The following is a 131,907-nucleotide window of genomic DNA, read 5'->3' as shown; positions in this document are numbered from 1 at the left end:
TTGTGCTGATTCTTAATTAATTTAAATCGTTTTCTTGGTAAGTTTTTTTTAATTTTGAAAGAATAAATTCAACTAGAATTCAGCTATTCTGTTTTTAGCTACTTATTCAAATTCATATCAATTATAAAATTTTGCTGTGTAGTATGTTATCTAAAAGTTATGAAGGTATAAACTAACTATGTATCTATTATTTGAGAATAAAGTTTTCGAACAAGGAACTTATCATTTTGGAATTCTCCGGGAATCATAAATCAGGTAAGTGCAATGATTTTTACAATAAAACATTTGCTTGTAAATATTTTTTTTTTCATTTGATGATGGTTCTCTACAGAATGGTTTTTTACGTCTGATTAAGAACTATAAGAATAATAAAAAAAGAAACAATATGAAAGTTTTTATTTCAATGTTAATAGTTCTTAAAATTTATTTTCCGTTTTTTAGTTTATAATTTTTTGATAAAAATTGTTCTCAAAATACTTTTGAAAAATTAAATGGTATAACATTATGTGTTTATGTATACTTCTTGTATATTCCAATGTTTGAAATAATATGATTCAGAAAAGTATGGAATAAAAATTCGGTACTTACGACGTATTAACGCCACCGCCGCTACAGATTTGGCGGTTTTTAAGTGCCGCCAATCTACACTTAAAATTTTTGCGACAGTTCATAAAATAAAACACTTTATTTAAAATCAAAATAGTTAATTGGATTTCGGTGGAAAATGAGCCGATATAGAGTTTAGCATAGATTCAAAACAATCATATCGCCATATGAACTCTGATGAATAAGATTCCAAATGAAATAACATTTCCAAAACGTACGTTTGCCAAGATAAAGTTTTATGTTGTGGGAATTGGTACATTTTCGTTTTTTCGGTCAAATATTTCCCTCCTGAAAAAATAAAATTGCATCTTGTTTTGTTTTTGGCAAATCTCGGGCATTAGGTTTTAACTCTTATAAGAATATACATATTTTTTTCTGTTAATGTACAAATATTTTTCCGATGTGTTTTGGATATTCCTTCTCTAATAAAAAGAGATACCATTTTGTTTTCGGTTGTACAAGAAAGAAGATCAAGCATTTTTCTTTTTTAAATTTAATAAGCCACATTAAAGAAGGAACGTTGCAATGCTACACACTACATTAACGACGTCTCCAGAGTAACTGAATGACGGTTCATATGGAAATCGCAGGTAAGCGTCTCATACAACAACGCCCCCTATAGTTCGTTGCGATCGCGAATAAATCCACCAGCAGCCCATTTCGATCGCCAATTCTAGTTAGTTAAAAAATTCACTTAATTGTGAAGAAAAAAAATTCTGCTAAAATCTCACCAATCAAGTATATCATTTTTCTCGCCACGATCGACAGTGTATACAGCGAGAATGGTCCTTTCAAACAAGTGAAATTTTTATTAATTTAGTAGTTGGCAACATCCTAAAGGGAGAAGACGAAAATAATATTCTGCTAAAAAGTTTGAACAGTTGAACAGGATCACACAGTCTATTCAGTTTTTGTTCATAAATTTAAATAAAATACGATCATTTATACATTATTGACATCTAGCAAGTTTTTTCAATTGTTTAATCTTTTAAAGTAAAATATTGTGTTTCGTAGGGTGTTGTGTCAATTGTAGTTTGTTTACGTTTTACTCAGAGAAGGTTTTACTTAAATGGACGAAAATGTAATTCATTCCTTTAAAACAAAGAATTAAAACTGTTTGTAATGACACTATAAAGTTTATTTCTATTGAAGTGCAGTAATTACATGGTTTGTACCATTCTACTGGTTTTGTTTTAATTGAATGTTTTCAATAAATACAGTGATGTTTTCTATTTTATTTTATTTTTTCATACAAAAAAATACACTTGTACTACAGGAAAAAAATTTATAAAATTTCGTCAGCTTTGCCTATAGATTATATCCCTATACTCATTGATAAAATACATAGATAAACTTTATGTATTTGTTCCCTATTAGATAGTTGTTTCTTCAGATTTTATTAGTTAAACAAGCAAAAAGTAAATTGTCATTTGTATATCTTTTTTCTCTGTATTTCAATGTAGGTGAAATTTCCGTATCGATACCCGCTCTTGCCAATTACTATCGCCAAAATGTCAAAGAGTTTCGAAATTCGCAAAATTAAAAAAAAAAAAAGAGTTGATCCTTTGAATTAGGTTCTTTATTTGTTATTTATAAATGTTACTGCCCAGAAGATTATTTAGGAGCAGTCATTAATAAGAAAATTTTCATATATTTTTCAGTATTTCAATATATTAAAATCTAAAATTATTAATTTCAGTATCATTATGTATTCTGAATGGATATCAGTTCCAGTCACACGAAATGCAGAAGATAATAAGTGGAGTGTTTTGCATACTTTGCCTGGAAATGCAGGAAGGGATGTTGTCATTGCTGTAGTTAAACCTTTAGCCAGTAATCTTGGTATTAGTACTCCAGCTTGTGATCCAAGCATACTTGTTTCTGATAAACAAGTTCATTGGTGTATGGAGGTATGAAATTATTTAGTTGTTCACAATTCTCTTCATTTATTCATTTAAAATTACCTCACTAGTGTTCGTAAATAGTTTTCACATGTACTACTTTATCATCTTACACCGATTGTCTTGTTTTACTGCTTAATTGATTTAGTACTTATACTTTTATCTAATCATAATAGTCTTATATCATTGTAAATTCTTGTATATTATGTAATATGTCTTTGAGGAGAACTCCTCCAGACTGAAAGTCTGGGGCTGTCTGCTGCTATGGTGACAAGCAAGAGCACATTTCTAATGGGGAGGTGGAGAAAAGGTGTCAATTGGCTTACTCATGATGATCTACGCTGAGATTAAAACAAAACTATTCACCCTTATTTGAAGTGACCTTTCCTCGTAACCATAGTACCCACCACGACGTGAGATGGGTGTTTGGAAGAGTTCTCCTGAAAGCCGCACTATATTATGCCTGTTTTGTTTTTCAATCTTTTTTAATTATTATATAGTTTTATTTCCTTAAATTTTCTATGTGCTTTTATGCAAATGTCATAACTGGCCAGGACAACAAATTTCATCCTATTTATTGAAAACTTTCGTGTAGTTCACTAAAATCATTTTGATTATTTTTCCTTTCATTCTGTTAAAATAATTGCAAAACATTATTGAATCTCAAATTTTCTGTTACCATATATCTCAGTTACCATATTTCCCACCCAGTTTTTGAAATTTTCATTGTAAATTGATTACTACTCTACTAAACTCAGTAGCTCAGTAGCCTAAAATGGGCTGAGGTTTACTGTGTCCTTTCACTGTCCTTGATCTTTGGTTCTGGAGTGTAATAGGATCAGATGTTCCTGTTAAATGGTCAGCCCAATCCAGAACCTCTAGTATTTAGTATTCTCCAAGCATGCTTGGTACTCATTTTATGAAACAACTGAGAGGATGAAGGGCTCAGTCAACCTTGCTTTGTTTTAGGATAGAACCTCAGACCTGTGGCGTGGGAGCAACTACCGCTCAACTACTGGCATCACAACTTATCCATACTGGAAATAATAGCATAGCTGCAATTTGCAGATTTCAAGCATGTAGTGGAGAGTCGGGTAGTCCCACCCATTTAAGGATTATTGCTTATATTTCTGTATAATATTGAGTAATAATCAATATTTTTGTATGTTTCTATTATTTTATCATTTAATTAAATAATGCCAAAAGAATAAACCAAAAAAAGAATGGTTTAACTTAAAAAAATAGAAATTTAAAAAAACCATGTTTTCCAGCTGTTTTCAAAATGTGTCGGGTAGCCCCGCCCAGTTACAAAAATTATGTTTTTTGACTGTTTTTTCAGGTGTAAATGATAATGACCAATGTATTGACTATAGATAAACCTCATTTATCATTTTTATCACAAAATTATTTTATTTATTACATATTTATATACTTTTAGTGAATTCTATCATTTAATAACAACAAATGTCATACTTTTTATTATTATTAATGTATATTAATAGGTTGTTGTTAAAAATGAATATAACATTAAAATTTGAGGCTATAAAATAATAATCTTTGCAACCGTGCATTTAACGACGAAATAAAATTGGGCGGTGATACCCGACATTCATGTGAGCGGGGCTACCCAAAATCCAATTTTTTTGTAAATTTGAAATTACTCGAACAATTTTTCACTTACAAACTTCTTTCTTTGTGCAAATGAAACTTAAGACTACATACTTTAATGCTGTATGTATAGAAAAAATTATTTTTTTAGTATTAAAATGAAGTTTAATCGAAACATTCAACCAATTTTTCTTATTTTCATGACTACTGTATTCAACATATTTTCAAAACTATTGTTTACCATGTTACCAGCTGCATAAATACTTGAAACTTTGAAAATAATCATTTTTTAATATAGCAATTAATGTCCGATAGCCCATTGACTTGAAAAAATATTCTATACATATGAAATTGACAGTGGGCAAGGGTACCCGACACTCCCCTAGTTAGAATATGAAAAGCAGAATTTGAAAAATCATTTTGTTTAAATCTAAGTCTTTCTCTTTATTATTTGTTACTTAATAAACTTTTAAGAGCTAGTCTTACCTATAATGAGGCCTGTGTAAACCTTTATTGCAAGACCCTTCCATATTTATTTTACCTTGCTCTTTAATATAATTTATTGAAAATTTTCCTATTATCCATTACAAGGTTTTATTTTTACACACAATATATTTTACACAATATATTAATCACAACATATTTTAATTTAAAGAAATAATTTATTAAGCTTAATGTTGTAGATTTAATAAAAACTTGGAACAATAGTAATCAATATTTCACATAATTAAAAACAGTATAAAAGATCTTAATAAATTTGTGATAATTTTTAAACAATAACTACCTCTTGTTTAATTGTCTTGTATCGTATGAGAAAATTTTGTTTCTCGTGCGTCCTTTCTGAGTGGACAGCTGAATATTTTTGTGTGAATTTTAGGTTTGGGGGCTAAAATCACCTTTTGTTTCTGCTGTTCAAGTGTTGAGATCCTCTATTATGAATGAACACAAAATTGTTTGCTATGGCAATCTTTTCATCTTGAAAATTTTTAAGCATATATTTTTCTATTAGTATATGAAGTTCTAAGTTATAATCATGAAGGTAAAAAATAAAAATATCCCCAAGTACAATGGATTGTATTGCTTCTTTATTTACATATATGTAATAGTTAAAATTTATCATTTATATTTAAAGTATTGTGCCTGTTTAAATAAAATTGTAAAAAAATTAGTTTTCAAGAGTTTGCAGTACAAGGGAGAAATCTATTCTTTATGATAGTAAAATATATGCATTAGATTACTGTACTCTTTCATTTCAAATCTCAAGTTTTTTGTACAATAAAATTGTTTCATTCATAATTAAAAAAATTTAGATGTATATGTAATACTAAAATGTAAATGTAATAATGTAAGATTATTGATTGTAAAAATATCCAATATTCAAATCGAAGGAGCAGGAGAAGGATAATTAGGCTGGTAAACAAATTCACAATTTTCTTTTAACTTTATTCAAAATTGTTAACAAAGGAGATTGGCTAGTTACAACCGCTCTCATCAAAATCCTTGAAGCATCTGACTATACTGCTACACTGTTACGTTTAAAGAGAGAGAGAGAGAGGATGACACAACAACTAATCTGTGGCGTACTGTGAGTTTTTTGTCATCTTAATAAGAGCTAAATTAAATATAAGCTATATCCTTTGAGTGTTTTTGTTTCATCACAATAATTTTCATTTTCTCATCGAATATTTTGAAAAAGCTCAATATTACTAATTGTGCTCTTTAATATATTATTAAAATTTTTAATGTCTTTATTTTTACTCATTTTTTACTTCTTGCAGGTTATATGCTATGGCCTTGGTTTGCCTCTGTCTGAACATGAAGCTATACGAGACTGTGTGAATGTTTACTGTGAATGGATGCTTGCTCTAACAAAACCTAAAGTCTGTGTTCCTAAGTGCATATGTGAAGATCCTAACATCTACACTAGAAATATGTTGAACCATTTGTACAATTTATTTTTACCCAGAAATGATAATAGTAAGAACTGCATTTAATTTTGATAAACAGAATCGTACTTTGTAAACAATAGCATATACAAAGGCATATACATGATGAACAATATCTGCTACACTAAATATCAGATAGCTATTGTTCATCTTGTATATGCTCTTCTTAATAAATAACACATGAAAGGAAATGATTATATTGCCTTTGCTTATTTAAGCAATTCTCGTTTTTTTCATACAAAGAGATTATAGACAACATATCATTTTCGAATACTTTTTACCAATGAGACATTTTTACATCAAATTGTTCACTAGAAATGTTTCCAAATAAGTAATCTGAAAATTTCCAGAATTTTCACTAGAGTTCAGTACAATGCACTGGGGCATATTATTGCCTTCGTGAAATTTGGAGTATTTTTTTAAAATCAAAATTGCTCTTTAAAAAACCAACTTATAATTATGTTGTCCCAAATCTTTTACATATATATACTAGCTGAATACCCATTCAATTTGGTCTTCTCATTTAGTTCAAATATTACTGTCAACAAGATGGTTGGATATATCTCATTCACTTTTTATTTACTTAACTCAAGATTATTATTTACCTAAACTCAGATAAATTAATTTAATTTATTACATTCATTTATGTTATTTCTTTTAATAATATAGTAATTAAGAGTGAAGATATTTGTACTCAGTATTGGAGAAAAATACTAATCACCTTAACTTATTTTTTATCTTTAAGAGGTTTGAATAATGATATTCTATGATTTATTTACCCATTTTAGTCGAAGTTTTATATTTAGTATTTCTTACTATTTGTTTAAATTTTGTAGTTATTCTTTTTCTTGCATAAATTTGAAAAAGATATAAATGAATTAATACAAATTCATGATATTTTGTTTCAAATTATTTTAAAAATAATCCTATTGCTAAATTCCATGCTTGTTTATTTCATAGGTGCTGATATCATAAACAGACAAGCAGTATTGTGTCATAGAGTTTTAAGAACTATTGAAACTGTTGCACAAGAATCAACTGTAATAGATAGGGAAACATGGGATGCACTTCTATTATTCCTACTGTCTATTAATGATACTCTTCTAGCTCCTCCATCTGTTCCTGGTATGCATATCTACTTTAATATGCTTTGTATATATGTAATAGATAAAATACATTATATCAATTAATTACAGATTGCAGCCATAATTTTTTTTGTTAATGATTCACTATCAATGAGCAATTTTATTGTGATGAAGACTTTTTTTATTTTTTTGTTAAGTATTGGAAAACTTTCACATTAAAACTTTCACATTTCTTATTGAAAAAAATTTAACTTTTCTTTTAAATATGGCAGATTTTGAAAATAACAGTTTTAAAATTATGTTTGATACTAAGGTATGTCTAAATTCTTTGATTTGTTTCATTCATTCATTATAGATTCTATGATAATTCATTTATTTCAAACCCTAAGTAGATTTGTATGCATCTTATTTTATACAAAAAAAAAGTAATATTTTTCTAAAATGAGGTTAATTTTTCAAGCTAATGATTGTATAAATATCACATGTTAAAATCACAGATTTATTTTTAATTTTAAACTTTTATTATTAAATGAAATACATTCTCATATGAAACACTTTATAACATATTGTAAAAAGATAAATTTAGAGTTTGTCGGTCATCCATAAATTCTATTTTAAATTATCTATATTAATAAAGAATGAAAAAAAATATTTTCTACTAATTGTTTTAGATGTAATCATGAATGTTTTACTATTTTAACTTGTTATGACCATATTTATATATTTTTAACAATAATTTGCCAATAGGATATCACTTTAGGGATATAGATCCATGTAATATACCACACTCTTTACATCATGATTTTACTGTATACATTAGAATGCAATTAATGATAATTTTCTTATTATAAAATCCTTATAATTTTCTTTAAAATAAATAAATTGGTTACAGCTTTTTTTTTAAAACCTGACTTATTGAATATAAATTTTTACTACTGATTAAATGTATAAAAAAATAATGAAGCCAAATATATTGCATTTCAAAAGGTTTTTTTATTTTATTTAATTAATGTCACCCCTTTATAATTTTGTGTTGTTCATTCTAAAATTTGTTTAAAGATGACATAGGAAGCCATCTTTGTGAAAGAATTCTTGGTGTTTTGATGGAAGTCTGGCTTTTGGCATGTCATCGTTCATTTCCATCTCCATCATTGTGGAAAACATTCCGTGAGTTATCCTGCAGCTGGAGGCATCGGATAGCTTTAGTAGATCAGTGGAATCGTGTCAATCTAGCTCTTACGTCACGTTCTTTGCAATTTATGTTTGCAAATTATCCGGCAACAAAACTAAGTGAGTGTTATTTTATTATTCAAGCACAGAAAAAAAATAGTGAACTTATTCAGAATTAAGAATAAAAAATAGTTTAGAAGTATTAGGGCACTCTCTAACTAGTTTGAAATTTAATTCCAAAATTTTTCAATCAATTGATATTAAAATGGTGTGATTTCAAAACTTATTATTTCACTGCAATTAGTTTCTCCTGTGTATGGTAAAAAATTTATGAAACAGTACTATATGATAAAAAATTTAATAACTCCAGAATTAATTTTTAAAAAGAAGCACAAGCCTGCAAACGCATGAGTACACAGTTGCAAGAAGTCATAATTCTACTTATAATAATTTTTGCTAAACTGAAATATGCACCTAAAAAAACACCTGCAATTTCGAGGGAAAAAACTTGAAAATATTTTTGCATCAATGAAATTTGCATATTAGAATTTTCCTTAAATCCTTTTCTGAAAATGTGCAAAGTTTATTACTTTCTCGTCCAATAGAGAGTACATTATGAGAGTGAAATGGGCTCTTAAAGAAAAAGTTTTAGTGATGATGATGGAAGTAATTTTTTTTTTAAATGTGAAAGGATTGTAACTTACTTTATTAAAGATTGCATATATTTAAAAATTTATTTTAGATATTAAGATGTTATAATGTAATGTCTCAAACTAATTAATTTTTAACTTTTCTAGCTATTTAAATGTAATTTAATTTGCAGATTGAAGGCCTTTAAATAATATCTCTACAGGGTTTAAGAAATGGGTTTCTTGGGCTACAACAATTTGTGTTTCATTAAAAAATGAATAATGATAAAATATTCCATGCAATAACGCCAAAATAATAAAGTTTTGCTGTTGTTTAAGAAGGGAATCTCTTATTTTAACATCATTTGGTTTCAAACCTAGCATGGTATAGCATAATATGTAATCTAAAATTTTGCAAGAAAATGACATTAAAAATGTTTTATTATTATTATTCTGGTGTTTGAATTTAAGTAATTTCACTAAAGATCTTGAAACAACCAAAGTTCAATTTTCTCTTTAAATAGTCGTCATCAGCATAAAAGTTCTACATCCAAATTTAAATCATGCTAATTTTGATACGAACAAGATAATTTTTGTTAATTTTTATTGAAAATTAAATCCTAATTTGGCTTACATTTTTGTTGTGTTCTTTAATACTTCAACAAAAAAAACGTTTTTTTTTTTTTTAAATTATCTAGTCTTTACTATTTTAATTTTAAAAAAATAAAATTGGAAAAGAAAGCTATTTATGATTAGAATATTTGCAAAAAAGAAAAGAAAAATATAGAACTTGTAAAAAAAAATTAGAAAAGAAATTAGTTTGAAGAAGAAAAAACTAACTAAGTTAGTTTTGAAACTATTTTACTTTCAAAATGTTCTTGGGATAATCAAAACTCACAGACTGAAAAGATTTCAAACCTAGCAGAAACTAAACTAAAAAGCCCTCACTTAACAGTTTCTTTCAGGACAATTTTTTTTCCATCCAAGGAGCTCTTTTTTTCTGGGCTCTTAATCATTTACAAGTTTTGGAAATTTTTAATAAGCATCAATCTCAGATTGATGATGATCCCACTAATTCTTTCTGGCATCCTACTTTGTGCTTCAGTGGTTGTTTCAAGATTAGTTACATTCAACCTGTACTTTTTATTGCTAATTTTATAATTTTAGTCTTTTGTTCTTTTCTTGAGAGTTACTAAATATATTTGTTCTTTGTGACTCATTCTTCATAATTCTCTTAACCAATGGTTATCAAACTTGTGAAACTTCTGAGTTACTTTACTGTTTTTAGATCCTACTGTGAGCTGCCAATCAAAAAAACTACTAACCTTTTTAAAAAATATTCTCATATTTAGTATATTGCCTATAAACTTATGTTTCTAGTTAGTATGAAATCAATTTAACGAGATATACTGAAGATGTCACCACAAACAACTAGTAGACAGTTTAGGAAATCACTGCTCTAAACCAGTGTTCCCCAATAAAGGGTTTGTAATGTATCATTGTCTCCGATTACCCCCAAATGGAGCCGTCTCATTGCAAAGAAGCAAGCTCAGGGTTCTCATTGATTAAATGTTCTAGTAAATTAAAATGTAAAATCACTATATATTTATTTTTTGGTGTAGTTGTATTTTATTTTGAAGACATGTTTAAATGCAATTAAATTAAAATTAATAAATCAGAATAATCTAAAATATAAGCAATCAATGTCCTCCCCCCCTCAGCGGGCCGCGGTAAAATTATCAAACGTTGACAAGTCCGCTGTTATAAAAAGATTGCGGAACACTGCTCTAAACCATTGTTGCATAAACAAACTTGCACACCTCACTCTAATAGGTACACATTTAAATTCACATTATGTAATATAAATTTATGTTTTTTCCATGTAGGTGATGATGATTCTCATCTAGTTCCTGCTGATATGAGCAATGACTGTATCGCTCAAGCATGGTATAGAATGTTACACACTTTGGGTAATCCAGTTGATCTCTGTAGACCAGAGGTCATCAGTCAAACTCCAAAGTTCTACCATTTTGCTCTGAGCAGCGAAATGGTAATTGATCCTTGCCAACATCCTTGCCTTGCTGTTCTTCCTCAAATATTTTATAAGGCTATGAAAGGAATATCCAACCTTGTGGATGTATTTTTAGGTAAATTTCTAAAAATCAAATTTTTTGAACAGGCACTTTATTATTATGTACGAAGTTAATTTCTAATTGAAGAAAGTTTATGACTTTTATTTTAGCTCTTAAGTACACTAGCTTTTATTTTTAATGAATAACATTTGAAATCAACCAAAAAATGGATTTAGTTAGTGGAAAAAATTAAAAAAATTAATTAAAAAAAACATGTTTTTTTTTTGTAATTTTCAAAAACAAAAGAAAATTTATGTATTTCTATATCACATCATGAACAATAACTGTTTGAGTTTTTCAAATCTACTCCCTACAAAAGTAGTATTATATTAAAATAATATTTTTTAGATATAAATTTTTTTGTAAGTAATCATTTTTAAACAGAATTACTTTTTACATAAATAATCGTAATTCATAACACCTACCAAAATGAAATTGTACTTCGATAATATGCCAACAATGAAAATTGGCACAGACGAAAAAGACTGTTTTCATAAAATTTAAAAAATAAATAAATAAACAATTTGCAAAGGTTTTTACATTAATTAAATTACTAAATGTAATTTAATTAATTTTGTTTTCTTAGCTAGCAGATCCCCATTTTTAATTATGACATTTTTAAAATAAATAGAATTAAGTTATATGCATATCTGCAACCTCTACTAAATCTTCTAGTAGACCATTGGATTTTTCAAATTATTTTGGTTTGTCAAAAATTCTTCTATTATGTATTGAAAAAAATTCATTACATTTATTAAAGGGATACAGTAATAGTTATTTTTAATGTAGATTTTCCAGATATATAAGAAAATTCCTAAAAATCTATTGAAAAGGATATTTTGCTCAGTTTATTAAAATTTAAATAAAATATGCAATAAATTATGTTGTGAGTCTGAAATGTTTTATAAATTTTTAAAAAAATGTTTTATAATTTTAAAAAAATTTTTTTTTCTTAATATTAATTAGTTTGAACGGTTACTTATGGTTGTTATATGCTTTTCTTGTTTTTGTAAGCACTATTAAGTACTGCTCCCTTAGTGTCAGACATTAATAATGTTTATGTAATTTTATCATCTAGTCTGTAATATTATTAAAATTCATTAGAACTATTTTTTGTTTTAATATAATTAAATATCCTTGTATTTTTTTTTCTTAATTGCATCCATAGTGTAAAATATCTTTTCAGGAATCGCTCAGCTTGATGTTGAAGAAACTAGTCACATTCCCAGAACTTATTCTCATTCTTCTCATACAGTTTCATCCACTTCAAGCACTCCACCCCATAACCGGAGGGGATTTTCTAAAAATGCCCCAAAGGATTCTGCAACTAAAAGTAATATTTTTTCTTAAAATGTAAAATGCATCTTTTTTTAAAAAAAATCATACTCACCTATTATATCTTGTCAATAGAATATTTCTTATGCTACCTAAAAATAAATGAACAAAAAAAAATCTTATCACTTAAAACCCACAGCTTCTTTATTTAGTTGCTATTATTTAAGAAAATCTTCAGTTGCTATTACTTGGCACTATCTACATTTTTTTTTCACTATTTTTTTCCTTTGAAAACAGAGTTGATGTGATAGCTTTTTGAGTTCTACTCAATTATTTGTTACTGCACTAAACAAAGATGCACAGATTTTAATTAAGTTCTACTCTGTGAAAGTTATTTAATTTTTTCACAATGATTAATTTTCATCAGCTTCTGAGAAACATTTAAAATTGTCAGGTGTTGATTATTGCCTTATTTTTTTTCCTTTTAGAAATAGAGTAAATGTGATAGTTTTTCAGTTCTTTTTTTTATTATTTGTTGCGGCGCTGAACAAAGACGTGCAGTTTTGAATTATTTCTGCACTGTAAAAGTGATTTAATTTTTACACAATAATTAATTTTCATTAGCTTCTAAGAAGTATTTTAAATTGTTATATGTTGGTCAATTATCTTTTTAAAATATTTTAGTAACTATTCATTAATTTCCAATTATTACTGCTTTAATTTTTATTTCAATTTTTAGTTCTAGCTTCTTAAAAATAAGAACAGCTTATTTATATTAATGAATTTTTTTCAAAGTTTATCATATATTTTGTAGACATGTGATATCAAAATATATGTAGACATTAGGGCCTTATATATAGTTTTCTAAAATTTTTATGTTTGAAAAGCTCGTAAAATTATTATATTTAGTTGCCATGTTTATTTTTAATGTGTGTAGCTTTTTATACAAAAAGGAAATAGTATAAAATATTTTCCAAAATTTTTTTTTAGTTTTCTTCAATTAACCTTTTAACTGTTAATAAACATCTTTTCGAAATATGCTAGCTAATTAAATCTCTGTTATTTTTAGTATAGTAATTTTTATTGTTTTCCAAAACATGTTTGAGTTGTTTTCAAAAATCAATTATATTTGAGAATTAAAAACAAATATTTTTTTGTTGTTGTTTGAGACTATTTATATTTTAAAAATGATTAAATACATGCAGTTCATCACAAATTTTTTAATGAATATAATACTTTGTAAAATATTTCTATGCTATTTAAATTTTTTACATAGAGTTCCATTCTTTTAATTTTTTTTAAGTTTATAATCTTTTGGCCAGATACTATGAAGATTCTCACATCTATTTCGAAATTCTCTACAATTTTTACATATTCTAGTCAAAGATGCTTCCTATATATTTTAATATTATTCATAGTATGGTGATTAAATTTTTTTAAAAGTAAAACCATGTAAATCATGTCATGTCTTTGTCTTGCCAGATAAGGTAATAAACCTGACATTTTAAAAATCAAAAATTCAAGTAGCTAAATAATTGTAATAAAAGTCGTTAAAATTCTTTTTTATTTTGACTAAAAAATCTAATATTGAGTGCTAAGTACTCAAAATTAGATTTTAGCCAGTCAGCGGCACAGTGAGTGCATTGCACTCAATATTACTGCTGATTGGTGTCTTGCTGCTATTATTAATATTGTTGAGTGATTCGAATCCTTGTACCAGAAATAGCTCTCCAAATGTAAAAATAATGTACCTACTGGTGTTATAATGTACTTACTTTATATTTTAGAATATTTTTTTACATTCTGATAAAGTTCATAATGTTACTTAAAAACAGGAATTTCTATAAAGGAATTATTTCCAATATTTTTAGAACTTTTTTCATTATTTCAAAAAAAAATTTTTAATTGTTAATTTGTTTTTCTATTTCATTGTTTCATTTAAATTCCAAACATTGGATGTTTTTATTTTACTTTTAGGTGCTCAAAAAACGAGCCTCATCTCAAATTTAACATCGGTAAAATCTACATCTGGCAGTCAATCATCTTTTATATCACAATCTCAGCAACAGCTATTGTCACAGACTCCGCAGCAATCTCCGCTATCCACACCAACAACAACTGCAGCTCCACCTTTACGACCTCCCCTCTCTCCGTCCAGGCCTAAATGTAATTCAGTTCTTCATCTCTATGGATCTTGGTTATTTGAAGCTGCCTTAGTTGGTTCAGATATGTCCGCGTTCACCACCAGCTCTGATCGTAAGTGTTTTCTTCTTCATTATCTATTTAAATAAATATTTTGGAATTTACATCAGTAATATACAAACATGCTTTTTATTGTTTCGATAGAGCCCCAGACTGAGTAGCAGAAATTCTTTAATTAAACTAACAGTAAATTACTTTGCAATATAAGATAATCAAGAGAAAATATTTCACTGTCATACTAAAATTTTCACAATGTGCATTTGAATTCATTTGGTTTAAAAGAATGCATTCTTTGTAAACATCTTTTGAAAGAATATAATAAATGTATGAATCATACTTTTTTTCCTTGAAAAATTTTATTCTTTATCTATATTAAATGTTTGCTCCTTGAACAGTTTATTTTTGAAGAACATTTGATTTTCTAGATTTTGTTTTAAACTGTGCAGTTCTCGAGACTTGTGTTATTTTATGAAAATGGTCAATTGAATGGTTAGTTTAATAAAAAAGTTATGTTTCTTATGCTTCATTATGATCAGTTAATTTTTCTAATTCTTTTTTAAGTGTAGCATTATAATCAAAATTAGTTCAGCATTTATTAGTTATATGTTAATATTTATATAATTTTTGCTCATTAGCACTCTAATGACCTCATGCTGTATACATTATTGCTAGAACAAGAGAAATTATAATGATAAATGTTGAATGTATAACATGCGTATGTATAAAGAACATTTTACTCAATACACTCTCATTTTTGCTTTTCCAGAAAGTGATGCTAGCTTACGTAGACCAAGTTCTCTTGTTCTTGATAGCAGGCAAAGCACTGCACCCATGTTAGAGTCTTTTGAAATACCGCCTAATCTTACTTTGGAAAATTTTGAATCTGGGCAAGCAGAGGCTGTTGGTTCATTGTGTAGAATATTTTGTGCTAAAAGAACTGGTGAGGAAATTTTGCCTGTGTACTTAGCCAGATTTTATTCTGCCTTGCAGTATGGCTTATCCGGTGGCTTGGTAATTATAAAATGTTTTTTTTCTTGTTAATTTATTTTATGAAATTATGTAATCCAAATGAGTATCTCATTAAAGTTGAACTTTAAAACAATATATCAGTTCTAAAGTAACAGGACATAAAAATATTTATCACTCAATAAATATTTTAAATTTATTGTCCCACAATGACTGTAGTATCTGTTGGTCAATTGCTATAGACTTTTTCCCAAAACTCTGAAATGAAACTAGACAACTTTTTATTTAAAAAAGAAAATAATGGCATAAACAAACAGTCTCGTGCCAAACAGCATTAATTGTTGCCGTTCAAAACAGAACTGACTCCTTTCAGGAAGAATATAATTCCCAAACGAACAATGACTGCATTGCCATCTCTGAATTAATAACAAATAATAAACAAAGTGATAAATTCTGATATCACAATGACTAATAAATAAATATGACTAATAAGAAATTTTTTTTTATTTATCTTTAAAGAAAATATGTTTTGATGTATTTTTATCGATGGATACATGTATTCTATAAATGCTAATTTCTTTTATTAATCTTAAAATTGGAACAAAATAATATTATATTTTATCACTCTTCTGTGCAGTTACCATTAATAAGAGCTAAGTTATGCCTGCTTAACTTTGGCAGCATTCTGCTGGTTTATGTAATAAACAGATTTTGAGTTGGCTTTCAGATAAAATAACTCTACTTTTAATTCAATCTTTATAAGTCCTTTTTTACCTTTAAGATGTATGTTATATTGTAGAAATTTAGACATCTAATTATATGTCATTGGACTATAATATCTAATTATATTTTTTTATTAAGTCTTAGTATTGTAAAATGTTGACCATTATTTATGTTACTGAATTATTTATGTCACTGAATTATTTATGTCACTGAATTATTTTTGATTTCCAACCTGTCTATCTGCTCATCAATACAAAAACTGATGTATCAAATTTATTTTAAGCAGGTGTTAATGGTTTTGTTGCTTAAAAGTTTATTATAATCGAAACAATTAACTGTAGAGTATACAAAATAAAAATGTAAACACTCTAAATAACTTTTGATCTTATTAACAGTTTTTCTTATACTAAGACTCAATTTTAATGGTTTGAATACCTAACTTTATTAATTAATGAGTGCAGACAATATTTTAAAATACGTAATAAAACACAAAAAGTACTTTCTAACAATAAACTTATCTTTTTTGTTGGATATGGATTTCTAACACTCAAAACATGGTGTTTATCTGCAATCTGATTAATATGGTCCCAGTTGTTTAGGTAGGAGGGTGATCGAAAGTTTGAAGCCTGTAATGTTAAGTTTACTTTTGTGTATTTGGCTATATCTCGAGAAATTTTTAAGCAAATCAAGAAATTTTTGCAAGCGGTTATAAAATTTATTTATTCAAAGATATTTCCACGCAAAGCCTCATAATGTCATGTGTTCCCAGGAATCTACCTAGGGCTATGGGTTTTGTGCTTCAGGCTATTGAATGGATAAGGGTTTCTGTTATAATTTATTTTTTTATTTTATTCAATAATAGTCGAAAAAATTTTAAATTTTAAGGAATTCGAATTTTTGCGTCATTTTTAAATATAAAATTTTTAGCGTCAAAATACAAAATTTGGACCAAAGCAGTCAAATAGTTTCTTAAAAAGTTATATTTTTAAAAATGTGAAAATTTTTTGTATGCTATTGAAAAAGCCAATTGTTTATCTATGTAAAGAACTCCCCTCGCCACAAAGTATAAGACCGCTTAATGACATAGAAACAAGAACTTGCAGATTTTCTTCTCCCTCCCCTAACCCTTTCACTAGCCAAGCCGATCCAAAACCTGTCTTAAATATTGACGTAACACCCCTACTGGAAATAATTAAACCTCGTAATCATAGTCACCACTACTGCTTCAGACAAATGGTGAGGTGAGTTCTTTACATAGACTGTACATCCACAGGAAAGCAATTGTCAACAAAGGTTTACTTTAAGCTTTTTTAACTATTTTGTTCTCTTTATAGTCTAGGGGACAAATGTTATCTAGCATTCTAATGAATTCCAGTGATTTGCTCAGAAAAGATTTAGATGGAGTTATGATACTTCTTCCTGATTTTCTTCAGGCTTTGGAGCTAGTATTACCTGGGGAAATAAAAATGAGGTTGTGCATTTTTTTTATTATTATCATTCTTTTTTTTATAGATTGTGTTTTATTACCAAGAAAAATTAATTTTAAATTAAAGCTTTTGCATAACTACATTTGATTTGTTTTTTCAAGTTACTATTTACTTAGTTTTTTTTTTACTTAGTATAGAGTTTTTTAGCATACTGCACTGTACTTTTTTAGTTTAGTACAGTATATTCAAAAAGGCACCTGCTTTTATTTTGCTCTGTTTTATTGACGTAAATATGTATGTTACTCAAATTATTTTTGTTTAATGCTTGCTTAATACCAACTGTAAATCATTTTTATAATTGTAATTATCACTCTTTCTTTCTGGTGGCTTCGTTATCTATCATTGACATTGTCCTGTAAAGAAATGGGACACTTCAGCCAATCAAAAAGTTTCTAAAATCAGTCTAACTGCATGTCGGTAAATTAAGAATATTTCAATTTAGTGAGTTTTTTTTTTTTTTTAAATTTGATATTCCAAAAAATAAAAGTTAAAAATTTAAACTGTGGGCATTTTATTTTAAAGAGAAAAAATTTATATTTCAAACTAGATTTAGAATCTATTTATGTTCAAAAATCAAATCAAATTATTTTGTTCTTAAAAACTGTCATATGCTGTGGAATGTCAAGGGAAAAGGTTTAGGTATAAAAGGTATGAAAACATTTAAGATGAACAGTTTTTTTTTCGATGCCAAAAATCATTTATCCTTGTAATAGTTACACAATTTTATTCAGATTTTTTTAGAAAATCCCATATGAATTTGTCTAGGTGCAAACCATGATAATTTTGCCTTTGAAAAACAAACCTGCTTTATTCAGAAAAGTTGCTACATAAATGGCATATAATTTTAGATGAATCACTCTTAAATATTCAAATTTTGCAAGATTTTATAATAAGTTTACTTAATATAATAATAATTTTGATCATGAAGCATCTAAAAAATTTTCCTGTTACAATCAGTCATGTTGTTTACTTTTTGTTATATTATATCTTTACTATAAATGTTCTTAAATTTTTCAGACCTGGGCCATTAGTTGCTCATGCTGAGTTGCGTCATTCAGCGATTCATTTACTGCTTTCTATGCTTCCTTTGCCTTTACATTTTTTCAACTTGCCTATAAAGAGTAAGCAATTATTTAAAAGACATTTATTTAAATATTTGATTTATGAATAATTTCAACTTAATTGCCTTTTTCTGTGTTACATTTTATAGCTCTTACATCTACGGAGAAGTCTAATCTAACATTCCAATCTTTGAAGATTCGTCTTGTGAATCTTTTGATAAATGCTTTACAGGTTGAAACTGAATCACTGAATACACATATGCTTCTAGGTAAATAATCTTTATTCTAAATAATCTTAATCTTGGTTAATAATCTTTAATCTATAACAGTGTGACCACAGAAAACAGAGTAGGAAAAAATCAGGGAATTTTATTAATCTGAAAAAAATCAGGGATATGTCAGGAAATTTAATTTAAAATTCCCTTAAATTCAGAAGAAATTAATTAAATTTGTGTCACTTGAAAGTTAGATTTTTTTTAAAAATTTATTTCGTAATTATTATTTTTAAAGAAAATTTAATGTACAACTCTATTAGCAACGATAAGTGTTTTTTTATATATATATTTTTTATGTATAAGAATAAGGCATAACTGAAAAATTAAATTTAAAATACTTAAAATGAAGAAAAGAATTAATTTAAGGTACTGAAAAGTCCAATATTTTCTTCCAAAACAATTGCTTTTCAGTATAAAAAATTTTTAAAAATTTTTTATTTTCAACTCTAATAGCAAATGTAAGTGTTTTGTAACATATTTTCTGAGTGAGATTAAAATATAACTGAAAAATTAAATATAAAATTTATGCCATGTGTTACAAAACTAAGGGGAGTTCAATAAAAATCGATCTGGAAAAATTAGGAGATTTTTATTCCGCGTCTTAGCGGCCACCCTGTATAAACACTTTCTGTTATACTATTTAATGAGATAACACCAGTATAGTGAATCCAGAGCTGGATTCACCCAAGGACCCGCAGCCGATAAGCAGAGACCATTAACAGCACAGTCAAAAAAGTTGGGGAGACAGAAGTTTTTTTTCCTTGATTAATTCATATAGTTTTTCACTTGCTGTTGGTGATATATGGAGGAGCTCTAGCCACAGGGTGGCATTTTGGAGTTTCTCTCCCAGGAGGAACATCGACGAATTCAGATATTTATTTTTATTAGATCTGATATTTCCTTTTCCCCATAAATTTACACTGCTAGTGCCTATTCGTAATTTATATTATGTTTAAATTATATATGTTTTGAATTTTGAATAATTACCTCATGCAAAAAAAAGCGTTTACTAATTTGAGTGAACTTTATAACTAAGAAACTTTTTTGTCAATTAATAAAATTAATAACTGTAATTATGTTGACCATTATTTTAGTCTGAATTAACTTTGCTAATTAATTTTTTATAATATTGATCTTTTTTTTTTTGTAGGTTAAATATTTTAGTTTTTCACTGAGTAGCTTAAATCAATCTTTACCTATCTCTTCTTTGCCTTATGTTGTATCCTAAGTTTAAATCTATATGATCGTGATGTTTATCTATATAATAGATTCAACAAAATCATTTACAATACATACATAGTTATTTATTTTATGATTGTCCCAATCCTATCTTTTTGATGATAATCTAGGTCAAGGCTCATTGATTCTTTGATCAAAAATCATTTACTTTAGCAGCAATGAGTCTTGATCCAAATTTGGATCTATAGCCATACAAAATATGTAACCAAACTTACTCAGAAATGTAATGTTCTGTGAAAATATTTTTATAGAAATATATATTTAGTATAAAATATTTTTATGTTTTAACAATTGGATGTAAAAAATGTATTTTGAATAATGTTTGTATTGAATAAATATTAAAAAAATGTATCTAGTCTGTATCCAGACCTAGCGGTTTTGCCTATTTTTAACTATTCACTCGGTCGCATTAGTCTAAAACTTTAGTCTTTTTATTTTCTAGTTTATATGTCTGATGAAAAAGTTATTAATTATATTTTATCGTTATGCAAAAAATTATACTCAGAACATCTTTTTTTTGCAGGAGGTCTTATGTTTTTCATTCAAGATTCGGCAGCTTGTGAAGATAATGAACAAATAACTCAACCGCCTTCAAATGACAATGCTAGTGTTGATTCTGTTAATAGTTTACTGTCATCTGGTATGTAATGCTGTTCAATTATAATCAATGTCAATCTCATGTGAAAAAATTATTTTTTGAATGCCTAATTATTTTATGGAAAATGTTTAGCCTTGATGTCACTAAATATTTTAAGGAAACATGTTACCATGGCGTTCAGTGTGAAACATTATTGATATTCACAGAAAATATCTTATTAATAAATGGACAATTGAATAAATTTATTTAATTTTTTAAATTGAAGTGTTTCGAGTAATATAACTTTAAACTGCACTTTTTGTTATTTTTATATTAAACTGTTACTAAATATTGCTTTCAGATAAGTACTTTAGAAGTTTCCACATTTCCCACTCGGTAACAGCACAATGACTGGAATTATCTTATTGCCTTCATAAATATCATTGTGTCTTTGTTTAAAAGCGATATCCAAAATAATTTACAAATATGACTTATCATCCCGATAGCAGAAATCCTCCAGCACGGCAGAAAGTTCTGCAGATTATTTTCATCTCAGATTTTTTTTTTTTTTTTGAAAAAAAGAAAAAAACATTACAGTATCGGAAGAAAATTTTTTTTCTTATATTTATTAAGTAAGCCTAAAATATTATTGAGAGGAGAAACAGAAATATCATTTTCAACTCCTAAATCTAGAAAAAATTTAGAGACAAGGAAAAATTAATAAACAAATTTTTACACCCAGTTGCTTATTAACGTATATAATCGTTATAAACTTGATGGGGATTCGTCCCAATTTTTAAATTTCAATTATTTCATTATTCCATTCATTTAAAATGTGCAAAAAATTTTATTAAAATAGCAACTTCTGAATAACATTTTTTATAATGTTGTTGGACACATGTTAGATTAAGCCTAATTTTTACAATGATTCTGGCTGTAGTCGTAAACCCATGAAATTGGGTCGGCTGTTCAACGATGGTTATAAAATAATAGAAAATAAAAAAATAAAATAAATGATTCTGGCTGTATTAGACAAATTTGAATTCATGAAGATTGTGCTGCACATTGACTTTGTAAATTCTGCTATGGAATTATATTGTCCAAGTATTCAACTAATGATCTGTTTTTAAAGTGAAGTAAGAGAAATCTGAAATTATTAATTGTAAAGAAATACATTTTGTCAATCATCAGCATGAAAAGCTAAGTGTAGGACATATATTAACACAGGGGAATTGTATGAGAACACTTGTTACAAATTAAACTTTATTAAAACAAATAAAAATGAGTTCAAAAATTAACATTAAGAAGTGATTTACCTTATCAGGACTGTAGTGTTGGTGAAATTTGGGAAAATGGAAGTTTTGTTACATTTATTTTTATAAGAGCTTTGTTTTCTTTTGCAGTTGTTATATAAATCATAGCTTTTTAATATAAATAACCATTTATCTCATCGATCAGTTTTACTATTAGACTGCCTTGGAAGTGTTGCAATATAATTGACATCAGAGTGTATATATATATTTTTTGCCACATAAATATTTTGTTAATGGACTAAGATTTTAAATAATGCATTTTTTTTTACCAATATGAGTAAATATCTTTTTACATGAAATTTCATTTATGTTTTTAATTATAAAGAATGAAATGTTACTCCACTTAATATTTAAGAAAAAATTATTTTCATGGCAAACTTATAAAAATTCTTATACTTAATGTTTAGTTTTACAATAATTTAAAATCTATCATCAACAGTAAACATTTTATTAACAGTTTTTTTTTTTTTGTTAATCTTTAGATGAAAGAATTATTATCTTAAATCCTTTTAATAAAACAACTTGAAAGGCTTAAACCTTTAAAATTTTTGTGTAATTAAATAGTTTTAGTTTTTTTTTTTTTAGTTGCCTCACAAAAATTTTTTTAAATTTCCCTTATCAATTAGCAAATTGAAAATTAATATTAACCAAGTGAACTCGCAAATGTCCTTGGTGCTCATAATTCGATTATATATTGTATTCTTGGTAAAATAAATTTAGCCTATAATATTTCCAAATGATGGATTTTCTAATGGTTCCTCCAGAACTACAGACAGAAGTAGCTGAAAGTTGCGATTCTCTAAGCTCATCTGAGTGTAGCAGTTTGGGTCCTGACCTTGACAACCTATTAAGAGCTGATTTCCCTCTTCTTATTGATGGTAAAATAAAAACATAAATGTGTATGAAAAGAAATATCTTTTGGGTACATTTGTTTCTTTTTGTGCTTATTTTTTTCCTGTGGTGGTGGTACCCTTGGTGGTGGATCCATTCATTTTTAACTATCATTTCTTTTTAGTTTCTCTTCTTGGGAATGTATTGCTTTGCTGTAGTTTTTGTTTATATTTTAATTTTCTCTGTGTGTCTTAACATGCCTGTTTCTGTGTTTTCAATTATTCTTTGTTAATACAATAAATAAAATATATGTTTATTTTTGAAAAATAGTGTATTGGTTTACATGATAATATTGTCGATTTTTATTGATTTAAATTTTTTTTTATTATTTAAACTATTCTATCAAGCGTGGATGCTGGGGTTTTTCTTTAAAAATTGAACAAAATATTGACACATTTACCTTTATAAAAAAGCTGTAAAAAAGTTTACTTTTATAAAAAAATTATGATCATGTTTATTGGAATAAACTCAGAATATTTCCAGAAAAAGGGCACAGTTTTTTATCTTTGATATGAGAGATAGTATCAGAAAAATTCCATAATTTTAATATTATTCATAAGTACAAAGTTGATACTAAATTGTTTTCATGGAGGTTCTTTATCCTCATAACCATTTGGAAAAAAAGATGAAAAGTATTATGTAAAAATTAAATGCATTGTAATATTTTTTTTTTCTAAATACTAGCAGGATTTAAGTTTAGAATTTCTTCTATTATTTAAAGCGCTTTTTTTCAACTCACATTTATTATTTTTATTTATTGTTAATGGCGCTTCAATTTTCAGTATCAGTGTTGCGAGTCATTTTAATTGGTAGCTGATTAAGTACAAATACAAGGTAATTAGATTAATCTCATTTCATTTATAGTCTTTGTCACAAATAATTAGAGAGTGTAAATAAAGAAATTTCCTTTCATATTATAGCGGAATTTAGGCGAAAGCTGCCTTATTTAGAAAAAATACTAAATCAGTCAAGATTAGTATAATAAGTGATAGAAGTTTTTATAAATTTTAGATGAAGTAAAGGTGTGAATTAAGGATTCCCTAATTCAAATACAGAATCCTTAATTCACACCTTTACATTAATTGTCTTATTTAAACTTACATTAATAATTATAAAACTAAATGTTTTGTTTTTGCATGTTTTTAACTGTATACTAATAAAACTAATATGAAGCTTGCTCTCAATGTTATGTAGTGTAATAAATTAAAGTTTTCATGTTCCTCTTACTATAACTTGCATCAAATGACACATTTAGTTTACTCAAAATCATTACATTTATTTTTTACGCACTGAAAAGCATATTGATTCGATTATATATTTTACTTTAAATTTTTAATATTTGTTTTTACTCTTGGGTTAAAAGAAAGAACTACATTATTTATTAAAACTGCTGAAATGAACCTTATTTATTTTATACCTTTTGATAATCTAAAAGGAATGTTTAGCATAATTACATTAAGTCTCAAATTGATATAGACAATTTTTTATACATAAGAAATATTAAAATAAATATTTTATTGAAAAAAATTATCCTGTATAAAAATTAATTTTTAATTATTGAGGTTCTGTAATTTCTTTTTCCTGTTTTTTCTTTCTTAGAAATTATTTTAAAGTGATGATTTGTACTCATGTTTGACATTTTGTGCCTTTCTTTTATCCCAGATTCTACTCATGCTCTTTTCCTTCGTGCGACCTACCTCATCTGCCACAGATTGATATCTTCTTGGAAGACTGATCTCAATGTTTCTCTTGCTGCTCTTGAAGTTTTATCTGGATTGGCTAGAATTCACCTCCCTCAAGCAGGTATATTTTGTGCTATAAACACATTGTATATATTATTTGTTGTGCTAAAGGTCTTTAGTACATTTTTTTCTTACTCTTAATGGTTTCAAAGGTTTGACAAGGGGCTGTAGAGGATGCACTTGCAAGAAAGTAAAGCATTTATGCAACAGTCGTATGTAGGCTAAAAGGATGATGGAGTTAAGGCATCATAATTCCATAACCAATAGCATGATGGTGGCAATGTGGTCAGCATTGCTCATCAATCATCCTGAAAGGCTGGTACCAATCAATTTGAAGTTGGGTGGACACTGAAGATCGAATCTGTCACAATGACTGATCAGTACCTTTCCCCACTTAGCCATTGGGGCTCTTAAATGCGATGTAACGTATCATAAGCTATATCAAGAACTATTCAGTTTTTTTTTATTATAAAAAACTTTTATTAACAAACAACACAAACAGTAACAAATATGAATTACCCGTAACGGGATAGTGAAAAGATCATAAAACAGCAAGAAAAACCCGTAACGGGATATACGGAAACTCAAATTCCACAATAAAACTAATCTTAAAAATAATCAACAACTTTCTTTTGGTGTTCTAATTTTATCGTCTGTTTTTTTTTTTTTTTTTAATTTATCTCTTTATGTGTTTATTTATTTAATTTATGCTTTTGCAAACCAATTATCTTTTTAATATTTTTAGACTTTACAGCGCTTACATCTCCTAGAAATATAAAATGTGTAATTAAGTTTTAAAGGATTGTTAGAAAAAATTGCCAGTATTAAACCACTTCAGACCATGACATTTATGATAAAATATAATTATTGAACATTAGTTTTCAATGTATCTATTTTATTGAAATGTATTAGCACAAATGTCTAAATATTTCAACTTTTAAACAGTTTATATCATTCAGTGGAGGTTTTTTTCGGCTTCATTTTAATTATTAAATATATTATTAATTACATTAATTTTTATTTATTCAATATATTATTAATTATATTGATTTACATTATTAATTAAAGTTGATTTTAATTTTAAAAATTTTCATTCAAGTCAGAAAATTTTTCACTATTATATTTAACATGCACTTTGAAAACGTACATATAGAATGACTTTTTTTTACATAATTCTTGATACAGTGTCTTTTTTGTAGGAAAAATTGTCAGAGGATTAAAAACAAATCTATACAAACAGCATTAAAATGCACTCTTGTTTTCTTGAAATTTTTTTTTTTTGAAAATCTTTACAGTAAGACAAAGTCAATTTATTCTTCAGGAGATCAATTAACTAAATGTCACAAGAAATTATTTGGAAAAATTTAAAAAGAAGAGCAGAAAGTGCTTGAAAAGCATGGCTTGCTGTGTTCTGCTTAGAATATCGTAAAATATATTTCCACCAAATTTCAAAATTAATTAAAAAGTTTGACAACAGAGACCACTGTTCACCATAAAACAATTTTTAGTTTTATATCAAACTATTCCAACGGAAATATTTGCATAGAGATTCCTGTTAATTTTATGCTCTGAACGCTCTACATTGTTACTGTAAATGGTGGTTCTAGAATTGAAGTTCTGTTGTACTTGCTGCTAGTTTTAAATTGTTTTTATTCCCATTGTCCCTTCCCTAATCTAGTAATAACCTGTACATATTTTTTATTTTTATTAATAAAATTATAAATAATAGAATATAATAAGTTTTATAAAACTATCATTTATGGTGAAAAGTAAATACTAATTATTTGTTTGTTATTTATGCAACCGTACATAGTGAAAATTGCTACGGGTAAGTACATGAAAAAATAAAATATCAACAATATTTTAACTAGTAGTTTCTTGTGATTTAGATGAATAGAATACTTATTTTTTTATTTTAACTAATCTAACTTTCTCAAATAATTTTTCTATATTTTTCTTAGATTCTCTGGAGGGAAAACGAGCAGTGAAATGGATTTGTGATTACATTGTATTCCAGTGTTCCAGGCCACCCCCTGCTCATTCCAAGGATTTACATTCCACAATTGTTGCTGCTTATCACTGTGTCACAACATGGCTTGTTGAGCACCCTAATTTATTAAATGATAAGGAAACAGTTCACACTGTTCTGGAGGTTGTAGAACTTGGAATATCAGGATCAAAGTCACAGGTAGAAAAAATTAATTAATTGTAAATTGTAGGTTAGCATACTATTAATTAAAAATTAATTAGTTGTATGCTAAATTTTTATGTGTTCGTTAGAAAGATTTTAAATCTTAAATATGTCTGAAACATTTTTTAATTAAAGACTGTATGTTATGTTGAAAATTTGTTAGTCCTACTCATAGATATGTATTTCATTACTACAACTATTGTATAAAACAAGTTAACGGAAGTTAATTCGAGCACACTGAACAGGCTAAACTGTAAACACTTGAGATAATTTCAACAGTCTTATTTTATGCTGCTGTATTTCAATATATGATATAATCAAGAATTGAAAAACAGTATGAAAGCTAAGAAAAAATCTTTCGATTGATATTTATCATTTACTTGAGCTATAACATTTATTCAAAAATAAAGTGTAGCCTTTTAGAAAGAGAACAGAAAAACACACAAACAGGGTTCCGTAATGACTGTAATCCATTGTTGGGATGTTATGAATTGATATTATATTTGATTTGTGAATTTTTTTTTAATCCTATTGTTTCTTATATTACAAAAAGAAAGATAATAAAAGCCTTTGTATGTGCAAGATTACATTACACGACTCATATTGCTGATCAAAATCCAAAATTAAATATATAAAGTTTTATTAATATTGTATTTTTGTCAAAATAAAGTTCTGAAATAAGGTTTCTTAAATAATTGTTTCTTTAAAAAAAATTTGAAATATTGTGTGTGTTAAAGGGTAATGTTGCCATAATATTTTTTCTTTATTTTCTTGCTCATTGACTTTATTGTAATCTTCATAAATCCTTTTCATTTAATCTCGTTTTAATCATTGTTGAAATTAAAAAAATAGTTACCAACTGTCCTATTCAATCCTAAAATCGGGTTGTGTGAACAAGGTCAGATATTGGTAATAATTTTTCCTTAACTTTTCTAACTAATAATGGTTAACTTTATTTTAATAATGGTTTTTACATCGTATTTAATTTTTAAAATTAAATACTCGTTTTTTAAACTTTTTACAGTTCCTTTCATTGTTTAAGTTTCAATTAAAATCAAAAGATTGGACAATTTACTGTTTTACTACATTAATTTTAGATGTTAAATCAAACAATTCAGTGGTGATAAATAAAATAAAGAAAAATGCTATTACCCTTTTTTTGTGAAAAAAAAAGCCTTTTTTAGTAAGCAAGTTTTTCTTTGATGGGGTGAATTGTGTTGAAATTAAATCATCTTCAACAATGGATTTATACAGCTTTTCTATAGAGTTTTTCAAAGGTATTTACTGCTGCTGTTTTCAGACTTCATTTTAATTGCTTCATACGATTTTATTTTTGAGATGCGTGTTTTTAACTCACTTTGGTTCTAATTGAAGATATGTTCAAAAGTAAAAGCTGATATGTTGTTTTTTTATTCAGATCTAAATGCACTTGGTCATACTAATTTACAGGAATCTTAAATAGCTTACATTTCTATCAAAGAATCAGTGGATATATTGTGATTAGAAATTCTATACCACCTTCAGGGTTCTTCTTTGTGTCTTACTAATTTAATGCTTGTTAATTATTTATTTTTTAGTGCAACTTACTATTTTTTTTTAGTGCAACTCACCATTTTTACTTTTACCTAATGGTTAAGTGAGACAAAAGAAATTCTATAGGTTTTACGGATTTTTAGAAGCATTGCTAACTCACATGTTTGTTGGCGCCACTTTTGACCAAATGCCATCATTTTTTGATCATCAATTATTTACTGTAATACACAAATGACATATTTTTGTCATGTTTGCAAATTTGTTTTAAGTTCGTTGAATATGTTAATTAACAAAATTTCAAGTTTAATTAAAATATTGTTTCTTTTGAAAGTATTATATTAGATTTTGAATTTATTTTATGTATTGTGGTGATGTTCAGTTCATCACCACACACATTAAGATAAGAATAAAAATGAATAACAATTAAAAATAATATACTCTTAAGTAAGAGAACAGGATCATTAGAATGATCACTAATTGCAAGGTGTTAAAACTATTTATTTAATATAGATCATTTAAGACATTTAGAGTTACAAATTTTGTTCCAGGAAGGCATTCACTCCAATTAATAATAGGTACATAAAAATTTAACATGAAATTATACATTATGAAGCTGCACTGCTAATTAATAAATAAATAAAAAAATAATTATGGGGTGATAGAAAATTTTATAATATAACTTAGCTGTTGAGGATCCTCATATTTTTGTATCTTAACCTCAGCTCTCCAAAAACCATGTGTGTCATTGCCTTTTCTCTCACCTCCTCTAACCCAGCCCCCAAAGCATACTCAACTCTTATTGGCTGTTACCACCATCACAAAATAAGTAGGGCTATACTTGCTATTTCTTTTTTACATTTATTTTTGGCTAAATTATTTAAGGGCAGAAAAGGGCAGGTGAAAACTTATGAAAGAGAAACTAAAACTTTAAAGTAATTATAGCAGTGCAGCAAAGATAAAAGTAACAAAACATCATAAAAGCAATACCACATAAATATAAAAGTAACAAAACATCATAAAAGCAATACCACATAAATATAAAAGTAACAAAACATCATAAAAGCAATACCACAGTATTTTTGGAGTGTTTTTTTTATTCATACATGTCCTAAGAATCTTAATTGTTCTGATGCATTTTTTAAAAAAATATTTTCTAGTTTCTAATCAAATTGTCTTTCCATATTTTAATTTATTTAGCCAAAAAGAAGTGATCCTCCTAAACTCAAAGGTGACAAAGAACTGAAACCAGCATCGATGCGTGTAAAAGATGCTGCTGAAGCTGTATTGGCACACATGCTTGATTATGTTGTGAGTAAATTTAGTCTGATTTTTTTTAAATTTATGATACACTTCTCAATTTAGTTTATGAACCACTCTCAGTTGCACCAAAGCCCACATTTTTGCACAATTGCTAAAATTCATTCGATTTATGTACCAAAATTGATATTTTAATTTTAGCTGCATAATAACCACTCAAAAAGTTTTTTTTTTTTTTTTTTTCTTTTTTTTTTTTTTTTTTTTGCAAAAGTTATAAATTGTATGACTAATTGTTTAAATTTGTATCATTGATTGGCTATGTGTGCTCACTGTAAAGAAGCTTGATTTAGAATAACAATTCCATATGTAAGACATCACTGTTGTTTATGTATTTGCTACTGTTGTTTTTTAGTTATTTTTCCTTAAAATTATTTAAAATGTGTTTACATTGTTGTCTTTTAACTATATTCCATTCAAAAATGAATTAGTATGTTGAAATATTAACAAAATACTTTACTTTGTATTTGAATCAAAATTTTTATACATACAATTTTTATACATTTTATACATAAAAAAAATTTCTCTCTTCAATATCTTAGTACTACATATGAGCTTTTCAAGCCCAAATAAATTTCTGCTGAAATTTATTCTCGACTTGGATGAGTTGATTTCTTGCTTGGATGAGTTGATTCAGAACTTGTGTTCTTTATGAGATAAATAGAAACTAAAAACGTTCTGTAATTATCAGAGTAATTAAGAGTTAATTAGCCTAATTGGCAGTAATGCTAAATAATAACACATTTTTGCCAAGATATAAGTGTCAAATTTGAACCATGTCTTCCTTATCAGGTATGACGAAAGACTAAATTAGTTTCTTTTCAATATTGTTTAGTTATCAGGATAGTTCGAAAGTACTTACACTAACTGGAACAAAATAAAAGTCTGCCAGAAAGATAGAATTCCCAAATTTTGTCCACGTGTTCCTAACATATAATGGGGATTCTTTCATATATAGAATTCTATTGCTATGTGTTATCCCTGGAATCCATAAGGAGAATAGTTCTCAAAACAGGAACATAGAAATGTAAGTTACACAAAAATTGCAACTTTCTTCATAACAGAAATCAAAAGATAAATATCTTAAATTCATTATTAGGTAACAATCGCCTAATTTTATGGTAAAAATTATTAATTTTAACATCACAATAAAATTTTGGATATAAAGGAGGCTCTGTCATATTCAGTAAGGAGACTACTGTATTTAATTAGTGAATTTATAGACAAATTATGTACTTGTGCAATTATTACTTCCAATAATATTTCCAGAAAATATTTTTCATCGAATTTGAATTTGGGGAATCATTGCTTATAGTGGATTTATTGTTGTGTCTGCTGTTGGTTTACTATTGTCGGTTTGACTGTTGTACTGTTTCACTACTTTATTTCTGCTAACCAGCAATGATTTCCAACTTTATTAATAATTATTTTATATTTCATTTTTATCCCAGGGATATTTTCCACCTCCCTGTGGATCGCAGAATTTATCATCTCTGTTAGATGAGAAATCTTTGTTGCAACAGTGCAAAAACTTGAATGATGACCAACTGACCAAAGAAGAAGTTGTTAAACACTTCCGATACTTTGCTGTGGACAGTTCAATTATTCTAGCTCTTTTGGAACAGCACCTGGGAAATGAACAAGGTAAATATTTTGCATTTTCCTAAATGTATTACCATTTGAGAGATTTATTTCATTAAGAATTCATCATCCTGGATTGCCTTTTTATTTTATTTTCCAACTGATTAAACAAAAGTGATCTTAATTTATTTAGATTAAACAATTAAATTCTGTGCAGTAAAAGCATACTATAATGTTTTCTTGAGGCTGAGTGTTTAATATCTTTAACAACATTTGGTGCGATTTTATTACTAAATTTACGATTTTATTACTACGATTTTATTACTTGTTGTTGGAGCTCGGCAAAAATTATTAGGCAGGCAGGAAATTCGATTCCAGTTAACTTTTAAGCATTTTTATGCTGTATAAATATTTTATTATTTGAGTTTAGTGGATTTTGTTTCATGTCAATATGGTGAAAAACGTATGTAAAATATACACATATATAACATACCCTTCAGGATGCAAAAATTTTAAAATTATCTTTTGTGTAATAATTAAAAAAAAACAAAAAAAAGTAATTGTGTTTAATTAATTGATTTAAGCAAGAATTATTTTGTTATTTTTATGAGTTTACTTTCTTTTCAACTACAAACTTCTTAAAACTCACTTTCTGCTATTATTTAAAGTTTGCATTTCAGGAGAATGTAGTTAAGTTCCATACCAAGTCCCTTATCAATTAAATTTAGCTAGATTAGTGCCTTACAAAGCGGAATTTGAAATACTCAAATTAATGTAAGAAATAATGAATTAGCCTAACCTAAAAATAAATGAATTAACTTAGAATTAGCTTAGCCTAAAAATAATTTACTATAGTTATGATTATCCGAATTATCTGGTTTCTGCTACTGCAATATTTTTTTAAATTATAAAAGAGCATTTTTTCTAAGAAACTTCTGTAAAGGGGGAAGCAGAGTGGGCCACCCTTCTAAAACACTTAGGGAGAACACTGACCCAGACAACTTAGCAAGAATTAAATGCGAGAATTGAAATTTGGAATGTATGCAATCTTTTCAATTGTAGTGCTTTATTCTTTAAAAAAAAATATGGGCATCATTAAATGGAGACACCTAGTTTCTGATGGAGCAAACTTAAGACAAATTATTAGAACAACTCTGACTAGTACTAGACTATCATGTTGAGAAAGAAAAAAAAGAAGATGGAACTGGTTGTGAAGGTTCTTAATCTTACCTCAATGCCGTATGACCATTTGAATTTTTTTCAACCTTAAATTATAGAGATAGTCATAATATGGAAAACATAGCCATAATTTAAGGAAGCAGTAAAAATTTTGATTTTATATTGTTACTTTTTTTTATACTTCTAAGTCTAATTGGGTGAATGATCATTGAGTTCTGAAGTTATTGGAAATGTTATTTTTTTTCATATTTTGCATTAAAATAATTATTTTTCCATGTTTTCTTAAATATCTTAAGCGTTTTAAATGCTTGTTAAATAGAAATGGTTCATTGATTGATTAATATTAATTGGTAATTATTAATTCTACTTACAATGTTAGTTTCTAATTATTTTTTATTTTGTAGATCCACAGCCAACGTTAACAGCTTTAATAAGAGGTCCCTTTGGTCGTTATGCATGGTGTGTGCAGTTGCGTCATTTACCATATAGCAAGGTGAGTTAGAAATTACTTGTGTCTTCATTTTGCTTTTAAATTTCAATTATGTGCAATTTTATGTATTTTTTCTCTTATGTAGTCTGGCAACAAACCTTATTCTATAAACCCAGGCAGACCTTTGCCATTAAATGATGTTGGGACAGTGTACAATATTAAACAACGATATTTTCCAGAATCAGTGGACAAAATAACAACTTGTCAAGCGTGAGTGCAATCTATATGCTCTAAACTTTTAGTGCTTGTAATTATTGCAAATTGTTTTGAATTTGTTGCGAAAGTGGATAAATCAATGATTTTAATTAATTTGGTATGATTTATAAATTGTTCATGCAGAATTGTCAAAAGATGAAATAAAATTATGACTCTAAAAATTTTAATTTTAGGTTGCTCTAAAGTCAATAAAAATTATTATATCCTTACTATTTTTTTTTATTTTCAATCAAATTTTTTTCAGTGCTTTCTAAAAATGTTAGATTTTGTAAGCCATTATCTTCATAAACTACGAAATTTTTGTCACAATAAAAAAAAGTACTTTATGTGTAAAATACATCACTTATCTAAGAAAAATAAAAAAAAATTTATAGATCGTCTTGTTATACTTGTTTAAATTATCAATCAATTAATTAATATGAAATGTTATTATTAACACTTCTTCACAAATTACATTCTAATATAATCAATAAACTGTTTATTTTACATCTGAAATTAATTGTATGATTTAGACAATAATTTCAAATATGTAACAAAAAAATATTAAACTCGAATTTTAATAGTTTCAATTTGATTTAATTCATCAATCCAAATAAAATAAAATCTGCTTTTATTATAAAAAATTTTAGCTTTCTTTTTAATTTGTAAAAACAAATACTATATCTTATTATTCTACGTCTTATGTATTAGAGGGAGTCATGAATTTCTTAAGATACTTTCTATAGCTCACTATCCTGCTTTTTTAAAGAATAAATCTATATTAAATAATATATTATTTTTTTTACCAAAAATAATTATATTTTTTTTTAATCAAAAATTCATTTTAAATAATTTTTAATGTATTGAAACGATTTAAAATAATTCTATCCTTTTTCAAAACTTTATTTTGATAGGTTTTTTTTCGAAAATTCTATTTAAATAATCATATTATTACATAAAATAAATTGTAAAATTAAGTTAGCTTTCTTTAGAGAAGTTGTGGTGCAATTCTTTTTAAATGCTTTAACTATGCTCATTATTTTAGACTAAGGCTCAATATCTAACATTATTTAAGGCTCATAATCTAAATTTTTTTTTAAATTTTAAAGGACAGCAATCTTAACACCTACACTAAAGTAATTAATTGAATTGGGATTAATTGTTTCCATTTATCAATAAATGAAGGGTGACAAAAAATAGAAAAAGATAAGATTTTGTTAAAAACAGAAAAAAGGCGTGAATTTTCTGATACAATTGTTGTGATTATATCTGCTATTTTTAGAAGAACAAAGTTTATGGCATTTTTAAGCTTGCCCTCCCCCCCCCAAAAAAAAATTTAAATTTAGACAAATATGCAAGTGAATAATTAAAAGTATGATTGAAACCAATTTTTAGGATAATTATTGCCTGTTACATCATTTTTCCTAAACTCCACTAATAGTCATCAAACATTTGTTTTGATTAAAAAAAGTATTTTTAACTAAACTATTTTGCTAAATTGTTTTAACTCATAAATTTTTTGCTTTTTTATTAAATACAATTATTGTTTTCTCTTTGGAAATAAAAATAGGGATCATAGCATACCATCGCTTGATAACGTTTCTCAGGATGAAGTTAATGAGTATCAGAAAGTTTTGCAGCTTATTGACAACCAAATTAATTTTGAGACTTCTGTTAAGAAACAGGTTGAATTGGAAGACAAGGATTATCCAAATCCCGAAACTGAATGCAAGATACCAAGGTAAGCACATCTGTTTTGTACATTAATATATTTTTTGAACTAGTTAAAATAACTTTTTATTATAACAGTATTAAGCTAAAATATGACTTTTACAATAAGTGAAGTAGGACCAGACACTTCCATGATTGCAGAGACAGTTCCAAATCTCCAAGCTGCTCGTATTTCCAATTTTAATAGGCTTCCTTGAATTATCTTAAAACAATTTTATTATGTATATGCTAATTTTAGCCCTATTGTTACTTTTGCTTTGAATGTTCATTTTCTCAAATTTAGTCACTCTCAGTACATCAAGTATCAGATTGAAATCAAAAAGCAATATATTTTCAACAACTGGCAAGACAATTTGATTTAATTTTTTTATTGGAATAATTTCTTTATTACTTCGACAAAGATTGAAAATATTCAGATATTAAACTATTTATTACCATTAAAATTTTAACCATTAGTACTCCATAACTAGACAAAGTATATAAAAATAAATAATAATTTTACTAACAATAAAATTAAATCATTTATCACTCTGGAACTGGTTGTCCTTTTTGTGCATAATCTATTATTTGATTTCATTTTTTACCTTTCAAAGAACTCTATAAAAATAAGCAAATTTGTGATTTTTCAAATATTTCAAAAACTTAATCAGATTTGTTTTTTCCCTATGTCTTTATTGTTATTATTATACATTCGTAAATATATTTATTTTTTGCTCATGCTACAATTGTTGGTTTTTCAACTTTACAATAAGACAACACAAAGTAATTTTTAACTGGCAGATTGTGAATTATTTTTTATAAGTTGTCTGATATACCTTTATGTCTCTAAAGCATTTCCTTACAAAGAATTAAAAAAAATATAGTAATAATTTTTCATCACAGTTAACTCATTTTATTTTCTTAGAAAAAAATTTTAATTAATAAAGTGGGAAGGTTATCTGTAAAATAGCTTACATTGTGGAAGCAAAAAAACATGAATGAAAGAAAATAATTTATTATATATACAATGCATTTGTAAGCCACATTCTTAGATTATTTTTCTTCATAAATTTTGTACAAATTGAGACAATTTACATAACTGTGCACTAATTTAACTATTTTATGATCAATGCCTCCGTAACCATCACTTCATTACTTAGTACTCCGTCAGCCACTTTTCAATTCGTTGAGGACATTTTTTGACACTCTCATTCTATAAATCTCATTTTATTTCTCTCATTCTATAAATTTCACTTCATAAATTTGCATGGGAATCAAATTTTTTTGCTTTCTTTTTGCATGCAAAATCCTTATTATATTGACTGCATTGTAAAATGCAATCAAGTATAATTTCACTTAGGTACAAAATAAAAGGGGCAAGATTAAAAATTAATGCAAAAATATTAAAAATCCTCAGTTTGAAGACATCATGGTAAATCTAAAGAATGTTTGGCAATAAGATGGAAGCAGTAGCTAAGTCCTACAAAAACTTGTTACTTTTTTTGCATATACAATCCTTCTTTTTTTCCCAAAGTTCTTTTTTGTTGATTTTTCTAGTCTTAATATTTAATAATTAATTTAAAAATTAATAATAAAACCATTAGATAACCAGCATATTTAGGTTAATTTTGTTACATAATTATCTTTGAATCATCATAATTACTTATAAATCAGCAGCTTATGTCAAGAAGTCTTAAAATGGAAACTAACTTTCTTATTTATGCTTAATAAGTCTTTAAATGGCGACTAACTTCCAAATATTTAATTGAAAACTGCAATTGTAGCATCACTATTTTTATATTTTTTTAATGTCACTTAATCATTCATGTATTAATTTATTTCAATAATTACTTTTAAATCAACAGCTTATGTCAAGAATTTCAAACATCACGCTTGTTTCTTGCTCATCTTGGATTCCTACACTCAGATGCATTAAAGGTAATTGTGATCTTCATTTTATATGTTTTCACAAAACTTCTGTAGAAAAAAAAACCTCATAAAACTTTAGGGAGCAGTTTGATTTGAATAATTAAAAAAAAAATTTCTTCAAATTTCCACTTTATTTATTTCATACAAAACTTTTAATTGCACTCATTTATTTGAAAAAAATTTTTAATGTCCCTTATTTTATAATGAAAGTAACTTCTTGATATTATAAAATAACTTAAAATAACGAATAGAGGTCAACATAAAATATTAAATAATGACTTGAAAATCTACTGAAATTAATAGAGAAGTAATGGATATGACAATTAATAAACTTATTATGAGTATAAAAAATTCAATTTGAAAACCTGCATGTAAAGCAAAAAATATTAATGATGCAAAAAAATGCATTAAACATTTAGATTTTTAAAATATATAAAAAATTTGGTTTGAACACTTTTTATTTTCTCATCTTTTACTATAAATTTAAACATTTGTAACAGATTGCTGTTCATTTTCAGTAATTTTTTGTAACTTCTGAAAATTCCTAGTTATTTTTAAAGCTTTGAGGCTTTCTAAAAATGTTATCTATGGTTATGGTTCAGTTTTATCGTCCTCATTGGTATCACTTTTCACTTTAGCATTGGCAAAAAACTTCTTTGACTGACAACACCATAAGATTCAACATTTTCATCAATGGAAGCATGAACATCAAACGTGATATGTGACGCTTTTTTCCCAAACTGTGACAAACTTTACTTTTCTTTTTCACCTCTAGCATCAGGGAGTAACGTTTTTATCTCAAAACGAAATAACTTCAATAATTTTTTTTTACATTTTGGTTGAATTTCTGAACAAGACATGGTAATTTGTTGGTTTCAAAATGATCTAAACGGGTATTATTAACATTATGAGAAGCGACTGTGAGTCAGTAACTTTAAAATAAGATGATACATTTGAAAAACAAAATATGCAAGAAGTATGTTTAAAGGAAAATTCGAAGTATTTGCTGATGTACCTGCTTGACTGATATGTTCTTATAATTTTGCAGTGATGAAAATAATTTCATATACTAAAATTTCTTAGCAAGGCAAAATATCTATTCAGATAAAACTAACTGAAAGGTTCTGCTGTTTTAAAATAGTCTGAAATTTTTTTCTTTTTAGTGAAATATAATTTTTTTATAATTATTTTTAATTAGTGTATTCATCAGAATAGACTTCATTTATAAGAATTAGCTGTGTTTTCTCAAAATACAGTTATTCACAAGCATCCAAGAATTTACTTTAATTAATTGCAAAATACTTCAATTTCAAATTTCTCTATTAAACATTTAAGGATTGAATGATTAATTATATGTTATTGATTTACTAATAGGCAATTTTGTTTTTAAGTGGAAAATAATTTTTGCATTAAGTGCAATGTCAAATTAAAGTTTGCAATTAGCTAGTAATATTAATTATTTAAGTTCTACTGAGTTCATTTAAACTTAATCAAGCTATACACATTATATTGTTTTTTTCTGGATACGAAATGAAAGGTTTTTTTTTTATTTGAATAATGTTTCTGCACATTTAATTGCTTTATGATAACATTATGATTTTTTTTATCTTAAGGAATCCCTGACTCAACCACTACCATCTTTGGTGTCATTAGATAATGCTAAAGAAAATATGTATTCAAGATTAGAGGAAATTGACAACACTCCAAGTCGAACAGCTGATACTGTCTTTATATTTTATGTAAGAAGTGGGCAGTCTTCGGTTAATTCTTTTCTACAAAATGTGGTTCGTATTTTTTTTATATTATTTACAACTTATATTTGTATGAAAAGTGAATCTTATTTGAAAGTTTTCTAGACAATATTTTCTTGTGATTTCTCCAATATATATACATATTCATTCCGGATAACTGATTTTTCCGGTTTTCTGAATCGATACAAAAAGCCGTTTTTTTTATTGTTAAACTCAACTAAAAAAAAAAACAAAAATAGGTGGAAATAATCTTAAAAAGAAGAAAAAACGATGAATAGTACACTAATGATTATTTCCAAAATGGTGATAAGGTAAAACATCTTTCAAAAAAAGAAAAAAAAATCCTATGAGGAAAAAAAAACTTTTTTTTTTGTTTTTAAATGGCGGCAAAATGTATCGAATTTCGTTCCGGTTTTTTGTTTTTCTGATTTCCGGATAACGGGTTCCGTACTGTATATATCTTTCAATAAATGACTATATCTCAACTTGCAAGTTCTACATAACGTAATATTATACTGTTTTCAAATGCACATATAAAATGAATATATATATATATCTATGCACACACACATATATATACAGAAATATGTATACAGAGCGAGGGCAGGTGAAAACAAATGAATTTAATTCTTCCTAAAATAATGCTTTGTTTTGTTTCGAGTTAAAAATATTTTGGTTTCTATTTTTGTTCAATTTTTTTGATATTAATATTAAAGAAAACTATTTAAATTCCGTATTATCAATATATTTCAGCATAATTCTGTTTGTTACTGTTTACTTTAAACTAATATATATTTAATTAAACATAAGGATTGCTATATGTGTTCATTAACAATATGCTCGTTTTACCCATCTTATTTGAATTATTTTAAAAATAGAATGTATAATAAATAATGCTTAGCTGTCAATCAGAAAGTTATCTTAATGAAAGTATAAAATTATCCTTTTACTGCTACTAGATTAAGTGATTCAACAAGCAATAGGAGATCAGTTGTTTGAAACTGCTACAGATAGAAAATATATTTTCTTATACTTTGTTTTTAACTTTTTAAATCTTGAATAAAAACTAGCATGCTTTTCAATAGTTATTAAAATGTTATGGTTTTTAGTTATGACCATTTTATCCCCTATTCAGCCCAATTAAGGTTTTTTAATTTAAGATTTTAACCAAATTAAATTAATATTTGCTACTTGTTTTTTATTTTATTAGCAGCTTAAATTTCATGATTAGTTCATAAATTATCTTAATAAATGTAAAATAACAGTTTTTGTTACTAAGTTAAATATTTTCTTTTAAATAGGTGACCATTAACATACACCCTCACTTCCATGAGTTTTTAAGATCGTTAGGTTGGTCTGTGGATGCTAAAAAACATTCAGGATGGACTGGCCATATTTCAACTGCATGGAAGATTTTGCCCAATGAAGATCTTGGTAAGTTACCCATAATTCACTCTTTCATCATACCGGGATGTTTATTATAGTTTTCTGCCTTGTGATGTAAATATTGTATCTTTTTTTGTACAAGCTCTATTTTTAGTACATGCTTCAAAGCAAGCTAATTAGAATATAATATTTCAAATTTTTCAGGATCTTAATTTTATTCAAAATTTCTAGATGAAGCACTTTAATTTATAACAGGCGTGGAACAGCTGACCTATTTTGGGTGTAAGACTATCAATGTTCAACAATGTTGTAATTTTGATCCCAACTCAAGGGAACTCCTGGATCAAACATTGGAATAATAAACTAGTTCTCACAGAAGACTTGGTAGAACTGGCCTACAGTTTTGTTACATGAAGAAGAAAACCATAAAACTTACCATGGTTAGCCCAATGGCAAGAAAGCTCTAACCCATGATCCGTCTGCTATTGAGGATATTTCATGCTAACATTGTGGTCAATATTAACTATATTAATGGTAAAAATATGAGAAAAAGTTATATAATTGGAAGAAGCAATGTTTAATTAAAAGATTCCAAATTTCATTTTCCAACTATTGAAAAAATACTCAAAAAGTTCTAATTTTCAGTATATCTTCCCTACTTTATTTAAACTAGAAATTCTTTACAGAGTCTATCGAAGAAGATCACACAGTTAGTGCATTCAATGGGAAAAATAAAGTTCTGTACTGGTCTGATGTTAATTCTGAGTTGGCCTTTGTTGTACCGAGTTATTCTTCTCAGGATAAAGTAGCAAGAAGGGAAATGAAATCCGTTGACTTTGGTGATGAAGTGTTGCTTAGAAATAAAGGTAATTTGGTAATGGTAATATTGATAATGTTATTAAACAACTTAAGAAAGATAATCAAATAATGGAACCTCTTCCATATTATGATCAGAGTTAGATTTTTTATTCAATGTAATGTTGTTAAAAATACAAGAATTTACTTTAAAATTGAGATTTCCTAATTATATCTTAAGTTAAGTGTTATGTATTAAAAAGCATATTCAGTAATCAGAGCTTTTGATGTCACATATGTACTCTTTTATCGAATTTTTCAATTGCCGTTTTGCATATACAAGTATGAATTTGATTGACACAACACTCAATTTTATCCTCCAAATCAAAAATGGTCATAGGAACCTGGCATAAATCTTAAACCATGATCTAGGCGACAGGTTCTCATCTCCAAAACGGGAAATTCTACGACCAGGAAATGACATAATAACGCTCAAAATATTGCTCGATAATGAAAATGGGTCTTTTTTCAAATAGAACTTCCTTTTTTAATACTTTAAATTTTCAAATGCTGATTCCTTTTTTTCTGTTGGCAATATTTTATAGCATTAATTTAGCAAAAATAATAAAATGTAAATGCATTTAATTTAGCAAAATTTTCCATATACAAGTATGAATTTGATTGACACAACACTCAATTTTATCCTCCAAATCATAAATGATCATACGAGCCTGGCATAAATCTTAAACCATGATCTAGGCGACAGGTTCTCATCTCCAAAACGGGAAATTCTACGACCAGGAAATGACATAATAACGCTCAAAATATTGCTCGATAATGAAAATGGGTCTTTTTTTTAAATAGAACTTCCTTTTTTAATACTTTAAATTTTCAAATGCTGATTCCTTTTTTTCTGTTGGCAATATTTTATAGCATTAATTTAGCAAAATTAATAAAATGTAAATGCATTTAATGTAGCAAAATTCAGATCTTGCATGAATTTTAGGACAACATTTATTAATATAATTTCAATTTAGAAAATATTTAATCAACAACCTTATGTATTTTATGAATCAAATTAGATCTAACCAACTCCCCCAGAGAAATAGAAAGGAGAACTATGCCAGCTGGATCTTTTTCTGAAGCACCGATGCCTAGGGCTATGTCTCTCAACTTAGACAACACAGATGACTTATCTCAAGGACAAGGTCGAAGTTCTGGCAGAAAATATGGTCGACAGCATAGCTGTGCTACAGTTTGTGATATGAAAGTTGTGGTTGTTTGGCTTGAAAACTTGGATGATCAGACTTCATTCCCTCTTGGTATGTTTCCCGAGAAATCTTGTGTTAATTATTTAATGATTTTTTTTTTTTCGAAAATATGTTGCTTTTGAATCCATAGTTTGTTTTAAATATAAATTTAGAATATAGAATATGTACTTTATTTTGAAATTGTTAATCATTTCAGTTAAAAATATTTATTCTTTAATGAATTTTCTCATGAGCTTGTCATTAGCTTTCATTCGTTTTAGTTTTATTAGATTTATTATTTTAATGATTCTGTCCTAGATACACTCACATTTTGCTTTAAATTCTAAAAAAAGAACTGGTATATTTGCTAATTGCACTTTTTTGGTAAAAAAAAGAAACAAATTCAAGTAACACCTTTTTATCTTAATATAACAAAGATTTTTTTGGTGTAATATTTAATGCAGTTATGCATCTTGCCATAATCCTGCTTATTTTTTTATCTGCTTATATCTGAGGCTGCCAGCTCTCCGCCACACTAATGGTTTTCACAAATAAAGTTTTTTAAAACATAGCAGGAAATCTGAAGATTAGTGGACAATTAAAGTTTTCCTGTCCTGCAATTTTGTTTTCATATCCAGTTCTGATGCAGATGTGTTATAGCTCTTGAGGATGTTTGAAATTATAAAGCTACAACGCAACAACTAAAATGCTAAATACATGAAAAGAACACGAAAACGAATTAATTTTTTATGATATCAATTTCTATTTCTATATCGCTACAAAAATTATCGTCTTCGCTTAAGAAAAAAAAATAGAGCGTGGAAAGAAGAAGAAAAACTTATAACAATTATGAACAGCGACAAATATATCAAAGCGAAACGTTCTATTCACGTATCGAATATGTTGCCGCATTTTTAATACTAAAGTTAAACTTTTCTCCACTTTGATAAATGTAAACTAATGCGAACCTTACAATTAAATTATTAATTCCTTCGTATATTATTGGTTTAAGTTGTCGAAAATTAATATTTCAATTGTAAGGTTCGCATTAGCATACATTTATAAGAGTGGAGAAAAGTATATGCATTTTTTAATAGTTTTTTGAATATGGCTCTTTGAGGACGAAAAATCATAGATTTTCTTACAAAATGACTGATAACTAAAAAACTAATCCAAATTTTTGAAAAAGAAAAAAATACTTCTTCTTTATGTCAAAACACAATTATGTGCCGAGTTTCGTGCCTGAGCGAGGCTTCTGGGGCGATATATTGTGATTACAGACAGATAAACAGACACACACACAGCCGCGTTTATTATTATGTATAGATATATTGTTTTGAAATAAAATATTTTTACTGAGTACTTATTTTCTTATAGCTGATATTATACCATTTATGAGTACAGGATTAGAGCCACCAAATTTTATAGCCCGAACATCAGAAAAGGATTTGTTTGTAATTTTTGTTCATCCATTACAAAATGGGCTCTATCAAATCAAACTACAAGGACCCGCTGGAAAGTATGCTTATTTATATTGTTTACATCTTTTATTTATTATGATAATCAAACTTCGGAATTTTTATAAACAAAGAAATTAGAAAGGAACACATTTTTGCCATTTGGTAACCATTTTCGCTTTCTTGAATAAGGATTCCAAACGCGTTGCATTATTCCTTGTTTTCAAGCAATGCATTATATAAAAATGGAAGTGAAGTTATAAAGAAAAATTGGATGGGTTTCATTACATACAAAAGCATCATGCAGGATATTAAAAAAAATAATGAAACCATTTTCATTCTTAACTGTCTAATTTGCTTTGTAATTTCAAATGCATGAATAACACCTCATATTTGTATATTGTATTGCTACAATTCTTTTCACCATTATGCAATTTTGAGTTGATTAATGTTTAAAATCGATGAGAGTATTCTACTGTCAACGACATAACAGAGCTATACTCTCTCCGTTCTTATTAACCTAATTTCACTCTGTCTTAAATAAACAAACATACATCTGATATCCAATCAGAAACATTTGCATAATGAGGGTAAGAAAAATTTTAAAAATAGAGAAATAAATAGGACGGAAAAAAAAGAAAGAAAATACCTCTTTTATCCAATGTAAGAAACTTAAACTTTTACCTTCTGAATCTCTTTCGTCTTTCTCTCTCTATTAATGGTCTTTTGAACTCTTGATTTCTGACTCGCCTTCAGACTTGTAGTCTGGCAGCAAGCTTTGTAGCTGTACTAATAAGCTGCAAATTCTGTATTTTTAAAATAAAATGACCTAAATGACATCTAACATTAACTACTATAGATCACCTAGATCAGCTGTTGCCAATTGGTGGTTCTTGAAAGAAATATTAACGGACACAAATTTTTGCTTCTGTATCAAATTTCCCACTTTGAAGTCACATAGATTACATATTCTTATTTTTATTATAATTAAAATAAAAACTAAACTCAGCGGCGCGACAGCCCTTGAGGGCCAAGGCATACTGTGCCCATCTCAGTTTTCTTGACCTTGGGCTCTGGGGTGCTGGAGCGATGTTCCGGTCAGGTGGTCAGCCGAACGCGGAACCCCCAGTGTTTAGTTCCCAAGCATGCTTGGTACTCATTTATCGACCCACTGAAGGGATGAAAGGCTGAGTCAGCCTTACCCGGCCTGAGGAATTAAAATAAACTTTCATTAATTATTATCATCATTTCACTTTTTTTCTCATCCTTGGCTGTAGTGTTAAATAAAAATCTCATTGAAAATTAAACCATCTTAACTAACATTTAATAACTTGCTACCTTGAATAACTTCATAATTGGTACAATTTTTAAAAATCTTTGAAGTACAATATTTTATTTTGATGAAAGACACACCAATATATTTTGGTGAAAATCACACCAATCAGTTAAGAAACTTTCCCTGTCTTCCAAAAAAAAATCAGGTAGTGATCAAAGAGATTAAATATTTACTGCTTGATGGTCATGAGGATCTAAATATTGGCCTGTTTTTCACCACACATAAATTGCCTTGTATGGTGTGACTTCTATTTGAATAATATGAATAAATAACTGTATTTAATACTGCTTGACTACTTTCACCTAAATGTCTTTTACTTCATTCACTTGACTTTAAATGAATTTTTATTCTACAGAATGTCCCTTGCATTACCCTTGGTAGATGGAATGGTTGTAAGCAGAAGAACTCTGGGAGTTCTTGTAAGACAGACAGCGTTGAATATGCTGAAAAGAAGGCGGTTAGATGCAGATAGGTATAAAAGTTTTTTTTTTTTTTTTTTAAATTAAACAACAGCATAAACCATATCTCAGTATTTTTGTAGTTTTCAAAAAGCTCCAAATGTGTGTCATTAGTATTTGTATTATTATTATTTACTTTTATCTTCCTTTTACAGTTTTAATCATTTAATAATTAAGTAATATTCTTTTTTGTATCACATGTTCGTTTTCTTTTTATTAAACCTTTGCTTTTCACTTTTTATAATGCATTATTGAAATCTAGTCTGACAAAAAATTAATCACCTCAATGAGAGGATATTTCTTTTCTGCCATTTTTTTCTCTCACTTTAGGCTATAAATTATGTTTTTAGTTGAACTTTATTAACTTGTTCTGGTGAATTTCTTTCAGCTGCCAACCTCCACACGTAAGACGCAAGTTAAGAATACAAGATCTTATAAATAAGTTCCACAAGAAACTTTCGGAACCAGAATTCTTATCATCTTTGTTTCAACCCTGTTCTGGACATTAGCTGTAAATATTTTATGTTGTTACTTGTATGAATACAATTTGTATTTTACATAGTTGTTATTTTTGTAAATTGAATAAATTATTATTAAATGTTTTTCCATTTTTTTCTGTCTTTGTCGTAAATTGTTACCTTACACAAATATCAAACTTTAAATAAAAGCTTTACACAGATTAAACCTAGCCATTACCAAGCACCTAGCTCCATTTTTTAGGGTTCTCTCTTTTAATGGCCATAGTAGGAATGCCTCGTAATTTTGACACTGGTCAGATGACATGGACAGCACCTGAGCTGGTACCCTTTCTCCAAACTTCCACATCACAATCAATGAAAGAAATTTCTGCCATGCAGATTTACCTATTTTTACACAGATTAATGTGCACCTTGCTGCATCTCTACACCAATTGTTTTGTTGGCCACCAGGATCAAATTCACTACCCCTAACTCTCCTGCCAGCAATGTGAGCAATGCCTTAACCAACTATGCTACTAGAGCCGCAGATTGAGGATTTTGTTAGTAGAATAAAAATATGCATGAAAAATTTACATCTATATACCCAATTTTAAATTTATGAAAAAATGTTTGATAAAATTTCCAGCATTTTGTGACTTAATTAGAGGATCGTAAAGACCCCACACTCCTCTTTGGTTACACCACTAACCAGGAGTCTATAATCTAAAAAATGTATAGTATTTTGTATTTCATAAATGTGTATTAAATACGTTAAATAAATCAAAAATTTAAGGTATTGAAATCGTGATTCCCAACTCTCATATTAAATATTATCTGATAATTTAAGCACGTTGAAGCATTTAATGTTTCTAAAAGTGACAGTTTATTTAATATTCAAGGGAGTGAGGCGGTTTTGAAATTTGAAACTTTTTCCCACCATTATATTTTATTTTATTTTTTATTCCATTATGCGCTTTTTCACAAAAAAGACACTTGATTTTAAACATAGAACACATTTCGCATGTTAAACTATCGTAAAAATATTGTAAAAGGAGTTTAAAGAAATAATATAAATAAACTAATTTTCCGGGAATTTTGCAGTTTTTAAGCATTATTTGAAATTTCCCGAATAAAAAAATTCTCTTTTATATATGGGATTCTTTACTATATCGAAAAACACATTAAATAAATAATATAATGTAAAATAAGCAAAAGAGGAAAAAAGACAAAAAATTTAAAAATTGACCACAACCGGGGATCGAACCCACGCCCCCTCGCTCCATGCGTAAGTCACTAGCACATGGTCTTAGCCGTTGAACCACGCTTATACGATAATCGAGCTACAGCATAGCTTCAAGTACCCTCTCCCGGTTTGCTAAACAAAAGACTTAAAGGGCCATTGCGGCCCCCCTAATTGGTCTATGAAAATTTGCTTCACTAGAGGAGTTCGGCTCATAGAGGCCAAATTTCGGACCGAGTTTGAAAATTATAGCTTAATATTAAAGGGAGGTAGGCGGGCTTGAAATTTGAACCTTTTTCCCACCATTTTATTTTATTTTTTATTCCATTATGCGCTCTTTCACAAAAAAGACACTTGATTTTCAACATAGAACACATTCTGCATGTTAAACTATCGTAAAAATATTGTAAAAGGAGTTTAAAGAAATAATATAATATAAATAAACTAATTTTCCGGGAATTTCCCAGTTTTAAAACATTATTTGAAATTTCCCGAATAAAAAAATTCTCTTTTATATAAGGGATTCTTTAATATATCGAAAAACACATTAAATAAATAATAGAATGTTAAATAAACAAAAGATGAAAAAAGAAAAAAAATTTAAAAATTGACCACAACCGGGGATCAAACCCACGTCCCCTCGCTGCAGGCGCATGTCACTAGCACATGGTCTTAGCCGTTGGACCACGCTTATACGATGATCGCGCTACAACATAGTTTCAAGTACCCTCTCCCGGTTTGCTAAACAAAAGACTTAAGGGGCCATTGCCGCCGACCTAATTGGTCTATAAAAATTTGCTTCACTAGAGGAGTTCGGCTCATAGAGGCCTAATTTCGGACCGAGTTTGAAAATTATAGCTTAATATTAAAGGAAAGTAAGCGGGCTTGAAATTTGATACTATTTCCCACCGATTTATTTTATTTTATTTTTTATTCCATTATGCGCTCTTTCACAAAAAAGAAACTTGATTTTCAACATAGAACACATTCTGCATGTTAAACTATCCTAAAAATATTGTAAAAGGAGTTTAAAGAAATAATATAATATAAATAAACTAATTTTCCGGGAATTTTCCAGTTTTTAAGCATTATTTGAAATTTCTCGAATAAAAAAATTCTCTTTTATATATGGGATTCTTTAATATATCGAAAAACACATTAAATAAATAATATAATGTAAAATAAGCAAAAGAGGAAAAAAGACAAAAAATTTAAAAATTGACCACAACCGGGGATCGAACCCACGCCCGCTCGTTCCATGCGTAAGTCACTAGCACATGGTCTTAGCCGTTGGACCACGCTTATACGATGATCGCGCTACAACATAGTTTCAAGTACCCTCTCCCGGTTTTCTAAACAAAAGACTTAAGGGGCCATTGCAGCCGACCTAATTGGTCTATAAAAATTTGCTTCACTAGAGGAGTTCGGCTCATAGAGGCCTAATTTCGGACCGAGTTTGAAAATTATAGCTTAATATTAAAGGAAAGTAAGCGGGCTTGAAATTTGATACTATTTCCCACCGATTTATTTTATTTTATTTTTTATTCCATTATGCGCTCTTTCACAAAAAAGAAACTTGATTTTCAACATAGAACACATTCTGCATGTTAAACTATCGTAAAAATATTGTAAAAGGAGTTTAAAGAAATAATATAATATAAATAAACTAATTTTCCGGGAATTTTCCAGTTTTTAAGCATTATTTGAAATTTCTCGAATAAAAAAATTCTCTTTTATATATGGGATTCTTTAATATATTGAAAAACACATTAAATAAATAATATAATGTAAAATAAGCAAAAGAGGAAAAAAGACAAAAAATTTAAAAATTGACCACAACCGGGGACCGAACCCACGCCCCCTCGCTTCATGCGTAAGTCACTAGCACATGGTCTTAGCCGTTGGACCACGCTTATACGATGATCGCGCTACAACATAGTTTCAAGTACCCTCTCCCGGTTTGCTAAACAAAAGACTTAAGGGGCCATTGCCGCCGACCTATTGGTCTATAAAAATTTGCTTCACTAGAGAAGTTCGGCTCATAGAGGCCTAATTTCGGACCGAGTTTGAAAATTATAGCTTAATATTAAAGGAAAGTAAGCGGGCTTGAAATTTGATACTATTTCCCACCGATTTATTTTATTTTATTTTTTATTCCATTATGCGCTCTTTCACAAAAAAGAAACTTGATTTTCAACATAGAACACATTCTGCATGTTAAACTATCGTAAAAATATTGTAAAAGGAGTTTAAAGAAATAATATAATATAAATAAACTAATTTTCCGGGAATTTTCCAGTTTTTAAGCATTATTTGAAATTTCTCGAATAAAAAAATTCTCTTTTATATATGGGATTCTTTAATATATCGAAAAACACATTAAATAAATAATATAATGTAAAATAAGCAAAAGAGGAAAAAAGACAAAAAATTTAAAAATTGACCACAACCGGGGATCGAACCCACGCCCCCTCGTTCCATGCGTAAGTCACTAGCACATGGTCTTAGCCGTTGGACCACGCTTATACGATGATCGCGCTACAACATAGTTTCAAGTACCCTCTCCCGGTTTGCTAAACAAAAGACTTAAGGGGCCATTGCCGCCGACCTAATTGGTCTATAAAAATTTGCTTCACTAGAGGAGTTCGGCTCATAGAGGCCTAATTTCGGACCGAGTTTGAAAATTATAGCTTAATATTAAAGGAAAGTAAGCCGGCTTGAAATTTGATACTATTTCCCACCGATTTATTTTATTTTATTTTTTATTCCATTATGCGCTCTTTCACAAAAAAGAAACTTGATTTTCAACATAGAACACATTCTGCATGTTAAACTATCGTAAAAATATTGTAAAAGGAGTTTAAAGAAATAATATAATATAAATAAACTAATTTTCCGGGAATTTTCCAGTTTTTAAGCATTATTTGAAATTTCTCGAATAAAAAAATTCTCTTTTATATATGGGATTCTTTAATATATCGAAAAACACATTAAATAAATAATATAATGTAAAATAAGCAAAAGAGGAAAAAAGACAAAAAATTTAAAAATTGACCACAACCGGGGATCGAACCCACGCCCCCTCGTTCCATGCGTAAGTCACTAGCACATGGTCTTAGCCGTTGGACCACGCTTATACGATGATCGCGCTACAACATAGTTTCAAGTAACCTCTCCCGGTTTGCTAAACAAAAGACTTAAGGGGCCATTGCCGCCGACCTATTGGTCTATAAAAATTTGCTTCACTAGAGGAGTTCGGCTCATAGAGGCCTAATTTCGGACCGTGTTTGAAAATTATAGCTTAATATTAAAGGAAAGTAAGCGGGCTTGAAATTTTGATACTATTTCCCACCGATTATATTTATTTTATTTTTTATTCCATTATGCGCTCTTTCACAAAAAAGAAACTTGATTTTCAACATAGAACACATTCTGCATGTTAAACTATCGTAAAAATATTGTAAAAGGAGTTTAAAGAAATAATATAATATGAATAAACTAATTTTCCGGGAATTTTCCAGTTTTTAAGCATTATTTGAAATTTCTCGAATAAAAAAATTCTCTTTTATATATGGGATTCTTTAATATATCGAAAAACACATTCAATAAATAATATAATGTAAAATAAGCAAAAGAGGAAAAAAGACAAAAAATTTAAAAATTGACCACAACCGGGGATCGAACCCACGCCCCCTCGTTCCATGCGTAAGTCACTAGCACATGGTCTTAGCCGTTGGACCACGCTTATACGACGATCGCGCTACAACATAGTTTCAAGTACCCTCTCCCGGTTTGCTAAACAAAAGACTTAAGGGGCCATTGCCGCCGACCTAATTGGTCTATAAAAATTTGCTTCACTAGAGGAGTTCGGCTCATAGAGGCCTAATTTCGGACCGAGTTTGAAAATTATAGCTTAATATTAAAGGAAAGTAAGCCGGCTTGAAATTTGATACTATTTCCCACCGATTTATTTTATTTTATTTTTTATTCCATTATGCGCTCTTTCACAAAAAAGAAACTTGATTTTCAACATAGAACACATTCTGCATGTTAAACTATCGTAAAAATATTGTAAAAGGAGTTTAAAGAAATAATATAATATAAATAAACTAATTTTCCGGGAATTTTCCAGTTTTTAAGCATTATTTGAAATTTCTCGAATAAAAAAATTCTCTTTTATATATGGGATTCTTTAATATATCGAAAAACACATTAAATAAATAATATAATGTAAAATAAGCAAAAGAGGAAAAAAGACAAAAAATTTAAAAATTGACCACAACCGGGGATCGAACCCACGCCCCCTCGTTCCATGCGTAAGTCACTAGCACATGGTCTTAGCCGTTGGACCACGCTTATACGATGATCGCGCTACAACATAGTTTCAAGTAACCTCTCCCGGTTTGCTAAACAAAAGACTTAAGGGGCCATTGCCGCCGACCTATTGGTCTATAAAAATTTGCTTCACTAGAGGAGTTCGGCTCATAGAGGCCTAATTTCGGACCGAGTTTGAAAATTATAGCTTAATATTAAAGGAAAGTAAGCGGGCTTGAAATTTTGATACTATTTCCCACCGATTATATTTATTTTATTTTTTATTCCATTATGCGCTCTTTCACAAAAAAGAAACTTGATTTTCAACATAGAACACATTCTGCATGTTAAACTATCGTAAAAATATTGTAAAAGGAGTTTAAAGAAATAATATAATATAAATAAACTAATTTTCCGGGAATTTTCCAGTTTTTAAGCATTATTTGAAATTTCTCGAATAAAAAAATTCTCTTTTATATATGGGATTCTTTAATATATCGAAAAACACATTCAATAAATAATATAATGTAAAATAAGCAAAAGAGGAAAAAAGACAAAAAATTTAAAAATTGACCACAACCGGGGATCGAACCCACGCCCCCTCGTTCCATGCGTAAGTCACTAGCACATGGTCTTAGCCGTTGGACCACGCTTATACGATGATCGCGCTACAACATAGTTTCAAGTACCCTCTCCCGGTTTGCTAAACAAAAGACTTAAGGGGCCATTGCCTAATTGGTCTATAAAAATTTGCTTCACTAGAGGAGTTCGGCTCATAGAGGCCTAATTTCGGACCGAGTTTGAAAATTATAGCTTAATATTAAAGGGAGGTAGGCGGGCTTGAAATTTAAACCTTTTTCCCACCATTTTATTTTATTTTATTTTTTATTACATTATGCGCTCTTTCACAAAAAAGACACTTGATTTTAAACATAGAACACATTTCGCATGTTAAACTATCTTAAAAATATTGTAAAGGGAGTTTAAAGAAATAATATATTATAAATATACTAATTTTCCGGGAATTTCCCAGTTTTTAAGCATTATTTGAAATTTCCCGAATAAAAAAATTCTCTTTTATATATGGGATTCTTTAATATATCGAAAAACACATTAAATAAATAATATAATGTAAAATAAGCAAAAGAGGAAAAAAGACAAAAAATTTAAAAATTGACCACAACCGGGGACCGAACCCACGCCCCCTCGCTTCATGCGTAAGTCACTAGCACATGGTCTTAGCCGTTGGACCACGCTTATACGATGATCGCGCTACAACATAGTTTCAAGTACCCTCTCCCGGTTTGCTAAACAAAAGACTTAAGGGGCCATTGCCGCCGACCTATTGGTCTATAAAAATTTGCTTCACTGGAGAAGTTCGGCTCATAGAGGCCTAATTTCGGACCGAGTTTGAAAATTATAGCTTAATATTAAAGGAAAGTAAGCGGGCTTGAAATTTTGATACTATTTCCCACCGATTATATTTATTTTATTTTTTATTCCATTATGCGCTCTTTCACAAAAAAGAAACTTGATTTTCAACATAGAACACATTCTGCATGTTAAACTATCGTAAAAATATTGTAAAAGGAGTTTAAAGAAATAATATAATATAAATAAACTAATTTTCCGGGAATTTTCCAGTTTTTAAGCATTATTTGAAATTTCTCGAATAAAAAAATTCTCTTTTATATATGGGATTCTTTAATATATCGAAAAACACATTCAATAAATAATATAATGTAAAATAAGCAAAAGAGGAAAAAAGACAAAAAATTTAAAAATTGACCACAACCGGGGATCGAACCCACGCCCCCTCGTTCCATGCGTAAGTCACTAGCACATGGTCTTAGCCGTTGGACCACGCTTATACGATGATCGCGCTACAACATAGTTTCAAGTACCCTCTCCCGGTTTGCTAAACAAAAGACTTAAGGGGCCATTGCCTAATTGGTCTATAAAAATTTGCTTCACTAGAGGAGTTCGGCTCATAGAGGCCTAATTTCGGACCGAGTTTGAAAATTATAGCTTAATATTAAAGGGAGGTAGGCGGGCTTGAAATTTAAACCTTTTTCCCACCATTTTATTTTATTTTATTTTTTATTACATTATGCGCTCTTTCACAAAAAAGACACTTGATTTTAAACATAGAACACATTTCGCATGTTAAACTATCTTAAAAATATTGTAAAAGGAGTTTAAAGAAATAATATAATATGAATAAACTAATTTTCCGGGAATTTTCCAGTTTTTAAGCATTATTTGAAATTTCTCGAATAAAAAAATTCTCTTTTATATATGGGATTCTTTAATATATCGAAAAACACATTCAATAAATAATATAATGTAAAATAAGCAAAAGAGGAAAAAAGACAAAAAATTTAAAAATTGACCACAACCGGGGATCGAACCCACGCCCCCTCGTTCCATGCGTAAGTCACTAGCACATGGTCTTAGCCGTTGGACCACGCTTATACGATGATCGCGCTACAACATAGTTTCAAGTACCCTCTCCCGGTTTGCTAAACAAAAGACTTAAGGGGCCATTGCCGCCGACCTAATTGGTCTATAAAAATTTGCTTCACTAGAGGAGTTCGGCTCATAGAGGCCTAATTTCGGACCGAGTTTGAAAATTATAGCTTAATATTAAAGGAAAGTAAGCCGGCTTGAAATTTGATACTATTTCCCACCGATTTATTTTATTTTATTTTTTATTCCATTATGCGCTCTTTCACAAAAAAGAAACTTGATTTTCAACATAGAACACATTCTGCATGTTAAACTATCGTAAAAATATTGTAAAAGGAGTTTAAAGAAATAATATAATATAAATAAACTAATTTTCCGGGAATTTTCCAGTTTTTAAGCATTATTTGAAATTTCTCGAATAAAAAAATTCTCTTTTATATATGGGATTCTTTAATATATCGAAAAACACATTAAATAAATAATATAATGTAAAATAAGCAAAAGAGGAAAAAAGACAAAAAATTTAAAAATTGACCACAACCGGGGATCGAACCCACGCCCCCTCGTTCCATGCGTAAGTCACTAGCACATGGTCTTAGCCGTTGGACCACGCTTATACGATGATCGCGCTACAACATAGTTTCAAGTAACCTCTCCCGGTTTGCTAAACAAAAGACTTAAGGGGCCATTGCCGCCGACCTATTGGTCTATAAAAATTTGCTTCACTAGAGGAGTTCGGCTCATAGAGGCCTAATTTCGGACCGAGTTTGAAAATTATAGCTTAATATTAAAGGAAAGTAAGCGGGCTTGAAATTTTGATACTATTTCCCACCGATTATATTTATTTTATTTTTTATTCCATTATGCGCTCTTTCACAAAAAAGAAACTTGATTTTCAACATAGAACACATTCTGCATGTTAAACTATCGTAAAAATATTGTAAAAGGAGTTTAAAGAAATAATATAATATAAATAAACTAATTTTCCGGGAATTTTCCAGTTTTTAAGCATTATTTGAAATTTCTCGAATAAAAAAATTCTCTTTTATATATGGGATTCTTTAATATATCGAAAAACACATTCAATAAATAATATAATGTAAAATAAGCAAAAGAGGAAAAAAGACAAAAAATTTAAAAATTGACCACAACCGGGGATCGAACCCACGCCCCCTCGTTCCATGCGTAAGTCACTAGCACATGGTCTTAGCCGTTGGACCACGCTTATACGATGATCGCGCTACAACATAGTTTCAAGTACCCTCTCCCGGTTTGCTAAACAAAAGACTTAAGGGGCCATTGCCTAATTGGTCTATAAAAATTTGCTTCACTAGAGGAGTTCGGCTCATAGAGGCCTAATTTCGGACCGAGTTTGAAAATTATAGCTTAATATTAAAGGGAGGTAGGCGGGCTTGAAATTTAAACCTTTTTCCCACCATTTTATTTTATTTTATTTTTTATTACATTATGCGCTCTTTCACAAAAAAGACACTTGATTTTAAACATAGAACACATTCTGCATGTTAAACTATCGTAAAAATATTGTAAAAGGAGTTTAAAGAAATAATATAATATGAATAAACTAATTTTCCGGGAATTTTCCAGTTTTTAAGCATTATTTGAAATTTCTCGAATAAAAAAATTCTCTTTTATATATGGGATTCTTTAATATATCGAAAAACACATTCAATAAATAATATAATGTAAAATAAGCAAAAGAGGAAAAAAGACAAAAAATTTAAAAATTGACCACAACCGGGGATCGAACCCACGCCCCCTCGTTCCATGCGTAAGTCACTAGCACATGGTCTTAGCCGTTGGACCACGCTTATACGATGATCGCGCTACAACATAGTTTCAAGTACCCTCTCCCGGTTTGCTAAACAAAAGACTTAAGGGGCCATTGCCGCCGACCTATTGGTCTATAAAAATTTGCTTCACTGGAGAAGTTCGGCTCATAGAGGCCTAATTTCGGACCGAGTTTGAAAATTATAGCTTAATATTAAAGGAAAGTAAGCGGGCTTGAAATTTGATACTATTTCCCACCGATTTATTTTATTTTATTTTTTATTCCATTATGCGCTCTTTCACAAAAAAGAAACTTGATTTTCAACATAGAACACATTCTGCATGTTAAACTATCGTAAAAATATTGTAAAAGGAGTTTAAGGAAATAATATAATATAAATAAACTAATTTTCCGGGAATTTTCCAGTTTTTAAGCATTATTTGAAATTACCCGAATAAAAAAATTCTCTTTTATAGATGGGATTCTTTAATATATCGAAAAACACATTAAATAAATAATATAATGTAAAATAATCAAAAGAAGAAAAAAATAAAAAAAATTAAAAATTGACCACAGCTGTGGTTCGAACCCACGCCCCCTCGCTCCATGCGTAAGTCACTAGCACACGGTCTTTGCCGTTGGACCACGCTTATACGAGTATCGCGCTACAACATAGCTTCAAATACCCTCTCCCGGTTTGCTAAACAACAGACTTAAGGGGCCATTGCGAGCCCCCTAATTAGTCTATAAAAATTTGCTTTGGTTAAAGGGTTCGCTCATAGAGGCCTAATTTCGGCCCGAGTTTGAAAATTGTACCTTAATATTGAAGGAAGTAGGCGGGCTTGAAATTCGAACCTTTTTCCCACCATTTTATTTTATTTCATTTTTTATTCCATTATGTGTTCTTTCACAAAAATCACACATGATTTTATACATAAAACACATTTCGGCTGTTAAACTATCGTGAAAATATTGTAAAAGGAGTTTAAAATATAATATAATATAAATAAACTAATTTTCCAGGATTTTTCCATTTTTTAAGCGCTGGTTTAAATACTAAATAAAAATTATTTACAGCTTACAATAAAAAAATAATTCAGCTAATCAGCGACTTTTAGCAAAAATTGCCGATTTCAATTGTTTGCGATCACCAAACTATTTTTATTTTGACGTACCATTGTTTTGCTGTTTTATATTTTGCTTTAATTTATAGACACGTAAACTTCATTTTAGAAAAATAATCTTCAATTGTCTGCCTTCAAAATTTTATAGAATGTTTATCTTGAATCGTGCAGTTCAATAGATTCTTTACTTTTGGTAGGACTAATTACTCAAAATATTATGTAAACTTCAGTAATTTAATTTCAAAATATTTTGTAAGGGATCTGGAGAATTTGGCGGGCCTTTGGCCTGAATTTGTCTTGATCGGTCCCTGGTTCGAACCCGTGCCCCGTGCTTTGAAGTTTGAACCTTTTTCCCGCCATTTTGTTTTATTTTATTTTTTATTCCATTATGTGTTCTTTCACAAAAATCACACATGATTTTATACATAAAACACATTTCGCATGTTAAACTATCGTGAAAATATTGTGAAAGGAGTTTAAAAAAATAATATAATATAAATAAACTATTTTTAAGGGATTTTCCCAGTTTTTAGGCATTATTTAAATTTCCCGAATAAAAAATTTCTTTTTTGTACATAGGATCCTTTAATATATCGAAAAACACATTAAATAAATAATATAATTATATTATTGTAACGTAAAATGTAAAACATTAATGTAAAATAAACCTCGCGGCTCTATGTTATGCAATGGATGAGTGAAGTCTTCAATAATATGTCATGCTAATTTTATCTCAAGAGCCTCTTGAAACAGTAACCAATGTAAAATTTTAATTTCAGTTATTTTTCGTTCTTAAGCTTTTTTAATTATAGAGCACCATTCGACAGCATTTTACTTTTCCAAAAAGGCTGGAAATAAACACATCACTTCATTAAGCTACGAGAAATAGCGCTTAATAACTCAGAATTTCTGCTGATTTTTTCCCAGAGACGTTAAAACAATGAAACGTTTTATAATTTTAACTACCTAATTGTGTACAGTACATTTTTCTACTCTGATTTTTAAAATCTACTTTAAACATTTAACTTTCTGTTTAAACTAACTAAAATGAGAATGATAAGGAAAATTTCTTTGAACGTAAATTACTAAAGAGCAAAGATATCTATAAAAAAATCTAAAAGCAAGAATATTAACCAAGACTAAATTTTAAAAATTCGGACTGCAGAACTGTATTTATCTAATTTTTCTAGAAGAAATAGTAAATTTAAAATTCTGCGCTTTTTATTTCTAAAAGTACTTCGAAAAATAATTCCGAATAAAGAACTAGTTTGTAGTACAAACACTAGTTTGTTTATTAAAACTAAATAAAAGAATGGACATCTATGTTTGACGTAATTGTTTAAAATTTTATTGAGACAAACTTAATAATTAGAAAATTCCTGTCAGTTTCAATCCATCGAAGGATGTCGGACATTTCGTATATTTATATTTATTTTGGGTCCTTAAACATTTCTGTCACTGATTTTAGATAATAGTGTGGGATTAAGCTATTTTCTTTAGAAAATAAGGCGAAATTTTAATTGATTTGATTTGTTCATTTACGTCGCACTAGAGCTGCACAATGAGCTATTGGCGACGGTCTGGGAAACATCCCTGAGGATGATCCGAAGACATGCGTCGCAATTTTGATCCTCCGCAGATGGGATGGCACCCCCGCTTCGGTAGCCCGACTATCTGCACGCAAAGTCGAGCACTTTACGGTAGAACAGTTTAACGAGGACCAATACCGCGCACCCTCGGTCCCTACGCAGACTGATCCAAGTGGTCACCCACCCGCACACTGACCGCAACCAGTGATGCTTGACTTCGGTGATCTGCTGGGAGCCGTGTCTTAACGATCAGTCCACGGCGGGACTCGAAATTTCAAAAAACAGACATTTTTTTTTAATTGCTCAGTTGAAAACTTTGTCATTTTAAGGAGCTAATTTTGTCCATTTGAGTAATTTTTAAGTCATTTTACATCATGTGATATTTTTATAACTGATTTCGTAAATATTCATGTGTTAATAATTAGGTTTATTAGTTAATTTTTTCAAATTTAAAAATGAAGAAAACTCTGTTTAACCATAACTTGAATGAAGCAAAAATAAAGAATCGGAATTTACTTAGGAAATTAACAATATGGCAACATAGTTGATGGTCAACACGACCTTCTGTGAAACTCAAATAAATTTGCACTGCAAATTATTCACTGCGCTGTTTTGTTTTCAGCATGATTATAATTTGCTTTACTGCTAAATAAATAAATTATAACCTTTTAATTTCATGTAACTTTGCATCATATAATCTTTTTAAGCTCTGCAATTTTGTTATGTTTTTAGAATGTGAATGAGCTGTATGTAAACAATTTTTTTCTTCAAAATTAGTTTATTATATTACATTTAGTCTAGATTTGAAATATTCTATTGTTTTCTTTTTAATATTTTAAAATGACAATAATCGTTTTGTTAAAACATTAATTTTTTTTTTTTTAGCTTATTATCATTTATTTCATCAGCTTGATTTACCTTTATATTTGTGTTGAAGGAATAAAAATGACTAATTAGAGACTATTTAAAGTTTAAATATTTATATTTGACGATTAAGTTTTTATTTAGTTATTAAGTATAAGTGTTATTAAGTTTTCATTTTTAATTGTTATGTAAACATTATCAAATTTCTAATTTATGTTATAGAACTAAATATTTTGTTACATATTGAATAATTATTTAACATTTCTATATTTTATTAGCGTATGGTAAAAAAATTTACTCTAAAATTTACTGGTTTTCATACAAATTTTGTTAACATTTATACTTTATTTGCCTGTAAAGTTTTAATAAAAATTTATCAACTTAGGAGAGTGTTCTGTAGATAGTGTTTGTTTGAAATCATAGAGAAAACTTCCTCCATTAGGTAATTTTTCATTCTGAAAAATTTTGATAACTAGAAAGAATCAGCTTCAAAGTTGAGCTTTTTAACTAATCTCACTTATTTACAATTAGGTAATTTAATAATTGCTTACTTCTATCATTTTGTGGATAACATAAATATTTATAAACTCATAATTGGAATACAGTGCAAAATTTGATAAAAAAAAAGTTTATTATAAATTCCACAAGTGAAACTAGAAAATGAACCTTGCTTTTAAATAAAATAAAATTAATGGTCAATAATGTATAATGCTATAAATGTTAATAATTCAGCTTTTTATTAATGAATTTTGAACTTGAATCTAACCTCAGAATATCTGAATAATAATAATAAGTTAAAAGTTGTTAAATTTTTAAAAATAAAGGTTCAATTTCATGTTCTAATAACTGATTATAACATTAATTTATTACTATATTTATTTATATCTGTAAAACTCCTTTTGAATGGGTTAAATTAAGTAAATTATAAATTTTTATTGTAAAACTTTCAATCAATATTAATTAAAATCAACTGATTCGAAAAATGACACCTATAATCAAATTAAATTTTTTTCTAGTAGAAAAAATTTAATAGTTAATATTATACTAAAATTGCAAATTATTTGTATATTACAAAGAATATATAATTCTTTTCTATTTGTAGATGGTTTTGATGATTTTAAATTTTTACTTAATGATTATTTCCTGATGGTTTTTTACTGGAATAAACAGGCAAAGATTTTGTTGCCTCAAAACTTTTTACCTAGATATTATATTCTTACCATTGATGAAATTTAAATCTTACTACTTTAGGTCAGCTTTTTAAATATAAATGAACTTGTATTATAATTTGTATATTTTTTAAAAATATTTATTCTTTTTATTTGGAGTTTTACAACTTGCTATAGGTTTATAAGTTTAGGTTTGCTTGAAAAAAATAGGATATAGACTTAATATACTTATCCATTTGCTAGGTACCGATCAACTTTCATGGTGAACCTTTTAATTTTATTAAATTTGATTCACACAAATTAAATGAATCATGTAGAAATTACCTGATCTCTTTACACAATCATAGCAAATGAATAAAATACTGAAAATAAATTATTGACTGTGCAAAGTAATTTGTAAATAAATTCTTTTACTTATATTTCTTGTAAATTGATTCACTTTTAGAACTCTTAGTTGTAGCTTCCCCACCCAGTGGAATGGCAGGCTATTTGAATAGGTCTTTATCATTGAGTCCAATTGAACCTGATCCTCCTAGCCTGCCTCTCGTGTCGAATGGAAACATGAAGCCCAATAACCCCACTTCACCTAGAATAGATCTTTCTGCTTCGCCACTCAAAATTTTTGGCTTGGCTAAAAAGAAGATAAATGATATATTTCAAGACATTGATGTTTATGTAGATGAAACTTCTAATTTTTTAAGAAGTAAGTAGATACATTTAAGAAAATGGCTTTTTTACTTTTTTTTAATTAAAATTATTGTTCTTTTAAGAAGTTTCAAAGCTTATCATGTAATATTTTTCTCTCTTATGAAATGATATGATGGACTTTGTTAATACAGTAAACTCTCCTTACTACGATATCCGATACAACAATAACTCCCTCTATTTTGATAATATTTCATGGTCCTAATGAACTTCCATATGAATTAATGTTATCCTCCTCTCAATATTAAGATATTCTCCAAAGCTGTAAACCCCTGTAAAACGATATATATATTTTTTTTTCAAATTTCAACCTCATTTTTTCTCTATCAATTATTGGTTTTCAAATAATGTAAAAAATCTTATTTTATCATCTTTTGCCATTTTTCCATTTTTTTCTGACATGAGAAGACTCACATCTGACCACTCCAAGAGCTTCCATTCTTAGAATTGCTTCCTTATCTCTTAAAAAGTTACAGATGTAACATTCTTATCTGATTTCATTTCCTTCGTGTTAAAAGCTGATCATGAGTCACAAATGACCACACACATCACATTAACACCTGAAAGAGAATTTTTTCCGAAGAGGGTGGGTAGAACACCATTCACAAACGTAAATCATCTTCTTACTTTGAACTCAATGCAAATTTTGTTGGTTACTTAACAATCAAAAAAATGAATAAATAAGCAAAAATATCTGATTATTTTCAATAAAAACAGTTTTCAGGTATGTTTGCTATCGTATTTTATTTCAATTGTTTTTAATATTTAACCATAATTAAGCTATCTGCAAATTAATTTTTTACATAGTAAATGTATATACATTTACAGTTAATACATATATAACATTAGAATGAAAAAAAAAATCTTATTGTGTCCTCAAAGTATGTAGGCCCTCGATATAACAATATATTTATTTGGTCCCAAAAATACTGTTATAGCGAGGTTTTACTGTATTATGCTTTTCTCCAAGTTTTATCTGTATTCTTAGTTTGCATCAATTAAAACATATATCGTATCAATGCCAAGTTCTTAATATGCGCACATATTTACATCATCAAATTTATAACTATTGTATTTGTTTGACTTTTTTTTTTTTTTTTTTTTTTTTTGTGGAATAATTTTGTTTCTACCTTGGCTTAATTTTATTTTTGGATCTATCTTCAAAATAGGTTTTGGTTTCTTACATTGTCTAATTTATATAACATTTACTAAGTTGTATGTTTTGCTGTTTCTATATACCTCTGCTACATTTATGCTGTGAGTATTTAATGAGATGAATATTAGATGTGTACTTTTATTAGTTACATTTTCATTGCTTCTCTGAATAATGTGTTGTGGTAGTATGTCTCTTTTAAAAAATAGTTTTGTTCACTTCATATTATTGCTAATTGTGATATAGAAATTTAATTACTAGCCTAAATTGACTTGATTAATTGTAGTTAACAACAAGATGTTTTGAGTATCTATCTAAAATTTTAATTTCTTAACAATTTTTCAAAATATGAGATTCCATATGAATAACATGTATTGCTGTAATAAAACTACTATTATTTTTATTTATCTAATGATGATAGCAGTTTCTATACTGAAAGTTTACTTAAGATTGCAAAAATATTTTTAAAAAAATTTCCAAGAATTTATATGTAGTATATTTTGCTTTTTTTTTTTACTTTGTAGTAACTCCATACTACACAATTGCTCTTTCATTTTTCATTTGCTATTTTTTTCTTTTTTCGGTTTTTTATAATCTTTTGCTTTAGGTTAGTTTTATTATTATTATTTTATATATATATATATATATATATATATATATTTTGAGCCAGCAGGTGCCGAACTGACAAGGTACTTGTCTGCGACTCAAGTTCCCTGTTGCCCTCAGGGTAACGTTAAATAAGCAACACTTCTGGTATCTTCCTTATTGAAGAACGTAATAGTTCAGTCCCAGTCATTAGGGGGGGAAAAAGCTATGTTTAGTATATTTCATCATATAGGCTATTAAAAGAAACTATGCTATTCCTATAAAAACTATCCTATGCTATCCTATCCTATGCTATTAAAAGGAACAGTTCTGACACTTAAATTAAGAAACATTGCATTATCATAACTAGAATTTAAAAAAGAAATTTCCTTTATAAAAATTTATGTATTTTGGATTGCTTTACTTTTGCTTAAATATTAATTTTAAGACTTAAATCTTTATTGATCTAATAAGTAATATTTAACATAACAGTATTAAGTTTAACTCAAAATAATATAAATATAGTGTATGTTTTTTTTCCCTAGCAATTTGTTTGGATAGTGACATCATTACTAAGAAACAAGCTGATGAGGTCCATGAACTAAAAGAAAAAATAAATGGCATTCAGGAAGTATTGGCTAGAAAACATATGAAAGTAGTGTTTTTTGGAAGGTGTGTTATTTATCCTAATTTCTTTGACTTAGAATGTTATCCTAATTTGTGAAAATATTTAAATACTAATTATATGGAATAATATATTAACTCTACTACTTTTGCTACTATTTTCTTTAAAAATGCAGTTCTTATTATATTCCTCTTGAATTTTTCAGATTTAATAATTCACTTTTTATTGTTGTTTAAACCAAAGGTTCTTAAAGTATGTGCTGAGGCATATCCAGGGTTAGAGGGGGGGGGGGCATAATCATGAGGTGAGTAATGCCTCTAGATGCCATTACTCTAAGACTAATAATGGTCAGATATCAGTTTCATGGCAGAGTTAATAGAGTTGTAGAAGTATAGTAGATTAATATTCTGTCCTAAGTTTATACATTGCTATTGCTAGTAATACATTAGTAAAACTTATTAAGTATGAGTTATATTAACTTTGTATATATTCTCACCACTTACTTCCATAGTTTCTATTTCATAGCCTTACCTTGTTTACTAATAATAAATAATTTACCATCAGCAAATATTATATTACTGGGATACCATGAGAGTTTTCAATCTTGTGAGGGTGCCATTGCATATAGAACTTTATGAAGCCCTGGTTTAAAGTATAGTTATTAAAAGATAATTACAATTTTTGCTTGTTACTTAATTGATGCATATCACTGTAAATATATTATAGGACAAGTAATGGAAAGAGTTCTGTCGTTAATGCTATGCTTCAAGATAAAATTCTTCCGAGTGGAATTGGACACACTACTAACTGTTTTGTGCAGGTAGAAGCAGCTAATGGATCAGAAGCTTATATAAAAACTGAAGACTCAGAAGAACATCAAAATCTCCAGGTAATCACAATTCATTAATTAAATGAATTTTTGTTGTACATTTCTTTTGATGAAAAAAATATTGTTTGTAAATATACACGAAATACATCTAAAAAGTTGAATTATGTATCTATAGGGAAAAAAAGTTTCATTGTTATTGATCTATTATATTTATCACCTGGTACAAAAAAGATTTTGTAATGTGCTATGGATTGGCTAATTTATTTTAACTTAACCTGCCATAGCTGCTCATTATATTGCTCTAAACCATTTCTAATGTTAGTTAACTAGAGATTGAGAGATTTGTCTGAGAAGAATTTTAAGCATACTTCTAGAATGACCCAATAAAACTTAATCTCATGGCGGTGGCTCAAGGGATAGCACGCTCTCTTCCTGGTGAGGTGGCCAGGTTCTATTATCAACGATGGCTGATTGATACGAATTTGGCTTCCAGCTTGCACCCAACTCAGCGCTGATGTAAGATATACGGGATGGTTGGCCATCATTCTAATAATAATCCCCTTGCTGTCTTGCTAATCATGGGAGGTTTTTGTGTTTTTTCTCTCCATGTACTGCAAATACTGGTTGGTTCAAACAAAATGTCCTCCACAAGTATTCTAAACATTTTATGTGTTTTGTTCTAAAAATTTGAATAAAGTAAACATTAAAATGTGCCACAGAATCAAAGAAAGAACTTGCAGCAAGTTTTTTTTCTTCAAGATTTTGATTTCTTATCTCACATTTAGAATGTTGGTCCTGGTGTATAATTGGACACTCTATTTTTGATTATGTGATAGAAAATATCTGGTATGTCAAGTGCATAAGTTGACTCCTAAAAAAAAAAAAAAAATGTGCAATTTTCTATTTTATTGTGAAGTCTTTTAAGATGTGGGATTTCGAATTATTTGAATGAGGGTGCCAAACCAGATACACCTGCCCAAACTCAATACTTCATGGTTTCTTATTGGTCTCTGTTACCTAAGCAGCATTGCCCTGAATCCAAGTTAATAGTATTTTGCAAATCAGAAAGATAAAAAATTTTCACCTCTCTCTATTTAGTGGCTCTCTAAAATAGTAAATAGACAGAGTGTGAAACTGGTATAGAAAAAATTGTGCATGAATTGTCTGCTTTGTGGATTCTTCAGTATTATAAAGTCAAGGTACAATTCGGTCAGCAGTTAGACCACCAATACAAGTGGGTGATCCAGTGAATTTCAGTTCTTGGGGTTATATGGCCAGCCTATTGCCTTTTTAAATGCTTAATTCGCTAAAATATATCCAGAACTTTTTATTGTTTCACTTAAGGCATTTTCTTGTAATTTTTAATAAACATTTTATATTTATGTATATACATGTAGATTACTAAAGCTGTTTTATTGGCATGAAATGAAAATTGATAAAAATTTAAAACAATTCTGTAAAAAAAATTTGTTAATTTTATGTTACATTGAAATTATTTTATTTGCAGTCAATATCCAATTTAGCCAATGCCCTGATGTCACCCAAATTTGGCGATAGCTCTTTAATAAGAGTGTATTGGCCGGCTGATCGTTGTCCTCTTTTAAGAAATGATGTTGTTTTAGTGGATAGGTAAATATTTTTGTTGTTAATTTCTTCTATTATTTTAAATGCTAAAAAGTAGCATTTTAAATGCTACTTTTTAAACTTCTAATATTTCCTGTGCTTTGGTTTATTTAGAAATAATAGGTTCTTAAAATGTGGGTTGGGTGACAATTTTTTTTTACCAAACTATTGCTTTATACTCTACAAAGTGTACCAATAATATTTTTTCTAATATTGCTTAAGTGGGAGATCAAGGATGTTGCGATGATTTTAAATGATTTGTTAGAAGAAAAAGAGAGGAGAAAGGGCATAATTTAGTTCCTAGAGAGAAGAATAAATTAAGTGTTTGGTGCCTAAGTATTTAGTCCAATCTAATGTTTGTTTCAACATATAAAAGTTTTGTGATAAAATTCTAAAATTAAGTTTTTTGATATTTGAAAGCATCACTTGTAATAAACAGTATGTGTTTAAGCATTTAGTTGAATTTAATATCTGCTTCTGTCTATCTTAAGTGTTTGTTGTGTAAACATATAAAAACCTTCTTCAATAATTGCTATAAGCAAATGTTAAAGTATAGTTTCTGTGCTCTTACTATGGCATTTACAAAATCTGGAGCTCCTTATATGCTATTATTTGCCAAACAGGTTGCAGTGATTAAGAAACTGGAAGGAAAAAAATCTCTTTTTTTTTAAATCTAATTTTACAAAGAAATTAAAAATTCCATCCAGTAAGTTAGTTCACATACAGGATAATTTCATTTAGTACATTGTTTGATTTAACAAAAAAGGAAGAAAAATAATGTAGCATTTTTTATTTATTTATTTATTATTTTTTTTTTTGATAAACTGAATGTGTTATATGTTTGATTGTGTAGATTTTCTTTATTTATCTCTTCTATCATAGAGAATGTTGCTAATTCCAAGTTTTAGAAAATTTGAAATTTTCTCCGGTCATTTTGACTTTGTATTGAACTTGTATGGGAATAACTTTCAATAAGAAAATAAATTTCTACTCTTTTTACTGAATTAAAAGGGCTTGTTGTCTAGTTTTTTTTAAATATTTAAGTAAGTCCTGTTTCTCTGAATATACATATTTTTCTTGTTTTTAAAATTTAGTAAGTGTATGTGAATTCTTTAAATTTCAGTCCTGGTATCGATATTGAACACCATATGGATGAATGGATTGATAAATATTGTGTTGATGCTGATGTATTTGTGCTTGTTGCAAATGCAGAGTCCACATTGATGGTTGCTGTAAGTTTAAAAATTTTATTTCATTTTTCGAATCTAAATTATAGGTCTTTGCTCATTTATAAATAATTTCTAATTGTCTGAAAATATGTTTTGGGAAAATTTTATTGGAAAACAATTTATTTTAACCTAATTTATGAAATTATGCAATTGTTTTTTCTTTCTTTCTATAATTGTTTTCTGATATTTTTATTTGTTAAAAATCCCCTTTCATTTGAATGTTAACCTTTTTTTTTAAAAAAAAAAACGAAATATGGCTGACTTTTATTTAGTTTATTTAAACATGACTCTGAGCTAGCAAGTAGAATTTTTAAAAAAATATCTATACATTGAAACCTGCAGGAAAGACCACCTCTGTGTAGTGACTTCTATTTACAACCACTTTTAAGAGGCACGGAATTTTTTTCATTGACTTTGTCTTGAAGAAAACCTGTAGAAGAGACCATTAAAACTTTTCCCAAGTGTCTGGAAAAACCTTCACTCTAATTGCGGAAAATATCAAAAACAGAAAACACGAGAAAATATCAAAACAAGAGATATTAACCAAACAAATTAGTTTATTCAAATGTATTCAAAATATTTGTGAGTGGCTCTTATTTAGAGAGCTCTTTTTCACAAAATCTGAAAGAGATCGACAACCTCATGTTGCAGTTAGAGTGCACTAAAGACTAGGCTGTCGATGATTCATATTTAAAATTGAAAGTTAAATTATATATATAAAAAAATTATTTTAGATAAAAACTTAGTATCTCAAGAAAGCAAACCTCTTCTTATTCTTTAAATATAGCTTATTTTTATTATATAAAACTAAATTCAAACTTAGACAAAAAAAATAATTGTTTATTTATTTAATTTATAAATTTGTTTTTACACATAATTATATCAGTTGGAGTAATTTTTATTGATGCTAAATTTGGTTCAGCGTTCCGGTTTTAACGACGCCAACACAAGTGGCATTTTCATACCAAGAAAATTATGCTAAGCAAAATCATTTGCAAAAAATCATGTACCTTCATTTACAACCATTTTTCTGTGAAACAGGGAGTGATTGCTCCTTAGAGGTTTCACTGTACTATGTTATTTCCAATCATAATCACAAGTGTTACATTTATGTTTAATAAGAATTTAAATTCTAATTATATTATTAGAATTTGAATTATTAAATTTGGATTTAATGATGTTTTAAATTCTATTTCTTATAATCTTTATAATTTATTTATTGTTTGCTATGCATATTTAAATTTTTCACTTAAAATTGAAGTTTTTTTCTTGCAACAATTCTTCTCATAAATCTACTTTGATTCCAGGAAAAACAATTTTTTCATAAAGTCAGTGAAAGATTATCGAAACCAAATATGTTTATTCTAAATAATCGATGGGATGCCTCTGCTTATGAGATAGAGTTCTTAGATAAAGTGAGTATTTTATTTATATATTTTTTTGTTTTGTAAATGTATTATGTTAAAAAATGAAACTTGGTGACAATATATCCTTATTTATTCAAACAAAATATGTTGCATTAATAATGTTATTAGCTAGAATTTAGTTATATTTTAAATTATGTATTTTTATTTTAAATGTAACTTTAATGTATCAAAATTCCTTAACTCAAAAATTTTATATTCTCCTGGAAATAGAGAAGAAACTTGCTGAAAGTTTTTTTTTTGTTTTGTTGAAAATAATAATAATTCTTAAAATTTTGTAATGAATGAAGTATTAACTGTTCCTTTGTAAAATATTTTTATTATACTGACATAATTTTTTAAAAAAAATACTCTATGAACAGTAAGTATAAAATATAGTGTTCTGTATAATTAAAATGGTATGCATGACGTAAAGTAAGGTGTCGTCAATAACATTATTAACATTTTAATTGAAAATATTTGTCTTCTCTTTGGCTAGTGGTTTTCACATATTATTTACCAGTATGTTAATACAATTAATTCTAATAACATTCCTGTGTGTTACACAGTTTAACATATTGTTTATTATATTCAATTACAATGCATGGACTTCGTAATAATTTTTTATGAATACTTACTGGATAGTTATCCACTAGTTTCGAATTGAGTGCTTGTTACATTTTTTCAATTTATGTCATTTTATACATTGTCATTTTATACATATTTCTTTCTTTTTCTTGTGATAAATTCAAGGCAATTTATCATGCACAAGCAGTGAAACAAGTGTTTTTATTGAGTGTTTTTGTGTTACTTTTCGTTTTATTAGGTTCGTAAGCAACATATGGACCGCAGTGTTAATTTTCTTGTTGATGAACTCAAAGTAGCTAACCGCTCACAAGCAGAGAATCGAGTGTTTTTTGTATCTGCAAAAGAAGTATTGCTTGCAAGATTAAAGCAACAGAAAGGAGAACCATTACATGGTAATGTTCACATTTATATTCACAATATTCTATAGATAAAATATAAATTCTCTATCCTCTCTGAACAATTTCCTTTCATATGCCATGTATGGTTTATTAAAAAAAGTAATTTCAGTATTTCTCACATTTTCTTTCAGTTATGAATGGTTAATAAAGGGCATCACCTTTTAAGCTATGGTTATTATTGTTTTTTAATATTCTTAAATAACAGTTAAAAATTCAAAAATTAAATTTGGGAATTTGTATTTATTTGTTATTTACTGTTGTTTCTTCCCCCTCCCTAAGTTTATTGATGAGTTTAACAAACATATTTATATTTAGGTTATAATGTTAATGGTTTAAGCTTTGAACATAATCCACACTTGATAGTAAATTACAGTAGTGAGGAGGGGGAATTACTAAATTTTTCTTCTTATTTTTTGATTTCTTGTCATATATAGATCTTAAAGCAGTTTCCCTAATGTATTTTTAAAAAATTACAGATAAAATAGATCCGGTATCCAGAAAACCGTGAAAAATTTTGCTCGGTTTTTCCGCCATTTTAAACTAGAACAATTATGAAAAAAGGCGGAAATTTGACTCATCCTTGAAATTGAGTAGAGGAAAATTTGGGGGAAGGGGGAAATTTTTCTCCCTGTTTGCCCTGAGAAATGTCATTTTCTTCCGTGACCTTGAAAATCTTTTGATCGAGAGAAGGGGCAGGAAAGGGATGAATGTTTTACTTTCTCCTATATGTCAGAAAGAATAGTTTTTCTGATAAGCTGCCGTCAATCAAACTCAAAGGAGTGGCATGCTGATTTTGTTTTCTCTTTCATTTACGAGGGGGTGGAGAAAATGCATTGCACACGCATATCAGTGAACATAAGATGAGAGAAAAAGAAAAATATATTCCCATACTTTACTATGAAAAAGTAAAATGGAAATACAAAAACGATTAAAATACGGCTACTTTTTATTCAATAATAATAAAGTAGGAATAAAGTTGAACTGAATTTAATCATTTAAGAAATAATCAGAATTTTGCAATTATAATTTAGTAAATTATTAACATAATAGGATGTGCTAGTAGGGGAAAAATGCAAAAGCTATCAATCTAGCTTTAAATGATTCCAAAAAGAGTTATAAAACATCTGTTAGAATCCAAATTTGAGAGGTTAATTTTTTTTTGTAACTCATTATTTAAAAAAGTGGATTAAATAAGAAGAAAAAAATTGCGAACATATAATTATAAACGTGACACTCCTTCTAAGAACATGTTTTAAAAAATAAAAGTTAAATAAAATAGTAAGTATGAATCTTTTTTTAAACTTGATTCCTGTTAAATTTAGAATCTGGGATGAAAATTCGGAAATTGTGTTGAAAATAGGACCCAACTTATTAAATATCAGATATTGCAGACATCCATTATAAATGAATAATTCAATTCACACAAAACTGTACAGCTATGTTTATTGAAGAAGATAAAACTTTAAATATAAAGAAAGAAAAGTACGCCCAACAGAACTAAACATAACTCTTACAAAGAAGAAACATAATCTATACAAAAACACCCACTTCCTTCTAGCCGAAACACAACAGGAAGTGACACAGCAAAGAAGAAAACACTGCCAATCTATTTGTTTACATTTTCCAACAAATTTATCAATGATATCCTCTGAAAGTAAAATAACAGATTCGTGAGCCCTGGGAATAGTCAGGAAAAACAAGATTTGAAAAAAAAAAAAAAGGTCAGTGAATTGTCAGGGGGAAAACTCAATTTCACCCCAAAACTGGGAATTGACATTGTCCGAGAATTCAACACTCAATCATTTTGGATTTGGCTCTTCCGTTTTTTGTAATATCGTTATTTGCGCTCGCGCAATAGGGGATTTAAAACAGTCCAATTTTTTTTCCCCAAGCCAATCATCTTCAAGATTCTTCTATTATTCTTAACCGTTTCTAAGTGTTGTCATTTGGATGTCCGAGTTAAGGAACTTGAAACTTCTGCCTCAAGGGTATTATTTTAAATCCCCTTTAGTAACTCAGTTTTTGTTATCCTTGATTTATTATGACAAATTGTTTTATAATTTCGGATAGTACATTATTTATTACGAACAAAATTTTTTTTAATTACCTATTATATTTATCTATTTGACATCTATTAGCAAAACAGTTTTATTTTTTTGAATAAATTCTGATTCTTTAGAAGTGCGGTATCATTTGCAAGTTTTTCTTGATGTAGAATCACATCTGCTTTCTGCATTTATAATTAATAATTTTCCGCTATTATTAATATGATTTTAATGATATTTCAGCTGGTGCTATTGCTGAGGGCTTTCAAGCTCGGTATTTTGAATTTCAAGAATTTGAGCGTAAATTTGAAGTGAGTAAAGTACACTATTTTTTTGAGAAAGCAATCCTATTTGCTTGAATTACACCTGTATATAAGTATAGAGTGGGTTACTAATATCTTGCGGTTTTACTTATTTATATGTTTATTTATTATAATAGTTGATGATTATTGGTTTTAATAATTATTATATTAATTAATATGAATAATTTACCATACCATTTTTATTAATAACAAACATTTAGGTAGTAAAGCCTCTTACTAGAAATGTCTTTCTTATGTGTAGAAACTTGTTATTTCTTTTTGATCATTAATTTCTATCCTTATTTATTATACCTTGTTAAAAATTCTATCCTTCGAAACAATTTAATAGAAAATTTCAGATCTGTGAGAAACCATTGAAAAATTGCATACCAATTAGTACCAGCTTTACTGTGAAAAATTTAATCTCGGCTCATGCCAAAAGGAAATGAAGCCTCTCTTACCATATTAATTAGATGGTGCTATTTTTATTGTAACCTCCAGCAATATTAAATTTGAAATTTTTATCAAAATCTATGCAATGTTTCCTGGAATAAAAAGTAATTCAAACATTTTAGTCCAATTTTTCCTCATACAATTATGTAATTTCTTAATGCATTTTTGATTTTCAATAAAGTTGTAAATTAATAAATAGTAAAAAATATCTCAATTGCTTTATATATATATATATATATATATATATATATATATATATATATATATATATATATATATATATATATATATATATATATATTTACAATAATTGAATCTTTTGGGACAACGTCTCATGCATTACTATGTGAGTAATTTAAGTTTTTAAAAAAAATCCAAACTTTATGAATTTTTTATAGCTGTTTTAAACTACTATGAATAATGTAAAAAACAATATGCAAAGCACAAATAAAATAATTACAACAATTTACACCCAATGACCTGTTTTTCATATATTGATTCTGTGTGTAAAGCACTTCTGAATTTTTACTAATTTATTGTACTTTTTACATTTGTGTATTTTTTTCTACTCCAGTATAAAGGTAATCCATATTTCTTCGGATATTATCTTAATACATATTATGTATATATAATTTATATACATGTATTTAAGTCAGTTTATAACTTATCCATATGTTTTTTTTTTAAACATTACTTTTGTTTCAGGAATGTCTGTCAAAATCAGCTGTAAAAACAAAATTTGAACAGCATACTCAGAGAGGAAAAAATATTACATCTGACTTACGCAAGCTAATGGATAGTGTTTATGAACAAGCTACTCAACTTAGGTGAATAAGCAAATATTTTTTGTAAATGGGGTGATTTTGGTGTTATTTTAAACTTTTATATGAAACATCTTTCAGAAAAGTCTCAAACATCTTAACATTTTTAATTTTACAATCTCTATTAGCTGAAGTAAATGTTTAGTGCATTCTTGTTTATCCCCCCTTTCTCATTAGTTGGTAAAATAGATGATTATCCTGTGACTTGAGGTTTCTTAAAATAAAATGTAGAGATGGAGCTTTCAGATAAACATAATATGTTAGATGTTTCAAATTATCATGTAGTCTTCTCACTCACTGTTCAGTGTTTTGTTATGGAAATAGAAAATACAAAACCAAATTTTTTATTATTATTATTTTTTTTTTTTAGATATTAAAACTTTAAGTTGTAGATATATTTTTTCAGAATATTTTCATTTATTCTATTGTTTTAAGAATTAAAATGCTTATTACCATGATTTATTTTTCAGTAATTTTTTAACCTTTTTTTTTTTTTTTTTTTTTTAAATTCATTTTAGCAAATTGTTTTAGACATGGCAACCTTATTTGCGATATCTTTTGAACATTGCAGAAAGTTTTATGTCAGTTGCTTGAAAGTTAAAAATGATTGTTCTACCTACTTAAAAATGTTTCTAAAAAGTCAACACATGTCAAAATATTGCTTATTTAAGTAATTTAAACTTTCGCTACTTGACTTTATAGACCTCCATTGCAACTATTTAATGAGCTTGTTAAGTTTTTTTTTTTTTTTTTACAGCTTCAAACTCACTTAAAAAATGAATAAATAAATTTATTGGGATTATGCAGATATTGTGTGTTTTTTTTATTGATTTTTTTTTAATTAACAAACCTACATCATTGAATTATTCAAGGTACTAATAACTTCAAGGCAATGATGAAAAATTTTTTTGAACATTCATTGAAAGAGTTAAAGTAAATTTGATTATAATAATAGTGTTAAAATTAATTAGCGGTACTTTTAAAACTACAGAAAATTATAATAAATTACCCTGTGTTGAATTAAACATTTATTCAAAACATCTACCCAGAGTAAAGTTTCCCTTGGATTTGAAGGAAGATTGTTTCTTGACTTTTATTTCAAGCCAGCTTGCTTGATCCATTTTTAAAATAATTTGCAAAATTGGAAACACATTTCACATTAGAAATTCGTAGCGTGTATAAAAAGAAATGAAATGAATAGTTGAGGATTATATTTAATTTTCTCGAACGAAATTCTATTTACAAAGTGCTCAGGTACTATTTCTCAGGTTTAACTTAATTTTTTTAAATAAATATTTAAAGAACCACATATACCATGGTATAAGTAGACTTTTTACTTGTAATAAATTCGGACAGTCAATGATCTTAAAATATCGATGCATTATAAACAGTGAAAAAGATATGAACAGTTTGACTTGACAAATTATCCCTTTAAGAAACTATTAACATATTATCTGCAATTAATTTTGCATTTTCTCTCATTGTATCTTGTTTACATATAAAGGTTTTGTTTTAGAAACAATACTTTAAATTACAATACTTTAAAAAATCAAGAAGAAAAAATTAGTTTATTTGTTCAAGAGTGTTTCAGAAAAAAATATAATACATAAAAACTTTTAAACTTCAGGTATTTTTTATTTAAACTTAACATATCATCGAACTAAAAATTTAAATATTACAGAACATCATTTGCAACATTATTTAGTGTTAGCAGTGTTGTCATACAGATCCTACTCTGCAATGGATTTTACTTCATCCTTATCTATTAAAAATTAAAAATAGTCAAAAAGAAAATAGTCTTCATCCCCATCTAAAGAATTCAAAATTCCATATTTTTAAAATATTTTATAATGATATTTAAATTCACGTGTCTAGTATTATTTGACACATGATGTCTATTGCAATAATAATCGACTTATGCACCCAACTCACTAAGTATTTACTATCTCGTAATCAAAAAATAAATAATTTGTGCTAAGTTGTTTATCTCCCAAGAATGTTAAAGGACTTATAACTGAGGGAAAAAAACTAGTAGTTCAAACTAATTTTGTCGCTAAAAACTTTAATTATATATATTTTTAAAATTTAGTTTATGTTATTGATTTATTTTACTTAACATCGCATAGCATATCTAATCCTTATCCTTAATATTTCTATCTCTTAATAGGACTCAGAAATTATCCCTGAGGAAGGAGCAATATGAACGTTTAGACTTCACTCAACAGCAGCTCAATATACTGACTCAAGAAGTGAAACATGAAATCTGCAACATATGCGAAGTAGTTGAGAAAAAAGTGGCTGCTGCTTTAAGTGAAGAAATCAGGAGGTTAAATGTTCATGTTGACGAGTTCGAGCGTCCTTTCCACTCCGACAGCCTGGTCCTCAGTGTCTATAAAAAAGAGCTGAACAGTCACGTAGAACAAGGGTTGAGTAGTAACCTGAGGGGTAGACTCTCTAGTCAGATTCAAATGCTAGTCGAAAGCTCTCAAAAAGACATGATCGATCGGATGTCTTCACTGATACCTCCGGAACACCGGCCTAAAATGGTGAATGTCTTACCTCGACATAACTTTGAGGTTCTCTATCGAATCAACTGTGATAGCCTGTGCTCTGATTTCCAGGAAGACTTGGAATTTAGATTTTCATTTGGGTTAGTAAACATAATCAAATGTTTCCTCGGCCCACGTGAGTCTAAAAAGGTTCTTGGGAAGTCAGTGGAGTCCGTAAGTGTTTCTCCCTGTTATTATTTTTTTATGGGCTTGTTATTTTTTGTAGCTATTTAGATTTTTTAATAATAGTAATTCTTTACTGTCTGGTTAAGAAGACGCTACACCAGGAAAGAAACTTTTTATTGCTAATTCTCTTTCACCTTCATAAGTAATTAAAAATTTAAAAGTATAGAGAAAGGAGTTCAGGCAAATCTTGAGTAAGCCATGAACTTATAAATACTAAATGGAAATTTTCAAAAATGAAAGCAAAGTAGGAGAGGTTAACTTAGGATTATGTGATGAGGAAATTCTCTTTCAATAATTTGTTTGCATTTTAAAATTTTTTTTTCAATAGTTGAAACTTCATGGCTTACTCTAGACAGACTAGGATAAAATAAAAAGCTTTGTGCGGACGCAAAATCTCAACTAAGAAAATTTTTGCATGCATTGTACAAATCTTGTAACGAGTTTCAACCCTTTTGTCACCACCTCATTTTGGTGAAATTTGTTTGAAAACCACAGTTTTTTTTTTTTTTTTTTTAAATGTTTCATTTTTATAGAACTTTATATTGATTTATAAACATATGGATGAGTTTGGTAGGAAAAAGTTGAAAATAGAAATCAAAAAATGTCAAGGGCAAAAAAACACTTTTTAAATAATTGAAAAAATGTTTCTTGAAATTTGATGAAGAAATAGGAAGGCTAAAGACCGTTATTCTCAGCAACAGGCTAAGCGTACATTTATTAAAACTTATTAACGGAGGTATGTGCAATAAATTAAATATGTTCCTAAAAGAATTTTTCTACATCTATTTTATTATTTTAAATTCTTCTTAGTTTTTATATATTTGACTTAAGTCATCAAAATATTTTATATTCTAGGTACCGTGGCCTGTTCCTAGCACCCCACAAACTCCAAGCAATGAGATGAGACACGTTACCCCATCTCCAGAATACCTTGCCCTACTCCAAAAGCTGGCTTTTGCTTCACCATCATCACAGACAACTGTTGGAGTTTTGGCTGTTGGCGGATTTGTAAGTAACCAAATGGTTTTTTTTTTCTTTCTTTCTCTTTCTTTCCCCTAGTAAATTCAAATTCAGTTTTATAAGTTAACCCCTTGTATGAGTATGTAGTTTCTACTTAACTTGGCATAGCTATTTTTCCTTTTCGATCTCAAAAGTTAACAGTTCTTAGCTGTTTCTTGATGGTTGTTAACATGGCAGAGATCTTAAATCTAGAGACAAAATTGCACTAAAATGCTGTAGCTCTTTGATTTTTATCATTTGATATCATAGGTAGATAATTGTCTAAATATTTATTGCATCATACTGAAGAAACCTAATTTTAAATCAGCTATAAATTTTATGGTGTTGTAATTTTTTTTTCCTTTTAAAAGAATAAGATGATAGTATATATCTTATACAATAAAATTATAATTATTATTATTTTTTACGGTAAACTCCCCATTTTTCTTGGGTGGATTATCCGCTTAACAAATCATCTGTGCTTTATTGTTTTTTTTTTTTTTTTTTTTTTTTTTTTTTTTTTGAAATGATAAACAGCATAGCATTTAAAATTGAAAATGTATAAATTCATAAAGATGTAACTATTTTAAGAGTTTTGAGAACAAGATAGTATCAAACATTCATGTTCGTAGCCCTGTTGTTTACAATTATGACCCGGTCAACATTTAAACATTACAGCTTCGAGTGCAATTCCTAAGTAAAAACGCATTGAAAGGATGAAAATGGTAAGGCATTCATAAAGTGCAAAAGGCAACGTGAGTCATGTTATAGCTGTCGAACTACAAATGCAGGATAAAGTTCAATAAATAGATTGTCACTGATCAAAGCAGTATCCTCTTCTGGATTGTATTGTTACTATTCAAAGCAATGATATTGATAGCAAGTAAAGAAACTTAGTTTTTTCCCTCTTGCTTTCATATGATGAATGGGAATGGATTATCTTCAGTCATTTATTTAATCAACATATAACACATTCTTGGAACACTTATCAGTTATATAACTGACAACTAACAAATGAATATGGTCCCCACACAACCCCTGATACTCTTATACACCTGATGGAAAAAATGAATCAATGGTGTGAAATTTATGGACCATAATCATGATTTCAGAATTGTTGTCAGTTGTTTATTTTTAGTTTTGTTACTGATAAGAGTTTCTAAAAATCATGTATGCATAGTAACTCTTTATAAGAAGTAATTGAGGTTTTTCGAACAGTTTTTTGCGTTCTTTTTCAGTAGTGTATGAACTTCCAAGTTAAGTCTGCTTGTGCCTGTTTTATTTCAGTCTCCTGTCTTTCCAACACCAAGAAACAAAAAGAGTTCATAGGCTTTTTCATACAGCGATAATGAAAAAATGTAAAAGAAGAAAATGTGAAGAAAACTGCTGATAATAGATAATAAAAGATATTAAAATGTATAATTTGTATTAAAAGAATTTATGTGTGTCCTTTATAACAGGGTTGCCTCTCCACAGGGAAAACCTGGAAAATACAGGGAATTTAAAAATCACCCAAAATAACAGGGAAAATGTAGGGAATTTCGATTTTTTCATTACAAACTGGGAAAATACAGGGAATTTTATTTCTTATTTTTGTCTTCTAAAAAATGGTGACCACTCAAAGCTTCATGTATGGGATACTTAACCATGATATTTCAGCTATACTAAACTATTTCATTTACTATAGCATTATTTAAGTATGTTCAGCTTTTTTTTCCAGCAATTAAAACTAATAAATATAGTTAGCCCAATATAGCTCACACAAGAACACAGTAATTGTTGTTTCCTCTTAATATATTGAGTATAATATGTACAGGGAATTTTTTTTTCTAGATTTGAGTGGCAACCCTGTATAAGCGTTTTGCGAATTATTCACAAATTCGCTTATACACGCTAGGTGGCCCACTCATTTTCGCAGATAATCGAGAGTTTACGGTATTTATATTTTATTTTTGAAGGAATTCTTGATCTATCTACAAAAAAAATATCTTTGAGTGTAGGAATTTTTCATGAAATATTTGAACATTTTGAATTGACATTTAGAACCGTATTTCAGAATTTATTGTTTTAATTAGCTTATTTTCCCAGAATTTATTGAAATAATTATAAATTCTAACTTTTTAGACATATCCTCTAGTTTTCTGATCATATTTTGCAAAATGCAAAGGTAATTTTGAACTGCAGATAAAAGGTTGGACACCCAATTTTTAATCCATATTTTAAAGGAATAACACTGAGAGAAATGGTATATTGACATTTTACCATGTTTAAATGCTGTAAAAAATGCTGCTTTGTAATTGCTGCATTTTGTAAGGAAATTATTTGACAATAAGTTTTAGTCACCAAATGCATTTTTCCAATTTTTTTAGTAAAATCTAAGTTCTATTTTCTTTGAGTTATAACAGATAGTTAAAATTAAATTAGTATTGTAGAATTTATTAGATATTGTAAAAGTTGTAATATATTATTTCAATCCTCTTATGTAGTTGATAAAAACTGTTGGCTGGAGAGTTATCTTTGCTGGTTTTGGCATCTATGGGTTATTATATGCATATGAGAGATTATCATGGACTAATAAAGCTAGAGAAAGAACATTTAAAAAGCAATATGTTGGTCACACAACTAGGAAACTTAAGCTTATCTTAGACCTTACTTGTACCAACTGTAGCCACCAAGTTCAACAGTAAGTTATGTTAATTTTTCTGCATTGGTTATTTTTGTAATAAAATTAGATTTCTAATTAAGCATGCTTAGTTAGAAAATTGTATGTTACTGAATGATTTCTTATATTAACGGTCATAATAAAATTCATATGGAACACATTTAAATAGATTGGCTGTCACAGTTCTTCGGAAACTGTTGTTTTGGTTTTTCTTTGTAGATATGAAACTTACATTTCAGTTATGCTGATTTTAATGAAGTTGAAAATATTTTAAATTAATTATTTTGTTTGTGTTTTGAATTATATTTGTATTTTTAGATTTGAAATCCATTAAAAGATCATTGGACTCATGCTACATGATATTTTAAATCACATAAAGACAAGCCTTTTAAATTAATAATATAAGAAATTAAATTGATAATGACATATAAGACATAACAATTATATTTCAAATAAATTCCTTAAAATAAATATATTTAGCAAAATATTAATTCCAATTTAATGTTTTTTTATTTTAGAATTTTATTCTTCTAAAAATTTGAAATTCAAAAAATCTAATATATAAATTTAGATCAGAAATACAATCAGATACTTTTGAGTATTTATTTTTCTAGTCTGTAGTTTTTTTAATTCAGTTTTATAGGGTGACCAAAATAAAATCAAACCTGAAAATTTAAGTTAAGTTAAATATAAATTATCCTTGATATTATGAATGCATTATATATCGCTTTTATTTTGGCCACTCAGGCACACAAATACAACATGTGCCAGAATTTAGTTTGTCTTATACAATAAAAAAAATTACAAAATGTAGCATTTATTCGAATCAACTTTATTTTTAAAACAAAGGCTCCTCGTATTTGACCACTACAGTTTCTTCTTAAAATTGTTATCTATAATCCCTATGTGGCTTAAAAATTTTCTGTTTTTTCTTTTAAATATATATTTGACTTGAAGTATGTTTCAAATTTTTATATTTATTTTAAATTCTATATTTATTTTATTCCATCCTTTATTTATTTTGAATTTGCTCTTACACTTTGCACTTTTTATGCAATTTTATTTTTGCAGAGAACTGTCCAGCACTTTTGCTCGATTGTGTCATCTAGTTGATGAAGTTGTTAGTGATATGCAGAATGAAATAGGCTTACTTGATCAAGACACACAGAAATTAGATGAATCAAGTAGTGCTTCTAGGATTCTTAGGTAAGACAATTTTAAACTTCTTTCCTTTAATGCAGTGACTTCTTTGTTATTGAAATTCCGCCTATACATTTTTCAATTTCTGCTGCCTTTGGTGCTTTCAGACCTGATTTGCTGTAAGTAACATATTTCTTTCAAACTAAATCCTGGATTTAAAAATTTAATGTCTGTAGTTTCTTTTTATGATCTATAGCAGAAGTTTTCAACCATGTGGATGAAGGGATTCAGCTTTCAGGAAAAAAGTTCGTTGGAGGAAAACCAATCAGCTTAACTATGCATGTTGCAATCAAAAAGAAGCAGTGAAAATAATAATTAGCTAATAAACTTGTTTGAGTTTATGTGTTTATTTTTATATTTTATCTTGCTTCTCGTGTCACTCCGTCGAAAAAATTCATAATTATGACCGAAATTGATTTAGAAAGTTGTAAGCTGATTTTAATGTGTTTTTATTTGTTTAAGCCTGATAACATTTTGTACATTTCTGTTTTACTTTAGATAAGGTTTCTGTAAATGCAAAATATTATTGAATATTTATAAAATTTTAATTTATGAAATTGAACCAATCTTTGCAAGAATTTAAACAACTACATACAGAGTCTTTCATAATGACTTCCCTTAGTAAATATTACGTTAGTCAGAATAAGAATTTCTAAAATGTTTTGATTTTTAGAATCTTTGATAAAAATGAAATTTTAAAAAGAAGTGCACACTAGGGATGATAATTTAATATTTAAGTGAGGTAGATACACACAAAAATGCTGCTAAAATATGCTGATTAGAAAGAAAGAATGGAAACTTTGAAATTAATTTGCTTGTCAGATGCAACTTGAAATTGTTTCTTATTATAGTCTTTTAATTTTTCCTTGTTTTCTCTGACAAATCTAACTGGTGTTAGATGTTTTAAATCCGATCTTCCTTAGTAGCAAGTTGGCAATATTCAATAATATTTTATTAGTTTGTCTTTTTTTGTCTTTTTTTCACTTAAATACTAATTTGGGACCTTTAATGTCTGTACTTGTTTGATTTCATTTTTGACTGAAAATTCTAGAAAAATATATTTTAATAACAGTCATTTCATATGAAGTAAGAAAAAAAACTCATCAAAACTTACTGACAACGGTTATTTAAAAGAAATCTATATTTTCTCTGTTGAGTGTTAGCAAGCATAACACATGGATCAATAAGTTCCGAGACTAACCCAGAGATGGCGCTCGTAGTAAACCAGTTACCAAGTCTTTCTAGAGTACTAACCTTTGCTTGAAACGTGTCAAAATTTTAAGTCGATCGGACCAGAAACAGCTGAGTTATCGAGGTTGGAGTAAAGTCCTTTTGTAGTTTGTTTAAAAAATGGAAAAAACAGAGTTTCGTGTTCTGATAAAACATTGTTTTTTAATGGGTAAAAACACCGTGCAAGCGAAACAATGGATTGACAAATGTTACCCGGACTCTTGTCCATCAAAAGCAACGATTTATCGGTGGTTTGCCGAGTTTAAACGTGGTCGTATCGACACAAATGACGCGGAACGCTCGGGTAGACCTGTGGAAGCCGTTACACCGGAAAATGTGAGTGAAGTGACAAAAATTATAATGAAAGATCGTAAAGTGAAGCTTCGTGAGATTGCTGAGATGACACAGATATCATATGGAAGTGTATTTACTATCCTTCATGAAAAATTGAGCATGAAAAAGGTTTTTTCCAAGTGGGTGCCGCGATTGCTTTCGATGGAACAAAAACAGCAACGAGTCGATGATTCAGAAAGCTGTTTATTGCTATTTACACACACACACACACTATTTGCACATGCAGAGAAAAAAAATCCTTTTTCACCAAGACAATGCACCCTGCCACAAGTCGATGAAAACAATGGCAAAATTGAACGAATTGGGCTTTGATCTGCTTCCCCACCCCCCATACTCGCCAGATTTAGCCCCCAGTGACTACTGGCTCTTTGCTGATCTTAAAAAAGTGCTCCAGGGAAAAAGATTTGGCTCAAATGAGGAGGTCATCGCTGAAACTGAAGCTTATTTTGAAGCGAAAGATAATTTTTTTTATAAACATGGTATTGAAAAATTGGAAAAGCGTTGGAACGATTGTATCACCCTAAAAGGTGATTATGTTGATGAATAAAAAAAAAAATTGCAAAAAAATGTTGTTTTCATTGTTAGTCTCGGGACTTATTGATCCATGTGTTAGTTATTAAAAAAAATCAGTACAACATGAATTATTAAAGTTTATTCTTATAAAATGTAACTCTGCTTTTATTCAATGTATTTATTTACATGTTTCGCGGCTGAATTTAGGAAGCAGAGAATGTATTTTTCAAGTTTCAATGCGGAAAGTTGAATCCCAGATAAAATGCTAAAATGGGCTATATTGGGCCTAAATCAAATGAGATTACACACTCAAAATAAAAATATTTGCATTATATTTACTATATGGAAAAGTTTGCTATATTAAATTTAAAAAAAGAAAGATAAAGATAATTTATGAAATTCATGTTTACTTGAAGTAAGCAAACTTCTTTTAGACTTAAGAAAAATTGTGGAATCATTTATTTGCAATGGTGTTAATGATAAAAATAAATTGAGAACCACTGTTATAGATCATTGTTCAATATACAATCACATGTAATTTAACAAAATTGCAATAAATAATATAAATAAATATATTTCAATCTAAAAAAGGTTTTAATGAATTTATTTGTTTAATCAAAAATTTGCAATTTGAAAGGGAGGGCGATAATTATTTTAATTTTTCAATTAAGAAAGACTTTTTTAAAATAATTTTCTCCATTTAGTTTTATTTGAATTTTAGGCAGGTGCTTCATTGCATACTTATTTTTCTCGTGTTTTTTCCAATCATTTGTAGTTTAACTTATTGTTGATAAGTTAAACGCATCTATAAATAATTATAATTTTTTTCATTCTTTTCTAACAGTATTTATGAAACTAAATAAAAAATATGTGGTCTTACTTCTGTAAATGGAATTTCATATGATTTTTTTTTTTTTTTTTTTTTTTTTTTTTTTTTTTTAAATTTGAAGTTTTTTTATTGGGATGGAAGTTTTTCCCTTAAAAAACCTGAAAACTTTTTGCAAACAGAATTAATTAAAATATCTTAAACCAACCTCTACATGAACAAAATATATGATCTATGAAAATAGCTATACATACCTAACAAAAAATTTTTACCAAAATTAATTATTATAATTTTAAATTAAATATAAATTACAAAATATTTTGCACAAATAAGAGTTGTGACAAAATAAAGGGGAAAAAACCATTTATTAAAATTCACACAAAAGTATAAAAAATTAAGAACACAGAATCTTCAAAATATCATAATACAATTTGTATAACCAATTTTAGAATAATATTATATAACCTGTTAATGTTTAACTGCATTGTTTTTATTAGACTACGTTCTTGAACCCCTTCTAAATTTTGGGAAAAGCCCGATTTCTCTGATTTTGTTAGTTCCCCAAGAAAATTTTCACCTCTGATTTTTAAAACTTATCATAATGCTGTTCTAATCACAATTGAATATAGCAAATTTATCTAATTTTTTTTCCATCATTTTTATTTATTTACATTTTAAATTTATAACTCTTTTCGAAATTTAATCTTAATAAAGTGTCTTGAATATTTTGTCAGAATTTTGTCGATTGTTATATTGAAAATTTTCTGCAAATGATGCAAATAAAAAATACCTCCCTCTTAGTCTTTTGCGTTAGTAAAATTAAATTTTTTTTTCACTTAATAAAAAAGTGCAATAAAAACTGTAAACGTACTAAAAATATCCCACTGTATTAGTGAAATTTTTAGTGAGATGAGTTGAAAATTATCCGGGCTCGATGATGATTCAATTGAATCCATAAGACTTAATTTAGCCATATATGAGTTGTATATGTTTCAATTACTTAAGAAGTTTTAACTTAATCGAAAATGTTCTCAAATAGGCATGGTGATGAATTGTGTAAAAATGAAAATTATATTTTAAAAGTTTCACTGATGTTGCCTCTTAAGAATGACGAACTCTAAATAATAACTATGACCATCGTAATTTAATTGAAGGGCTTGAGACAAAATAATCATAGTTCACATCACCACAGTTTACAAAAGCATCACCACTTACTTCTATTATTTTAAATAGGTTTAGTGTCATTTTTCAGTAGTATCTCTAGTCTCTAATATGACTTAAACTATTAAAACAAAAATAATTTCTCATTTCAATAAGCAAAGAGTTTGCCTTCTAAATATTCTTTTCTTCTATTTTTAGGAACAAAGCTGATTATCTATACAGTGAATTGGAAACTTTTACAGCACAGTACCTGCAATATGACCAGTGATTAATGATCTAGTTGTAAAAACTTTATGATGATATTAGAAATATTATTTATGTAGAAACCAAGCATAACTATATTTGTTTAAAACTTAGTTACTTCCTAGTGATATGCACTTTATTTTTTAAAAATAAGAATTTCTTCATAGCTGGTTTTCTTCCTTTTTTTTTCTTCTCGTGAACTTTTAAGATGAAAAAAGAGCATGGAACCTTTTACTATTGCAACATTTAATTGATATTTCTTTTTTGAAATCAGTTGTTTGAATATTTTTTATGTATACTTAGCAATCATTTCAAATGCTTGTTTTTGTTAAATAACTACATTCTACTAATAACTACAAACTGTTTACAATATTTGTGTTTAATCTACCCATAAACTTCTCATTCTCTTGTGTGAATATTTTAAATACGTAATGCATGTTTTTTAAAATGTTGATTTTATTTTTAGGTTCTTTTTCTACTTTTTTTTTTAATTGCATGATTATTTAAACAAAAATCAAACATATGAAATACATATTTATATAACCTTCTGTTACTTATAAATTTTGCCTGAATGTGTTTTTCTGTTTATTGTAATGTGTTATACTCTCAAAGAATTTATGAAACAGATTGCTTAAAAAACTTGCTGATTCTGATGTCATATTCGTTTCGAAATTTGAATTAAATAACTTATAATGAAGGTTGATCTTACTAATATTATTTAAAATGTAATTAATGAATATGCCATGCTATTGATATGGAAGTAATAAAACACTTATATTTATGTTTATTGCATAGTTGTTGTCATTCATTTTATTAACTGCAAATTCTATTAATTTGCAAATAATGTATTTATAATATTTATTCCCTTTTAACTGTTAAGTTCTTTAGCCAAATATCCTCATTTAATAATACAAAAAAAAGCATTCTCTGTTTTACAGAAATGTTAAAGTCAATTTGAAGCAAAGTGGTTTAAAAGGCATATGAAGCAACGATTGATGACTGCTTATAAGTAAAAAGGAACCTTTTTTAAACTTAGTGATCTGAGTTTGAGGGCCTTTTTGTTCTTAGTATTTATTCTATTCTAGAGCAATTAAGTTAGTTCTAAACAGTTCACCCTTGTACTATTCAAGTCCAAAAAATTTGCAAGATTATTACTCAAAACTAAGCACATAACCCATGAAAACTTTTATGGTACTAATTTCATGGAGTTAACCATAAATTAGTGGATACTTATCCATTGCCTGGGTACCAGAAGAAACTTTCTGTACCTAAATGGTCGTCAAGTATTAAAAAGATTTCTTATGATTCCTTAAGAACTATCTTTTTTTAAAAAATAAATTTGATTTTAGAAATGTTGTTATTCAAGTGCTAAAATTTAAATAAAATACCAAATAAATCACTTTAGTCAAATAAATATGATATACTGATGTTGAAGTGACACATTAATCATGAACTTTGGTGATTTTAGCCAAGCTTTTTTTCTCTAACATAGGGGTGCACAACCTGCGGCCCACGGGCCAAATGCGGCCCGCGAGAGCTTCTAAACACAATATTATTTTTTTTTAAATGGCAATTTTTAATCGCACTTTTAAGTCATCACATTTTGACACAATCAATTTTAACAGATTCTTTAGTAAATGTACGTTTAACGCGCTTTCTTTAAGCTGATTTTATAGTAAATATAAGATTTTTTTCAAAACAGTTATTTCCGCTTTTCTACGTGATTTCGAAAATCCCGAATTTTTAATAACATAAGTATTTTGATAAAGATTAAGCATTTTTTTTATTGTATCAATATCTTCATTAACTTTTTCCTTACCTAGTTTAAAATAATAATTTTCAATAACTTATTTTTAATATCTTGTACTTAAAGTCTTGTTCAGCTTATACATTTAGTTAAAAAATCATGCTAAGCTATTGAGCATATTATTCAACTATATTGTTTGGGATACAGCAAACTCTATATGGTATTGTAACAGATTTAACTTAAACTATTACTAATCTGATGCTAATTATCAATCGTTATAAGAATTTTTATTTAAATATTATAAATAAATGTTTAATGCAATAAACAAATGGATTTGGGTTGTAAAAAACTCTAGATTTGCTTTGTTTAGATATTTTTCTCTGATTTTCAAATAAAGCAATTTTTTTTTTTTTTTTTTTTTGTGCATAAAAAGATTTACTAATTTGTTTCTTGTGTTTCATACTATAATTTAAAAATTTAACTAAAAGTTCAAATAAAAAAAACATTGCCAGTTGATAAAGAAAAGTACACAAAATCTTCATTTTAATCAGAGTTTTTAAAAGCATTTTTTAATTAATAACAATAAATTATTTGCAGAATTAAAATTTTTAGAAAGCAATTTAAGTCAAGAAATTTAAATATCACAAATAATGCTCTGCAAAATTAAATGATCTAATATGAGCTTATTTGTACTCTACATTCTATAATGTTTAAAATAATTTGATTCTTAAAATTATGGGATGCAAAGCTTAAATATATTCCTCATATTAGATCATTAAATTTATTAGAAGCAAGGTTTTTAGGGACTAAAATATCTATCCAATACGAATATCTCTCAAATAACCAGATATTATACACTATTGACATCTGACATAAGTATCTAGTTATTAATGTTATGTGTTGGATGCCTTTAATAAGTCTTATCCATATATCTGTTGGTCATCATAGAGCTGCAATCCCCGATGGACAGATATTTCATGGATATTCAGATATCTTAGAGATCTTTGTTGGATTTTGGAATATCCAAATTTTTTGTCTAAGACAAATCTCAAAGATGTTCTGGGAATATTTGTGGGGCTAGCATGTTACAACTTACGTTCTTATCATAGATTGTATGGTGATTAGTGCTTGCCTAGTTGTGTTTCATGAAACTCCGAACGTATGTAGCCTGAGTTTTGGGACACCATATATGTATAGCAGAGGTCAGTGTGCAGGTGGGTGACCACTTTGATCAGTCTGAAGGTGCGACCGAGGGAGTGCGGTATTGGTCCTTGTTAAACTGTTCTACCATAAAGTGCACGATTCAGCGATCAGATCGTTGAGCTACCAAAACGGGGGGAGCCATCTCTTCGACTAACAATCAAAATTGTGTTGACTGTTTTCGAATCATCCTCAGGGATGTTTCTTGGTCCGTCACCAATAGCCCATTGTGCAGCTCTAGTGAGACGTAAATAAAGTACTGCTACTACTTTTGCTCAACTGTAGTGAGAAAACACACCAAATGGAACGATATTTCTCTTAATAATTTAATGTTAATTCCACTTATAGCATATTTCTCTACCATTCGAGAACTTATTAAGTGAATCGAAAACTTTCTGTACAAAATCATGAAAACTCTTTTTAATCAAATATCATTTCAAGCAAAACTGCATTTTTTTATATTTATGGTCAAAATTTTGAATTTAAAGTAGGCAAATTTTTACATTAATTAAGGTTAAACAATTCTAAATAAAAATGTACCTAAATTAAAAGAAATAGGTTAAATAGCTCCAGTTGTAAACAACTCAAAAATACGATTTTTTTTAAAAATTTTGTAACTTTGAAACTCTTTTTTCATTATAACATAATTCAATGTAATATAGTAAATAAGCAATAATAAATATGCATTAAGAAATTATTTATTTTATAAAATTATCATTGGATAAAGGAATTTTAGAATTGTGTGCAAAAAATTTTCTATTTGCTTTACAATTCTCTGAGGTACGGTGAAATAGGCTAAATGAAAAATTAATATTAAAAAGGTGAAATATTTTTGAGGGTGAGATACTTAAAAATCCGTTCAATAAAACAAAGTTTTATTTGGGGAGATCTGCTTAGAAGAAATAAACTGCCTACCTTCCTATATTTTGGAAGATATATTGTTTATTTATTTGCACACTGTACGTCTATTCTCTTTCAAGTTGCACCAAACATTGATTGATTTAAAGTTTTTCCAAGAAGCAGAATGTAAGGAATTTTATTAAGCGCCATCTATATTAAATTTTGTTCATGAATAATAATAATATTTATGTAACTTTCTGAAATTGAGATCTGGCAAGATAAACAAAAATTGCGTCCGATTGCGCAATAGTTGTTTAGAAATGAGAAATTTTTGATTTACTAGAGAAGAATGTAGTTTCAGTTTTTACTTTCTCTCATTGTTTATAACGAATTTAGTAATTCAATGAACTTTGAAAGGACGAATACTTACCAATGCATCGATGAAGTATTTCACGATTAGAAAAATTTATTCCATAGCCTTTCAACTTTGAATTTAAAAAAAAGAAAAAACGTATATTATAATTTAGAACAGATCATGAAGTACAAACATTATTTTAATTTTTAAATCTATATTTTTGCCTCTTGATCTTAACATGTGCTTGCATACATAAGAATACAACTTTTTTTTCAATATGTTTTCATCTATAGACACATTGTCATTTAATTTACCTTCACAGCCAGTAGGTTAGTATAACTTACTGTTTTCTAGCATCTTATACACTTTTAAAATTTAATTTTGCTTATATTTTTGCTATGGATGTTAAAATGTCATTAAATTATAAGTCGCCTGTAGTATGTAATTACTAATAATTTGTTTTATTAATATAACTTAAATCAATAAATAACTGAATATATATGAGAGGAACTTTCTTGTTTTGTTTTTTTAAATAATGGGGAATAAACAAATTATGACGTATCTTCAAAACTCATCTTGTTTTTTTTCTTCATTGTAATAAACTATATACCAATAATATTTTGGTTTTTTGTTTGTGTTTTAATTTGATAGTCCATGCACAAATAGATCTCCCAGAAAGCCTCAGACCAATCAGATTTGTGGAAGAAATTTTGATTTAACTTACTCAGTAATTAGATAAAATCTTCTTTGAGACTCGTAATTATCAGAAGTTAACTTACTATGTTTACAGTTAATGTGTTCTTGAATTGGTGGAAATCGTCTGAATCAATAATTTTTAGCAAATCAGATTATTGCTTTTTGTGTTAATCATTTTGCATCCACATTACTTTTTTGAATTTGAGGAGAATTATAATAATTTGTCGTTAATTTTAATTTTGCTCCCATATAATATACTTCTATAATGGGGGGAAGAATTTTCTATTTTGATTTGCTTCAGAATAATAAAATAACACTGTGAGAAACTAGAAAAAAACAATGGAATATTTCTGTATTATGATCTGTTGCACCAATTACAATCACCAAGGTGCCAAATAGATTTTAAATTTGCAAATCTTTTTAAAAAAACATATATTTATTTGCCCGGGGGTGGCTACAAGTTATACCTTTTCAGTTTTTCTGTGATGTTTTTAGTTTCTCACGAGCAGATGCCCGGAAGTTGCAAAGACTTAGCATTTATTCTGCCACAGATCACAGTACGGAAATTTCCTTAAAAACATCACAGAATGGAACCAACCCGAAGGGTATTATTAATAGCTATTCTGGGAACCTCGATATGTTTATTTTTAAAATTTGCAAGTTATTGGATCCCATGCAATTGTAGTTGATACGGCAGATTACGATACGGAAGTATACTCCTATAATAAAGCTCTTAAGTTCAAGAGAACAAAATAATTGTTTTATAATGTCAATGGATATAACTTTTTATTATGATAATTATTAATTACAATGCTAGTAATTAGTGGTGATCGGTTAGCTAGGGACCTCTAAAATTTGATGTAGGCTATCTTAAATATGTTTTTTTGTGTTTTTGTCTCGCAATAGTTATGAAAAGTTCAAAAAGTACGTACATCCTGAAGGGGGGAAGGGGATTTGCCAATTTGTGCGGTTTTGTACGATGGGGAGGTATTATACAAAGTACGTACATTATAAGCATGCACCAAATTTAAATTTGACTTTTTCCTACACACTCCTTAAATAAATATTAAATTTTATTTAAAACATAATTATTTTAATTTTTATGAAAAAGGGGAGTAGGCTAATAAAATGTATGTACTCTAAGGGGGAGAAGTAAGACTTTATGTACGGTAATGTACGAAGGGGGGGAGGGAGTTAAAATTTCTCCATTTTCGTGTACGTACTTTTTGTACGGTTTCATCACAATCTTGGACATTAAACATTTTTTGTATTGCAATTTTCCTTTTGAATTTTTTTTATTATTTTTTTTTTGGGGGGGGGAATTCTAATAGAGACTGAAACTGATGAATATGCATTCAGGCTAGTAAATTCTTATTGACTGGTAATTTGGATCAATGACTCAATTTTTTAAAATTTCTAACTCTATATAAACTTTTATTTGCTTATAAATTCTTGATATTTATTGGAAATATAATTCATGAAATGAAATTATTTTATTTTTGTAAATTAAATGAATTATTTTAATGAAATTATAATTATATTTGTGGCCTTATTATGTGATTTTGATTGGATTAAGTTATAAGTTTAGAGTTTTAATTGTTATTTAAACTATGAAGTGATAAGATTAATAATTATGAATATTTGATTTTATGTGTCATAAGTTTTAATAGTCTACTATACTAACTATGGGATTGTGTAGGTACATATCTAATATTCCAATAATTTAAAGGTATTAAATAATTTAATTTTTATTGAACTGATAGTGAATTAAATAATTTAGTGCTGCAGTACTAAATAAAATTAAAGTAGATTAATTGGTTATAATTATTTCATAGATTTCATTGAGATGTGATTCTGATGCCAAATCAGTTTTAAATAATGTTTTAAGTTTTCTCTCAATGTGATTATACATTGAATTTGTCTTATGGCTCTTTAATAGAGTTATTATACCATTTACAATAACAAAATTATGAAATTGTGTTAATTTTATGTTCTCAAAAATTGTAAATCTAACTTAAAGTACAATGTTATATTTATATTATTGGCAAATATGTCCTTATTGTGTGGAGAATATTACGTTTGAAATATAAGCAAGGTTAAAAAATTAGTTCATAATGCAGTGCTTTCATCATAGAAAAAAAATGGGTAAGAATTTCTCACCCTTTCTCAAAAACAGGGTGAGATTTCTAAAAAAACACAAAAACTCTTGAAAAAAAAATTCCTTAATTATAATACATTTTTAATGTCTTCTATTTTTTAAAGCATTGAATATTTTTGGTGCATCAACATATAAGATTTTGCCTTTACAAGGTATTTGTCCATCTCACATTAGCACATAAAATATTTCAACGTCTTACATGAAGAAACCTAACCTACGGTAAACATGTGGTTGCAGAGAAATGTATTCTGAAAGGGGTTCTGCGGTTGTGTTCTGTTGTTCGAAAAGGTTCTGAACAATACTGGTAAATAGGGAAGCTAAATAGATAAAGAGGCAGATGTTGAAAATAATGAAAGATCCAGGAAGAGAAGTGAAACAGATTTTATTCTAAATGCGTAATTCTAAGCTTTTTTCGAAAATGCGAGAAATTCACGAATTTGGAAATGGGTTTATAGAATGTGCGAATTTCTCGCGGTAATAATTTTTTAATGCTAGAAAAAGGAAAAAATATGCAAGATTATCGCGCTGTAGTGAAAACACTGCATAATGGTTGAACTAACTATTTTTACTCTTAGTTTAAATTGCATAAAATCTAATTTTTATTGTTCTTATGTATTTTTACAAAAAAAATATTTAATTTTTAGAAAGATCTTTTTGTCGCAATCTTGGATTGACTGGTGAATTTCAAGAAATTAACTCTACTAGATCTTCGCGAGCTTTTGTTGAAGTATTGGAGCAGCCTGTCTCAATTGGTGCAAGGTTTCGTTATAAATGTGAAGGTCGATCTGCTGGGTGTATAAGAGGTGTTAATAGTACAGACAAGCAGAAAACTTACCCAACTATTAAAGTAAATGATTTTTATTATTTCTGAAACAGAATGATTTATTATTATTCATTGCATTGTAAAGAATGCTGCAACAAATCATACCTACTGAAATCGTTATAAAAGAAAACTTTCGAAACATTCCAAGAATATATATTTAAGCAGTTTCCTGTATCTATAACCACCTAAATTCGATGAGATAAATTTTTGGTTGGTTAACAATGCAAATATTTGCTTTACTATAAAATCTGCAATATATATATATCTGTGTGTGCATGTCATTTTCTTAATTGAAAGTATTTAAAAATGTTCTCTATTATGTAATCTTGGAAAGTTAGAAACTTTAAAACATATAAATGCTTTAAAAGTTGAAAAAACTTCCTTGATTCTTAAATATATAATTTTTAATGTACATTTTATTATAAATTTTTTCCCATAAATTTCAAAATTGTTTTAAGCTTGCTGTTCTTGAATGATTTGTCCCCGAACACTGGATGTAAAGTTTCGTCTTTACTATGTAATTTCTGATTTATATCACCCCTTATAACCCTTACCCCCTTTTACCCTTTTATTATCGTCAATATATTGATGATACTGTTCATTTTCTGAGAGGTGTCATAGTGACTTTTTGAATTGAAGATGATTGAGAAAAGTAGTTGAATTCTTTCTATCTATTGTTTAAAAAATTCTGTATTATGTTTTTAGTGTGATTCGTTTTTTATACTTAAGCAATTATTTCATATTCTCAATTTTATAACTCACTAAGCTAGCAAGTAATTTTACAGGTTCATGGATATCAAGGTGCTGCAAGTGTAGTTGTTTCTTGTGTTACTAAGGATGGGCCGCCTTATTTTCCACATCCTCACAATTTAGTTGGCAAAACTTGTGCTAATGGAGTGTGCTACAAGACAATTAATTCTCCTGATATGGTTTGCAGGTATAAAAATGTCCATCATTTATTTTTTCGTTTAGATTTTGTAAATTTTTAAATAAAGAAAACTTGTTTTCCATCCCTTAAAGCTATTGCAGTTTGAGAAAGTGAAGAAAATGGATTAATTTTGATAACCTATTTTTAAGAAGTCTATGCTTGTGTGTTAATTATATACAAATACTTTAACCCCTTCTAACCCCTTGTTAGAATATTTAATGCAATATGTTGCTTTTATTTTTAATGATGATTAACGATTGAAATGATTGTTTATAGTTTTTCACATGACTCTAAAAGGATAATCTAGCCTGCTATGAATAACAATTTAAAAGCTACTCCTGGAAAAAAACTTTTTGGATCAAATAATTGCGATGCTCAAAAGTATTAATACTATTTATTGAGTATTTTTCAATTTTAAATCTACTGCACAGCTTGTCGAGAAATAAGCATTTTACCATTTGGTTATATTTATTGTTAAAAGTGAAGAAAATTAAGCAATATTAAAAAACCTTTTGTTATTTTATTCATTTAATATTTTTTTTATTTTTACAGATTCAAGTCAATCCTTTCTTGCAGTGTTTTTGCTATCAGTATTTTGGAACATTAAATTAGTTTTTATCTTTCTTGTAGTTTTGCCAATCTGGGAATACAATGTGTGAAAAAAAAAGATATCAAAGAATCTCTATCGCACAGGGAAGCAATTCAAGTTGATCCATTTGGGAGTAAGTTAAATTTTACCTTTTTTGATTTTCTTTTAAATATTTAAGAGAATTCAAAGGTAATTGTATTCTGGAGGAACGTTGCAATTCTTTGTTATTCATATCATTTTTCTGGGTTTAAAAATTAGAAGCAAGGCATGCAAATTTTGCTTGAATATCGTAGAATTTCACATATTTCGAGACCATTGGTTACCTGACTTCAGCAAACAAAAAAATTATAACCCAACAAAATTTTTAAGCTTTTGCTAATTACCATTAACGAGACATTTACTCACATTCTTCCTCCAATTTGAGTCTTGGTTTGGCGTATTTTCACCATTTTGAATCTTTGGAACTGCTCTCGAATCTGCTAATATTGTAATTCTTATTTGCAAGATTTTAATATCATTGATTTTCATATTTGCCTGATTTAAGAGCTATGCATTGCAATACGTACTCACTCGATTTAAAATTTGTACATTGCAATTCCTATTCACGTGATTAAAAAATCCAATATTGCGATTTGTATTTACGTGTTTTTAAAATCCAATTGGTATTCACGCATTTGTAATATAAATCCTCGATTTCTACATGTACACGTTATTTAAAGGTTATGCATTGTGATTCGTATTCACGTGATCTAATAATTATGCACAGTGATTTGTATTTATGCGATTTAAAAATCCAATATTGCAATTTATATTTTCATGTTTTTAGAATTCAATATTGCAGTTCATATTCATGCAGTTTTAAGATCCAATATCACTTCATATTCGCCCGATTTTAAAATCCAATATCACGATTCTTCTTAGAAGTAAGTTTTTCTTGAATTAATTATTCTAAGGGTGTGATATTCGGCATTAGTAGGTAATTTAATTATAAATGTTAGTCCAAAAATTTTTGTTAAATATGAAACATGTATGGTGTATAAATAGATAATGATTTTTTGCACATAAAATTTTTAGGGTTTTTCACTTTGTGCCTCAATAACCCCTGATATTATTAATTAAAAAAAATTTTTTATTTTGAGAATTATAAATTTTTGTGATATGGAGTTACTTATTATATCATTTATTTAACAGTTTCTTTACTTCATAAATGTGCAAATATAAACTTGAAGATGAAAAAATGTACTTATCACCTTCCTATTCCGGTGACAAAAAAATATACATATTAAAATTTATCTTATATCTGGTAAGAAGTGTGAATTGTTTTAAAAATGGGTAAGAAAAAAAATTATACATCAAATAGTGCTCATGAAAGCAAAATACAAATCAGGAGAAAAATACGAATAACCATTTTATTTGTATATTGTTAGGAAATAATAAGGAAAAAATAGTTCTTAAAAAAGCTTATTTAACAGAAAGCTAATGGATAAACCATTATTTGTTTGTATAAATTAACAGAAATGAAAATTTTGTCAATATTAGTTTAAAATATTCTGTATTTAAAATTTACACGAAAATTGCCATATTTTCATGCAGTTCAAATAATCATGCAGCTAAATAAAAGTTATAATAAATCTTTTGTCTAGTCTTCTCCCCTATTCAGATCCTTTGACTTTTTAAACGATAGCCCAGTTTCATTTTAATGAAAAAAGCAAATTATTTAAAAAAGTATACTATGTATGCAGCAAATTATATTTCTAAAAATGCAAATGTTTTGGTGTTAGAAAATTGAAAAAGCATTTCTTTTTAATAGCAATTATCAAATGTAACTTTTTTTTGAAAATCCCAGTATGAAAATATTATAGATTTTTTTACTCAATTTTTAATGAATTGAAATTGAGTTTTGATATGGAAGAAAAATTTTGACACCATGTTTGTTTCTTCAGTGAAGAAAGGTTTAAAAAATTTTTCTAGTTAGCTGATATATATCATTTTTATGATTAGCATAATTTTAATTTCTGTTCAGAAAATATTTACTATAATTAGAAAATTTATATTATTTAGTCATTCATAATTTTCGTTATGATGAAGCTTTTGTACTGATGATGGTGCTGATAACAACTATATATCTTGCAACTATTTTTATTTATGTTCTTCAATATGTTATCATATCTAAGTGTTCTTTAGGGCATTGCTTTGTCTTAATTATTTAAACATATACTGGTCAATAACTGGTAACTTTATATATTATTTAATATTTTTTGAAAAATTGTGATAATTGTATATTTTTATTTTCACTCTCTGATAAGTAATGCCTATTATTTAAAAGCAAATAAATAAATGCATGCACATTACAAATGACTTTACCAGCAATATTTTTTTATAATCAGTAAATCTTTTCTGATATTAAAAAAAAAAACACTAATATTTTAATTTTTTGTCTTGTGAATTAAATTTGTAATAGTAACATTTTTACTTTTCAGCTGGTTTCTCTCATCATCTTGAACCAGGAAAGATTAATCTGAATTGTTTAAGGCTCTGCTTCCAAGTCTTCTTACCTAATGAAACCGGTAAAATGTGCATCCCTCTTTCACCTGTTGTAAGCAATGCAATTTATGATAATAGTGAGTATGATAAAGACATTTTTTTGATTTTTTTAAAAATGTGATTACCAAAACTTATGTCTAATTCTTCAATTTTTATATGCATCATATAAAAATTCAATGTGACATTGCTAATTTTAATAATTTTCTTTAACATGTAAATTTTTGATATTTACAGCAGTATTCTGATTGATTTATTATATTTTGTATTATTTACTTTAGTTTTCTGTCACATTTATTCAAAATAATGCTATTAACTATTTGTTTTAAAAACCAAGCTTCCACTGTTTTTTTATTTATTTATTTATTAAAAAAAAGGAGGATTTTGTTAATGATTGTCAAAAAAGAAGAAAGGTGTCATATGAAAGAGGATGTTGTCCTGCTGGAATGCATATTTTGTATATTTGTTCCTATTGATTTATGCTAATTTTCAGATCGTTAAAATGTAATGTCAAGTCAAGAAAAATTATCCTTTTTTTTAACGCCTCTTTCAATTTGCTTTTTATCAAAATTTTAAGGCCTCAAAAGTTCTTGTAACATGTGTGTTATGACTAGAGAAGTTACCATAATGAAATAATTACCTATTATTAATATGCCAAGTTTTTAAATGGGAAATTTTGACCTCAGAGATGTTTTGGCCAGCCAATTGAGTTCGACGAACGAGGTATTGGAAATCTTGTTGAAGGCTGGAAAGAGATTGTAAACAACTGACGAGAATACATTATTGATGAATTAGTTAGTAATTTGTATCAAAAAGTAAATTTTTATGATATTTAAAAAAAAAAACAACAACGGTGAATTAAAAACCTGTCCAAAATATTATCATATATTAAATTTATTATTAATTTTGACTTAATTTTATTATAGAAACAGTATCTGATCTCACCATTACGAAGTTGAGTCATTCTTCTGCTCCAGTTACAGGTGGTCAAGAAGTTATTTTGTTATGTGATCAAGTGAATAAGGGTAAGCTTTCTCACCTTTCATGAGTAATATATTTTAACATACTGTTTTGGCTTTATAGAAATTTTATTATTTATAGTGTACCATATTTTTTCGAGGTTTTTAACATATTTAAATTTTAAGTAATTTGCTTTTTCCTTGTTTTTGCTTTTTATGTGAAATAACTGCCTATTTGTATATTATGTTCCTTTTTTTAAATATTTTTAATATTCTTTGTTTCTAAAAGCTGAAACACTAAAAATCGGATTAGTAGTAATTCTATCATTTATAAAATAATGTCAAAAAAGGATTGAATAAAAGATTTTTTGTACTCAGATATTTGTTCATTGATAATGGATGCAAGTTTTTTATTTATTTATTTAGAACTTTGATACCTTTTCTGATTAAATATTAGCTTAAGGGTAAAGAGGAAAAAATCATATTTTTTCGTGTGTAATAATATTTTTCATATTACTGCTTTTACTTAATTGTAATTTGATTATTTTGATGCACTATACTTTTTCATCCCTTTTTTTTAACACATTAAAATTTTAAATAATTTACTTTTTAAAAAAATTTGTGTTTAGAAAAAGCTATTTGTATATTATATTTCCTCTTTAAATATTTTTAATAACCTTTATTTGTTTATAAAAGTTGAGTTAATTGAAACTCTGATTCATTGTAATTGTAATATTTTAGGGTACAGTAGAGAACCATTTATCCGGTATCCAGAAAACCGGGAAAAATTTTGCTCGATTTTCCCGCCATTTTGAACTAGAATGAAAAAAGCGGAAATTGAACTCATCCTTGAAGTTGAAGAGAGGAAAATGTAAGGAAGGGGAAAAAAATTTTCCCCGTTTACCCAGAGAAACGTCATTTCCTCCGTGACTTTGAAGGCAGGGAAGAGAGGATTGTTTTATTTTTTCCTTTAGGCCGTCAATCAAACTCAAGGGTGTGGCATGTTGATTTCGTTTTCTGCTTGATTTACGAGGGGGGGGGGAAATGCATTGCATGCATATCAGTGAGCAGAAAAAGAAAAGAGAAAAATATATTTATTTGACATCGACTAATAAAAATAAAATCTTTTTCTTTTGAATAAATTCTCATTCTTTGGAAGTGCGGTATCAATTGCAAGTTTTTCTTGGTGTGGAATCACATCTGCTGTAGTAAAAAATCTTGTTTTTATCAACAAAAAAATAAAATAAAAGGAGAATTGTTTATTAATCTAAACATAGGATTATTTTATGAAGCAGATTGCAGTTTTGTTTTTCTGATTCCACTACGTTTGATTTTTTTTCTTTTCGCGATAAACTTCGCACTCAATAAATTAATTCTTTTTATTCATAAATTGTATCATTAGGTTTTTTTTTTTTTTTTTTTTGAATTCCGTTGATCTTGCCTTGTTCCGAGTTTTAATATTTATGCTAGTGCCTTTTTTAACTATCGTTTTGGTTCGATAATTTTCAAGTGTTTTTATTTAGATTAATAAGTTTTCCTTTTATTTTATTGTTTCCTCCCGTATAATTAGGTATGATATATATTGCGTTATTTAATCATTGGTTTTGTTTATATTATTTAATTTAGGAATTGTAATTATTTTTAAAAAATAAATATGAGAATTTTGTATTTTTTAAACTTGATTTTCTTGTCTAAACTTGCAATTTTTTTTTAATTCTTTTAAATGTTATATATCTACCATTTTTTTTTTCTTTTTAAAGTTAGGAGTACCTTTCTTTTTTCTCTTACTTTATGCATTACACTTTTTCCTTGTACTTTGGGTTCGATAAAACATCGATTAACGACACTTTTTGGTCGATCCAGAAAACCGGGAAATTCAGATATCCGGGATAGCGATGGTCCCGAGCATCCCGGATAATTGGTTCTCTACTGTACTTTTAAGTTATTCAGGCGCAAAGAGATTCCACTATTTTTAAAAAAAAAAAATATTCATTTTATTTATTTATTAATTTTTTATATGTAACTTTTATGTGTTAAAAATAAATTTAGAAGAAGTTCGCAGAGGTCAATATTTTTTGGTGACTTTTTGCTTGTGCCCGGCTAACCTAAATGTACCCATTTTTGATATAATTTAGAAAAATTATTAATTAAATTTTTTTTATATAATTTAGAAAAATTATTAATTAAAAAATTTTGTACTGAGACGTTAGTTGTAATTTATATTGGCAATAGATGGAAATTATTTTTTTTCTTATTAAAGGTTTTGTTACTTTTTTTGATATCGGGAAAAAAATCACAATTGAACCCTGTGAAAATCAATATCAATAACTGCCAAAAACACAATTGAAACATTACATCGATTTACAATACTATCGTTGTAAATTGAGTGCTTCAAAAAGTGATTATCTAAATGCATGATTCAAATAAAGAAAAGTAATTTTTTTTACTTTTCAAAATAAAAATCTTTCTGCAAGAGCTCTGTAACATTCTGTGACAATGTCACTGCGATTCTGCCTCGGGGTTTTTTAGTAAGTTTTTACTAATTTTAAGTTGAAAAGGAGTTTTTTTTTCATTTTAATTTGCAGTGTTTATTAAAAATTTGCAGTTAAAATATATGTTTATAAAAAAGCGCTAGATTTATGTATTTTTTCCAAGTACCAATCAACTAGATTGCCAAATTAACCGATTTTTAAATAAAAATAATATTTTTTTTTTTTATTTGTAGATGATATTCAGATATTATTTTATGAAGAAGTAAACAATAAAATAATTTGGTGTGCCAATGGAAAGTTTGCTCCTCATCATGTTCATCGCAAAGCAGCGATATCTTTTCAAACTCCTGCCTACAGAGATGTAACTGTTCCCCAAGGTGTTGATTGTTTTGTTCAGTTGCGCAGACCTTCAGATGGAGCTGTTGGTAAACCTAGGACATTTTGTTTTATCCCATTAAAACAAGGTACTTTACTTAAAAGTTATTTTAATATTTAATGCATTACTTCCCAAATTAAAATATTGTTTTAATAAAGTTTTTGTGAACTTAATGAGTTTAAAATGTTTCCATTTTAAACATAATTCTGTGTCAAAAAAAGTTATTTGGATTGCTTTAAATCTCAAGTCTTACTTAAAATGTAGCATCAATTTAGGCATAAATTAAGTTTGTTATAAAGGATTCTTTAGTATGTTGTATTTGTATTTCAAGATTTTTAATCCTTATTATTTGTCTAGATCCTGAGGGTCTGGCTAGGAAGCGTAATAAATTTGAGGCACTAAGGCTTAGTCAAATACTTCAACCAAGTAATTTGCCTTCGAGTAGTAATAATGGTAATTTTATGTCTTTTATTATTTTTCAATATTTCCTATACTTTAATGATTGCAATTAGGAAAAAGTTTCTGCATGCTCAGTTGTTACTGAACAGCATCATTTAAAAAAAATCATTAAAAAATTACTGAGCAAAATACAATAAATTTCCATGAATGCATATTTTATAATAAAAATAAATACTTGACTAATGTTAATAAATGTTTTTATTTAAAAAATGTAAACTGTTTTAAAGGATTTTAAAAATTAGAAGAATTTGTTTTCTTTTAATTTTTTAAAAATTGCTGAATTAAAAATTGCTTTCTTTCAATTTTTCTATATTTAAAATGTTTTAGTTTCAACAAAATTAAAACAAAATATTCAGAAACTGCATTGTATTTAATTAGATGTCAATTTACTTTGAATGTTTTATGTAAACATTATATCATTGCAGTTTAAAGTTTCTATAATTTCAATATATCAATTGGTACTAATTATTATTATTTTTTTATAGCTGAGCCATTAGCTACACCTAGGGTTATTAAACAAGCTGTTAGATCGAAAACCAGTCCAACTAATGGTTTGTATATAAATTTATCATTTATATCTTTTCTGTTCATGGGATAACCTCCTCTAAGTAAACATAAGTTGCATGATTTCAAAGTACCTCTATTTATGGCAGTGTTGTTTGTGGTCTAACCAATTCTGTTTTTTCCCCCATATTAATCACTGCATTCAATTCAATCTAATTTGTTTTATTAATAACACAATAACTATTATCTCAGAGGTGTTTGTGTTTCATAGTTTTTTTTAATGATACTGATTGAAATCAAAATCTAGTCATATCAAAATCTGTCTATTTCATTCTGCTTTAATTTATATCAAAATAAGTGTTTTAGCTAATTAAACTTATGCTACAAAGCTTTTAATTAGCTTTATTAGTTTGCAACAACTTTTGCCGTTCATCATTAAACGATAAATGCCACCTAAAAATATTTCTTATTAAGTTAATTTTTTAAAATATATTTATCAATGTTAATTGATAGAGAAATATATTCCACTACCATTTTAAATTTGTTTGTCTTATAAGCAGATTGACTTATATTTTTTTTATTACTATTTTTTTTTTATAATTGTTTCCATTAAATATTTCTTAGAGATTTGCAAATATTTCTGTAACCCTAATGTTATTAGAAAAATTTATTGCATAGAAAAAGTCACTTCTTAGTTGATAATAAGAATATATCTTCCATACTAATTTTTGATGTTTAATTTTATTATTTTCTTTTATTTCATAAATTTTTCACTGTGTAGTTTTTTATTTTTTTTATGGGTGTGTGTGTGAATAGTTTCACAGTCAAATTATAATTTGAGTGGTTTCTTAGGTTTTAAAAATTTAGAACCTTCTTTTTTTATTTTTTATTCAGTGATACATGTGATAAATATTTTTTTAAATTATTAAATCATTTGGAATAAAATTCTAGAATAAAGAATGTTCTTTCATCTAGTGTTTCACACTGATGATACTATAATAGAGTTTTTACAGAACTCTATAGAGTATTTTCAGACTTCTATTTTTGAATTATGTGAATAGGATTCTGCAAAAATTTATACATTAATCTTATAGAAATTTTCACACACCTAACTCCATTAACATTTTCAGCTTTAATTCTTTTTTTTTGTTTTGTTTTTATTCTTCATTTAATCATGGATTCTACTATATCAGAAATTATTTGTGTGTCTTAAGTTGGAATAAAATAATATATACCGTAAACCGGGGCGAGTCTACCCATCCAGGGGTGAGTCTACCCATTTTAGTTTTATTTAATTTTCACTATTTTAAATTGCAAATAAAAAAATTTTTACCGATGGAGGACTTAGTTCAGACTCTAAGGAATATGGCGCTGTAGTAGTTTGATCCGTTTTTATTTATTTGGTGTCTTTTTAACCGACCTGTTCAAACGTCTTTTGAGAGATTTGTATTGAAAATCAGCAAACTTTTAGTTGGTGCTCCGTAAGTATATTATTATTATTACTATTTTCACTTTGGTTAAGTGATAAACTTATCTAAGACTAAGATTGCATTAATTTTATGTGAAAAAAAAGACAAAAAGAATGTAAGCTTTGCTGTTCTAAACAAAAAGCCAGAATTCGCGGGGCGAGTCTACCCATTCGTATTTAGTTTTAATAAAACATAATAATATAATTTAGAACATTGTTTATATTAAAATTAAGTAATTTTAAATGAATTTGAGTATATTATTTTAATTCTGCATTGATAAATTTATCATTAATAAGAAAATTTATAGGTTAAATATAAATGTAAATATGAAATATGTTTATTTTACCTATTTTTTCAATTTTTATATTACAAAATTAACTTTTTTTATTTAATGCAAGTTAAATAAATTATTATTTATAAATTATTATTACCTCCCAAAAGAATGGGAAAAGGATTTTTCATGATTCCCAATGTTTGAATTTCGATTTTGTTAATAATCTTTAATTCTTATTATTTGTTAATTATTTAATTGCAAATTTATATTAATTTTAATTTATTTTTATCAACAATAATCAGAAATTTTTTTTATTTTATAATGTTAATGATTATAAAAACAAAACTGGGATCAAAATGTGATAATCGATCAAATACTCAATTTGTGTTATTTTATGAATAAAAAAATGGAATATATAATAAAGTTATGAATTTTACTTCATAAATGTCCTATATAGTAACTAAAATAACAATTTAATAGTAAAATTTGATTATTTACAATGTTAACATTCATTTTAGTAGAATGGGTAGACTCGCCCCATACGAGAGATTTGTCAGCAGTTCTATAAAAATATACAGTAACAGCGTAACTGTTAATATTTTCTAAAATCGATTTCACAGCTTTAAAGAGGGATAAATAGCGATTCCGAAACACCTATTAAAAGCCTTTTTTCTTTAATATTTACTAAAGTTTGACCACTTGAAAGTTGACAAACTGAAAAAATGGGTTGACTCGGCTTGGTTTATGGTATATATATATGTTCATATGAAAAATTTATTCAAATGTTTCTTATATGCTTTGGTTAGAATGAAATAATTAATTTAATACACGAAAAATTCAGTGATTTTCATTCCCCTTCCGCCCTTAAAATACATTTATCACAGAATTTAAACATACTCTAAATATAGATATACTATATTAGTTTTATGTTATCACATTACTAACATATTGCTATTTATTCTTTATAGGCTTGGTGAATAATTTTACCAGCAATATTGTGTCTTCGACTAACTATCAGTTAAACCCAAATCTTTCTGGCAGTGATTTCAAACAGAAAAGAAGTGTTCAAATGCTTAGTCAAGAAAAGTGTCATATATCTGAAAGCAGATCAACTTACAACACTGCTTTACTAGAATCTCGTCAAAAGGTAGATGATATTTTAGCTATTGCAAAAGATCAGGTTGGCATTGGAAATTCACACTTTTTTGATTCTCAGAGTGATGATAATCTCGATAAGTTGAGCAGTCTTGACATTGGTATGGATCCATGTGACATGGATGTTAATTTAAGTAATATCACGCTGGATTCTTTTTCTGATGCTTCTAGCCTTAATCTTTCTGCAGCATTGATGGATACAAAGAACTGATACAAATTTCATCTTTTTGGAAGTGTAACCTTATCTTTGCTTACAAATAACTCTACAGGACAGTATTGATTGCTGTTAAAAGTTTTATTTTTCATATTTCACTGCTGTATATAAGATTTTAAGAAATATCATTTGTATAAAATATATCTGTAAAATATTATATGTCATGTTTGCTTCTCTAAATATTTTAATATTGTTTATAAATAAAAATAATTATTTTGTTGTGTTATTGCAATGCTTTGTTAAGAAATGTTTAAAAAAAGAAAATTTGTGACTTGGGACTATTATCGAATCAGTAAAACAAAAATTTCTCTTGTGCTTTGGTACTCAAAATTAAAAAAACATTTAGGTAGATTATTGTCAGTGTTACTTCACTGATTTCAATAAATGTTGGTTCGAACGTATTTTAATAAATTTAAAGAAAAATCAACAGTTATATATTGTAATACTTATTACAGTCAGAAGGTAGGAAACCGTAGCTGTTCACGGTGAGAATGGTCAGACTGTGAGAGATTTTCATGTTTTCTTCCTCCGTGTAATGCAAATGTGGGTTAGTTCCGTCAAAAAGTCTTCCACAAAGGCTAGTTTGTCCCTATGTTTGTTACACTACTTGAGTTCTGTTGTCTTCTGGGTTGAATTGTAATTAACGTGACTGCAAAATAGTTGTAAACCTATAATTGGATTGGCTGTTCAATACTGGGTGCAAAATAAAGCAAAGTGCAGGATCATGCACCTGTATTATAACAGTTTGGTGATTATTATTTTATTTATTTATTTTGTATTAGATCAACTTGTGTTCAAACCAAATTGCGATAAAATTTGCTCAGTAGTTCTGAAGCTAATTAAAAAGTTTAAGAAAATGTCTCTGTTATGAAGGTCCAAGAAGTCTGTTACGCAAGAGTTCTAAAATTTCCCTTTTAAAACTGTACTATTTTACTGAGGATGTGACTATCACATGATTTAAATGGAAGAATAAATATGTTTCAAAATGACTGATGAAAATGGTAAAAACAATTTTTTTCAAAAATGAGTAGAGCTAGCTTTAATGATTTTTTTTTTTTTTGACATCTGCTTAAATATTTCTAATACAAAATTTCAATTTACCTCCTAGTTACACTCTGTTATTTTTATAATTAATTATCAATTAAATATTTGTAATAAACTTTATGTCGAAGTTTTAAAAAATAAAAGCAAAATTTTTACATAGCATATAAAGACTTTTACTAGAAAGATACATAAGAAGTGGTTAAAAATGTATGAATTTTTTTTTAACATTCAATCGCTTTTTCCTTTGTTGAATTCAGTTTTTTTCTAAAAATGATTCTATTTCAGATACTTCTACATCAATCGGTCATGCGCTTTTTAATTTGTTCCAGTTTATTTTCTAAACATTCAGCTTCTAACATATATGCTTGTTTCTTCAGATCATCCATCGATTTGAGAACTTGTTCTTCCATTTGCTTTGATGGTCTGAAAAAAATTTTCATTTGTGTGAATAAACTAATTTGTCATGCTTTATATTTAATCTTGAGATGCACCGATTGCATGCAACTGCATACTAAAAAAAACGTGTTTAGGAGGTTTAATTACATAAATTATGAAGGAAAAAAAGACTGTGTTCTTCCATTTATTTTCTTAGTAACATCTTTTGATTTTCTTACTTTTGTATCATTTAATTTTGGCATCTATATTATCTTTGGTATTAAACACTATATTAGTACAAAATAGGATAATTGACAAATTAGTTGTTATTACTATTATTTATATTAAAAGTCATGATTGGTTTTTATTTATTTTTGTCAAGCGAATACAGTCAAAGGTAAAAGTCAATTATTAAAATTTGCTGAGACACTGAACTGCCTTTGTGAGGAAAGCAGTTCTATTCCTGATGGCTGCTTCAAGCCCACTCAGCATTAATCAGATGAAGACAGGTAACAATGACATCGTAAATCCTGTAGTTTTAATTGATACTCTATAAGTTATGTTTATTATTATAAATGCAATTTTATTTTTGACATTTTCAACATTTGATCTGTTTCAAAATTTTAGCTCTGATTTGCATTCCTAGTTAGAAATTGATGACGGAATAATATTTTTAATTATTATTTATATTATTAGCCAATTTACTTTATTTTTATTTTATGGATATTTTGTTTCATTTATAAAGTTATAAGTTAGAACATGGGATAGTTACTCGTTTCATTTTATCTGTTTATTTAACAAAATACATTTGTTACTTTTTCAGCTGTGCTCTTATGGCCATTTTTATTGCATGTAAATGTTATTTATTCTAGGATTTTTACAAAAAGAATGTAGAAACTTTAAAATGTGGAATTTACAAAAATTTATATGTAAGTTAGATTGTTAATTTTGATACAGTAAGTTTAGCAGTTTAATTTATTTTTAATAATATATAGCATACAGCTTTAGTTTTGACATGTTTGAGAATAGTCTTTGCATAGGTACCAAACTTATAGCATATGATGCCAATTTTAACTACTCTTATAATTTTAGATGATTAATCTACGAATCATTCAATAATTTAACCTAAAACTTTTAAGATCTACAAATAAGGAAAATCTTTTTTTTTTTTTTTTTTTTTTTTTTTTGTAGTCTTATAGGGAGTTAGAAATATTTCTTGAATTTATCTGTAGTGTCTAGTTAACCCAAACTCACCCCTTCGAGGTTCCACATAGTCATCTACCAACACAAATTCACCTCTTCGCGGTTTATTGGTTAACAAAAGCCAAGTTGGCTGTTTTGTACCTAACACGTGGAGGTAATTTGTGGAAACGTATTATTTAGCATAAGTGCTAGTTAGGCTAATTACTCCATCCCCCAATGTCCCTGATAGTAAAAAAATATCGGAATAAAGATTTTATAATTTTAATTTGTCTCATAAAAATCATGGTCTAAATTTGGGGCTTCTATATAGGTTGAAATGTCATTTACCATTGCTAATACGAAATATACAAATAATTACAAAATATAGAAATGAAACTTTTTAGTTTTTCTTTTATATGATAAGCACATAGTTCGAATTTGAGACTTTTATCTAAGTAAAAGTAAGTTATTTATCTTTACTGTCTATTAAAATATCCTGAAAGTTACGAAATATCGAAATGAAACTTTTTATTTTTATTTATCACATACAGATGTACCATCATCAATCAAATCATGCTCCAAATTTTAGCATTATGGAAAATGGAAATATTAATGATGAGTGAGTGGGCGAGGGCTTTGCCTTTTATTTGTGCAAATAATTATAATAAATGTTGCTTAATAATTTGAAATATTTATCAAATGGCTTTGTAATTAATTTCTTAAGATGTAGGATATGATTTTATTAACGTCCAGGGCTGATAGTGCTCCCGAAAAAATCCGGATTTCCGAATTTTTCGCTAACCGTGATCCGGAAGTTTCCGTAGATCGAAGGTTCAGGCGTTTCAAAAAATCATTGATCACAAAAGTTTCCGGAAATCAAATTTTCAAAGGTGGAACTTAAAAACACAGTTTATTTTATTTCTTTGTAAGGGAGAGCCAGATACTTTATAAGCTTATATTCATGATTAATATTCATTTTTTTATCAGTAAATAGTTATTATAATCATAAACTCCAAAAAGAAAGACATATTTGTAAATTTCAATCACTTCTCCAGGTCATCATAGGTATGTGTAAATGGTATAGGTATGTGTAAAATTTTAAATATATTTAAAGGGCCGCAACTAAGAAATATTGAGAAAAAGGAAAAAACCTTGTTTACATTTTTTTCGATTTAAACTTTTTTTTTTTATTATTTAAGAAATTTTCCGGAATTTTGACTCGGACTCACAATTACCCCTGAGTGTCTCAATGATGATTCAAAAATAAGATGCAATTTTTATAAAATATTCCTTTTCTGTGGAGGAGATAACAGATAAATTTAGAATTTCATGGTTAAGGGGATTGACTATCCTCTTGGCAAAACAACCAGCAATTCTGGAGATAAAAATAATTTTAAAAAGTTTTAATTTAATTTGAAAACATTTACAATGTAATAATTACATTAATTAAAATATTAAATTTATACTTAATTTGTATAAATAGTTTCCACAAAGCATTTTATCCTTCATATTTAAAAGCAGAATTTTTTAAACTATGGTTTGTTATCCAAATTGTTTTCGTCACAGTCTTTACTGTAATATATTTTTTATAATTTCTTTCTTTAACATGTCTATCTATACATTTAGCTTTATTCATTCATTTGCTGAGTTAATACCTTCTGGTCTGCACACTACCTGAAATTTTTCATTTGGTAAAAATTGGCATTATTCCATTTATTTGCCCTTTTTTATCCATATTTATTGATTAATCCCTGTGGGTGCTCAACTAATTTTGAGAATTTAAACATTTTCTACTGAGCTGATTCATGCGTCCAGTTTATAATAAATTCTTAGATTACATTGTTTATTATAAAATCTTGAAGGGCCCAGCTGTGGGCGGTAAAGAGAAATTTTTCTACCACTTTTCTAGAATGTTTTGGCCCTACATTATATTAAAATTGACTACACCATTGTTTAGTTTGTGTGGGGGCGTTGGGTATATGTCCGCTTCTATAAGTAGAAATCTCTTTAAAGTCCCCCATAATATTTATTTTATAACAGTCGTTGAACAGTTGACCCAACTACTAATGTTCAACTCCGTAGCCTTGTCATTTTGAACCCAATCCAGAAGACAAGAGAACTCCTGGATCAAGTATTGGGAGAAATTTGCCTTCGTGGAGGACTTTCTGATGGAACTAACCTGCATTTGCGTTACATGGAGAGGAAGATCGCTAGAACCTCCCACGGTTAGCCTGACGGAAAGGGGACTCTAACCCATGATCTGTCTACCTTTGAGGATATTTCACGTCAGCACTGTGGTCGGTGCAAGCTGGATGCGGAATTCGTATCGACCAACTATCGCCGGGATCGAACCCGGTTCACCTCATTGGAAGGCGAACGCTCTATTCCCTGAGCCATCACTGCTCCCCCCTCAATATTTCAGACAAATAAGGAAATTTTCACGAATCATCATCCATTGAAATTTAAAAATAAGAAAGAGATAAAAAATAATTAAGAAATCATTTTACAGATATTTCGCAGAGTTAGAATTGTTTTCCTTATGTGTGAAATCTAAAGAACTATTTTGACTGTAAATATTAATTTTGACATTGAATCGTAAAATTAGTAAAGTAATATTAATCAAAAACCTTTTTTTTCTTCTTCCTTTTGCTATTTTAATAATGAATATGATTTTAATGACTCGATATTTTAACTTCAAATTGTTGCAAAAACAAACCAAAGTTCATGCAATATAAATTTTAAATATGATATTATTTCATTAAATAAAATAAAAGTTTCCACTTACAAAAAACCTTCGCTCCAACCGCTGAACAAGTCTTTCATTTCTGAACCCAATTCTAAAAGGAAATAATCTATTAAACAAGATATGGTAGGATTTCTTGATGTTAGAGTTTCAGTATCTTTAGTTAATATATATTGCATAAAATATGGTTTCGTAACTTAAAAGAAAAAATATTTCTGTTAAAAAGGCATTTTGTGGGCGATCCCACAAGTAATTAATTCATAATAATAAATATTTAATTATACTCCACCACACCACAAGTAATACCACAAGTAATTAATTCAACATAACAAATATTTAATTATACTTCAAATAAGTAATCAAATCATATGTAACTAATTTATAAGCAAAGCTTAGGCTAAAAACTTAAGTTTAGAAATGTTTTGAACAAAGCAATAAGATAAGTAAAGCAATTTAATTTTAATTAAAATGACAATAGACTATTATAAAAAAAATTAGGAAGATAATTTTTATTGGTTAATTCTTTTCTTAAGAGAATTTTTAAATCTTAAAATTAGTTGTTCTAGAAATTAATGTAACGATCATTCGAAAGTAAATCTCTCCTGCCAAGTTGTTGACTTCAAAGTAGTCATTGAGGTCAAGTCTCCGAAATTCACCGTCTTGGCAAAGCGTGCAACAATGCGCACCGGCTGCCTTTATTTCCCACATAAACTGGTATCCATCCGTCTAAAGCTTGATGCTCCTGAGATAGAATGCCGATCCCATACAATGATAGCTCAGTGCATTAATCACTGTGCCATTGTAATTTATGTTTCTAAAACGTAAAAAAGAAGAAAATCGTTTTGGTTAAAAATCTCTATGTATTTTTATTCATTAAAATTTTAAATTAAAATATTTTCGAAATAATTATAATTGGTTGTTTGTCTGAACTTCAGTGGCTGCCTTAAATTGAGTAGTTAAAAGATAAGAATCTTAATATGTACTTGATTATTTTTTATCTATAAAATAGAGATTTCCTTATTTGTGCGCTGATTTTATCTTGCTGTTTTATTTTAGATGAGTGAATAAATAGGAAAAATATTCCGTGACCACTGATTTTTGGGAAAATTTCAAGCATGTATGATTAATGGCTAAGTTTCGTTTTATGTTTTTTTGAAAGAAAGGGAAAGGAAGGAAAGTTCTTTCGCATGAATGACTAAAGCTTAAATGAGTTCGTACTTTTTGGGATATCAAAATTCTTCAGTTTGCAGTAAATAATAAATTTTTTTTTGTAAATATTTTACAATTATTTTTTTCATAAAACAGTTTGAGAATATTTTATTTTAATCATTGAGAATTAGTGAAAGGATCAGTACACATTTTTAAATTAAGATAAGTGACAAAAAAAAAAGGCTTACATGGATTAAATGAATGAATCCGAAACAAAACAATTTTGGTAGTCTCGAAACGAAACATTTATTCATGTGTTTGCTGCGTCTACTAACTCCGAGTTGTATCAAAGATTGCGAAATGACACTTAAAAAATTTTTGAACTGTCATCTCCATCTAATTCTTTAATGTTTTACCATTTAAGCCTCACAGTGGACTGATCGTTAAGAAACAATTCCTTGCTACAACATCACTGCTGTCAGTCAGTGGGTGATTGACAACTTTGATCAACCTACGAAAGGACTGAGGGTGAGGGGTATAAATCTTCTGTAAACTGTTCTTTCGTAAAGTGCTCGACTTCACGCGCAGGTCGTTCGTCGTTGGGCTACCGAAGCTGGGGCTCCATCCCCTCTGCAGAGGATCAAAATTGTGATGGCATGTCTGCGGATCATCCTCAGGGATGTTTCCCATACCGTCGCCAATAGCCCATTGTGCAGCTCTAGTGAGACTTAAATTAACTACAACAACAACAGATCGATTCCAATAGTCCATTGTGCAGCTCTAGTGCGACGTAAACGAAGTACTACTTCTTGCCGTTTAAATTTATCAATTCTGCCCAATTGTGAAGTAATTATTCAGTTGATTAAACTTTCATAGTGTTGATTTTGTAAAACTGAGCGACTAAGGACGTACCGTCATTCGAGGTTTAATAAGCCACTTCTCAATTTAAGACATCTGGATCTGGCAGTTAGAGGTTATTTGATGTAAACCTTTTAGCCTATAGTTACTCTATGTTAATATGCATGAAAGTTTTTTGTAACATACATGTTAAAGATTAAAAAAGGGAAAAAGAAAAAATCTTAAATAAATACGGATGATAGAAGTGGGCATGTAATTATTTTAGACGGACATAAGTGATTGTTTAATATAATTACTAAAAAGAACTTGCTACTTGCACAGTGTTGCTCTAGTTAAGCGACAAGACATGGTAGATTGGACGAAGATTTGTTTATTGCTACAAACACATAGCCTTGATTGCGTGCTCATTACAATGCTCAGTATAATCCCTTTTCAAGTTGAAAAGCTGCACAAGTTAGAGAAGGATATTATGTAGTAGATACAACCAGGGTTTGCGGCCGAGTTCGAACCCGCTCCCTAGAACGGAGAAGAGTGCAAAATCTCTCATACGCACGTTAATGGTCTATATCACCTTCCTGAGCCACTAGATTATATTAAATATTGATTAAAGAATTAAATCCAAAAAGTCATACTTTGAATCATCTCACATGGTTCTAAGCTTTCAACAATTCCACCTACATCTGATGGGGAGTCTGCTGCTTAAAAATAAAACATTAAAATTAGATTCGTATAAAACTTCTAATAAGTGATGAAATAAATGTTTTGAAAGGTATATTGTAGAATTTTCAGTAATTTTACCGAATTATTTTTGTAAAATATATCACTTTGTTCAAAAGTCCTACCCTCATTCATACTATTTAGGGAAGATTATACCAGAGCTTAATTTGATTGTAACTTTACTGATTGAGTTCAGCCTTTGTTATCCTAGGAGTTTTTTAAGGCAAATTTTGCATTTTTTTAAGAGCATTATTATGTCAAAATTAGTTTTTAAAATGTACACTGTTTTGAAAATATTGGAGTAAAATTTTTATAACTCTTTCCTCAAATGGCTTAGTAGCATTAAATAAACAATCCAAAGAAACTGAAGCGGTAAGATATTACTAGATATATATAAAGATTTTTACTCACAAAAAGTTTTGTGAGTAAAAACGGTCTGCCAATAGCGTGCTGATTTTCGAACTCTCCTCAGGTAAAGTGATAAGTCCTTATCCCCTATATTTGTTCCTGATCCCTGATGGCTCAGGAGATAGAGCTTTCGCCTTCCACTGAGGTGAACCGGGTTCGAATCCCAGCGATGGCGGTCCATACGATTTCTGCATCTGGCTTGCACCGACCATAGTGCCGACGTAAAATATCCTCAGTGGTAGACTGATCATGAGTTAGTGTTCCCTTGCTGTCATTCTAACCATGGGAGGTTTTCGTGGTTTTCCTCTCCATTTAACGCAAATGCTGGTTAGTTCCATCAAAAAGTCCTTCACGAAGGGCAAATTTCTCCTAATATTTGATGCAGGACAAGTCTACATAGTTGGACATTAGTAGTCGTAAACCCAAGAATTGAATCGGCTGTTCAACGACGGTTATAAAATAAAATATGTTAGTCCCTGAGTCATGGTGGCTCAGGGGACAGAGCATTCGCCTTCCAATGAGGTGAAACGGGTTCGAGACTGGTCGATACGAATTCCGAACCCGTCTCTCAGGGACCACAGTGCTGACTTAAAAATCAGTGGGTGATCGGTTAACGAACATAATCCGTTCCAAGACTATGTTCGCTATCCGAATTGTTCGTTAACCGATCATCGATTCACCATAGACTTCTTTGTGAAATCGATTAATTCGTTCTGGAGACCCTAAAAATTTAATTTAAAAAAATGTATAATTTCTTATTAAGTTTTTTAAAAAATAATACATACATATAGTCTTGCATATTAATCAGTCCTTTTCATTTTTTGCTTATGGGGCGTTGAAGAACATGCCCAATGCCGATTGCTTTTCTCTCTTTGTCAGGATTTTCCGGAAGTAATTAATAGCATTGTCGTTGTAAAAATCCCCAACCCTACTGACATCAGCTTAGTTTGGGTGCCATTCTAAGACCATTGCTCTGACATCCTCCCACTTTTTCAAAAGATCTTTAACGGCAGATGTCGGCATTGGTATCCTCTTTCGTTTCCCTTTTGTTCAGAAGGAGACACATTTCGCTGTGCTTCTTGGTGTTCTTCATTCAAAATTTCTTGGAGCTCTTCTGTCGTCAGTTAATCTACATGTCCCATTATGAGCTCTTCTATGTCATCCTCGTTCACCTCCAATTCCAGATCTCTAGCAGTTGTCAAAATTTCATCCATAATTTCAGGGGTGTCTCCCTGATCACATCCGTCACCTTGAACGAAGGGTGGACACAGCTTCCGCCAAGCAGAAATCAACTATCGCTGTGTGACTTCTGACCACGCCTTTTGAATGATACGAATAGCTTCAAATTTTTCTTTTCAAAACTTTTTTGAAGTCATTGTTGAGGGGAATTGGCTTGCTTCAAAACAGCGCGCGAGTGTACAATTTCTTGTAAGCCGCAGTAACTTCCTGATCCATCGGCTGAATCAGCGAAGTCGTATTCAGAGGTAAAAACTGAATTGTCAGCCAGGGAATGTCTGTCAGCAAATTATCTTCAAGATCCTTTGGATATCCTGGTGCATTGTCCAATAGCAGCAGTGCTTTCAACGGCAAGTCATTGGTATCAAGTTCTTGATGCTCGGGGCACAAACTTCAAATAGCCATTCTTTGAAAAGATACTGCGTGACCCACGCCCTCTGATTCGATCTCCACATTACTGGCAGTTTGTTCTTAATTATGGAATTTTTTTTTGAATGCTCTGGGATTCTCAGAGTGGTAAACGAGAAGTGTTTTAAGCTTTATAATTATAGTTATTGAATGACCTTTAAATTTAAATTCATTGTTAATTCAAGTTTCATTTAGTAATTATCAATACTAAGCATGCTTTATACATTTCTCCTTTCAGTGATCTTATTTTGTATGCAAAATGATAACAAACGTTTAATAGTACTTTTTTTCAGGCCGAGAAGTGTTCGTTAGAATTCGTTTTGTTCATTATCCGAATATGTGTTCGTTGTCCGAACACATAAAATCTTTCTTTAAAGTGTTCGTTATCCGAATATGTGTTCGTTAACGGAACACAAAAATCTTTCGTGAAAGTGTTCGTTAACCGATTTGTTGGTTAACCGATCTGTTCGTAAACCGATCACCCACTTATCCTCATGGGTTAGAGTCCCTTTGCCGTCTGACTGACCATGGGATGTTTTCGTGGTTTTTCTCTCCATGTAACGCGATTGCGGTTAGTTCCATCTAAAATCCTCCGCGAAGGCAAATTTCCCCCTATACTTGATTCAGAAGTTCCCTTGTCTTCTGGATTAGGTTCAAAATTGCAAGGCATTGGAGTTGAACATTGATAGTTATAATCTCAGAAGTGGGTCAGCTCATCAACCTGGTACCGATCCGCGGCTCAGGGGGTTGGAGAGAACTGTCTAAGTTAGTGTTAAGAGAGTCTTTTTTCCACCCCTTTTAACATATTATTTCATACAATTTTTGGGTATAAAATCGTTCTTAATCTATGGGACGAAAATTGAAATTTATGCGCTTTTATAATTTATTTATTTTACTTTCAGTGAAAATACTGAATTACATAAATTTAAAAAATAATGTTTCAAGTACTGGCATAAATTTATTGAGGTAATAAAATCTTAACCCCTCTAGCAAGTGTCAGATAGGGGTAACAATAACATTTCGCAAACATTTTTTTTTTCATTCATTAACTTAACCAGTTAGTAGTACTCAGATTTGAAAATTAATATTTAAGGATAAAATTTTTATCGTTTTATAAAGGTAATGTTTTTTTAGTCGAATTTGCCTTGCATATAGAAGTGCATAAGTTGTAAAATATACTCATTAAAAAAGTATTTGATGAACTTACTCCTGTCATAATTGCCATCGTAAGAGTCCAGACTTCCAACTGTTCTCGAATCACCCGATGCATTTGGATCTGTAATGAAAGGAATAAAATTAAAATTCTTATAAAAATATCTAATCTTTGGTGCATAAACTGGGTACTACAAATTATCGCATAATTTACAATTGTCCGCATAATCTCAGAGCATCCACATAATTTTAGAATTAATATTTATCTTTTAAAACACTTATACAAAAGCTTATAAATATTACTTTATAGTTTTTCTCAGCAATAATAATAATGAAAATAATTTTTAAAATTGTACAAAAATTAAAAGAAAAAGCAAAATATTTTCTTAGAATTGTTACTTTTGAAATATGTAATAATAATAATAAATTGTTGATAAATACTTATGATTAAATGTTAAATTAGCCAGTTGCTAACTTCTTACCATTTGTTAAACATAATTCCTTAGCTCTATTTTCTTCGTTCTCCATGGATGAGGTGAAAACCTGTTAAAAAAAATTAAAAATTAATAACTTTTATTAACTTCGAATCTTACCAGGAGCATCCAGGCACGGTTGTCATAGTTGCGGCGTAAAGGTAACTCTGTCACAACTCAAAAAATATTTCGCTGGAACTCTCTGGTCCCACATGTCAAGAGTTAACTCACTATATCTCAAGATAACGAAAAAATTGTTTTGAAGTTATACTTCTTATGCGACTTCCAACAAGGTTGCGTTAAACGTTTAACGCTACATTTTTATTAGCCGGGAAATCACGTGGTAGGATCCACTTTTCCCTCATTCATTTCCATATTGTTTTGGTTCTCACTAGCATGAAAACAATAAAAGTATTGTTTTTCTATAAATAATTTTTTAGTTTGATTTGATACACATATAATTTAATAGGATAGCATATTTTATTTTCAAATTTAGTGGATAACAATTGTAAAAAATGAGTGAAAACAGTCCCACGGACAATGCGAAGGATTTAAGGTTATGTCAAGGCACGTCTCTTGTGAATATCAATTGATTGTTAGGTTTTCTCTTCTGAAATTACATTATGACGCATTCACATACATTATTAATACAAATACATTTTCCATGGCGAGACGATGAGGCAACCACAAGCACTTCCACTGGTTCAAGAGGGAAAAATGCACAATATTACCGTTATTACAGAGCACGGAAGCGAGCGGAGCAGGAAAAAGAGTCGTTGAATAGAACTAGTGATCCTTCTACGACTGCTGATTCTTCTACAATTAACGTCGCAGGTTAAGAAAGTTTAACTTCTTCCGCGCTGAGAGACTCCACGCACTATTTTTTTTTCTTCCTTTTTTTTGCTGCGATTTTTGTTTGCTTCGTAATAAATTATTTTCTCGTAATTTTATCCTAAATTTTTAACAGTGTTGGCATAAAACAATTTTTCTCCACGAAAGTTGAAACTATTCATTTATTTACTAAAAAGAATTATGTTAGCTTACGCTAAACATTTTTCTTCGGATTTTATAAAAATCTTTTAGTGAACTTAACTAACTTTAGTGAACTTTTCCGTAAAAATTTATACCTTAGTTTTTAGAGTAATATATATTTAATTACAGTTATTCAATGATTTTACAGTAAATCTTACTGTATATAAAAATTATACTATATTGGATTTTTTTTTCGTTCGTGCAGAACATAAAGTACTATAATTAGTAACCACACTAATTAATTAGCATATGTGAGGCATAGGTTCCTTTGTTCGTAATAATCGTCTACTTTAGTTTATAATTAATTTGGTTACAGAATTAGAATAAAAACCTCTCTGTCAGCTTCTAATGGGGGAGAATTTTTAAGCTAATCGAACTTTTTGATCGTAATTTTAAATTTATTTTACCCAAAGATAATTCCATACAAGCAATTATTTTTTTAAAAAAATGCTTCTTTATTATCTTCTGTTATAATATGCTAGGAGATATGAGACGCACTAGGGGATATAAGCTATATGCTAGGAGAGATTATGCAGTGTTCAGAGCTGTCAGAACAGAGGCTGACAGAAAATTGCAACTGATTTTGGGTCCCCAATCGATTTCTGTATAAATGGGTTATTCCATTTATCTAAATTTTTCCTTTAATTTAAATTCTTTTGTGTTTCTGTTTCTTTAATAATTAAGTTGAAATATTCACTGCGAATATTACATTTTCTCGCGAAAACATAATTATAATTTCATTTGAGTGCAATTGTTATTTCAAACAATTTAATTATAATCATTATAAATAATTATCTCTGAGCCGCGATGGCTCAGGGGATAGAGCGTTCGCCTTCCAATGAGGTGAACCGGGTTCGAATCCCGGCAATGGCTTTTCGATATTAATTCCACATCCGGCTTGCACCGACCATAGTCCTTCCTCAGTGGTAGACAGATCATGGGTTAGAGTCCCCTAGCCGTCAGGTTAACCGTGGGAGGTTTTCGCGGTCTTCCTCTGCATGTAACGCAAATGCGGTTAGTTCCATCGAAAAGTCTTCCACGAAAGCAAATTTCTCCCAGTACTTCATCCAGGAATTCCCTTGTCTTCTGCATTGGGTTCAAAATTACAGGGCTACGGAGTTGAACATTAGTAGTCGGAAACCCAAAAAATTGGGTCGACTGTTCAACGACGGATAAGATAAAAGTTAATTATCTCTCTAACACATGTCTTCTAACTCGTTTGATTTGATCACAGTTTAAAATTAAAGCTTAACAACAAAATAATGATGACATTGCATAAAAAACTAATCAAGTCAACAATGCTTGATAATTGCCCACTACTTAATTTTTTACTCCAAGTTTAACAGTTAACATTTCTTGAGCTAATTCTCGAATGGTACGTTTTTATTTAATTATAATATCTTCGTTCTCCCTGCACATTTTTCTATTGAAAATTGTAATTTCAAGTTCCTAATAATTCTAATAATAGTTCATAATTCTTAGCAGAAAAACAAAAGGTTACATGAAATTGAACACTCAAAATAGCGGCAGTATCACTAACGATTTTTAATATTGAGTGATTTCTAACTCTGTAAAATTAAATGACGAAGTATAAGAATGAAACTAACTCTCTCAAACAGTTCCCGAGAAAAGTCAATTTAAGAATGTGATCTTTTCTGAAAACTGATACTCTATTTGATCAAATTTTTAATGTTTAAATTTTGTATTTTGTCATTTGAAATTACATAATTTAAAGTTAGGTAAAAAAACTGTATATCTTACAGTTCGAAAATTTTCAATCACAATTTAATAAAGTAATAAAGTTTTCGTTTTGCTGCTAGAAAACCCATTTAACAGTTAGGTCCTAACTTTTTTGGAGTGCTTTATTGTAATGTCACTAATCTTCATTTAATAGTTATCTTATTTTAAGAAGAAAAAATCTTTTATTGCAATAAAAACTAACACTTAAGATAAAGCAAAAGTAGAATAATTGTATTTTGATTCTTGTATTAAGGGCTGTTATCGAAAAGAATTTTAATTGAATACAGAATTTTTAATATTTATAGTGAAAGCGAAATAAGTTAAAAAATTTTATTTCTGTGAGTTAAATTATGTTATAATAAAATATTCAGGTGCAATTTTGATAAAAATTGATTATGGTGAAACCAATAGGATGCAATTTAAATAAATTTAGATTAATTATCGTTCTTCACTTTTAGTTAAAATCCTTACCTTTAATATGGAGTAATTTGCTGAATGAAAAAGGTTTCTTTTATTTCCATTTGTATTATTTTGTTTTCAAAACAATACTTTACTATTTAGTTTTTTAGTAAATTAAAGTTTGATTTTTTAAAGAACTATTCAAAGCAGACGATAATAAAATGACCTTTTATAATTCTCTTTTTAATTGACGATAAAAATAGGTTATAGGTGGCGCTTAGTCAGAACTCTTTTATTTATGACAATACTTTGCATGCTCTCAAAATTAACTTCTGTGGGCACTCATTAGAGGAAGTACGTTAGATTATGTCTTGATTTTCTACATTAAAAACTTTAAAGTTAAGAAACTACAAAGAACTCAACTGTGCATTAAACATAATTCTTAAAAAAAGCGTCGTTCAAATTTTAGAAAATATTTTTGACAATTAAACGCGAAAAATGTTATGGAAGTGGAAATATTACACTTCTATGTAGCTGAGAGGAGGAGGAGGGGTAAAGGGGAAAAAAAAAAAGACATGGAACTCGTCTTCTCTCCAGATGGAGAATTTAAACATTTGTAATCTTGAATAAAGATAATTCTCTTTCTCAGCTTTTTTTGGCAGCACGAAAATGGTATAGAATCAAAAGAGATAAAAATTACTTGTTAGTTAACTAGTTTTGAGAAATTAGGCACTTGCAACTCAAGAAAAAGAAGACCAAGGAAATCATATCATTCTGCATGGAGTTAATACGACATGTAGTTAATACGCTGGGAGATAATACGCCATGTTAGTAAGATCGCGGGAATGAAAAATTTCTGTGGTCTTACCAACCATGTGATTTCTACTGTTAAAGATACTTGATTATCACGCTGATTGACTAGTTGATTTATTATCACGCTGATTGAATTTTCGGATAAGATTTAATTGGATACCTGCAAGCAACCTAAGGTGTGTGTGTGTTGGACCTGTGGCATAACTATCATTATAAATATTAAATGCCAATTCGCTAGTATGTAAAACAAGTTAACTTTATTTCAAGTTCCTTTTGATACACGAAAGTTGACATAGTCTAAAATTAAATTCCCTTCATTGGTGACCCGGACGTGATATGAGCTCGTCAACAGCGATAGATGTTCCACATTAAACAGTTGATTTGTTTAAAATTATACTGCTCAAAAGAAAAGAAAAAAAAATACGGTGAAGCAAACAGTCTCCCGGTCAATAAACAATATTGAAGAAGAAAAAAAAAATAATGAGCGAGATGCTATAAAAAATTAAGGAAAAATATAATGAGCAAAAATTACATATATAATTAAACAGCATAAATCCACTAGTGGTATTCGTTCATCGAATGCTATCACAGAAATAATTCTGGTAAGAGAGTAATGTCCCGCTTGATTTCCCGCGCAGGTCATCGGGCTACCAAAGCAGGGGTGCCATCCCGTTTGCAGAGGATCAAAATTGTGATGGCATGTCTTTCATCATTTTCGGGGGTGTTTCCCAGACAGTCGCCAATAGCCCATTGTGCAGCTCTAGTGCGACGTAAATGAACCACAACTACAACAACGAAGTTTGTCATAGGGGCTTTCAGATTGGTCTGATGCTCTAACCACTAGGATGTTACTATGCTTTTCTTTTTGGTTTTAGTGCTTGAATAATTGCCTAATAGTTAAATAATAATTGAAACATCTAATTTTACCCGCAGATTCCATTCTGAGCCTATATGAAGGATTTCGATTGATGCGTTAAACTAATTTAAGCTGTAAGTGTAAGTGATAAGCTGGTTGTATAATAAAATTAGTTGTAACTAACTGTAACTGTCCACCAAGCAAAAACAAAACAAAATTTAGTAATTCATTTTTATTTCATCTTTCATAATTGAGGAAACATGAATCGATTTTATCTTTTTCGATTTAATTCTTTATGACAGTTGTTTGCAGTTTTTAAAGTGATACTAGAAAAATTACATTTTGTAGTATAATCATGGCAAAGTCTAGTGTTCGAGAAAAGCTGGAAGAGTATTTCTCTTCTATGACTCCAACATCAAGCCGATTCATGGCAGATATTAAAAATTTGAAACAAGGATTTAATTGTAATTGGGAGGAATTAAATCATGAGCAGCAAAATGATATGCTATGGAACGCAATTGTAAAACCTGAAGCCATTAAAATGTATCAAGATATACCAGAAAATTCCTTAAACGTAGAGTATTTTCCGGTGCTTCGGATACGTCCTGGTGCAAAAATTATAGTTGAAGACGATAACGTTTCTACGAAATCTTTTGTGAGTTTATTTCCGAAGAAGAAATTTATTTAGTTTCTATATTTAAGTGGTAGCAAATTTATGTGTCATAGTTTTAGTTGGTATTTACAAGTTATTCAACTTAGTAATAATTTGCATTTTATGAAGTCAAAAAATTGAATGAAATTTATACTCAATGAATCAGAAAATATTATTTTTATTTATTAATATTTTTAATGAAAATGTTACCAAAAATATTTTATAATTGAATTATTTCTGTAATATATGGGAATAATAATATTTTTATTAGTTTTTGACAATGGCTTTATAATTCTCTGTCTATTAAAGCCTTTAAATTTATTGTTGATGTGTGTTTTAAAATATTTTGTATATTTTTGAATTTCAGGGAACATTTATTATGAAAATATTACTTGCCTTTTTTTTTATTTGGTCTAAATCACTAACCTTTTCATTTATTATTTATTATATTTGATGTTATAAATATGGAACTCAATAAATTAGTTTCACGATACCTGGTGGAGACTTGTATTTTTAATTGTAGGTTATCAGTTAATTCTTAATTTTAAAAGAAAATGAATATTATTCTTTTTCTCTCTATCTATTTACATAGAATAAATGATGAAAATTCATGCAATATGTATGTTAAATCTTTTAGTAAACAAATGTAATAATGACAAATGTTTTTTGAAAAGAAAAATCCCTGAATTATTATTTAAAATTTATTTATTTATAATAACAAGGATCTTTGCTGTTGTGATTTGAATCACATAAATTTTCAAGTTACTTCTTTATTATTTTTTTCTGATTTAATGTAATAAAAGTAATGTTTATTGATGTTTTTAATATATATTTTTAGTTTAATTCACATTCTGTTAAAGTTCTTTTTGACTTACATTCTTTCCATTTCAGGGTAACTCATGGAGAGATGAACATTCTTCACCTTTTTGCTGGGAAACAATGGTGATTGTTTATTATTATTTTTTTATATCATAGTTTAACTGTATAATATTATAGATTGTTTTTAGTACTAAATTTAAAAATGTGCTCTTCATCATGTTAGATGATAAAAGTTTTGAACTTAATAACATTAATAAATAATTAACTCAGTGAAAAATTTGGGTAAATGAAATGAAATAATATTTAATTATAATTTTTTTAATAATATTTTTCAACTTTATACACACTTAATTGAATATTAAAAGATTTTTTTCTTGTTATTTTTATAGAATAATTTAGTTTTATGGGCAATTGTTTGTCTCATTGTAATGACATATCAGTCATTGGTAATTTACAATTAGATTTAACATTGATTGGTGTCAAACTGTACTTAGAACTAAAATTCCATTTGTTCCTTTTTGATGGTGGACCCTGGCACTCAATGTTTATTTAAAACAAAGTGTATTTAAAAAATAAATAGCATAGTTTTTGAGCATAATGTATTATAATTATGTTCATTCTAAGCATTATAAAATATCAATAATAGCATCATAACCTTGTGTAAATGAAATTTAGGTGTTATCAATTTAGGGTCCCCCTCAAACTTTTTAAGATCAGAAGACCCCTAAAAAAATGGAGGAAAAAAATGCTTCCAAACTGATTTGCTATGTGCCAGCTGTTTGATCTTTTTTTTTTCTTTCCTTGCCTACAACTTTAGGTGCTTTTTTATTGCTACCGCTTTCGTCACATGCTGGAAGCAGAATCAAATATTGCAACCCTATTAAATTTGAAGTTTATTTGGACTATGGTTTACTAAAAACACCAAACATGCATTTCATTAATAAAAAAATTGAAAATCTATATCCAGTGATTATCCAGGTGACAGTTTTGTTACATCTCTGCTGAAAATTTCATAAAAATACTCAACACTGTCATAAAAACAATATGCTAAATACGAATATCATAAAAATGCTAAATTTGCATATCATAAAATATAAACCATAATAAATAGATTAAATATAAAGATACTAAAGTTACTTATAATATGATGTATGCTATTTAAAAAATGTGTATGCTATTTCTTTCCATCAAAATACCTTGAAATATGCCAATCTTTGTTCACTTTAGAAGTTTTAGTTGAACAGCAATAATAAATACATTTATTTTTAAAATTGATTCCAGTGACATATTAAATCTTTTCATACTCAACAGTTATACATAATTCTTTCATAAGCAGCAAAGTTAAGATTCCTGTGTGTATTCAAAATAAAACACCTCTAACTAAAAATTATAGTCTCCCACACATGTACTAAGATTCTGCACTTTACTTCAAAATTAACTTGAATTTTTAGATAACTAATTTTTAATATAATATTTTGTTGGTTTTTACTTTTTCTGTTTTTCTCATGTATTTATTTGTGTCAGTGTTTTAATCTGTATGTTAAATCTATTTATTAATATTGTTTTAGCTTTATTTCACTCAATTTTTATAAGTACTTATCTTCAATCATTTAAGGATAATGAACCTTATTTAGTTTTGAAGTGTAATAGATGGTGATAAATAATTTTTGTTGTGTACCATAACATGATTATACAATTGCATAATTAAATTTTTCATGTTTGTCTATCATTGTAAGTTTTTGGACTACTACTGAATTCCTAAGTGGTCCTAATCGACCACTAAATTTTCATTGCCGGTGTGAAGTCTAGTAATTATGGTTGTTCAAGATCTTCATAAAGGATCATGATAACCAATTTATTATTAAAAGCAATTAAAAATAAAAAAATCTTTTTTTTTTAAATAATTGTTTTGATTTATTTTTTAAAGTTACTGTGCAGTCACTTTTTTTTAAGAAATTATTGTGTGTAAATTTTACTTAATTTAAGAAAAGTATGTAAGCTTTTCTTTATACTTAAAAGTTTTAACTTGACTGTGTTTTGTAATTTTAATTAATATATATTTTTGAAAAAAAAAAAGAATAGTAACAAAAGTTATCTACTTAAATAATGTCTTTAAGGTTTGTAATGTTAGCAATATTTCTTAGATAATGTTTATTTTAATATAATCTTTTCAAAATATTCCATTTTAGAATGTTATAATCAAAATATTCTATTTTATGTTTATCCTTTCTGTTTAACTTCTCTGTAAAGTTTGTTAAATTTATTATTTTGTTGCCTAATTTCAAAATTCAATGCTGTAATTACAAGATATTCAACTCAAGTTTTCAAATAAATCAAGTTTCAATGAAACTCTTTTGAGTAAACAACTTTCTAATGTGTTTATACACTAAAAAATAATTTTCTTAAATTCCATAAATTGTCACTTAACATTTTTTTCACTACACTTTTCATATTGTGACATTTCTTTTAGAGTCAACTTGGTTTAGACGACGATGAAACTGAAGAACAAATCGAGCAAACTGCTGAGAAAACTGCGGAAGTGAGTGATGCCTCCTGCATACCTACATCCACCGAAAATCAAGAGACAGATAAAGAAGCAACTCCCAAGAAAACTGAACCCAAAAAAGAAGAGGAAGTGAAAAAATCAACGATTAAAAGACCCGAAGTACCTCCACCTCCTGTACCTCCGCATGCTAGTCCTCCTGTACCACCTCATGTCACACCTTCACCTCCCCCTTCTCAGAATGAAACACCAATCTATGCTAAAGTTATGAAACGTAAATCATTACCTAAGACTCTGGGTAGTACAGAGCTTAAAGCTCTCAGGAAACAAAGGGATGAAGCTAAGCCTGCTGTTCCTCCTCGTATGTCTCTTGAATTGAAAGGATCAATAGATGTGACAAAGTATAAGACATTACCCATAGATATTGATGTAAGTATACTTTTTAAATATTGTGTACTAATATAAATGTAGTTATTTTTTTTTAAATCATGAGCAAAAGAGATCAGCTGAAGTAATGGAAAAGTGAAAAGATGTTTTTTAATTAACGGTCAATTTTTTTGGGACTATTAATTCAAAATATTCTTTCATTATGCATATTTTGTTCTTTGTCACATCTATAAAAAGGATTAATAGATGTTACAAAGTATAAGACTATTTATTGAAATTGATGTAATTGAAATATTGTATGCATATATATCTATATATACAGTAGGGAACCGGTTATCCGGAACGATCGGGACCATCGCTATTCCGGATAACTGATTTTTCCAGTTTTCTGAATCGCTACAAAAAGCCGTTTTTTATTGTTAAACCCAACTAAAAAAAAAAAAATATTTGGAAATATTCTTAAAAAGAAGAAAAAACAATGAAGTAATACACTAATGATTATTTAATGAGGAAAAAAACATTTTTTTTAAAAAAAATGGCGGGAAAATTTATCAAATTTCGTTCCAGTTTTTTGGTTTTCCGGCTTTTGATTTCCGGATAACAGGATCTGTACTGTATATAATATATATATATATATATATATATAGTTTCATTAGGTTTAAATACATGATCAAACTGTAACAAGTAATAAATGATAAACCATCAATCTTATCAATAATAAATCATCAATCAATAATAAATGACTTGCCCATTATTGCTGTTATAAAATTTACAAAAATTTCATCATGTTTCATTTTAGACACTCTAGTAAACTATGTTCATAAGCTTAAGTAAAACTAAGTTTAAACTTCTTGTGAAATGCTGAATGTTTCTTTCTTGTCTTCTGAACTATTAATTGAATTAAATAAAGACGGAAGTTTATGTAAATTTTATAGAGAAAGATGAAAACATTTATTGGTGTGTGATACCATTATAGGCATTACATAATTCTTACTAGTTTTTGAAATTTCTTTAATTTAATTTCATAAATTTAATTTTTTTAATCATTCTCAATCCAATTCTTATTAAATCAAACAAATTAATTAATTTTTATTACATTTTATAAAAAGCAAAAAAAAAAAAAGTATTTGATTCTCTTAACAATTAATGTAACGGCTAACTTTTAATTTAATACAAATGTATAACTTATTAATTCACTGTTGTGACTGAACTGAATATTAAAATCTATTTTGAACTCTTTATTCCTTAACCCACTGGCGGTTAAGGAAATGGGCAAAATTGGGAGAATGTTTCTCCCCTACACACAGTTCCCCTATCAGTTAACATGGGAAAACCGGTTTTGCTATGCAGAGAAGACTGCAGGTTAAAATGCGGCATTTTTACGTGCAGAACCGTCAGTGGGTTAAGCTACTTTAATTCTCTAATCACAAAAATGTTTCAGTTCCAGGGTTATATTAATTCTCATGGTCTTTTAAGTTGTAGCCAGATTATTTAATATTAATAACACCTGGTCGACTTGGTTTTCGGCTATTTTATTTATTGATACATTGCTAACCATGGATCTCTTCCCACCTGTTAGAAACTATTCAGTTACTGCTTATTTCAAATTCTTGGCATTAGGACTGGATGGTTTTGCCCCTCAGTCTAACTGTTACAAGAATTACCTCATATTCACAAGAATTGCATCATGTTTAAAATACATCTCTTCATGTCTATCATAGGAGATGCTACTTACTATTTTATTTTTATTTAATATGGACATATTTGTTTAACTTTAATATTACTCGAAAATAAATTAAGTTTTTGTTTAAAATCTATGCTTTAATCACTCTTTCATCATTACGATGCAAATGTACAAGAAATTTTCGCTATACCACCAGTGCCTTCATAAAACTGGAATAATATTTTCACAGGTTTGTATCCAATTATAAACAGAAAGAGAAAAATTTGTAATTTTTTAATACTAATCAAATGTAAAAAATTTACTGGTAATTAAAAAACACCCATTTGTCATTCCATTACTTCATCTCTCTACTTCCGATGCAGCCTTAAAATAAATAGTTTCCGTGCATGAATAAAAAGGGTTAATTTCATTTATTGAAAGGCAATGCAAATTATTGTTTTAAAAGTATTTATCTATCTGGTGTGATGAGAAAAATTAACCCCTTAAAAAGGTTGAATGGATTGGCAGTTTGTCATTTTTAAAATGCGATAGCTTTTTTGCTAACTAATTTTTAAACCTTGATTATAAGAGTAAAAAAAAACTTTCCCTTGTAAATTAAAACCATTATGTCAGTTCAAAATTGATTTTTAAGAATTATAAGTATGTATATTCTAAACATAATAAAAATAACTTAAAATTAATAAAAAGTAAGCACATTAAAAAAATTTAAATAGTGTAGAATTAGTTTTTAACATGACTGCAGAATTCAGAATTTTTTTTTTGTCAAAAATACAGTTATTTATCTAATTGTTTTCATACTTTTAATTTAATTTCCTCAATTCTAATTGCAAACTCACTTTAAATAATAGAATTACAAATTATTTTACCCAAAAAATCTGTTGATTTTTGTACCATCCCCCTAACTTCCCTATGATGTTCATTGGACAGCTTTTAATGACACATTTCTTTAATGTAACTAAATGTGTTATTATATGCACCGAACAACTATTTTACTGTTACCACCCCTTTAATTCCTCATTTGGACCCTTTTTCCCTTTAATACAGCCTTAATTTTTTGAATGGACTTATGAAATGTTCATTGGTCATTTATGGTCAGTCCATAGCACTTTTACAATTTTGCGAAACTGAATGATGATGGATCTAAGTGACGGTTGACTCTTTTATTTTCGAGACCAAATACTCAGTAAACTTTAGCTTTCTGGGCATTGTAAGATTATAATGATTTATAAATCTTTACATTTATCTTCATTTTATAGATACAGAAATTTTGTTTCTTTGTAAGAAATGAAGTTATTTATCTAATTGGCTATCATACTTTTAATTTGATCTCCTCAACTCTTATAACAAACTCACTTTAAATAATAAAATTGCAAATTATTTTACCTTAAAAATGTTCTAATTTTTGTACCACCCCCTAAACTTTCTAATGATGTTCATTGTACATCTTTTAATGACATATTTCTTAAACATTACTATATGTGTCATTATATATACTGAGCAGCCATATAATACTACCCTTTCAATTGCTCATTTGGCCTTATTTTTCTTTTAATACAGTCTTGATTCTTCTTGGTTTAGGAAATGTTCATTTGTCACTTACGGTTCGTCCGTAGCACGTAACTAAAACGTGTGAAACTGAATGATGATGGATCTAGTTGACGTTTGACTCTTTCAAATTCAGAAATCAAATACTCAGTAACATGTAGCTTTTGGGGGGTCGTAAAGAACAACACAATAGTGTGAACTCTCCAACTTGTTAATCTAATTAATATTTTTCAGTATTAGTAGTTTGTCAGGATTTATTATTCTGTTAAAAGCACTTGACACTCTTCCCTATTTAAATAAATCATCAGCATTACAGAATGTACTCTGTCAACAACAATGTTCAGGTATGATGACTTATTCAGATTATGCAAATAAAATAAATATTTTAAAACATGCCAGTACTACATTTTTACTCTAGCTGCAACATGTGCCATTAAATTATTCCAATTTTTAATGACAAGATAGACAATACATTTGTAGAAAATTTATTTATTGAAATAATCACTCAGTGTGGGTCTTGATTCATTGCAAGGTTGCTTTGCTCAGTAAGACTAGAATTATAAAAATGCAAGAATTGTTTTTATAAGTCAAACAGGATGGATTTTTGTAATTGTCATCAAAATTATTTCTACCGATTGACAAAAATGTAACTACACATATCCTGTATGATCTAAATCTATCTTATCATAATCTTAAAGAAGAATGAAGTATCTATAAGAAATAATAATAATCAAAAACTCTTGTTTGATGTTTTTGACTAAGTTTAAAAACATTAATTTTGTTGTGGCGAATTCGCTTCTCATGTCATATCATATTAATACATTATATGTTTTACACACTATGTACTTTTATAAATGTTAAAATGTATATTGTCCAGAAGTGAGGAGATATTCAAGTGCTCGAAATTCAGAGTCTTACAAACTAAGCTTAATTATATTAAAATGGTTTCTTATCGAGTTAGTTTGTGTACTACTTTTATTTTCTTAAATAGACTATAAATGTATGAGAATGTTACTTGATAATTGTTATTATATAATGCAAAATTTTAATTAATGCTAAAAAAATATTTAAATAAAAAGTCATTTATCATAAAAAATAACTTCTAGTAAAAGTTGTTAGTCTAGTTAGTTGTAACCTGAGGAATATTATAATGAAGTCATTTAGCAGAAAATAAATTATTTATTTTAAAGACATACAATTTGTTTAAAATTTGTTAAAAAATTTCTTCACTTCATAGTTGAAATTTAAGAAAAGTCTCTATGTTTTGAATGTCCAAAACACATTGCTCCTTCTCATGAAAACATAGGAGTTTAAAACATGGTAACCTTTCTTTTATTCCAACTATGGAGCAATGGAAATTATTTTTACTTTCAAATAAATTTTTTCGCTTCAGTTTTTTAACATATTTCAGTTTATGTAATTTTTTTTTAATTTTTAAAATATAACAGTTATTGTTCTATGCTACTTTTATAGTTAAATCTTTAGAATGTGCAAAAATATTTGTTTATTGATTTTATTTAAAAATTTTTGTTGTAGGATTTTATTCCTAAAACTGGATTTGACTTTCTGGATAATTGGTAATACAACCTGAGTAATAACTTTACAGTCTTTACTTCTATTTGAATCATCAATATTTGTACATTTGTAAGTTTGTTTTATTTTCCTATTTATTTTCATTTTATCTGTAGATGAGAGAAACATTTATGTTTGTATATAATCTTTGTGTAGCTAAAATTTGTGATTTTTTTACCTTTAGCTCAATAAATGTTTATTGACTTAAATCATTGTTTTTCCTTTTTGAACACAATTACATTATAAACACAATTACTTATTGATTATAATTTTGGCTTTACTTTGTGATTATAATTTTGAGTGATTTTAATTTAATGGTTTGTATTTAGATTCAAAATTTGAACTTGAGAGAAAATGAGTCTTTTTTTTTATCAAATTTAATTTAACTTATCACTTAAAAACATTAAACTGCATTAAATTTAAATTTTACAGAACACTTAATTTGTTTAATATCATTACAATGTATTATTACTCTTTTTTTTTAAACTCATCTTTAAACGTATCACATTATTAAAGAGTTTTATAGTTCTCTTGATTCTCTGAAAGAAGTTTTAACTTTGTAGGTTCTAAGTATAAAATGTTCTGAAATTTTGTATCAGTTCCTCAATGTTTTTTAAGACTGTTTTTGATTTAGCGATAATTTAAACTTTCAAAATTTCAAAAGATTTAGAAAAACATTTATTTAATTTTGCTAAATTGCACATTTTGCTAAAATATTATGTTTAATTTGTTGTTCAAACCTTAATATAAACAGTGGGTATACTACCAAAAGTGAAATTTTCAATTATTTGTAACGATAAGATGTGCTTTACCAATAATTGAATTAGGTATTAACGGTATTATTAGGTAACCAATTAGGTATATAATCACATTTTTGCAAATTTTTAGTTTGGTAGTTTCTGGAATCATGCCCACAAAATATTTTTATGTTATTACAATCTAAATGCATTAAACATGTGAATTGTCAAATGAAAATTTTATTCTATTTCATTTATAAATTGTTCTGCACATTTAAAAATTAAGTTCTGAGTTTGTGAAAATATTTAAACTCAAGCTATGGAAACAATTTTTAATGAAAAATTTTTTTTTTGGCAAGCTTTTCTTTTCAAACCTTTTTTTGTTGTTGGTGAATTTAGTATATTTTTATATTTATTTTAGATATAAAGATTACTCTCATGAAAATGAAAATGCAACACAATATAAAATCTAAACAAACAATGTAAACTTAACTTATAAGAATCAAAGTGACATATTAGATATAGTGATATGAGCGATGTTTTGTCTCATTCATTAGCATATA

General features: G+C 28.1%; 5 protein-coding genes across 10 annotated transcripts; 4 read left to right on the top strand and 1 right to left on the bottom strand.

Moving 5' to 3' along the window:
• Window positions 1-1,445: 1,445 nt before the first annotated feature.
• On the top strand, window positions 1,446-45,985 carry LOC107457370 (ral GTPase-activating protein subunit beta). Of its 4 annotated transcripts, none has more exons than XM_043045246.3 (29): window positions 1,446-1,773; window positions 2,306-2,516; window positions 5,894-6,092; window positions 7,022-7,186; window positions 8,206-8,436; window positions 10,832-11,092; window positions 12,264-12,410; window positions 14,330-14,608; window positions 15,321-15,565; window positions 17,578-17,714; window positions 18,748-18,851; window positions 18,941-19,060; window positions 20,829-20,945; window positions 22,960-23,073; window positions 24,749-24,889; window positions 26,790-27,016; window positions 29,750-29,860; window positions 31,318-31,510; window positions 33,031-33,119; window positions 33,202-33,326; window positions 34,882-35,052; window positions 36,887-36,959; window positions 38,564-38,734; window positions 40,003-40,135; window positions 40,774-40,953; window positions 41,965-42,204; window positions 43,510-43,651; window positions 45,281-45,397; window positions 45,772-45,985. In XM_043045246.3, exons 2-29 carry the CDS (start codon window positions 2,313-2,315, stop codon window positions 45,890-45,892), a joined length of 4,557 nt encoding a protein of 1,518 aa, XP_042901180.1. In that variant the 5' UTR covers window positions 1,446-1,773; window positions 2,306-2,312; the 3' UTR covers window positions 45,893-45,985. The 4 variants fall into 4 exon arrangements, with proteins under 4 accessions (XP_042901180.1, XP_071034489.1, XP_042901218.1 ...); XM_071178387.2 differs by having other exon boundaries at window positions 1,617-1,687; XM_071178388.2 differs by lacking the exon at window positions 41,965-42,204.
• Window positions 45,986-58,873: 12,888 nt separating this feature from the next.
• Window positions 58,874-85,868, top strand: Marf (Mitochondrial assembly regulatory factor). 2 transcript variants are annotated; one of them, XM_043045186.3, is made up of 16 exons: window positions 58,881-59,112; window positions 59,616-59,672; window positions 60,845-61,102; window positions 63,388-63,514; window positions 64,194-64,356; window positions 65,804-65,925; window positions 67,043-67,151; window positions 68,456-68,563; window positions 69,378-69,531; window positions 71,826-71,893; window positions 73,043-73,164; window positions 75,326-75,881; window positions 76,749-76,901; window positions 79,379-79,575; window positions 80,626-80,760; window positions 85,037-85,868. In XM_043045186.3, the coding sequence occupies exons 3-16, from the start codon at window positions 60,877-60,879 to the stop codon at window positions 85,104-85,106; spliced, it is 2,310 nt and encodes a 769-aa protein (XP_042901120.1). In that variant the 5' UTR covers window positions 58,881-59,112; window positions 59,616-59,672; window positions 60,845-60,876; the 3' UTR covers window positions 85,107-85,868. The 2 variants fall into 2 exon arrangements, with proteins under 2 accessions (XP_042901071.1, XP_042901120.1); XM_043045137.3 differs by lacking the exon at window positions 59,616-59,672 and having other exon boundaries at window positions 58,874-59,112.
• Window positions 85,869-89,135: 3,267 nt separating this feature from the next.
• Window positions 89,136-105,086, top strand: LOC107453452 (embryonic polarity protein dorsal). The gene is made up of 10 exons (XM_087166190.1): window positions 89,136-89,552; window positions 92,722-92,924; window positions 93,686-93,837; window positions 94,459-94,550; window positions 96,898-97,038; window positions 97,885-97,983; window positions 100,643-100,873; window positions 101,143-101,238; window positions 101,730-101,795; window positions 104,460-105,086. The coding sequence occupies exons 1-10, from the start codon at window positions 89,501-89,503 to the stop codon at window positions 104,855-104,857; spliced, it is 1,530 nt and encodes a 509-aa protein (XP_087022316.1). The 5' UTR covers window positions 89,136-89,500; the 3' UTR covers window positions 104,858-105,086.
• A 793-nt stretch (window positions 105,087-105,879) lies between these two features.
• LOC107453446 (uncharacterized) lies at window positions 105,880-119,991 on the bottom strand. 2 transcript variants are annotated; one of them, XM_087166192.1, is made up of 6 exons: window positions 119,849-119,991; window positions 116,615-116,675; window positions 116,188-116,256; window positions 112,844-112,906; window positions 110,247-110,298; window positions 105,880-106,327 (listed from the first exon to the last, which is right to left on the bottom strand). In XM_087166192.1, exons 2-6 carry the CDS (start codon window positions 116,658-116,660, stop codon window positions 106,201-106,203), a joined length of 357 nt encoding a protein of 118 aa, XP_087022318.1. In that variant the 5' UTR covers window positions 116,661-116,675; window positions 119,849-119,991; the 3' UTR covers window positions 105,880-106,200. The 2 variants fall into 2 exon arrangements, with proteins under 2 accessions (XP_087022318.1, XP_087022317.1); XM_087166191.1 differs by having other exon boundaries at window positions 106,059-106,327; window positions 112,844-112,909; window positions 119,849-119,984.
• A 1,625-nt stretch (window positions 119,992-121,616) lies between these two features.
• On the top strand, window positions 121,617-130,816 carry LOC107453448 (uncharacterized). Its single transcript, XM_043044870.3, has 4 exons — window positions 121,617-122,100; window positions 122,989-123,039; window positions 125,387-125,848; window positions 130,572-130,816. Exons 1-4 carry the CDS (start codon window positions 121,801-121,803, stop codon window positions 130,614-130,616), a joined length of 858 nt encoding a protein of 285 aa, XP_042900804.2. The 5' UTR covers window positions 121,617-121,800; the 3' UTR covers window positions 130,617-130,816.
• Window positions 130,817-131,907: the final 1,091 nt, after the last annotated feature.

This window comes from Parasteatoda tepidariorum, chromosome 6 (genome assembly GCF_982258835.1).
Source record: "Parasteatoda tepidariorum strain Cologne lab strain chromosome 6, Ptep-v5.0, whole genome shotgun sequence".
NCBI classification, from domain to species: Eukaryota; Metazoa; Arthropoda; class Arachnida; order Araneae; family Theridiidae; genus Parasteatoda; species Parasteatoda tepidariorum.
The sequence above is the reverse complement of the archived record's forward strand: the minus strand, read 5'-3'. Positions and strand labels throughout refer to the sequence as shown.

What these genes read in the sequence shown, in the direction of transcription:
- LOC107457370 (XM_043045246.3), top strand. Translation starts at nt 2,313, where the DNA reads ATGTATTCTGAATGGATATCAGTTCCAGTCACACGAAATGCAGAAGAT. An exon ending in GTTCACCACCAGCTCTGATC is followed by an intron (nt 14,609 to 15,320) that starts GTAAGTGTTTTC and finishes TTGCTTTTCCAG; the next exon opens with AAAGTGATGCTAGCTTACGT. An exon ending in GCACCTGGGAAATGAACAAG is followed by an intron (nt 31,511 to 33,030) that starts GTAAATATTTTG and finishes TTTATTTTGTAG; the next exon opens with ATCCACAGCCAACGTTAACA.
- LOC107453446 (XM_087166191.1), bottom strand. Translation starts at nt 116,660, where the DNA reads ATGGAGAACGAAGAAAATAGAGCTAAGGAATTATGTTTAACAAATG. An exon ending in CGATGGCAATTATGACAGGA is followed by an intron (nt 112,910 to 116,187) that starts GTAAGTTCATCA and finishes TTTATTTTTAAG; the next exon opens with CAGCAGACTCCCCATCAGAT. An exon ending in GGTTGGAGCGAAGGTTTTTT is followed by an intron (nt 106,328 to 110,246) that starts GTAAGTGGAAAC and finishes AATTTTTTTCAG; the next exon opens with ACCATCAAAGCAAATGGAAG.
- LOC107453452 (XM_087166190.1), top strand. Translation starts at nt 89,501, where the DNA reads ATGTTTTCATCTATAGACACATTGTCATTTAATTTACCTTCACAGCCA. An exon ending in TCTCCTGATATGGTTTGCAG is followed by an intron (nt 93,838 to 94,458) that starts GTATAAAAATGT and finishes TCTTTCTTGTAG; the next exon opens with TTTTGCCAATCTGGGAATAC. An exon ending in ATGTGATCAAGTGAATAAGG is followed by an intron (nt 97,984 to 100,642) that starts GTAAGCTTTCTC and finishes TTTTATTTGTAG; the next exon opens with ATGATATTCAGATATTATTT.
- LOC107453448 (XM_043044870.3), top strand. Translation starts at nt 121,801, where the DNA reads ATGGCAAAGTCTAGTGTTCGAGAAAAGCTGGAAGAGTATTTCTCTTCT. An exon ending in ACGTTTCTACGAAATCTTTT is followed by an intron (nt 122,101 to 122,988) that starts GTGAGTTTATTT and finishes TTTCCATTTCAG; the next exon opens with GGTAACTCATGGAGAGATGA. An exon ending in CTTTTTGCTGGGAAACAATG is followed by an intron (nt 123,040 to 125,386) that starts GTGATTGTTTAT and finishes CATTTCTTTTAG; the next exon opens with AGTCAACTTGGTTTAGACGA.
- Marf (XM_043045137.3), top strand. Translation starts at nt 60,877, where the DNA reads ATGGCAGGCTATTTGAATAGGTCTTTATCATTGAGTCCAATTGAACCT. An exon ending in GATGTTGTTTTAGTGGATAG is followed by an intron (nt 65,926 to 67,042) that starts GTAAATATTTTT and finishes TTTAAATTTCAG; the next exon opens with TCCTGGTATCGATATTGAAC. An exon ending in AGTGCTTCTAGGATTCTTAG is followed by an intron (nt 80,761 to 85,036) that starts GTAAGACAATTT and finishes TTCTATTTTTAG; the next exon opens with GAACAAAGCTGATTATCTAT.